This window comes from Hemicordylus capensis, chromosome 5 (genome assembly GCF_027244095.1).
Source record: "Hemicordylus capensis ecotype Gifberg chromosome 5, rHemCap1.1.pri, whole genome shotgun sequence".
NCBI classification, from domain to species: domain Eukaryota; kingdom Metazoa; phylum Chordata; class Lepidosauria; order Squamata; family Cordylidae; genus Hemicordylus; species Hemicordylus capensis.
Window position 1 is genome coordinate 169,902,952 of NC_069661.1, and position 144,179 is coordinate 170,047,130.

Sequence of the window (144,179 nt, forward strand, 5' to 3'; positions counted from 1 at the left end):
GGCCATCACCACATCCCATGGCAAGGAATTTCATAGATTAATTATGCCCTGTATGAAAAAGTACTTCCGCTTGTCAGTTCTAAATTTCCCAACCTTCAGTTTCTAGTGTTGTGAGAGAGGGACAAAAATTTCTCTCTGTCTACCCCCTCCACCCCATGCATAATTTTATACACTTCGATCATGTCTCCCCTTAGTCGCCTCTTTTCCAAGGTAGAACCAGGCGCGTAACAACGATCGGGCAAGGGGAGACAGTTGTCTGGGGGCCCCACTGCCTGGAGGGGCACCCCAGAGGCACCTCATGTGACTCCCCATTGCCCCCTGCCCAGCCCCAAGGCCCCTCAGCCACTTGCCCTGTTCGCCGTCTCTCCTGCTTGTTCTCCTGGCCAGCAATGGAGGCAGCAGACAAGCTGCAAAGAGCTCCTTTTCTCCCGCCTCTCAGCTGATCGGCGGGTGGGCGGGGCTTCCATGGAGGCCTCGTGTAGGCCGCAGTGAAGCCTGAACTCCAGTAGGGCCCAAGCCAGCCAGGAAGGAGGAGGCAGCCAGAGTGGCCACCACTGTTCTCTGCAGCAGAAGACCCCCTGCTGCCAGGTAGAGTGTGAACTCCTTTTTGTGGTTAACTTCCCTGTCCCGGATATATAGGCATCTGCTTGCCATAGGGCTTTGATATGGGGGGGAGGGACTGAGAAGTCTCTGAATATTTATTTTTAAACAGCTTGGAAAATTTGCTGGCTTAAAAAAACTATCTAAAAAGTCCTATAAGTGGCTTGTTTCATGGCAGAAAATTACAAAAACTTCTGGAAGAAACAGTATTATATTTATTTTATTCATTCATTCATTCATTTATAAATGCACTTATGTTCAAGTTGTTTTGCAACCCAGAAGGTCTGAGTGAGAACTGTGAAGTATGTCTTGTGCTTTTATTTTATTTTAATTTTCTTGTGTGTGAACTGCTCCCCAATAACTTGCAGGGACTTCAGGGTAAATCTGGCCAACATTTGAATGCAGCACCTCTATTCCAGAGGAGATGTGTGTTAAAGGGCTTTAAAAGCCTGGTGTGAAAAACGTCCTGGAATCAAACTTGACTGAATTTGTTCAGAATTCTGAGAAAACAAACATAGGCTCACCCTGCATGGTTGAAAGTCTCCTTTGCTAATCTGCAGCAAGGGGTCCATTTTAATCATTCATCTTTCTAGTGTGTTCTAGGCATTAAAAGTAAAACAAATGTATAGTCCTCAATGTATATCACTATATATTGTGACGTGTGCGTGTGTGTATTCAGTGAAATGTATTTCCAGGCAGCATACTTATTTTGGAATATCAGACTTAAATCCTTGGGGGCCTGGGGTGTGCGGAGGCCCTGGACTTTGGGGGGGGGCATTTTAAAATCTTGTCTCTGGGCCCATTCCAACCTTGCTACGCCCCTGTAGAGAACCCCAGATGCTGTAGCCTAGCCTCATAAGGAAAGTGCTCCAGGTCCCTGGTCATTTTGGTTGCCCTCTTTTGCACCCTTTCCAGTTCTACAATATCTTTATTAAGACACGATGACCAAAGCTGTATGCAGTACTCCAGATGTGGCCGCACCATAGATTTGTATAAGGGCATTATAATATTAGCATTTTTATTTTCAATCCCTCTCCTAATGATTCCTAGCATGGAATTAGCTTTTTTCACAGCTGCCGCACACTGAGACAACACTTTCAATGAGCTGGCCACCACGACCCCAAGATCTCTGTCCTGGTCAGTCACCGACAGCTCAGATCCCATCAGCATATATGTAAACTTGGTGTTTTTTGCCCCAGTGTGCATCACTTTAAACTTTCTTACATTGGACGACATTTGCCATTTTGTCGCCCAGTCCCCTAATTTGGAGAGATCTTTTTGGAGTTTCTCACAATCCGTTGTGGATTTCACTACCCTAAATAGTTCAGTGTCATCTACAAATTTGGCCACTTTGCTGGTCACCCCAACTTCTAGATAGTTTATGAACAAGTTAAAGATCACCGGTCCCAGTACAACTCCCTGGGGGACCCCACTTCTACCTACCCCCATTTTGAAAACTGTCCATTTATACCTACCCACTGTTTCCTGTACTTCAGCCAGTTAGCGATCCACACATGAACCTGTCCCCTTATTCCATGACTGTTTTACTAGAGTCTTTGGTGGGGAACTTTATCAAAAGCTTTTTGGAAGTCCAAGGATACTATGTCAACCAGATCACCTTTATCCGCATGCCTGTTGACACTCTCAATGGATCCTAAAAGGTTAGTGAGGCCAGACTTTCCCTTGCAGAAGCCATGCTGGTTCTCCTTCAACAAGGCCTGTTCTTCTATATGCTTAACAATTTTGTCCTTAAGTATGCTTTCCATCAATTTACCCGGCACTGAAATTAAGCTGACCGGCCTGTAATTTCCCAGATTCCCCCTGGATCCCTTCTTGAAAATCAGACTCACATTGGCTACTTTCCAGTCCTCTGGTTCAGAGCCTGATTGTAGAGACAAGTTATATATTTTTGCTAGGAGATCGGCAATTTCACATTTGAATTCCTTCAGAACTCTTGGGTGGAGGCCATCTGGCCCTGGCGATTTGTTAATTGTTAGCTTTTCAAGACAGTTTAGAACATCTTCCCTTGTCAACTCAAATTCACCCAGTTCCTCAGTCACTAAACCTGAAAAACTGAATTCTGGAGAGGGTATATGGTCAGTATTCTCTGCCATGAAGGCAAATGCAAAGAACTCATTCAGTTTCTCTGCAATCTCCTTATCTTTCTTAAATCTTATTAAATTAATGCACAGTGGAAAACCGGAATTGTGTGTGAACTGATCCCCGATAACTCGCAGGGACTTCAGGGTAAATCTAGCTGATATGTGAATGCACCCCCTCCATTCTGAAGTGAAGAATGCTTGAACAGAAGGAAAAAGGGGACTGAGTTGCACTTCAGCTAATTGAAATGAGATATGGCCTGGAGTTCCAAGTCCTACAAAAGAAGAATGTAAGGGGGCAACACAGTCTAACTGCCTAGAGCAATCCCCAGTATAAAATCCATAGAATTAAGCATTGCAATGCACAATGATTAGGCAGTAAATTAAACACATCCAGAATTTAATAAAGCCCTTCAGTTTTACACACAACAAACAACCCAGCTTCCTTTCCTGTTCTCCTTCTTGTTCTCTATCTGTTCTTCCCCCAGTCTAGATCTGGACTAGACTGTCACTAATCTAAAGTATGCTTTGAAAGCGGATCTGGATAAAAGAATGGATTTCTAACACCCTGGAAACTTCTCTTAGGTTTGTAATTATAAGAGTATTTGCAGTGAAAATTGGTGCAAAAGAGGAAACTCTTGGGTGCTCAGTGCATCTATATATTAATAAAGCCAGCTCTCAATATTTTGTGCTACTCTTCCTTCATCCCATAGAGTGACCAAGAAATATAACCCAGAATGGAGCTATGCAGATTGGCGCAGGATTAATTTTAATTACTGAAGTAATTTGCAGAGGCAGTTTATCCCCCAACTCAACAGTTTTCATGAACAGAGGGCCAATACACAAGTCCTCCATCCACACACATAATACCCATCATATCAGTGGGAATTTTATTTATAAAGGCCAACTATATGTACAGATGTTGTATTAATAAATAAGCAATCTTATTTTATCCATCCTAATGTAAAGTATAACTTTTGCTGAGCGGGCGAGGGGACCACACTGCAATAACAAAAATGTTATCGTAACTGGAATAGTTTGGGGAAAGCATTTTGCCTTTATTCACACAGCGATAAGGGTAGCAAGCTGCAGTAAGCCTTTAAATCATTGTGGCAGAACATGTCAGTCACACATCATCAACTGTGCATCTGCTACAAATGAAAAGATTTAGGGGGGCAAAAAATGGTAGCGTTCCAGCTGAACATGCTCCATTCTCCTTTCTCTGTCCCTGAACAGGAAGCCAAACATTTTCTGAACAATATAATCCATTCACCATTTGAGTTCGTTTGTTTGTAAATTAACTGGATATGCAGAGATATGTTCGGAACTATTTGAAAGGCCTTTTTATGTAAACAAATTGCAGAACAGCGAGTGACTTGTTTGCCTTCCAAACCATCCAGGCTAGGCAGCAGTTCATCCCGGCCCACTGAAATACTACTCTTCAGTTGCCAAAGCCCTGCCCTGACATAGTCAAGCCCAGTTCTTTGAACTTTTAAATAATTATTCTGAAGGAATAAAAGTTCCGTCAGAGGCTCAAGACCTCTTCTCCCAGAGATAGGCTGGCCACCCTGTCTTGCATCAAAGGCAACAACTTCAGGTTTGATCAGTTATGAAGAAATGTATACATTTGACTGAATGAAATGAACCTCACATCTAACTAAAATAATCTATAAGCCTCATTCTTTCTTCGCAACAACATATTTCCCTTGAGCAATGGGGTCTGTTTCTCACTACACATAATGCATAGTTTGAGTTTCACTAAGGTGGAACACAGGAAGCTACCATATACCAAATCAGACAACTGGTCCATCTAGTTGATAGGCCTGGGCAAAATCGTATTTGAAAAGTCATATTATATCCAAAATTGTCAATAAAAATCGGTAAAATCCTAATCCAATTTTTAAACCCTGAAAACCAGATCAATAAAGTTGGTATTAATTCTAAAATGTCAAAACGAATGTCAGAAATATGTTGGAATTTGCAAAATGGAACCTGCAGCGTATTGGCAGGATTGTCACCCAGGGGTCAATAAAGTGGCTAAAATCATGTTCTTTAGTGTATTTTTCATGGAGGGTTTTTTGGAGGGGGGAGTGGTGTGGGAAGCTTGAGAAAAATGCAAAAGTTTAAAAATACAATGCTCTTAGTTTGTGTTTCTTTAAATCTAACAAGAGAGATTAAAACTTCTCTCCCTCCCTCTCCATCCAAATTCCATGTGGTTTTGGAGGGAGAGGACATAGGGCATAGGGCAGTGGTCAACCACCAATTAATATGAAATGTGGCCTGGAGTTCGAAGTCCTTCATTAAAAGAATGCAAGGGGGCAAATGAGTCCCAATTACCTATAGAAATCCCCATTATAAAATCCATAGAATTGAGCATTGCAATGCACAATGACTAGGCAGTAAATTAAACAGATCCAGAATTTAAGAAAGCCCCTCAGTTTTACACACAGCAAACAACCCAGTTTCCTTTTCTGTTCTCCTTATTCTCTATCTGTTCTTTCCCCAGTAGATCTGGACTAGGCTGTCACTAATCTAAAATACTCTTTGAAAGGGTATTTGCTGTGAAAACTGATGCAGAAGAGGAAACTCTTGGGTGCTCAATGCTGGGTGATGATTTCTGAAGCCAAATCAGAGTGAGGGCAATTCTTCCCACTCTTAATTTTGGAATCTTCTGAGTAAAAAGAAATGGCAACAGCTGAAAGCAGAATCGCTTCTGCCAACAGAGCCACAAAACAGGCAGTGGTGTCAAAAAAGTGAATGGGCTTGTTCAGTTGTTGGCGTTTGTAATTATTTAGCAAAGTGCCAACAAAGGAAGTTACAGAGTAGAGTGCAGAGTTTTAGGGGTGAGTCCGAACCGGTCCGGCGGCCATTCTAAGGAATGGCCGAACTGCCGGACCGGTTCGGCCCTTGCTGGTCCGGGTCCGGGTGGGGGGTATAACTTTAAGGGCGGGAGGGCTTTCTTACCCCTCCCGCCTCTTCACCCCCTCCAGCGCCCGTATTTAACCAAATAACGGGGCGCTGGAAACCAGCCGCCCCCGCCGCCCCCCCAGCAGATTCACATAGAAAGGTGCCCATACCCCTGCCGCCGCCGTCGCCCGCCCACCCGCCCTCCCTCCCAGCTGCCCGCCCGCCCGCCCAAGTCCTTACCCAAAGCTGCAGGGAGTAAACGAGAGGAGCTCCCGGACAGAGCTCCTCTCGTTAGAAAGGCCTGATGCAGAATGAAGGCGCTTTGCGCGTGCGCGCATGCACGCGCCACAAAGGATGCCAGAGGCCCGGTCTACCCGCCGGGAAAGGGCCGGGTAGACCGGGCCTCTGGCGATCGGAGGCCCGGTCTACCTGGCCCTTTCCCGGCGGGTAGATCGGGCCTCTGGCGTCCTTTGTGGCGCGTGCATGCGCGCACGCGCAAAGCGCCTTCATTCTGCATCAGGCCTTTCTAACGAGAGGAGCTCTGTCCGGGAGCTCCTCTCGTTTACTCCCTGCAGCTTTGGGTAAGGACTTGGGTGGGCGGGCGGGCAGCTGGGAGGGAGGGAGGGCGGGCGGGCGATGGCAGGGGTATGGGCACCTTTCTATGTGAATCTGCTGGGGGGGCGGCGGGGGCGGCTGGTTTCCAGCGCCCCGTTATTTGGTTAAATACGGGCGCTGGAGGGGGTGAAGAGGCGGGAGGGGTAAGAAAGCCCTCCCGCCCTAAAAGAAAGGGCCGCCCCTTCGGTGCCGGTCCGGACTGGTCTGGACCGTGCACATCTCTACAGAGTTTTATTGCTGAGTCATCCAAAGAACACGCATGGAGATCGTAGTACAAACTAAACTAAATAGGTTTATTGGCAAAGTACATTCTGGATAGTAAAGACCTAGTCCTATCTATCAGCAACATAATGAATAGGTAGGGAGAGAGAGATGTTCCCATCTGCTCTCAAAGAGGAAAGGAAGAAGATTGACTCACTACAGGAAGTACCTGAGGAATCAAGGCAGGGGTCATAGAGTAGAGGCAAAGCAGGGACAGGTAAGGAGATCCTTACTAACTACCTCTACTCCCAATGCCCCTAGTGGATATTAGGATAGTTGGTGCAAAAGGTCGACGCACTGGAACTCCATCTCCAACACAAGTTTCTAAAAATGTTTGACTGTTCTAATTGAGAGCATTAGTCACTTCAATGAAAAAAAGTAAAGTGTAGCACTTGTGGATACCAGCAATTGCCCTCTGATACTGCAGGGCCTGGCCTCTGTGGAGAGGATGAAGCAAGCAATACTCCACATACAGAGCACAAATAGATACATTGCTCACCTTGGAGCCTTGCATTTGTCATAACAATGTACTGTAGAACATGTGGTGCATTGCAGGAGGATATTGCCAGTGTATTGGCTCTGTATAATAATAATAATAATAATAAAATAATAATTCAATTTCTATACCGCCCTTCCAATAATGGCTCAGGGCGGTTTACAAAGAGAAATAACAAACAAATAAGATGGCTCCCTGTCCCCAAAGGGCTCACATTCTAAAAAGAAACATAAGACATACACTAGCAACAGTCACTGGAAGTACTGTGCTGGGGGTGAATAGGGCCCATAGGTGTAACTGGGGGGGGCAGGCAGGGCACGTGCCCTAGGCACCACTGAGGGGGGGGCGCCATACCAGTCCCTGCCACCCCCACCCCATTGCCCACCAGCCCAGCCCCAGGGCCCCTCAGCCACTTACCTCCAGCTCCGGCTGATCGGCAAAGAGGCCTAGGATTGGCAAGGCCTGCGAACTGCAGAGCTCTTCTCTCCCCGCCTCTCAGCTGATAGGCGGGTGGGTGGGGCTTCCAGAGAGGCCTCCGAGTAGGCCTCCCTGAAGCCTGAACTCGAGTAGGCCCCAAGCAAGGAAGGAAGGAGGAAGGAGGCAGCAGACCCTCTGCCCAGACCAAACCATCCAGAACAGCTATTGCTAGGTAGGCTGTGAATTCCTTTTTGTGGTTACCCCCATATATAGGGATCTGCTTGCCATAGGGCTTTGATATGGCGGGGTGGGGCGAGACTGAGAAGTCTCTGAATATTTAATTTAAAACAGACTGGAAAATGTGCTGGCTTTAAAAACAAAAACTATCTAAAAAGGCCTATAAGTGGCTTGTTTCATGTCAGAAAATTACAAACACTTCTGGAACAAGTATATTTTATTTATTTTCATTCATTCATTCATAAATGCACTTATGTTCAAGTTGTTTTGCAATCCAGAAGGTCTGAGTGAGAACTGTGAAGCATGTGTTGTGATTTTATTTTATTTTATTTTATTTTTCTTGTGTGTGAACTGCTCCCCAATAACTTGCAGGGACTTCAGGGTAAATCTGGCCAACATGTGAATGCAGCACCTCTATTCCAAAGGAGATGTGTGTTAAAGGGCTTTAAAAGCCTGGTGTGAAAAACCTCCTGGAATCAAACTTTACTGAATTTGTTCAGAATTCTGAGAAAACAAACATAGGCTCACCGTGCATGGTTGAAAGTCTCCTTTGCTAATCTGCAGCAAGGGGTCCATTTTAATAATTAGCATTGCTAGTGTGTTCTAGGCATTAAAAGTAGCACAAATATATATTACTCAATGTATATCACTATATACTGTGAAGTGTCGCTTCTCGGCCTTTTGGCTGGGAAATCATTCTCTCTCTCTCTCTCTCTCTCCTCTCTACTGTGAAGTGTGTATGCGTGTATCCAGTGAAATGTATTTCCAGGTAGCATTACTGGATATTATTTTGAAATATCAGACTTAAATCCTTTGGGGCCTGGGGTGTGTGGAGGCCGTGGACGTTGAGGGTCTGGGGGCCCATTTTGAAATCCTGTCTCTGAACCCATTCCAACCTTGCTATGCCCCTGGCGGAATAGTTACACATGTATTGATCACTACACATGGGTTTCTGCACAGCACCTGCACAGAAGAAACTCCCATGTAGAAAATGTGTCTCTTGTAAATTGACCCTGAATTTTCCATCCATGACTGGGATATCTGAGAGTTAGAGTCAATAATAAAAGAACAGCACACTGCTTGTGACAGGAAGGGGCAAATTACAATGATTTCTTAGTTTGGCAGGGGCTGGTTTTGGCCCTGGCAGAACTTGGCTATCTGCTCCGGTTGCAAATTCCTCTGTCTAGTGTGGCAAACTAATGTATGCTCCTCCCTCTTGGTGTCAAAGTAAGCACTAGTGTGGTGAATGCACATATACCCCATCATGAGCCAACAGTCATCATAAGACAAAGGCTGGCAGGAATCATTCACTGGTTTATAGACACACACACTCACCCATCACCTTCTTCTTCCCCTATTTTGCTAGTGGCTATTTGGGCAGGTGATCCTCTAGGACAAAGTCATGTTTTTTAAAGAATGAGAGGAGACAGAGAAAATGATACTTGGAATCCTCACATAACTCCTGACTGTTGTTCTAAGTCTTTTACAGAGATGGCTCATGTTTTCAGGTTTTGATCAGCAACCATGTCTAGATGGTACAGTGTTCCTTTTAACAGGGATTTCCAGATATTGCTGACTACAAGTCCCATCATTCCTGCTTGGACAGTGGCGCAATTTCAGTGCTTGCCCTAGGCACCATTTTCCCTAATTACGCCTCTGAATACCTGTCTTGTCTTTTCCATTTTGGGACACAAAACCTATTACTATGTTTAAAAGCATTTATTTTCTGGCCATGAGGACTGCAAACTTAGGCTGTTGGTGTGCAAGACATTTCTTTAAAATATATATTTCTAAAGAGCCTTGTAGCCTCATGTTTCCTTTTTCCTGTCCCAATATACTTGCACGGATGCAGCCCACAACCCACATTTGACTATGGCTGTGACACATTTCCATATTTCCGGGGGTGGCGGGGGGCGCATGGCGGGGGGGGGGGGCGCAATTTCAGTGCTTGCCCCAGGCGCCGTTTTCCCTAGTTACGCCTCTGATAGGGCCAGTTACTCTCCCCCTGCTAAATAAAAAGAATCACCACGGTAAAAGGTGCCTCTTTGCCCAGTATAAACCCTCTTTGCGCAGTATAAACCCTGTCCTCACCCAAATAAAACATATTCCTTGAAGTAATAAGAATATGAGTGACTGTTCAATGAGTTAGATAGAACTGCAAACTCACCGAATAGAAATATTTGGGTTGGTGTTCTTTTTAAAAGAAAAAAAAATCACCTACACCAATTTAATGAAATCTTTTCAAGGTTATCATTTATTTATTGTATTTTGCATCCTGCAATTCCTTTCATCCTTGAATCTTGATGAAAGGCCACATTTCCATATTAAGAAATCTTCATTTACTTTTGTCTCTTAATTTCTTCAGGATTCTTTTTGTGCAAGATTTATTTGCCAAGATACAAAAGGGAAATACTAAATGTTACTTGGCTGTTTTTCATGGGTTTTGCAATAAATCAGCATTTTTCAGTTCATATTGATTAAGTGATTTTGACACATATTGTTTCTTTTAGAGTTTCAAATACGTAAGTAACTTTTTTAAAAGGCGTGGATGTTTGAGAAGTAGGGATAACAGATAACTCAAGTGAGCTGTGTGTCTTGGCTTTGAATTCCTGCCTAATGTCCAAACCTGGGACTCATGCCTCTTTGCTGCCGGTATGAGAAAAACACACACCACCTCACCTCCTTCCCACTTCAGACACTGAAAAACAGAAGCTGCCCTGAGTTTCTCTTTTTCAAGATCACATCGTCAAGCCAACACTGAAAAGTTTATAGATAGAATAACTCCCACACTATGTATATTTCTAATGAATGACCTGCATTTTAGATGCATGGATCTCCATAACTTTAACCATGAAGGAGGAAATCCACACTTTTATTGTCAACATATCAAGATCTGGCAATTAAAACTGCAGAATTTCATAAAGCTATAAACAGAGGGTTCTGGGCCTTTTGAATTGTAATTAATCTGCTGCACTCTAATTCATTAAATTCCCAAAGTAGGTGAAGAACAAAACGTTCTGCTGTAGTTAATAATTTAAATTGCTGCATTTATATAAACCATTACTGTCATTAATATTAAATGGTGTTGTTAACTTAGTATAGGCAGCTGTTCAGTAAATATAGAAACTTGGTAATTATCTCTTTGGACTATTTGTTTGCAAGGTCAACTGTCACTAATGAATGGAAGAAAGCTGCAGTATAGAGAAGAAGAATCCTCTTTGAGGTAAAGTGAACTGACCTGTAGGGGAACCTATTCTATTTTTACATCAAATTGGAAACATATGGAACTCTCTTGGCCTACACTCTAAATATGTGGTTTCTAAACGGTGATTAAGAAGACCATGGGGAACTTAGCAGGGGTTTCTCAATGAGGAGACTGCATCACTGATAAGCTTCCCTGAAAGACACAACCCTTCTTTTCAACGGTTGATCTTCTCATGCAATAGGAAGGAGCACAGCAAAAGAAAGTGTTGGCAGGACTGGGCCCTCCACTAGGCAGACCTAGGTGGCTGCCTAGGCACCAGTTCTTATAGGGCACAGGCACTGCTACCTGCCTGCCTGAGAAATTAATCAAATGTAGGTGGCTGTGGGTGCTGCCCCACCCCACAGTATACCAACTAGATACCCAAGTTTTGGGTACCTTTTGCTGCTGTCTGTCTGTCTGTCTGTCTGCCTGCCTGCCTACAATGCTGCCTGTCTGGTTTAGGAAAAGGGGATGCTTTGCTGCCTGGGTGGAAGTCAAATTGGCAGGGCCCACCTTCTGGCTGGTCTCTGGCTTGTTTTCCTCCCCGCTCAGCCTGCTCCATTCCTCCCCCCTCGTAAGAACATCAGAACAGCCCTGCTGGATCAGGTCCAAGGCCCATCTAATCCAGCACCATGTTCCACACAATGGCCCACCAGATGCCACTGAGAGCTTACAGGCTGTTACTCCACTGCAACTGGTATTCAGAGGCATCCTGCCTCTGAGCCTGGAGGTAGACTATAGCCCTCAGACTAGTAGCCGTTGATAGACCTCTACTCCATGAAGTTATTTAACCCCCTCTTAAAGCCATTCAGGTTGCTGCCTGTCACCACACCTTGTGACAGAGAATACCACAAGTTGATTAAGCATTGTGTGAAAAGATGCTTCTTTTTATTGGTCCAACATTTACTGGCAATCAATTTCATGGGATGACCCCTGGTTCTAGGGTTGTGTGAGAGAAAAATTTCTCTCTATCCACTTTCTCCATCCCATGCATGATTTTATAGACCTCTATCATGTCTCCCCATAGTCATCGTTTTTCTAAACTAAAAAGCCCTAAGAGGTGTAGCCTTGCCTCATAAAGAAGGTGCTCTAGGCCCCTGATCATCTTGGTTGTCCGCTTCTACACCTTTTCCAGTTCTACAATGTCCTTCTTTAGGTATGGTGACCATACCCTCCTTGCCTCCCTCTGCTCCTGCTGCAGCTGCTCAGGCAGGAGCCTCCATCTTTGTTTCTCAAGTACTCAGACTCAAACCTCAGAGCCGTGTGTGCACTAGTTGGCTTGGCTGCAGTTGGGCCTGGTGGGTCATAGAGGAAACCTCCTTGCAGTGTTGTTAAAGCTGCTTTTCGGGAAGATGGAGAGGTTGGCCTTGATGATTTCAGAGCTTGCACTCCTGAGGGCAGGGAGCAACAGCAATAGAGAAAGGATGAGCATCAGGATGGCTCCAAGCTCCTCAACTCTTTTTCTTCAGCAGTGTGCAAGCTGGGAGCAGAAAATGGGCAACAGTTCAAGCTAAAGCTGGGGTCTGCACTTCTCGGCTGGGGGGTGCCCAACTCAAACTTTGCCTCGGGTGCCAAAAACCCCAGGGCCAGAGTGTTGGGGATGTTCCAGGTCATAAGGCATTTGTGTTGCCAGTTTCCCCTTGGAAGCCATCCTTGGAAAAGGAGTGAAGAAGGAGCAAAAGGGGAGAATGTGCTCACATACATGGGCCTGGAGCCTTGTCAGCATGTGAGGGAGAAAGCAGCTTGGAATGAGCTTTGGTAGAAAACAAGAGAGGGCTAGGTGACTCCTCTCCTTCCCCTTTCCACTGGAAGTGACCCATTCCCTAGGGAGCTTTGCAAGGGAGAAGCACATCCTCTTCTGCCACCTCTTCCACCCTGCAAATCTACTTTCCCCAAAGATATTTGGCAAGGGAGAAACACACCCTGCTTCCCCTGCTGTCAGGACTGTCCTTTAGACATGGCAAGCAGGACGACTGCCCCAGGCCCTGTTCTTTTAATCCCCATTAGAATTAACTGGAAGGGGGCCCCACACTGGCTGATTTGCCCTGGGCCTCGCACCCCGCCAGGGCTCTCTAAGGACAGCCCCGCCTGCTGTACTGCAAATCAGCCGTTTGCAAGGGTACTTTACGAGAGAGAAGAGCAGCCCCCATTCCTGCCTCTTTCTAGACTGTAAACCAGCCTTTTCTAAAGGTGATTTGCAAAGGAGTTTCCACTGTAAATCATTGGCCAGCCTGCACAGCTCTACCTGATGAATGGCCAGTCTGCAGGCAACACAGCTCTCATTAACACTGAGGTGGGACTGGAGAAAGAGGCACAACTGGAGCTGCTGAGAACCAAAGGCAGCTGCACTTCCCCCACTAACTAAGGTAAGCCACTACTGGGGTATTGACTCCAGTACTTTGTTGTATTCCAATTCTAGTATAAAGACCAGAAAAAACACATCTCATCTCCAGTGGCAGAGTAGTTCAGGTGCTCCATCACTGGGAAAGCAATAATTGATCTCATCCCTGACTGTAGCAGAGAATAAGTCTTTATTACATAAAGGTTCATCATTTTATTTGACCAGAGGCTTTAAATGAGGCCTTATCTGTCCCAATGGAAGTAACATTCAGCTCTGTTTGTAATATATGTATTATTTATATCAGTGGCTGATCCAATTTGTCACTGTAGTTTAGCTGCCACTCTTTCCCATGTAGGCTACTGGGACCTTCGCCTGAACTATGTTCAGAGTATTAGAAGATTTGTTAAGGGAACAGGGCTATGATCTAGCTAGGGGGAAGCCCATAAATCATGAGATGTACAGATTACAAATGTACAGTGTTTCTCCAAGCTATCATTGATATATGAAAGTCTCTCTTTCTTCTTGCTTCTGGATATACTTAAGTATAAACATTTCATAGTATCATACCTGCCAACATGTCCCTGTATTTTCCCTTCAGCTGAATGGGGAAATAGGGACATGTTGGGAGGTATGTAGTATTAATTACCACATGGCCATTTTCACATTTGCATGACTGCATCACAAAAGCCCTAGTCAGATGTTATTCAAACAAAGCTGTACACAAGTGCAGCCATCCCAAAGTATGGCGGACGACGCACCCTGGTGCATCACTCACCCCCTCATTCATGATCCTTATGGCTACTTTCAGCATTTGTCTGAAGAGGAAAACACCATAACCATGATGGTGGGTTTTTCATGATCAGCAGACTCAGGCACCCCAGCCTACCAATCATGGAAGTACCCACCATTACGGATATGGTGTTTGACTCTTCAGACAAATGCTGGGTAACCAGTTTGGGCAAGGGGGTTGGGGTTAGGGGTATGGTTGCACCAGTGATGTGCCAGGGAAGGACTTCCAGTGTGCTTTGAGACGGCTGTTCTCACATACGGCTTTATTGAAATAATATCTGAATAGTGCTCAAATCTCTGATTTATTCATTTGTTGTAAATCGCCTTGAGCCATTTTTGGAGGGGCAGTATATATATCAAATAAATAAATAATAATAATAAATAAATTTATTATTATATTATTATTATTATTATTTATTAAATAATAATAAATTAATAAATACATTAAATAATAAATAAAATTTGAGCCTCCATTAATCAAGGTATATCCTTCAGATCTAATTTCAGTGCTAAGATTCAGCTGTGAAACACAACTAATAACAGATAAGAGTGAATCTGAGCATATGTAGAGAACTTTATCCCTCTCTACCATACTTCACCATTGACTGCATTTTAACAATTTATGCAGTACAGGCCTAAGCATGTCTGGGGAGATCCATCTGTAGTTGCCACGAGCTCACTCGGGTGGGCCTTCTTCATTGCCACCCGAAGGTTTTGGAATGCACTCCCTAATGAAACGAGAGGCCCCCCCATCTCTGACAGCTTTCAAATGGGCTGTTAAGACATATGTATTCATACAGGCTTTTAATTAGACTTATCAGAGGCGCACTTAGCCATGGACCTTGGGGATTTGGTCTGTGGCCTCCTGTTTCTGGGGGGTGTGTGTGTGCTAAAATGTTCTGGGGGCCTTCCCAGAGCCCAACTACTACCCCGCACCCACCCTGCTGCTGCTTCGCCACACGTTAAACATTTTTTCAACTGTCACTGTGCAGCAGGGATGGCAGCAGAGACGGGGGTGGCCATAGGGGCACAGGCACTCAAGGGGAAGCCAAGGAGGGGGAGGTGGTGGCAAGAGCTCCTTCCCTGAGTCTGCCTGCCACCCAAATAACAGGTTGGGCTGGTTTTGGCCCATTTAGGGGCTCTTTACGCATGCGCGCACAGACACACAAACACACACACATGTGCACAGAGGCCTGAAATGGGCCAAAATTGGCCTAACCTATTATTTGGGTGGCAGGTGGGCTCAGGGAAGGAACTGTTGCTGCTGCCATCTCTCCCACCTTGGATTCCCCTCCAAAGCCTGCACACCCCGCTGGCTGCTCCTGTCTTTGCCTCACAGTGCAGTGTCCAACCTCCACAGAGCAGCAGTGGCTGAAAACAGGTTTTTAAAAAATATTTAACTTAACTCAAGGGGGGTGGTGGCTCCGAAACCCTTCGGGTCTCGTCTCTAAAATTACCAAGGTGTGCTCCTGAGACTTATAGAATCCATCATTGTTTTTAAATTGTTGTTTTAATGTTTTGATTTTGTTTCAATCTGTGTTGTTTTATTGTAAACCACCCAAAGACATGAGTAAATATGCTAAATAAATAAATGTCTATTCACAACTGAGTGCAATTAAATTGTGAGGGACTTAATCCCTAGTAAATATGTTTAGGATTGCAGCTTTAACACAGTTTAACATTAGGGTGAGTTCCTATGTACAGCAGCACGTGAAGTTCATGCCAGGAGCCTGACATCTGTAAGTTAGATTTAAAGAGAGTTACAGATGTCATGTTCCCTGACAGAAGTAGAGCTGGATACACTGAGATTGGTGGGTTCAGACGACCTGATCAATCTTGTCATATTGAAGGCAGGAACATAAGTAGGGGCTTGTGTAAGGATGGAGGGGGCACATGCATTCCTGTGCACACCTCAGGTGCTGCCATACATCTGAACCAACCCTCTCTTACTTTCTCACAGAGTGGTTTGGGTCCCAGAATTGCTTTTCAGTAGCACGTGAAAACAGGTGCTTAATATAGATGTGAACATATGATGGGGTATATGCCTTTACAACAACAACAACAAAAAGCCCCCCTAAGAGAAACTAATCTAGAGATAAAAGGAAATCCTTTTTAACATTAGAGCTGTGCATGAAATGGATTTTGTGTCTCGTTTCGCGCTTGAAATACAATGCAAAATACTCAAAACATTTCATCCAAAACACTTGAAATGTTTCAGGTCCACTATTTGTGCTATTTGCTTTTATCTTTATCTTATTCTATAGTGTTTGTTGCTTTTATTGTAAGTCATCTTGAGCAGCAGTATGCTGGAGGGGCAGGACAGAAGTGTTTTAAATAAAATATATAAAATAAATTATTTTGCTTTGACAAATGGCAAAATCACTTGAGTTGGGCCTACAAGAATATGGAAGAAGTTCCACATGGAGTACCTGGTTCACAAGTTACCTTAAGATGCATGGAGAGGTGAAGAGGAGCCCCTCTTCTCACCCAGCCATATAAATGACTGTTATGAACCTCCCTGTTATCCTCTTCATAAAGAAATGTATGAAGAACACACTAGTAAAGCAAGACCTCTTGAATATCTCTCACTGGCTTCATTTGATCTCTAGCTCTGTTTGTTTTAACTAGGACTGGGAATAAACTTTCTTCAAAATGAAATTCAAAATAGAATTTCAGGCTTCCTCCCAAGAAGAAACATGGGAGAATTTTCTCAGTTTCATCATGGTCTTAGTTTTAACTGCAGTTAGTGCACCAAATCACAAGTCTCCAAGTCTGAGAAAGCAGGGCTGCACAAGTTTGGGCTTCCTGAAGATATTGGACTTCAATTCCCATCATCCCTAATTATTGGCCACAATGGATTTTGGGAGTTGTTGTCTAACAAAAGCTGGAAGGCCAAAGTTGTGTGCAGCCCTCATGTAAACTGACATTGGAATCTTCAAATCACCTTCTCTCACATGCAAAGAGAGAAGAGGAAGATGAGCATCTGAGCTCACAATCTCACCACCTTTACACATAATGTGAAACCATAGATAAAGGGGCCAGAGGTTGCCAAACCTGTATGTCTGAATGCAGGACACCACACCCAAACTCCGGTTCCTCACAGAGAGCAACCCAAGGTTTTGCTCTTCAAACTCCAATTTGATCCCTGGAGTTGCAGTGAGTTTTGCCATTCCAACCTGAGGTTAACCGTAGGGAGGGATGTGCAAATCATGGCTGAAGCGATTCCACTCGAATGTGATCAATTTAAGTGATTCAACATCAAATCACACTTGGGCTCACTGACCAGATACAAGGTTGAACTGAATCAGTGATTCAAGTCACCATTATGTCCCCACAATGCCAGCCATCCTAGCTTCTCTGCCACTCTTGTTGGTTCCTTTGCATTATCTTACGATTGGGCGGCAATCTCCCTTGTTTCATATTTGGATTCTCAATTTGAAATAGGTTCTTCATAGGGAATACCCATGAAGAAATTATTACAAACCAAGAATCCACAACACATAAACATTCCTAAAAATTCACCCCTTTGCCCGATTCCTTTGGGGGTTGTGTGGCACCCATGGGGCCCTACCACCCAATCCACTCTGGTGTGCCTGGGCTCTTAAAAATTAGGCCCAATAGATTCAAATTCAAATCATATTCTAATCAAATTGACACCAGATTTGAGCTCAAATCAAATCAGGCTGATTCGATTCAAACTCGAATCAAATCACAAAAATTGATTCATATGCATCCCTAGTTAGTCGCAGTCTGCGTTACGTGCGAATGTGGAAGTGCAGGCTTTGCTGTCTGGAACCAGAGTTGAAAGAGGAAACTCCTTCCTCTCTCTGGCTTCATTGGCTATGCAGGCTGTCCTTCTTCTCTTCAATCTCCCTAACTGTAGAGAGCCTGCTCTCTGTTATTCCGAATTGAGACAGGAGGTGGTGCGGGGGCAGAACCTCAGGTCTATTGGACCCGGCCTCTGTTCTGCATTATGTACAAATTCAGCCTCTCTTTTTTATAGTGCTAAACCATGGGTCACTGTTTCATTTAAATTCACAAATGTAATGCTAGCAACAACAAATGTATCCCATATATCTGTGATTTTTTTTTTTTAAAGGGTCTTCCATGTAAGAAGGTGTTTGTTTCTGGCAAGCATAAATGACAGAACTGCTCATTTTAGAAAGCAGCTGCCATATACTGAATCAGACCATTGGTCTATCTAGCTCAGTATTGTTTTCACAGACTGGCAGTTGCTTCTCCAAGGTTGCAGGCAGGAATCTCTCTGGGAAACGAGGTGGTGTTTATACCACCAAGTACTACCGCTTAACGCCGCTAAGCCATGGCTCCCAGAGGACCAGCAAGAGTGTCCTAAAATCACCTGCAAACAGAAAGCTAGTGAGCTAGGCAAAACATTCAGGGAAACCCATTCACATTTCTTAAAAGAGTGTGTGGTAGCCAAAAGAGTGTGGCAGGGAGTAAGCAAGTTGCTAGAGTGGCCTGATTTGGAAAAACAGACTTGGGAAGAACTAACCTCGGGTTTGAGCAATAGAACCTCTTTTCGAGGTCCCAGAAAGAAACCTTCAAGGAAACGGGATGGAACAGGTGCCCTCACACTAGGGAATTGGAATGTTCTCCTTCTCGTAATCAGGTTAGTAAACCTGTATGTCATTTATGCAATGCTCCTGCATAGGAATAGGGAGGGAAGACACGACCAAGAGGTTCACGTGGATGAGACAGTAAATCTCTTCTGGAAAGGTTTGTATGGTTATGTGCAAAAAGACAAGTGTCTTTCTCTTCTAAACAGCAATGGGACAAATTATGGAAATGGACGTTGGACGTAAACCCCCCCCCCGCCCCGATTACCTGATGTGCCTTGTAATCTCCCATCCCCGAGTTACAGTACTGCCTGCATATCCTATATAATAAAAGGCTAAGTGAGTGGCCGTGGCTTTGGAATGTTGGGGATCTGCGTCCCTGCCTCCCTGGGCTGTTCTGGGCCTGCGCGAAGCGCAGGCCCAGAAGAGCCCAAGGGACACAGGACTGCAGACACCAGTGTCCCACAGCCACGGGCGGCCATTAGCCGGTGTGTGGCGGCGGGGGAAAGTGGCCGAGGCGGCAGCAGAGCCGCCGCCTCGGCCATGAGCTGCGGCACGGCGAGAGGAGGCCGAGGCAACCAGAAGCGGCCGCCCTGAAAAAGGCGAGGGCAATGGCGGCGGGGGAAGACCGAGACGGGGGACAGGGAAGCTGGGAGAGGTGGCGGCAAAGCCGCCAACGAGGCCCCCGCCCGCTCACAGCCGTCGCCCCCGCCTGCTCATCCGCCCTCCCAGCTGCCCAAAATCACCTTCCCCGCTCCCCCGCAAAAAAGATTAAGGGCCAAAATGGCCCATGAGAAGATCGCCGCCCCCGCCTATCGCCCTCCCGCCCACCCAGCTGCCGAAGACCACCTTACCCGCTCCAGCCCAAGGGAAAAGAGAGGAGCTCACGAGCAGAGCTCCTCTCTGTGCTAAGTCACTGCTCAAACTGCCGCTATGGACGCAAAGGACGCCTATTGCGTCCATTGCGACAGTATGGGCAGCAGCTTAACACAGAGAGTAGCTCTGTTCCCGAGTTCCTCTCTTCTCCTTCGGGCTGGAGCGGGTAAGGTGGGCTCCGGCAGCTGGGTGCGCGGGAGGGCGATAGGCAGGGGCGGCCACCTTCTCATGGGCCATTTGGGCCGTTATTCATCCACACACACACACCCCCAAAAAGTATAAGCAAAATAAGGAAGAACAAAAACAGAGACAACAACAACAACAAAAACAAAAAGAGAGAGGGGACAAGGGGGAAAAAAAGAGACAGAAAGAGAGAGAGAGAGAGAGAAAAGACGGGATAGAAAGCTAGCGCCCGTTATCATAACGGGCTTAAAAATACTAGTACTTTATAACCCTCTGGGTCTCCAAATCCTTGTGTGTAAATCTTTGTAGATATATGATGTAAAAACAATTACTTTGTGTATAATTGTGCTTTGGCAATGTGCTGTATGCTTTGGTAGTTTGTTGGTTCAATTTAAAAAAAATAATCTTGTCCTATCTTGGAGAAGCCAGGGAGGGAACTTGAACCCTTCTGCTCTTCCCAGAGCGGCTTCATTCCCTGAGGGGAATACCTTGCAGTGCTGACACATCAAGTCTCCCATTCATATGCAACCAGGGCAGACCCTGCTTAGCTATGGGGACAAGTCATGCTTGCTACCACAAGACCAGCTGTCCTCATGCAAAGTAAATCATGCACTGCACCAGAAGGGATAACCTGATTGAAGGAACAGGCAAAGTTGACAAGAACTTAGAAGTAGCAGAGTTTAAGTGAGGTCAGTAATCAAAGAATAATTATTATACACAGGTGCTGAATTATCACAGGTCAGGGAGATAATCCAGTTTTTATTAGCTAATGATCATTTTAACCCTATGATCCAAACGTTCTATATAAGTGACTGATTGAAAGTGAGACTTGACAGAGTAAGGTCTAGAGTGATCCTTTAATAAACAATGAATGCTGGCAGAATTCCATAAAGGCTTTTATTTTGTACTCATAAACTCCCCTCTTACCACTTTAGTTGCTTGCAGTGTTGATATAATTTATATATGTTTTCTCCAGTGCATTATTTAGTGAACAAGACATTCTGCAATAAGACCAGGGCAAAGTTCTCATTAACCTTGAACGAAGCCTGGGGACATCTGCTTTTTATGAATTGTGGTTTGATCCTGAAAGCACTTGCATTCCTAGGACTCATACTGATACTTACTTAATTCCTAAGACAAGTACTGATACTTAATTCTAAGTATCAGTACTTGAGCTAGGAGAGTTGTTTGACTAGCACCTTTATAGGCAAATCATTTCTATAGATAAACCACAGCCTACATATTTTTATGAATGTTAAGTCCAACTACTAGACTCATTTAAGGGTAGAACTTTTGCTACAGTAGTAACAATGTTTGATCTTCGAGTACCATGTCTGTCAAAATGGAGATGGTGGGATGTATAAAAGCTCCGGATGCAGGGGTGTAACTACTATTAGGCAAGGGGAGGCGGCTGCCTGGGGGCCCCCATGCCTCGAGGGGCCCCCCAGAGGCAAGTCACATGACTATATATTGTGAAGCGTGTGTGTATCAGCGAGGGGCCCATTCTACAATTTTGTCTCTGGGCCCACTCCAGCCTTGTTACGCCCCTGTACAGATGAGCACAAAACTGGCTACCTCAGTTCTAGTCTGGACCGGTTTCAAGCCACCCCAGGCAGCTAGGGCTCCGGCTTAGTCAAGCCCGGCACAGTCCAGTCTGCCCATCAAGCCAGTGAGGGGCTCAGCAGTTATACGTATAAAGGGGAATCTGGTAATGATTACAAGTACAGGGAGGGCTGTAGATGGTGGGAGGGAAAGTTCTTAGTCTTTTTAAAATTACCTTTTAAAAAGCACCGCTGGGTGGTGTGAATGAAAAATAAAGAGCAGCCGCAATGGCAGCAAGCATGGCTGTCGAGGCAGCAGCATCAGCAGCCTGCTGGGACTTACATAAGAACATAAGAACAGCCCTGCTGGATCAGGCCCAAGGCCCATCTAGTCCAACATCCTGTTTCGCACAGTGGCCCACCAGATGCCGCTGGAAGCCACAGACAGGAGTTGAGGGCATGCCCTCTCTCCTGCCATTACTCCCCTGCAACTGGTACTCAGAGGCACCCTGCCCTTGAGGCTGGAGGTGGCCCACAGCCCTCCGACTAGTAGCCATTGATAGACCTCTCCTCCATGAAGTTATCCAAACCCTCTTAAAGCCATCCAGGTTGTTGGCTGTCACCACATCCTGTGGCAGAGAGTTCCACAATTGGATCACGCGTTGTGTGAAAAAGTACTTCCGTTTTTTGGACCTAGACCTCCTGGCAATCAATTTCATGGAGTGACCCCTGGTTCTAGTGTTGTGTGAGAGGGAAAATAATATCTATCTATCTCCACTTTCTCCACACCATGCATGACCTTATAGACCTCTATCATGTCTCCCCGCAGTCGTCTTTTTTCTAAACTAAAAAGCCCCAGGTGTTGTAGTCTTGCCTCATAAGAAAGGTGCTCTAGGCCCCTGATCATCTTGGTTGCCCTCTTCTGTACCTTCTCCAGTTCAACAATGTCCTTTTTAAGATGTGGTGACCAGAATTGTACGCAGTACTCCAAGTGTGGTCGCACCATAGTTTTGTATAAGGGCATTATAATGTTAGCCGTTTTATTTTCAATCCCCTTTCTAATGATCCCTAGCATGGAATTTGCCTTTTTCACAGCTGCCGCACATTGAGTCGACACTTTCAACGAGCTGTCCACCACCACCCCAAGATCCCTCTCCTGGTCCATCACCGACAGCTCGGATCCCACCAGCATATACTTGAAGATGGGGGTTTTCGTCCCAACGTGCATCACTTTGCACTTGCTAACATTGAACCACATTTGCCATTTTGTCACCCACTCCCCCAGTTTGGAGAGTTTGGATGGACTTCTCCATCCCCGAAGGGGGATTATTACCCATCCCACTGAGTCCAGGCTATCTGTGGCCATTTTGGAAGTGAAGGTGGCAGGGACTCCTGGAGGTGGTGCTGCTGGTGGTAAAAGCTCCTTCTCCCATCCCTCCAGCCTCCCAAATGACTATCCCCTCCCAAGGACAACAGAGGCAGGGGTGGGAGCTCCTTCCTCCATCACTCCACCTTCCCAATTTACTGCTCCGGCTGGCTGCAGCCCATTTCGGGACTCTCTGCACGTGCTGAAATGAACCGCAGCTGGCCAGAGCAGTTAATTGGGAGGGTGGAGGGATGGGAGAAGGAGTTTCAGCCATCGCCATCACTCACTACACTGCGGCCACAAACCACTTTTATTCTTCATTCTGTGCCTCACAGTGGCACTTTTAAAAAGGTAATTTTAAAAAGACTACGATATTTTCTTTCCCCCCACCCCCAACTGCAGCCCTGCCTGTACTTGAAGGGGAATCCTTGCCAGATTGCCCTTGTCGAGCCGGCTTGTGGGCAGAGGCCTTGCTCGACTTGCCATCGGACCCCCTCCCCCCACTTCAGCTCGTGAGCAAGCCTTCAAGCAGAGCGAGCTCGCGTGCTCGCACATCCCCAATAAAAGGGAGCATTGTTTTAATTGGCTCTTTCGAGGGGAAAGGAGAGGAGAAGAGAAGTGGTCTTGTGGTACCAAGCATGAATTTATTATTTCTTGTTTACACAGTCAGACAGGTGTTATTGACTGGTTTGTTTTATCCAGACATCGAGTCCTTCCCAAGGACCTGGGATGCCAGAATTTTATTGTCAGTGTTGTTGCTGTTATAGATATCGTCGCAGAATATAGGCTGTTCCCAGTAAAGCTGCTTTTTGTAATTGGCTGGTGGTGATTTCTGTGGCCCCTATGGTGTTGAGGTGCTCTTCAAGGTCTTTTGGAACTGCACCCAGGGCGCCAATTACCACTAGGATTATTTTGGTCTTTTTCTGCCACAGCCTTTCAATTTCAATGTGTAGATCTTTGTAATTGGTGATTTTTTCTATTTCTTTTTCTTCTATTGTGCTATCCCCTGGTATTGCTATGTCAATTATTTTGACTTGTTTTTCTTTCTTCTCGACTACAGTGATATCTGGTGTATTGTGTGGCAGATGTTTGTCTGTTTGTAGTCGGAAGTCCCATAATATTTTTACATCTTCATTTTCTTCAACTTTTTCAATTTTGTGGTCCCACCCATTTTTGGCTACAGGTAGCTTGTATTTTTTGCAGATGTTCCAGTGTATCATCCCTACAACCTTGTCATGCCTTTGTTTGTAGTCAGTCTGTGCGATCTTTTTTATTTTTATTTTATTTTATTTTATTTTATTACATTTATATCCCACTCTTCCTCCAAGGAGCCCAGAGCGGTGTACTACATACTTAAGTTTCTCTTTCACAACAACCCTGTGAAGTAGGCTAGGCTGAAAGAGAAGTGACTGGCCCAGAGTCACCCAGGTAGTATTATGGCTGAATGGGGATTTGAACTCAGGACTCCCCGGTCCTAGTCCAGCACTTGTCCAGCACTTGTCTCCTTAGCTAAGCAGGGTCAACCCTGGTTGCATATGAATGGGAGACTTGATGTATGAGCACTGTAACATAATCCCCTTAGGGGATGGAGCCTCTCTAGGAAGAGCAGAAGGTTCCAAGTTCCCTCCCTGGCATCTCCAAGCCTAGGGCTGAGAGAGATTCTTGCCTGCAACCTTGGAGAAGCTGCTGCCAATCTGTTTAGACAACACTGAGCTAGATGGACCTATGGTCTGACTCAGTATATGGCAGCTGCCTATGTTCCTATGAGACTCGTCCTTTCTTGTTGTTTCTTTTTTAAAACAGATTTGCAGTACAATGCATCCACTGGGCCAATTTTCAACCCAACTATTTGTTTTTTTCACTTTTGTCTAAGAAACAAACACATTTGTCCAGATGCTCTATGGTCAGCTTTGCAAGTAAAAACATGTTCTCTGTCTCAAAGCTATTCATTTTTCATTCTAGCTTATTCAAATGCCAGTGTCATTATTCCTGCAATTGGTTGGTTGGCTTGATAATGTTCTTTTGTCCTTGTAATGTTTTAGATATATTTTTTAACTCAAGTGATAACAAAATGACTTTCAGTATCTACTTTTATGTGCTCTTCCCAATTAACAAGATGGTGGCTTTTCAAACTTTCTGTCTTAAGATAACTCTTTCCACATTGGCTTGTCTGCCATAGAAGCTCTGTGCATTGTAGAAGATTCTGGAGCATGTGCTGGGTGCACAGTCAGCTCATGTGCATCACTTGCCAGACTAATGGGCTTCTTCCATCATTCTTAATCCATTGATTCTGTACCTAGGTGCACCACCAATGGGACCATGCTAGTTAATTGGCATTTAATTAATAAAACTATAGCCCTCTTCAGACATTATGCAACTATTTATGCTGTAACTGAATATGCTGTATACATTTAGAATGCCCATAGGAACATGCCAGTATGCCTTGTCCCTTCCCCAATGTGCTCCATAGCCCTGCTCCCCTGAATACAGCATTTCTCAATCACAAGGAGGATCAATTCCACAGTACAAAGTCTCTGTGGAGAGCAAGGTGGGCAGGGCAAGGCTACAGAATGCATCAGTGCAGGTAGCAGGGCTTGCTGGCAAGTTCCTATTGGCATTCCAACTGTAGACAGAATATAAAATTTAGGGATGTGCAAAAAGTTCAAAATGATTCGTGCTTGAAACAGCCATATTGAGTGTTTTGAGCTCAAAACGAAAAGACCCAGTTTTGAACTTGAATCAATTCAACTGTTTCAAGCGCCATTTTGGCGGGCTGTTTTTCCCTTGCTGATTGGTTTTCTGGCCCTGGCTTCTGATTGGCTTGTGATGTCCCTGCTTCTTGGTTGGCTTGTTATCATTCAAATCAAGTGTTGTCATGTGCTCCCATTGACTGCAGGGAGGGGGAATACTACTGGAGGGAATTTCAAAAAGTATTCAAAAGGAGAAAAAGCCCATAGGCAAGAAGAAGATACACTAGGAAGACAGGAGGAAGGAAGGTTAGATTTTGTGGTTGTCTTTTCTTACCATTGAGTATATGCTGTGATACCTATGGCTGCTATTGGGTTTTGCTGGATCTCAGATTGTCAAAGGGGCGACAAAAAAGGAGGGAATTTCAAAATGTATTCAAAGGGACAGGGAAGCAGAGAGTCCTTACATCAGGAGATGACGAAAGAATCAAGGAAGGTTTTCTTTGCTCAGCACTGAGTATAATACGCTTGCTGTTAGAGATGTGCATGGATGGCTCATGCATGGGCTGGTGGGGCTGGGAGCAGTTCCCTTAAGGAGCCATTAAGAGCTCCTTACCTGCTCCTCCCCACCTCGCCACTTTTCTGAGTGCTGCACCCGGTCCCCAACCAGCCGTGCAGGGCTGTAGCACTGTTCCCTGCAGTTTCCATGCGGCAGCGGCATTCACATGGCTAGCGTGCACACATGCCGGCCATGTGCATGCCAATACTGCACAGAGACTGCAGGGACTGCACTGCAGCCCCGCACGGCCAGCTGGGGACCGGGCGCCATGCCCGGAAAAACAGTGGGGAGGAGAGGAGCAGGTAAGGAGCTCCTTACCTGCTCCTTAAGGGAACTTCTCCCCACTCCATCAAGCCAGCTCGAATGCAGGCACCCTAGCTGGTTTGGTGCTTCCCAGAAGAGGCGCTGAACCAGGTTGTGCACATCCCACTTGCTGTGCTATTGCTGCTATAACTATCTGGTTTTGCTAGATCTCAGACTGACAAAAACAGAACTTGGTTGCCTGCCTGCCTGTCCGCCTTTCTTGAGTTGTTGGGTTGGTACAGAGTTGTTGGTGAGATAATGTTGTGGTGAGAAATCATGGACTGTGTATGAGTGTGTAATATATCTTGGTGACTACTGTGATGAGCTCCATGTCTGGCCTTGAGACTAATTTGTGTTTAACTCACTGCTCAGATCTGCTCTGCAATCCGCATTGCAAGGTGTACACTGTTACCAGAACTGCATAGGAGCACTGACAAGATACTCCAGCTAGGTTTGCAGGCTAAAGCGGAGAGATTAGCTCAGATTGGAGTGCAGTCTTGTGCTACCTATCAATTTAAGCAGGTATCAATGTAAGCAGGTCTGGTGTACTGGAAAGAACTTGGGAACATAAATACAGTTCAAAAGCTTTATTAAGGATAAAAATGGGGATTTACAGAAGGCAAAAAGAGTTTGGTTAGGCAAGACAGTAATTTGCCTAATATTCGAAGCAAGAGTCTTAGTTGCAGTAACTTTGGCTAAGGTTCTAAACCAGAGCCTGGCTAGAGGCTTGCAGTAAAAAGTGCATGGAGAGTGGGCACAGAAGCAGAGAAGGGCAAGAAGTGGCAGGGAGCTTAGATTAGAGAGACAAGATGTTAGTTTACCTATCCTTCCAAGCACAAAGAACTCTATATTCAACTTATCAACCAAATTACATTACTCTGGACATTTTACAAAACAGCAAAAACTTGCAGCGCTGGAGTTCCAAGCAAAAAATCAGGACCTCGCTTGCTCAAATTTTGAATTTTCATGAGCAAGCAGTGGATTTGATCTCTTTCTCAAGATTGAAAACATTTAATCCTCATATGCTTAAGCTGCTGCTCAGATTTGAGCATGCCTTAATCCCAGAATCCTTCTTCAGAATGCAAATTTTTTAAGGGAGTGGGATATATTCCCCAGAAGGGTCTTTATTCCAACCCCCACTATACCCAGGGACCCGGCAGAGACATACCTTAGAACCATGAAGAAACACATGTTCTCCTCTGCCACCCAATTTAACTGTGACTCCCAGAAGAGTTTATCATCGCACCGATCAGTAATAGCCACCAATAATCAAATGACACAGACGTCGGCGATGAACGTACCTGTTCCAGAAAGGACAAAATAAGGGAATAACATCCCTTCAGAAAAACTTCTGAGGTGTGAATTCTCATTCAATGATAGCAAATAAGATTTTTTTCAATTAAAGAACTCTCATGACCCCACTTTCACTTTTTTCACACTCTCACTTACTATGAATATTGAATGAATCAATCTACCACACTGCACTTTATGAAGAAAAACCTCAGAAAATCAACAAAATCCAGCCCTCTGGCCAATCACTCTGAAATTGGGGATGGGTGGTAGCCTCCACCCATTAGGCGCTATCTACCAGCCCACCCCACTCTTTTGGGGCAGATCCACTTTCTGCCTCCAATCTGCCCCAAAGACACCAAAACTTCAAAAATTCCCCAAAAATCAGCCCTCTACCCAATCCCCCTTAAATTGGGGTGGTAGCCTCCACCCATTAGGCACTACCACCCGACCCCACTCTTCTGCCCCAGGCCATACTTTCTGCCCCAATCTGCCCCAAACTGCCCCAAAGACACAAAAACTTCAGAAATTTCCCAAAAATCACCCCTTTGCCCAACCCCCCTGAAATTGGGGTGGTAGTCTGCACCCATTAGGCACTACCACCCACCCCACTCTTTTTGCCCAGATCCCATGCTATGCCCCCGAACTGCCCCAAAGTCACTAAAACTTCAAATATTCCCCAAAAATCAGCCCTTTGCCCAATCCCCCTGAAATTGCGGTGGTAGCTTCCACCCATTGGGCACTACCACCCCACCCCAAAATATTGTCCCTGGGCCCTTCCCCCCTGAATCGATTCGGATTTGGATTTGGGTTAAATCCGAATCCGAACTGAATCAAGGGTGATTCGGGTGGCCCATATTCGGGCACAAAACAGAACAGGGGTGATTCGGTTCGGGTCCCGAACCGAATCACCGAAAATCCGAATTGCACACCCCTAGTTAAATGTTTAATCACACAAATAAAGAGAAGGAAATCACTGGGTAATGATTTCATTTCCCCAGATTTTTTGTTATCTAATATAGATTGGTGGGCCCCAATTTTGGCAGCCTTGTTCACATACATAGACCGCACGGCCCATATCCCTAAAGATTGGGGGCTTGCGGTTGTCGTCCCGATCCATAAAAAAGGAGCATGGGACGACCCTATGAACTATAGACCTATAAGTCTGCTTAGCGTAATTAGCAAACTTTACGCAAAACATCTGTGTGTCAAACTTTGTGAATGGATGGACCAGGAGGGCATCTTAGAACAGGAACAAGCAGGATTTAGACCAGGTAGGTCAGTGATGGACCACTGCATTGTGCTGCAACATTTAATCGAAAAATATGTGCATAAAAGGAAAACCCCACTTTATGCTGCTTTCATTGATTTTCAGATGGCTTTTTACTCTGTTTCAAGAAACATCCTCTGGGCAAAATTACTCCGAACATCAATTGATAGGAGGCTATTGTTATTAATCCACAGACTTCACGAAAATTCAACTCTCTGTGTACGCCTTGACAATACGGGTCATCTCTCAAAGGAAATATCCACAAAAAAGGGAGTTAGACAGGGCTGCATATTAGCTCCTTTTTTATTTAATTTCTATGTGAATGACTTAATCCAGCAACTACAAGTTACGGATATACATGCTCCCAAATTGGCTGATAAATATCTATCGATTCTTATGTACGCCGATGATGCGGTGATCCTGTCCCAAACCAGAATAGGTTTAAAGAAAGCTTTGGGAGTGTTGGCCGATTACTGTTAAGAAGTACAGATAGCAATAAATTACTCCAAAACAAAGATTCTTCGTTTCAGCACAAGAAATCGTAGCTTCAACTGGTCAATTGATGGCCGTAGGATAGACCAGGTAAAGCAATTTAAATACCTAGGGGTAGTTTTCCAGTTTAATGGCCATAAAACTGCCCATATGAGATCTGCTGTAGATAAGGCCAAACGAAGTATCACAGCTATACTAAGATTTTATCGGTCTCAAGGGGGTTCTTACATCCCAGCTGCTATCAAACTTTACATGGCTAAAGTAGTCCCCCAACTTCTTTATGGGACACAATTGGGGTCATATTCCAATTTTGACGAACTCGAGAAAATCCAAACAGGTTTTCTGAGAACGCTATTTGGCGTACCCAATTGTGTGCCCAACGTGGCAGTTCGCCGGGAGGTGGGTCTACTCAAATTGGAATCCAGGGCATGGCTAGTAAGAATATTTTATTGGATTAAACTCCACCTTTATCCAATGGGACTAATCCCTAAATTCTTATCGGCTGAGGTACAATCATCCTGGAGTAGGGACATAACAGATAAACTTAGTCAAAGCGGACTATCTCCCATCCTACTGCTGGAGACCGGTGAAAATACAGCCCGTAGACTGGTGAGACAGAGACTGATAGATATAGATATACAAACTGAGAAGGCCAATTTACCGTTTTTCTACAAATCAATTTATGCTAAGGCGGACCTTACTCCTGCAATATATTTATTCACAATCACCTTAAGAAAATTTAGATGGGCCTTCTCTAGGGCCAGGTTTAATGTTTTCCCATCGGCTTTACTCTATGGGAAATATGCAAAACTACCTTATGAAGAAAGGAAATGTCCTTGCGACGAAGCGGTTGAAACATTGGCCCATATTTTATTGAAATGCCCTATATATCAGGACATAAGGCACCAACTAATTGGCCATTACTAAAAGACCTGAATGGAAAAGATGATGACCAGATGGTAACGTTTCTATTAAATGACAAGGATACAGCAATCTCGGCCACAGTAGCTAAGTTTTGTTATGTGGCCTTAAGATTATGGCCCTTAAAGAAACAGAGTTTTTGAGGCTTTGGAGAAGCTATAATATATATATAAGTACTCCATTATAAATGATTAATTGGTTTTATATTTTAATGTTTTATATTTGCTGAAAGTGTGTTTTAGTTTTTCATGTAAATGTATTGTACTATTTGGTCAAAGACCATAAATAAATAAATACAAATACAAGATGTTAGTTTACCTATCCTTCCAAGCACCTTGGGTGCACGAAGGTCAGGACAGGTGCCTCCTGATAAGTAGGAAGAGTGTGAATTGGGAATGAAGAGCAAGGAGCAGCAGCTACAACTAGGGATGTGCATGGAACCGGAGGCAGGGGGTGGTTGCTTTAAGGCGTGGGGAGGGTGTCCTTACCTCCCCCACTGCGTTTCCCCAGCCAGCACTGCTGCCAAAACCACTGATGCAGGGCGGCTGAGTATAGGGTCGGGGAGACCTGAGTTCAAATCCCCATTCAGCCATGAAACTAGCTGGGTGGCTCTGGGCAAGTCATTTCTCTCTCAGCCTAACCTACTTCACAGGGTTGTTGTGAGGAGAAACCTAAGTATGTAGTACTTACGGGCTCCTTGGAGGAAGAGCGGGATATAAAATGTAAATTAAAAAATAATAATACCAGAAGTGGCTGGCGCACATGCGCATGTCGCACACCTAAATCCATGTAGCGGATTTACCCAAGCCTTTGTCTTAGAACAAACCCACATGAGGGAAAGGAAAATACTGCATCATCCTTTCTATGCGTTCAGAACAAAGGCTTTCCCCCCAAATTCCTGTACTTAGTCATTTGTTCGCTGCCACCACACCTTATTATTAACAAAGTTTAAGCCCCTCTGGCTTGGTTGAATTTCCAGGGAACTCTCCTTCTCTTTACTATTGGAAAAGTAGAAAAATCTTCCACATGCAAGCTTACACATGGTGAGAAAACTTGGTAGCTGATGAACGATCAAATTGAGATGTGATCTGCACCAAAGTCAAAATCCCCTTTCCAGTCCCCCCCACACCATTTCTTGAGTTAAAAATTCACCCAAAAGGCTTATTAAAATTGCAAAGAACAAAATACTTGCAACCTCTTGCTCGTACAGCAAGTTATTTCTCCGCTGCGCCATTAGATATGGAGAGTTAAATGTCCAATTTTCCAGCTTGTTGCTGACACATCTGACGAACTGATTTCAAGGACTAAGTTACAGTGAAACAGCCTGTATACCAAGAATATAATGAATGTGGGTATTTTAATGTGATAATCTCCCCTCCCCTATTGCTAAATAGACTACAACAAGCTAAGATATATAGAATGCATGTGTTCTCAAAGATTTCTTTCAATAGAATGTGTACAGGAGAAACTTCCACTTTACAGAGTCCAAGGTTTTTAGCTTACTTTCCAGTGGGCTTATGAGATCACCCAGCATTCCACGTCTGTGTGTCACTATCAACTTTGCAATGCCTAGACCAGTATGAACCAAATGGGGTACAGTTGTAGGTACATATAGGGACACTTCAATGGCATAGTTTTGATGATAGCAATAGCAGCAATAGCACTTACATTTATATACCGCTCTATAGCCGGAGCTCTCTAAGTGGTTTACAATGATTTAGCATATTGCCCCCAACATTCTGGGTACTCATTTTACCGACCTCGGAAGGATGGAAGGCTGAGTCAACCTTGAGCCCCTTGGTCAGGATCGAACTTGTAACCTTCTGGTTACAGGGAGGCAGTTTTACCACTGCGCCACCAGGGGCTCTTTGTTTTTGTTTTTTTGTTTGTTTGTTTTTTAGCTTTATGTTTTTATTTATATAAACATTTTCAAGTAGAAAAATATTACACAAAGATTTGAATTAAAAGCATTTACAATACAGTGTGGCAATTCTTTTCTGTCTCAGCAACCCACTAAAAACAGGACACACAAGTAAAACACATTTCAAGCTTCTGCAACTCAGATGGCTTGTTAGAGTAGTATGGACAGATTACTGCCATTTCTAGAGACATAGACATAAAATCTCTTGAGAGATTCAAGATCACCTCAGACAAGCATGACAAGCTATGAGAGAGAAAAGCCAGATGTCATAGATAGATAGATGTCATCTATCTATCCCAATTCAAGTTGGGGGATGTGTAAACATTTGAGGCACAAGTGGGCTAACTTGCGTACCGCCTAACCAATTTGAACCAAATTTGCTACAGGTGTAGGGGCACATAAGGATGGATCAAAAGCTTGGTTTATAATGATGTCATGCACCCTGATTCAAGAAAGTGGATTCATGATTGTTTGAGGTGCAAGTGGGAACTGATTTGGACTAAATTTGATACAGTTGTAAGGACACATTGGGGCACCTCAAACACATAGTTTGTGATGATGTCATCCACCATAATTCGAGATGGCAGACGCATGGATGTTTGAGGCATAAATGGACTAACTTATGAATTGCCTGAATGATTTGGACCAAATTTAGTCCAGCTGTAGGGATAGTGAAAGGAAGTAGGCAGATTAGTTCTTACTAATCTTACTTGTTAAACATTCTTCTAAGTCAAGGCCAAGGTAGGAGCTATTCATTTGATTTGTATTTTAATATTATGAAATGGTGCCATTTGGAAAACATTCTTCAACAATGTGTCTGAGATTAATTTGCATAAATACACATTTTTGAATATCTAAAAATAGTGTTGCCAAGCAACAGGGTAAAAGTACGAGTCTGTATCATTCTATCTCTTGTATAGCCTGCAAGCGTATGCAGATGAATTCTCTCCTATAAACCAGGGAGTCATTTCTGATGTCATTTTTTAAAAAGTGTGTAATTTTCAGCTAGGATTCATAGTGCAGGCCCTTGAAAGTCTTTTCATTTGTGAAATGTGTGTTATGTCTGTGATGAATATGATTTGAAGATATCGGAAAATGTTTGAAACAATGCAAATTTGTATTTCATTATTCATTACACTACTGAGTCAGTATTAGTATTCTGCTGGGCTCTAGAGTAATATTGAGCAGTAGTATTTTAAGAGATACTAGATTTCCAGATCTAGTTTATTCTCTGAAGCTTATGCTTTTGTACACACACCATTTCCTGAGGGACAGAGTGATATTGGCAGGCCAACAGAAATGGTAATTGTGTCGAAGAAACACAGCGAATGATGAGGTGCTCTACTGGGAGGCTAAAAGAAAGTGCAGGGTTTAATTACAGTCTGCAGATCCACAAACTGTGAAGAAGGAAAAGGCTAGACTATGTATTTGGCATTGATTTGTGAGTCATTATTAACTTTCCAGCAGCCTCTTCAGCAGCATTACAGGAGATAAAGCTTTACATAACAAGAGCTGTAGCTTTTCTTTCTTTTGCAATATTAAATGCCCCAACTGCTATTACAAGTGTCATCTAACCAGTCAGATACAATTATGCAAAGTGGAACCAAGTCTGATATTTTTCCACATCTCTTGGATCAGGCGTACAATGCATGGGGGCAGGGGAACCACATTATTCTGGTGGCCATTAAAATGAACCCTGAAAATAAAAGGGCACTCTCTAGCTCTGTTTAAACACTCTGCATAGGGGTAGAGTCAGTGCATGGAAAGGGGAAGGGAAGGGAAAGGGAATCATGCCTCCAGGAGCTTTCCCAGACAGCAGGCTTTACCATGGGCTTTCTGCAAGGCTTTATTGCAAGTTTGAAGTTGCCCCCCAAAAACTGATGCAAAAAGTGGATTTTTTTATTCTGGATAAAAATCAGGCTACACTCTAACACAGGATGAAAAACCCAAATTGTATATGAAGTGCTCTCCGACAACTCGCAGGGACTTGGGGGTAAATTTGGCCAATATGTGAACGCACACCTCCATTCTGGAGGAGATACAAACTAAAAGGCGGGTGTGAAATACTTCTTGTCCCCACTCCACCCCAAGCTCGATGCACTGATTGGTTCTGACACACATAGGCTCTGTATGTGTGATCTGATACTCTGTATTATGTAAGGTACCAGATAATGCAGAGAGAATTTATGTGCTTGGACACACATAGTCTGTGCATACAAAGCCAATCAACATCTGGAGTTAGGACTGCTGCCATGATCCCAAACCCACTCCTCAAGTTGACTCTGCTCTATTCAGCACAACTGACTAGGGCTCCTGGTGTTTGCCCATCACATCTGTCTAGCTTTCAAGTGAATCTTTGTTAGCAATTTTGTAATCAGTAGAACAACATACCCATCCAAAACTGAAATTAGGGTCAAACAACACATTACTTTTAATGAGTGGTTTGACCTCATATATTTCATGCCTGGCAAAGAGGCACCTTTCACCTTTTATTTAGCAGGGGGAGAGTAACTGGCCCTATTCACCCCCAGCACAGTACTTCCAGTGACTGTTGCTGGTGTGTGTCTTATGTTTCTTTTTAGAATGTGAGCCCTTTGGGGACAGGGTTCCATCTTATTTGTTTGTTATTTCTCTGTGTAAACCGCCCTGAGCCATTTTTGGAAGGGTGGTATAGAAATCGAATTATTATTAATAATAATAATAATAATAGCATGGAGTGGGGGTCAAGATCAGAATTATCATGGAGTCAAAACACCCCTACCCTCTATGGTCCCAATCCAGATACTCCCGGCACATGTTGTTTGCACAACACATGAGTGGTCAAAACAATGTAGTAAAACTACTGTGTAGTTTGGACTTTAAATAATTTGTTTCCTCACATGCAAGAATGTTAAGAACTTACTTCCTGTGCACTGTGACCATTCCACGCCTGCCATTGCAATCCCTCTTTTTGAGATGTTTGGGGTGATGCGAGTGAACTAGCTGCTACTGCTGAAGCAAAAGGAATGGATGGACTGGGACTGAGTCCCTGTTGGATCAACAGTAATTGTATCCAGGAAAACAAAATGCTGTTTCATATCCTCAGGGGAAATGGGAAGGTAAAGTGTGCCTTTCAATTATACGTCCTAAAAACTTGTTTATTTTCTATCCATGTGTTTTTCTCATATTGTCAGTCCTCTCCTAAACACACTGGAGCCTTTATACCAAGCATTTGTTAGATTCCTTGTTTCCTCTTGATGTTAGACCAAGGTCTATGGGTTAAGTTTTTTCTCTTAGGAAAGGCTTTAGACAGACATCAAATGAAGCTGCATTTTCCATCATTAAAAATAAAAAAATCAACAAAGATAAAGAAACATATAGATAAAAATATCCCTGGGTGCTGAATTCACACACTGAAATAGAAACCTTTTTGCTTGTTGGTATGGATGTGACATGCTTGTGTGGACATGAAAGCGTTCCTTTATAGTTGCAGTTTTTGCTGGTCGACAATCCTCCCTTCTCGTCGTCTTCTTGCCAGGGTTATTTCTCTAGTTTAAAGGTTCATCTGCCTTTGAGAGAACAAATGCACTGCTGGAAATTAGCCAGGAGGAAACTGAGCCTCTATGGAGCTCTATGTTAAAAGAAACCGGGGGTGGGGGCGGAATCACCCTGCATTTCCTCCACTATTTTTGCTTCTTTGGAAGCAGAACTCGGGACCCAGGTGGCCTGATTCTTATTTACACTAACGCCCTTTTAAAATGGCTATAACTTTAAAGCTTCTTTATTGCATTCTCAGATGAAACAAAGATGCTTCAGTGTAAATCAGAATGAGGATTTAGAATTTCTTGTCTTGCTTCCCCCCAGCTTAATTAATTCAGTAGTAACATGATAACCAATTGCAAACACAATGCTTCTATTTATATATTTATTAATTATTAATTAACTATTTATTTGATTTATATACTGCCCTTCCAAAAATGGCATTAAAATATTTCATTTCTCATTAGGAATATAACTCCATACTGTGATTAAAACATTAAACAAATTTATTTCCTGTAATACTTGCAGATCTCTCTCTCATATAAGCATGGACTTTGCAGGGCTGAAAAAATATAACAGCCCACCATAGTGCCAGACTCATAGGAATCCCCAACTAAGGCTTTGTGGGGCCGCATAGCAGTAGGTGGACAGTAAAATCAAGACACTGGAAAGGGAGTGGGGCAATGCATTAATTTATAGGAGGAAAACCACTGCTACCAAATTATTATTACAAATATTTATACACTGCTTTTCAACAAAAGTTCTCAAAGCAGTCAACGAGAGCTCCAGGCTGCTACTATCGCCACTGCAGCTAAGGTAAGCCTTTCCCCAACCCTTGTGGGGCCCTACTGTAGTGACAGGGTCTAGAGCACTCCTTGGCAGCCACCATCATTCATTCCCTATAATTCAACACCCCCACCCTTCTGCATGCAGACAGTGGTGCAAGGTTCAGGCCAGGGGCATTTATATTATATGCACTCTGCTGCTCCACCACTGCCCTAGCCTAGTTGCTGCATCCAGTGATGGATTTGGGGGGAATTTACCTTGGTGACAGTGGCATTTCTCAATACTTGGCCACCACTGCCAAGGTAAGGCATCTCCAAGCCCTTGTTGGGCCTAACCGTAGTAGCAACAATGGCAGGGTACTGGAGAACTCTTCAGCAGCTGTGCTGGCAGCCGGTATCTCTCCCTCGCCCTATAATGAACAGCCCCAGCCCAATTGCTCCATCTAGTGATGGATTGGGGGAAAATTTACCATGGTGGCAGTGGCATTTCTCAACACTGACAATGGAAATAGCAATCTTTCTTCATCAGGGCCCAAGTTGGCTGAACACTCAGCTGCAGCTGAGTCCTAGGCTCTGTTGCGCTGAAGCAGTGGCGGGTAGAATCCAAGAAAGGGGTCTCAATGGTAGCAAAAGGGCATCCTTCAAATATTTACTTTAGCACAGGGACATAACCCTACCCACAGAACATGTCCTTGTCACCTTTTCCAGACAGAAAACCTACAGGGTTAAGTGCTGCAGGTTGAAGTTTTAAGGAACAGAAATTCAAGGCATGCAGTGTTACCAGCATGGAAAGAAGAAGCAATGTGTGCATCAACTACTGAATTTCTGGGTGCCAGGAGCCCTGACAGAAACAACACAGGTACAGCCAATTACTATAGAATAATATCGACTCTGAAATACATGCTGAACTACAAAAATAATCTCTAGAGTAAATGTTTTCTTAAAAAAAAAAAGCACACAAGTTTCATGGGCAGTCTACTCAAAGGTCAAATGCAATAATCAACATGAAGCTGTTGTATTCTATCTAGTTATCTTTGGTGTTTTGTTGTTGGGATGTTTGTCCCAGTGGGGATCCTGTAGAGAGTGTCGGGGGTGGAGTCAGAAAGGAAAAGGTAGGAAAAGCAGGAGGAGAAAATGGAGTTATTGCTGAATAAACCTATAGTTAAAACTACATAGGTTTATGAGGGGAGCAGCTATAAAACATTTGGTGATGAGATTTTAAACCAGCTAAGTGTATGAGCTTGCAAAGCGTGTGAATTTTCCTGCCAACTCATTTCTTTGCATTGCTGGCCCTATATTCCAGAACTGCTATATTTTACTGTTGCTGCTGCTGCTTGTTTCTCCAGCATCCTGACCTACATAACCCTAAGGTACTTTTTCCTTATCAGTTCTGAACTCTGCTGTTGACTGGATGCCCATTGCATCATGGCTCAGAAACCACCACCACCTTGTCCACCCAAGGAGAACCTGATCTTCCCTTGAAACAATGGTTGTCCTATTTCTGCAATTACCTCCTAACCATACAGAGCCCTGATTTTACGCCAGCAAAGCAGAAGGGTATATTGCTTATTGCCTGGTTCCTGAAAGCCGGGAGAGTATATAATCATTTGCCCTTTCCTTGCAAAGAAATCTTGCAACCTTGCATCCCCAAAATCTTGCATCCCCACCTTGAAGGGGATGCCAATTCTTATGAAGCTGTTCTTCAAGCCTTAGATGATCATTTCAACCCTACTTTGAATGTAATTGCTGAACATTACAAGTTCTATTCTAAATCCCAACTGCCTGGTGAAACTATCGATGGATACGCCACAGCATTGCGTGCCTCAAGTGTAACCTGTGAGTTTGCTGACTTAACTGATGAAATTATCAGGAATCAGGTTGTTATGAAAACAAACTGCTCCAAACTGTGTGGAAAAAATGCTATTGAAGCAGAAACATGCCTTCGAAAATCCTGTCTTTGATACCCCAAACCCAGTCTCCTGAAAAACAAACTGTTCAGTCCAAATCCTTCCAAACTCAATCTTCTCATATGGCACTGCCCGAGAATGTGGCAGGACACGAAAGGAGGCGCTACCAATGCTACTGATGTGGAGACTTTGCCCACAAAGCCAATTTTGCTCACTGTCCTGCACAAGAGGTCATTTGCAACAGGCACAAAAAAGAGGACATTGTCCTCAGACCCCCCACCCCACCCCGGTATTATACATCATATTGTGTAGCTGGGGAAAGGCTATTTTCTGAGAAGGCTTCTAACTCTGCTTCTATAGAGCACAGAGACTTTTAATGTCCCAGACCCCAGCCCAAAAAGACACAGAACTGAGTCTCACAATCAGTGAGACCCAGTTTTTGTGAATACATGGGGAGAGTGGGCTAAGCCTGCTTTCGTGGCACATGAGCAGGGAGGGAGCCCTGGGTGGCCGGATTGGCCGCCCACACAATTGCCGGCTCTGTGACAGAGCCAGCGGGGGCGGGGGGGCAGGGGCCGATCGGCCCTCGGAAGCTCCAGCATGCCCTGCGCAAGTGCACAGGGCATGCTGGCGAGACCCCCGGAGCCGGTAGGCAGCTTTTCACCTACCCACTGGGGGTATCCGCGTGAGTAGCAGTGGCATGGAGCCATGCCGTGGCTACTCATGATCTGGAAGCCTGGGTTTGCGGAGCGCTTGCTCTGCAAACCCGGTCTAAGGGGAGGGCTACAAAAGTGGGCTAGTCGCTTGTAAGCCACCGGGCTCGCCTGCAAGCCTAGTGGTTTCGATCAGCAAAAATCGGGCTAGGCTCTCCTAGCCCAATTTTCGCTGATCGTGAGAATAGCCCCACAGAGACATAACGCTGGGTGAAAGAGGATGTACTGCAGAAGTGAAAGTGCATGTCAAAAAAAGGAGCATGTCAAAAGTGCATGTCAAAAAAAGGAGTCTCAATATTCGGCTGGCAACATCAGAAAGATCTACGGATTGTGTTCAACCCAGCATGGAACAGCACAAAACCCACATTACAGATAATGAAGCATCTATATGCTGATATTCTCGCAGGTCTTTCCCCCTGATACTCCTGGCACTGCCATACATTTCAAACAAAACATTCAGATGAAGGCAAATGCAATACCTATACAACACAAAGTGAGGAATGGACCCATAGCATTACACTTACTACTTAGAGAGGAGATCTTAAGACTGCAGCATGCTGACCTCATCGAGCCTGTTGATTCATCAGAATGGGTCTCTCCCATTGTTCTTGTGTGGATATCAAATGGTACACTTTGAATGTGCATAGAGATGTGAACTACAAAATGGTAGTGGATTCCATGCATTATCCAATATCAATGAAATGCTACTTACTCTGAAAGAGGCCTCAGTGTTCACAACTTTGGACTTGCCTTTGGCCTATCTTCAAGTTCCTCTGCTCAAAAGTTCCCATAAATACACAGCCTTCATTACTTGGGGTATGCAGAAAACTGGTTTGCCCGGTTCAGTTCAAGTCAGTTCAGGGTTCCGACTATTATTTTTTAAAATAAACTCTCCAGCTCTGGGGATGCTGCCGCGGGGATTCTCCAAAGGTCCCCACTCCCCCCACCAGCCTCCGCTGGTGACCCTGGTCACACAGTTTTCCATTGTGCATGTGTGGCGGCCTTCAAAATGGCCTCTGCAACTACACGGAGGTCCAAAATGGGCCAAAAACCACCCCAAACTGTTCTTTACGAGATCGGGGGAGGCCAGCAGCAGGAGAGAGAACCTCTGGAGACCTACCTGTTGCTGCGGCAGGACCCTTGGAGGTTGTGAGTTCATTAAAAATATATATAAACAGTCAGAACCCAGATCGAGCCAAACCGGGGCAGGTTTGGTTCAAGGCCAGCTCAATTTCAAGCCCTTGAACTGGGCCCGTTTAATGTTGAGCCAGTTTGAATTCAAACCAGCTCACACATCCCTATTCATTACTCCAAGGAGACATTTTTAATGCGAAAGACTGCCCTTTGGATTAGCCTCCACAGCTTCAGTATTTCAAAGAATGATGCATGCAATTTTTCGGACTACGGATGGCATCTCTTACTTTCAGGATAACATTTTAGTGTATTGTAAAAGCATTGAGGAACACAATGCTAAACTAACAGATGTCTTAAGATAATTTGGAGAAAACATGCTTACTATCCATAGAAATGTTTTGCATAAACTCAGTGATGTATTTGGGACACACAATACTGTATCTTAGAGCATACATTCCAAAGCAGACTTGGTGAAAGCTATTTGGGAAGCACCAGAGCCACACAACAAGGATGCATTTTGCTCATTTCTAGGAGTCTTTGGGTATTACTTTAAATTTAATAGACAATTTACCTCCAAAGTTGTTCCATTGCATCTTCTTTTGAAAAAGAATGTAGCATATAACGGGGATGCATACTTCAAGGTTTTTCATGGTTTGGGTGCTGTCTTGACCCAGCAAAAAGGGGGCAGGGAAGTTAGAGTTGCCTTTGCTTCCAGAGTGTTTACTGCTTCAGAGAAGATGTATTCTGTAATTGAAAAAGAAACTCAAGCATGTTTCTGGCAGGTGAGTCATTTCTTGACTTACTTGTGAAGCAGAAAATTCACTTTATGGTCAGCCTATAACCCCTATTTGCTTTATTTACTACTCGGGGATCCAGTCGAGCAACCCCAAGAATAGCCAAATAGATCACCAGACTTATGGATTTTGATTTTCCAAGTGGAATATCTTCCAGGCCTTTGGAATACAACTGCATATTGTATATCTTGACTTCCACTTCCAGGCCAAGAGGAGTTCCCAGAAGATTAGGATGAAGGAGTAGTAGTTGCACAATAGCTCTATCCACTCATGGAGTGATCATGTCTTCTGAACGGGAAGCAACTCTCAGTGCTGATCCAGTGCTTACTGAACTTAAGCCTTACATAACTAATGGTGGGCCTTGCAAAAACAAGGTACTTGAACATCTTCAACAATACATGCATGTAGCAAGTGAGCTATTGCTTCTTAATGAACTGCTGCTGAGGACTGATCATTTGGTGGTGCTGATGGAGAGATTCTGGGAATTCTGAGTTTGTTTAATGAGCAGAGGCCATCACCATCCATCAGGTTCAAGCTTTTATTTATCACAACATGCCGTGTGTGTCTCTTTCAAGAAGTGAGCACCCCCTCAGGCTTTTGGCAAGAGTCTTTTATACTGTTTACATTCAGGCTATAGGATTGAGTACAGAGCCTATCAGAGGCCAATATTTCATGGTATACACCAATCATACTAGTACAAGCAGAATAAAGCTTACCCATTGGTAGATAAGGTTACAAGGCAGAAACCAGCAATATTGCACCAATCAGCTTTAGCTGTGTTTATCTCTAGTCAGGCAGGGCAAGGTATAGTCAAGAGGTACTTATCTCTAGTCGGGGGTGGGGCAGGAAAGGGGCCCTGTAACAGCAGGGTACAGAAACTTGTGACCTTTAGGGCTTCTGTAGGTAACACAACCAGGTGAAAGGGGATAGTGGAATTTTTCTTCATCAGTACCAACCTCTTTACAAGCTAAAGTGATCAAAATTGCCCACAAAGGTCACCTGGGCATGAGCTTGACTAAATGCAAATCAGAGAAAGTATTTGGTGGCCAGGTATAGACAAACAAATTGAAAATGTAATCCGGCACTGTATGGCTTGTGCCGTATGTGACAAATTGCAGATAACTTTACCACTCCCTTGACTGCCATAGAGTATCCCAGTGGTCCCTGGGGAAAATTTACTCTGGTTAGAATGGGGCCTTTTGATAACCAATCTGCAAAACAAAATTTGTCATAGTGATGGTGAATTACTATTCCAGGCGGCCAAAAGTTTCATTTGCTTACAACATTACTACAAACAAGGTGATCCAGTTAATGTCTGCAGTTTTTGTGAGGGAAGGTCTTCCTAATGAACAAGTGACTGACAATGCAGCATAACTTACCTCATTTGAAATGGAGCAGTACTTGCAAAACCATGGGATAAAACACAAGACTCTTTCATTATACCATCCTTGGGGGAATGGCTTAGCGAAAAGAATGAATAGATTAGTGAAAGTTTACAACTGGCTACTATGAAACAACAGCCCTAGAAAGAGGCAATCCATGCAGTTCTAATTGCTTATCAAACTACTCCTCATTTTATATTTGAAAATCATCTTTTGAACTACTGAGAGTGCGCAAAACTACCAACAAACTGACACAATAGCAACAACTGAGGAGGCAGAGATTTGTGATCGGACAAGAGAGAAGCAACAAAAAATATAAACTGTATGTAGACCAGAAACAGGGTGTGAAACACCAAACATTTCAGGTGGGGGACTTTGTAGTTTGTTCAAGTGCAGCTGTCTTATAAAGTGAAAAAGGGATGTTTCCGATATTCTGGACCAAAACAATAGGGATGTCAACAAAACCAGTTTTCCTAGTCTGGTTTGAGTCCAAACCAGACTCAAACCGAACTGGGAATGTTCAGTTCAGTTTATTGCAATTTTTATCAAATACACAATCCAGATCAAATAAAAGAAACCTTGAGGGTAGATATCAATATAAATACACACATGCATATACACATGTAGAATCTGTTACATAGAAGATTGAGATTAAAAAGTATAGGATAAAACAAAATTAAAAAGAAAGGAAAAGGAGGGAAGATTAAAATTGACCGTTTCTGACACACCATGAGCAGAATTTAATTGCAGCCGTACAGAATCTGGCTACTGAGTGCAAGACATATGTTTGTTTATCAGAAAGAAATAAGTTTATATAAAATTCATTCAAATTGTCAGGGTATCTAAGAATGATAGGAGCAATATATTTGGAATGCAGCTCATGATAGAAAGAACAATATAGAAGCACATGGCCAACTGTGTCAATATTCCCATTTCCACAAGGGCACAGTCTCTCCAAATAGGGAACTCTCCTATACCTACTCTCTACTCTCTAGTACTGCAGAGGGCAGCACATCCAGCCGAGCCAATGTCAGTGCTCTTCTGTGTGCTGGATAGATCAGGTCATACAGGTATTTAGCTGGTTTTTGTGAGGGCCTGGTAGCTCCAAGTCTTGCGAGGCTTGGTGCATGGCTTAAATCTGTCTGGTGTCCCATATCAATAATATGCCTCTTAAGGTTCACCATAGCATTATCATAGCCCAGAGGGAGAAGATTTTCCATTGACAACCCATATGATTTTAGCTTTTTAGTACTTAGATGCATCCAATCAGAGGGACTGGGCACGTGCAGTTTTGGCACCCCCGAATTTGGGGCCCAGCTCGATTAGAATTCAAACTGGTTTGGGCCAGGTTCAGGGTTGCCAGACATGTTAGAATTAGTGGGGAGAAAGTCAGACTCGCCACTGGGTTTGGCAGTCCCGGGGATGCTGCTGCGGCCATACAGGGGGATCTCCAGTGGCCTCACCTCTCACTCACCAGTCTCCGCTTGGTCTCCAATGGGCCATTTTGGCCCATTTTGGTCCTCTGTGAGTGCACAGTGGCCATTTTGAGGCCACCACATATGTGTGTGGGTCATATGTGGGTCATATGGGCCAAAACAGCCCATAGGAGACTGAGAGGGGTCCAGTGGGGGGAGGGGAAGCTGCCAGAGACACACACAACCCATGGATGCAGCAGCACCCCTGGGGCTAGGCAACCCGACAATGGCAGTGAGTCCAACTTCTAAAAAAACTAAGTCTAATGTGTATGACACCCTCAAATTGGTCCTGAACTGGTCTTGGGGGGGGCGGGTTCAGCTCAACCTCAAGCCAAACCAGGCTCAGTTTGGTTTGAGGTCGAGCCCTCAAACCGAACCAGTTCAAGCTCAAGCCAGCTCAAGGTCAAGCCAGCTCATACATCCCTACAAAACAAATAATCAAAATCTGAGGAGATTCTGTCATATGGAACCATTCGAGACTTTCCAGCATGAGACAAGAAGGAAAGGAGTCTAGTCTCAAGAGAGGAACTGAAGAGGAATTTGATCTTGCCTTTAGTTTTGACCTCACAGACAAGGCTGATGAAAGTGATGGACAATCCTCGGTACCAGAAGAACAAACAGCTCCTGTGCTGGAGAACCCAAGACTTAGGAGAAGTGTGCATGACCACCTAAAAGACTTCAAGACTTTGTTATTAAGTTTTAATTTATATCAATTTTGGTTTTTATAAAGGGGAGGGATGAGTTGTATTTTCTAGTTTGTGTTTTGTTGTTTGGATGTTTGTCCCAGTGGAGATCCTGAAGAGAGTGTGGTGGGAGTGGGGAGTGAAGTCAGAAAGAAAAAGGGAGGGAAAGGAGAAGGGAAAAAATGAAGTTGTTGCTGAATAAGCCTTTAGTTAAGAATACGTAAGTTTTCTTTGTGGGTATGTTGGAAGCAGCTATAAAACAGAAGCATAAGTTTAAAACCTTAATTCAGTTAGTAGTTCATATTGGAGTTTTGGAATAATACCTATACAGAGAGAGAGAAAGCAGAATTCACAGTTTCCTGGTAACTTTTTAAGTTCTCCCTTTCTTTCTTTCTTTCTTTCTTTCTTTCTTTCTTTCTTTCTTTCTTTCTTTCTTTCTTTCTTTCTTTCTGTGTGATGGTGGCAAGGGCTGGCTTAAATCTGGATTAAGTAGCACAGGAAAAAACCAAATTGATTCTATAATATGAGCATTGGCTAATCAATGGAACAACTGTTTGAGCTGTGTTACTGGATGCAACCAAAGGAGGTAAAGTGCAAAGTGGTCAGTAACAAGTTGAACATTAAAAGTCTCTGTGCTCTAAAGAAGCAGAATTAGAAGCCTTCTCAGAAAACAGCCTTCCCCCAGCTACACAATATGATGTATAATACTGGGCTGGGGTGGGGGGAATCAAGCACAATATCCTAGTATTTCTCACTGGAATCTGATTACTAGAGTTAAGGACTCAATATTCAGCTTTATAATTAAACAATAAGCCTCTTCAGCAAAGGATTTGATATAAGATAAGCCCCAGCTTCTAATATGAAAATGTTTGCCTGAGTAAACATCAATCCATTTCTCCTTCACTACAAAAGGAGGCATGCATTATTAACCCTGATGAATCCTTCCCTTTTGTCAGACATGGTCAGGTGGGAATGAAAGAGACAAAATGTTAAACCGCAACAGAGACCTTAATTTGGTGATCACCAGAGACCTTAATCATGTCTGCTTCCAAATCTGCCTTGATATTTCAAAATTTCATAGGGACGTGCTTAGTCTAAGTTTAAGACAATAGATAACATCTTCTAAATCTCTGATGAATCATGTATGGTTGTCATTTTATTTATGTTATTTTATGGTGTTTGAAATTATGGCCCACTGTTATTTCCAGAAAGCACACATTTGCTTTCCTTGAATTCCCTCTTTCCTTGAATTCAGTTGGGACAACAGAATTAGTCAGGGGGACTTTGGGGGTTTGGATGATGCAGAGGGTTGGTGTAAATGGAACAGTACTTCTCCTCATTCAGGGAGGTATAATTTCAATGAATCCTCCTGCCATTTACAACCCCACATGCTTTGCATAATGCTACTCCTGATGCTCCCCCAGTCCTCAGATGGTATACACCAGGCAGCCTTAGCTTGGACCTGCAACTGGAGTGGTAGTTTGGAGAGGCGACAGGAAGGTGTTTCACTTTATTCTGTGAGTGAAGCACCGCTACCAGGTTTTTTTTTAATACAAGCCATAGTCTTCAGAAGGAGAGACTCATATCAATCTGGCTTAGCTTGACAACTTTATAAATGGGATTCCTGAAAGGGTCCAAAATGCAACCCTACTGTGCTTCACCTAGTTACATATTGAGGCCTGAGGACACCATCATGAGTCACCAACTTAACTGGTTTATGATGGTGCAGCAGGCAGCCTTAGTTTAGCCTTTGCTGCAGCACATGCAATGTGCAGTCTTCCTTAGGCCTGAGTCAAGGGCCAAATTCAGATGTAACGTGGAACCATGAGTCCAGTGAACACACGGTTCCATGTGCCTCCCCTGATCGCCCATCTGAATTTGGATGTTCCAGAGAGCTGTCTCTTTGCAGTCAGCAAGATCGCAGAGAGGTGTGGGAGCTGGCTGTGCATGCCTCTTTCTTGACAGAAGGACAGCCTGCACATCCAATCAGGCCAGAGTGAGGGAGGAGCTTCCTTCCTCAACTCTGGTTCCATGTGGCCAAGACTGTGGTGCGAGTGTTAGTATGTAATGCTGGCAGTGAAACTCCACTCTGACCAAAGGTTCAGAATGGAGTTTGGGGAGGGAAACCGTGGGTCCCTTATCGCCCTTAACTCTGGTTTCCTCAATTCAAATGTGTGGTTTGGGAAACCAGAAGTGAAGGGACCTGCGGTTTCCTATTGTGTCCAAATTTGGCCAAGGTCTAGCAATCAACAGCCACCTGCATCCAGGTTCTTCACAGAGACTATGCAATAGTCTTCATCCTGACTATGCAATACATTCAGGGTATTCTAGCTGAACCAAAACATCCATACCATTCATACTATTCATGTTTAGAGAAAACGGGGATTTTACACACACACACACACACACACACACACACACACACACACTTGTGAAATATTGTATTATATAATTTAGCTGAAAAATAACACTGCACAAATTAGACTCTGGATAAAATAGTTCCTGAACTGTAGTCATGGTTAGTCTTGAATCCAATAGTTACAACTGTTTCTCCACCCACAAAGATGGGGGTCTGTCATCACCTAGCACAAATTGTTCAGGATTCTGATGTAATGAATGGTGAAGGTTTGTTTAGGTGGTTTTTAATGTTCCTTTTTATCTCTGTAATTTTATGAAGCCATACAATGCTCCTTCTACTCTACAATATGTAAATACCAGAAATTAGTATCAATATTTTACTAACATAATTTTCTTAGGCATAGAAAATTCACTGTTTTCCCCCCAAACAAAACCAAAACCCACCAGATCATTCTTCTATGAAACAAATTGTAAATAAGGTTTCTAGAGCCACAGGATATGCTGTGCCCTGAGTTATTTATTTTAATAACTTATTTATAGTTCAGTTAGTATATTACTGTTCTAGCATTAACAGCTGATCTGCCTCAAGTTAGTTCCTTCATTTATAAATTCCTTGAGAAGGCAACTGCATAATATTATCAAGGGAACAATTCCCCATTTCTCTGTATAAATCAGATGACACTGAATGATAACCATTTGTAGGAGCTCTATAGATTCTCACTGTCTTTAATGGTTCTTTCTTACATCCTGTCTCCTTTCAGATTCACTTTAATGCTCTATTCACAAAGTGTAAATTAGTCCTCAAAGCAAGCAGGGGAGATATGTCAGAGAGCGTAAACGTATGCAAAATAGAACCAGAACAGATAAATTACTGGAGAGTTGTGGCACTATCCCTTAACCAAGCAGTTTCTAGACAATTCAGAGAAATTATCCATCTGTTCATTCTTCTGGCTGTCATAATCTACATATTGTAATTAATAATCTACATATTGTAATTAGTGAGAGCTAGTATATCATAGTGGATAAGAGACAAATGCTCAATCCTAAGCATGGTTACCTGAAAGTAAGTCTCATTGATTCTACTGGGTAAATCCCATGCATGGAATTGCATCCTTAGCTGTGAACCTGTCCCAAATCTTGCTTTTGCCTTGAACGTATTAGGGGTTTTTAGGCAAACACTACAGCCAACTTTCAGTCTCAGTCCTCTGCCTACAATATGGGGAAGCATTACAGGGTTGTTGTAAGGATTATTTATCTAATTCAGTGATTCTCAAACTTGGGTCCTCAGGTGTTATTGGACTTCAACTCCCATAATCCCCAACCAAAGGCCACTGAGGCTGGGGATTATGGAAGTTGAAGTCCAATAACACCTGAGGACCCAAGTTTGAGAATCCCTGATCTAATTGATGTGAATAGCTTTGAACTCTCTAAAAGGTAAAGTGTGCCGTCGAGTCGGTGTCGACTCCTGGTGACCCCAGAGCCCTGTGGTTGTCTTTGGTAGAATATGGGGGGGGGGGCAGAGTTACCATTGCTGTCTCCTTCGCAGTATGAGATGATGCCTTTGAACATCTTCCTATATTGCTGCTGCCTGATATAGGTGTTTCCCATAGTCTGGGAAACTTACCAGCAGGGATTCAAACTGGCAACCTCTGGCTTGCTAGTCGACATTTCCCTGCTGCACCATTAGGTGGCTTGAACTCTCTAAAGCACTGCATAAATACAGTTGTTATTTATTATTGGTGATATTTTAGGAAATTTTTACATCACTAATATTTTTGACAGGAAGTATATATGGAATATATTTAATAATCTCAAGCAGGGTTATAACTCCTGCTGTATAGTGGGTTTCTGTGAATGGCCTGTGAATGAGCCTCCAGGTGGTCAGAAGCCCCTGGATAACTGTGGCCTCATTTCTGACAACTGCTACCAGCATCTGTGGAAAACGCTCTTCCAGCTTTTAGCTTCCCAAGGACTTTCAATAAATCATAACAAAATTGGCTGGTGGGGACTTTCTTTTAGTTCCCTCCCAGCTCCACAAAGTTGCCTTGGTTATACAGCTTTGAGAAATGCTGGGATAGAAGTACTAAAAATCAATGCATAAATAAACATAATATACTGCCTAGCCTAAATTATGTACATGAGGTAAATGGCTGCTGTTTTTAATGTGTTTCTGACAGCATTTGCTCTATGTGTATTAGTAGAAGTTCTAATAATCCTGAAACAATCTGGCATGGAGAATGAGACCTGCTTTAATGGATGATTTAGCAACTAATCACTGGGGATTCAGTAACTAAGTAAATATATTTAAGCTGTCACAAGGAAATTGGAAGGGCAGAACAGTCAAATAATATGAAAGGTGTTAGCACTATGGTACCTTTGGCTCATAATGGTAGCACTGGGGACGAGCATTTCCCAGCTAGAGATATGGGCTTTGCTGCTCTTTTTTCCACTGAGATATTTTGTCACGTTGGCCAGAGCATTAGGTACATTGTGCCATGAAGTTATGATCCTCCACACGGTACAGCTTTAAACGACACTGGAAAATGTTACGCTGATATAAAGAGAATCATTGTTATTATCATGACTGTTTCCTTTTCCTATTAGCTGTATTGCCTTTGATCTTCTCAAAGGCTTTTCATCTTCCTCTGTATGATATTTCCCCCCTAAGTGCTCTAATTTGAATCTGGCCTACAAACAGTCCAGTCCACTTGAATTCTTCAAAAACCTTAAATCCTCTCCAACAAATGCTCAGTTAACAAAAATATCTTTGGGGGGTGGGGGAGTGGGGGGTGGGTGGGATTCAGAGCTTCCCATTAACGTCTTCCACTGCACTCGGCTCAGATTTTTATTCTTTTATCCTTGGCTGCACAAGAAGCAGCCACATGGTGTCTACTGTCTGTAAGAGGATCCAGTACAGCTCACAGTGATATACTCCCCCTCCATTTCAAAGCAAATAAGGAGGTCATCCACCGAGGTTAAAACTGTGTCCTGCCCAGGTTTGGGAGCTTTGTGTACTCCCAACTTGCAGTTGTGTGGGTGCAAACAACTAGGTAGGAGCAGGGAGAAGTGATTGTGTGGAAGAAAAGTAGGAGGAAAAGCTACCCAGGTTTTCCTCCTACCTTGATTCTGCACAATCATTTCCCCCTCTTCCTACCTAGTGGTTTGCACCCACACAACAGAATGCTGAGAGCACACATAGCTCCCAAACTTGGGTAGAACATAATTTTTGCTTGTGTGGATGACCTCAAGATTTGCCCTGTTGTTGTTCAAAGAACTGTGGAGAAGGAGCTGTAGGGCAGATACTGTGTACTTCAAAACTGTCAAGGGTTACTATTAAGAAAGGAATGGGGCAGTCACTAGTAGGTGAGCAAACTGGGGTGAGGATATGCATAACACATTAAATGTGGCAAAAGTAGTTAGAACAACCAAGTTCACTGCATTCTGAAGCCTTCATCAAAAATGGGGTATTAATTGAGATGCAGAGCAAGATTGTGGTGGCAGGCCCCTGCCTCAGCCTCTGCATATGCAACTGAGCACTTGTTGCAGGGTTCCCAATTGGACATACACATTGTATGCACAGAGTCTCTGTACACAAGCCACTTTCATATTGATTGATTGATTGATTGATTGATTGATTGATTAATTTATATACCGCCTTTCATTAAAACAATCACAAGGTGGTTCACATAGAAAAAGTTTAAACAAGACTATAGAAATGACACAATTAAAATATTATGCTAAAATATAAAAACAGATCTAATTAATTTTTTTAAAAATGCATACATAAAAAATAACCATACAATATACAAAGAAGCAGCAATGGGGAGAATCACATAAAAGTCTGAGTAAAAAGCCAAAGTCTTCACATGTTTCCTAAAAGCTATGATGGAGACCGAGGAGCGAATAGCCACCGAGAGAGCATTCCAAAGTCTGGGAGCAGCAACAGAGAAGGCCCTGACCCGTGTGCATGACAACCGAGCTTCCTTCATTGTTGGTATCCAGAATAGAGCCCCCTCAGATTACACCGTCAAGTGGGCAGCAACCCTTGGGAGCAGGCAGTCATTCAGGTATTCTGGGCCCAAACACTTAAGGGCTTTAAATGTCAAAACCAGCACCTTGAATTGGACCCAGAAACAAGCTTGTAGCCAGTCCAGCTCTTTCAAAAGGGAAGTGATATGCTCCCACCAGGCAGCTCCAGACAAAACCCAGGCTGCCGCATTTTGAACTAGCTGCAGTTTCTGGATATTCTTCAAGGGCAGCCTCACATAGAGAGTGTTACAGTACAGTAATCCAGCTGTGATGTGACTAAAGCATGGGTAACTGTGGCCAGATCTGCCTTCTCGAGAAAGGGACACAGCTAGCGCACTCGTCGAAGCCGTGCAAAGGCACCCCTGGCCACCACCTTCACCTGAGCTTCCAAAAGCAGAGCTGGGTCCAGTAATACCCCCAAGCTGCATACTTGCTTCTTCAAGGGGAGTGCAACCCCATCCAGAACCGGTAAAATTTCCTCATTGGCTCTCCTACTGACCAACACTACCTCCATCTTGTCCGGATTCAATTTCAGTTTATTAGCCCACATCCAACACACGGCCTCCAGCCCGATTCAGGACATCCACCGCCTCCCTAGGATCAGGTGACAAGGAGAGATAGAGAGCATTATGTAGAATAAAGTACAAAGGGAAATTCTACAGAAGCTCTACTATGTCAAAATATGTCACATGGGGAAGAAAAAAAAGGTTGACTCGAGGGGGGAAAGAACTGAGAACTACTGCCAGCCAGTGCAAGTGAATATTGTCCAGTATCTATCATGCTGTAAATGTTCATTTGAATCTATTTAAATGAATAAATCACTATAAGAAGTAATGAATAAATTCCCATAATGCCATCCTATTCCTGTCAATGAACATTCCAAATTGGATCCACATTTAATGATTCAAAGGAAATATTCTGCACCATTTTACTTGCTTCCACCAGTTTCTATATTCATTCTTCATTAATTAAAAACAACAACCCTGCATTTCTTTACGATGTACCTTTCAGTTTAATTTTGTAAGTGACATTTGAAATATTATTCATCCAACAACTGAGCATTCCATTTGGGCTTTAAACACAGAGATCATGTAGGATGAAATGATAATTTTTCTTGCTGTTTTTTAAGATCTAGATGCAAAGAATAGAAAGGGCTATCAACATTTCTCTTATAGTTCATTTCTGAAAGAATTCATCTATGGAATATATGGATAACACACATCTCTAATAGACAATCTGATTTATACATGAGGGAATTTGCCATTTTATCACAGCCTTAAGTGACTAACAATTCTTTTCTGTCCCATCTCAATCCCCATGATGATCTCCTTAAGAGAGAAACCTTGGAGGGCATCCAGTTACTAAATATATATCAGTTACATTCATCCATTCTTCCTTGAGGCTAATTCCTTTTAGTGGAAAACTCAGTCTCAATAACGCTGGAGTAAGTGGCTAGTTCTTCAAGAAGCTAACACTAATTTTCTATAGGACTTTTTTTTTATGTCTGTGTACCACACTCAGTCAAGAATCAGATCCAAGATGTCTTAGATCAATTATTCGAGTATGGATAAAATTAGGAATCTCATACAACTTTTGAAAATAAATAGTGTGCATGATCTGGGGAAGATCAAAATTAATAGTTACCCATGCCTTAGTCACGTCACGGCTGGATTACTGTGACATGCACTACGTGGGGCTGCACTTGAAGAATATCTGGAAACTGCAGCTAGTGCAAAACGTGGCAGCTAGGGTTTTATCTGGAGCTGCCCGGTGGGAGCACATCACAGCCATTCTGAAAGTGCTGCATTGGCTGCCAGTTCATTTCCGGGTCCAATTCAAGGTGCTGATTTGACCTTTAAAGCCGTTAACGGTTTGGGCCCGGGATACCTGAGGGACCGCCTGCTCCCAAGGGTTGCTGCCCGCTTGATGAGGTAATCTGAGGGGGTTCTGCTCTGGGTGCCGACAATGAGGGAGGCTAGGTTGTCATGCACTACAGACTGGGCCTTCTCTGGTGCTGCCCCCAGACTCTGGAATGCTCTCCCAGTGGCCATTCACTTCTCGGACCCCATCACAGTTTTTAGAAAGCATGTCAAATCGTGGCTTTTTACCCAGGCTTTTATATTATTGTCTCCACTGCTGCTTCTTATATTTTGTACTGTTTTTATGCTTGTGTTTTAATTTTTTAAAATCAGATTTGTTTTTATATTTTTTAGCTCAATATTTTAATGTGTCTTTTTTATAACCTTGTTTTTAAATTTTATTGTGAGCCACCTTGGGATTTTCTTAATGAAAGGCAGCATATAAATTTAACAATGCATTTAAAAAAATAAAATTCATTTATTTGGCCATAGCACAGGGGGATGTGCATAGAGAGTGAGAAGACAACAGACTATGATTAAGTGAGGTCTGAGATTACTTAAACTTATTGTTGTTATTTTTTTCAAACTTTAATGGATTCCCACATTTAACACATGTTACTAATTCTGTTCCACAGTCCTGAGTGTCTAATTATCTACTTACTTGTCTCTTAGAGTTGATCAGTCATCCTCTCGAATCTGAACCAAAGGCTAGAGTGGCAATGTGAATTTAAACTAAATAGCATAGGAATGACAAAATGGAAGGTTGTCTTTTAGCAAAAGAAACTATGGATTGTCTTTAGGTGATTATATAAAGCAACTGTTCCCACTTTTAAAGGGGTTCGAAGGGAGTTTTTAAAAACACTTTTACTGATTAATAATTATTCCTCCATTTAATTTGTCTCCTTGCTATTGCTTCTAGAAATACAGAAGCTTATTGATTTAGGAAATGCATAATAATATAGTGGCACCCTATGCAGGAATGAGGCCTGTACCTCCTCTTTTTGTGTTGAAGAATTATGTATTGCATATGTATTTGCTTTCTCCGTATGTCCTGTGTTAAAAAAAAATCTGTGCATGGATCAAAAGTCCACAGCTCCTGTTCTACAGTTAGTTTGGGAGAGTGAAGAGTTGTACTGGTTAAATTTTGGAGGGAATAGGGGATTTGATTGGATTGGATATGTTTTAAAATAATAGAGGGAACTTGAGCTGTTTTGATTGGCTTGTTTGAACAAAATTTGGAGGTAAAAAGTAGAATATAAGGAGGCTGCTTTTAGCAAAGTTGTAGCGCAGGTTGGGGTTCTTAAGCAGAGTCAGAGAGAATAAGAGCTGGAGTTGGAAAGAAGAACTGAGAAGAGCTGCTGGAAACAGAGCTGAGAAATCACAGGGAGAGTTAAAACTCTCTGGAGATCTGAATCACTCTCAAAGCAGCTGAAGAAACAGTCTGGGATTAAACCCCCAGAACTAGGAAGGAACAGCAGCACCTGAGGCTGAGCAAGGGTCAAGGGACAAGCCAGGCTTGCTGCAGAAGCTGATTATGGGTGATTGCAAGAGGACTCTGGGTAAGGACTCTGAGTTAGAGCCCAGTATTAGTGCAAGATAGCTTGAATGCATTTTCCTCCTATTTCATTTGTTCCTTTTGCTCATATGGTTGCTGTTTTTTTGTACTCGATTTTCCAAAAGAACTATTGTTTTGAATTGAACTATTTTAAAGTAAAGTTTTCTAGTGTCAAAGTTTAAAAATTGTAGCTTCAGTCTGTTTTCCCACCCCAGTCTTAGAAGCCTTTCCACCTTACCTGACTTTGAATGAGACAAGAGGTTTGGAAGGTTGTTCTAGTAGACACAGCCAGGGAAAAATACAAAAGTCTACTTGGTGGCAGCAATGAAGCTTAAGATCATGGGGCTGTGACATGTGGTGGCAGTGTGGTGGATCTGTGACACACAGTAATACTGTATGTGATCAATGCTAAACTTAGAAGATACAGTACAACTGCATTATAGAGTCTCTAGTCTTTTGAAGTTAATCACTGGTTCTTTCCATCTTCTTAATCCTATATAATTTGATTTTCTGACCAAAAGTCTTTCAATTTGAGCTAAAATGCTGTACTTTTTTCTATATAGTAACTCCTTCCTCAGGCATAGAGCATCCTGTACCAGTTATAATAAGAGATCCAGCTACCCACTTGGTAGTAAACATAGTTGTTACTATGTCAGGATTCAGAACAAGAGATACTGAATAGGTAATATATAATATTATTGAGCCAATTTATAATGGTATAAAGTAGGCAACATTTGAGTTTGTGTCTCGAAAACTATAATGGTAGCTCTTTTCCCAATTATCATCTAAAACAGAATTTTCACAGAATCAGTTTAGCAGTTGAAAGACTGGCAGACATATAAACTACCTGTAGAATGATAGATATTTTCTCCTTGCTCCCAAAGCAATGAAGGGCCATTTCATTGGTGGTCTTTATATACACAGTGTAGATAAAGACATTGGTGGTCCTTATATACACATGCAAATCAGTAGGAACATAGGAAACTGCCATATACTGAGTCAGACCATTGGTCTATCTGGTTCAGTATTGTCTTCACAGACTGGCAGCGGCTTCTCCAAGGTTGCAGCTCTCTCAGCCCTATCTTGGAGAAGCCAGGGAGGGAAATTGAAACCTTCTGCTCTTCCCAGAGCGGCTTCATCCCCTGAGGGGAATAACTTGCAGTGCTCACACATCAAGTCTCCCATTCATATGCAACCAGGGCAGACCCTGCTTAGCTAAGGGGACAACAAGTCATGCTTGCTACCACAAGACCAGCTCTCCTCTCCAGTAGAAGTGGTGCATCTAATATTACTGGCGTCATAATAATTAAGTGGGCCTTGATACAAGCAGATGAACCTTGAGACCTTGACTGAATTGTAAGTTGAAGCAAAAATGAGAGAATCACTGATGACTTTTGGTTATTTTGTTGGATGGGGGCTGCAAAAAGAGACCAAAATCATTCAGACTGAGGGCAGGCAACATTGCCCTCACTCTGAATAATCTAACTGAAATAATCATGTTCTCAAATTTGCTATATGGAGTTTTGATGTCACCACATTGACTCACCGCTGAATGTGGTGATCCCTGATTGGCTAGGATTACGTGGGACAGGGTAAGAGTAAGCATATGCAGTGGCAGGCCAATGGGTGCATTAAAAACTCCTCCCATCCACCAGAAATACAACTCTATCTGCTTTTAGCAATGCTGTATTAGGGTTTCTCTTCCACCTTTGGGATGGGGAGTAAGGACTTTGGTCCTGTGTATGACATTCTGTGGGACCTTTTGACACATAAGAAGCTGACAAAAGCCTGTTATACATTATGGTAAATGAATGTGCAGTCTGTATACAGTATATAGACATACAGATCTTTGCACACGTATAGTCAGGCATTATGTTCAAAGTAGGTTCAGTCGTACATATCCTGCATATGAGGGGACCTGTACTCAGGTTCATTTTTTAAATGAATGCATATACAGCCATTCCCGCAAAAGCATGTGCATATGTCCAGATCCCTGTACATGTGTACACTGTAATGTCTGGACAGTGGTAAAATATGTTTGAGTCATTATTGGCAAAAGGGAATGAGCTAGCATTTTATCAGGCAAGGAGGACCGGGCTTCTTTCTAGGCACATTATTGAGCTTTATACCTGAGCTAATTCAATTTAAGCCCATTCACAGGATTTACCAGTAAGACATATAAGTAGCAATGCTTTGAGCAAAAGGTAAGTAAAGAAGGGGAATCCTGATGTTATCACAGCATGAGGGAAAATGTCTGCTGCTCTTGGACAAATGCACTTTGAGTTGCTGGAATTAAACAATTACCATAAGAAAGAAGCATCTTACATTCCTGCATTGAGCATTTCATCTTTTATGTTTAAAAAGCTCTGTTAATACTCTTAGAGCTTTGTTTCAGATACTGTGAAGGGTGTAGATCATCAGCTTATATTCCAAGGAGGACTTTGTAGTACTGCAAGGCCTCTTCTCTTGGAAGATTAAATAATTAGGGCTGTTATTCACAAGAGCAAACCTACTGAAGTGTACATGACAGTTGTAAGTGCGATATATTATCTTATCCAAACACTTCACATATAGCATGAAAAGTAAACCGGTCTGAAGTGAAAAAAAATTTCTAGTCGAAAGACCATGAAAAGTGTTCACTCGTGAAGAAAAGCACCTGAGTGTATACTGGTCTTTTGATTGCTCCCTGAAAATGTCATCTATTCAGTGTTCAAGAGCAAGCTACTAAGGTCCTGTCACTGTGTACTGTGGGGCAGGCAACTAATTAAGAGTGCCTTCTTGTTACACCTCTACAACTGCCAAAAACCTTTGCTGTGATTTTTCACAGCTTTCAACTCTGGTTCCTTTATAACCCCACCTTTTAATTTTCACTGGGGGAAAATTGTCATTTGTGCTGTTATACAGCATTACCACCATTTTGCCATCACAGCAGTGCCAGCATAAGCAGGGACACCACCAGCTATAACACCAAGGCCATGGCACTGGCTGGCCCAGCCTGATGCCCATGCCAACATCAGGTGGCAGAGCCAAACCTGCCTATGTCAGCATGGTGTGCTCCCCTGGCAGTGATGTGGCCTTCCTTGTAGTCACTCCTAGGCTGTGGAATGCGCTCCCTATAGAGATTCGTGATTTAACATCTTTACCAGCCTTCAAAAGAGCTCCTAAGACACATTTTTTTAGCCAGGCTTTTAGTAATTTATGAGTTTTAGATTTTTAATCGCTGTAATTTCTGAATGTGTTAAATTTTTAAATCTCTGCCACCCCAAGAGGTTTTTTTTTTTTAAAGGAGCGCCAGCAGGGGGGAAGTGGCACCCCCCCTGCCCTTAAAGAACTACCCCCCCCCAGCGCCATACCTTTGAACTGCGCCACATTGTAGAGGTTCTGAGGCCTCTACAATGGACTCCGGACAGGTTCGTGCACATCCCTACCATTTATCTGCAGTTTAAACCCACCCCCAGGGCAGCTAGGAGATGGGGAGGTGCGTGCAGGCAGGTGAGGAAGGTGGGGCTAGCCCAGCAACAGGGCCAGCCTCACCTCCCTCGCCAGCCCACTCTGCCTTCCCCACCATCATGAATTTTAAACAGCACATCTGTGGAATGGAGCTAAAAGTTTCCTTTCAGCTGCTGAATTGCAGTTTAAGATCCAGACTGCCCAGAAGGCAGCTGGAAGTGGTGGCAAAGGATAGCATGCTGAGGGAGGTGTGGCTGGCCCAGCCACCTGATGCTGCCATGGGCATTAGGTAGCTGGGCCAAGACATAAAGTGAGGGTGACCAAGAGCCAGGGAGCAGTAGGCAGGTGAGGCAACATCTGCAGGCAGTGGGGGTAGGACGGGTTGCCCATACTCACTGCCTCATCATCACACAAGCACCCTCTCAGGTCATCACTTCACCTTGTGGACAAGCTGCCCCTGAATTACAGGTATACCATCTTGGGAAACAGACATCTTGGTGTCCAGTGATTGCTATTTGTATGTATGCCTGGAATTTCCTTTAGGTGTGCCACCCACTTCCAGTTATCTAAGCTGCACAAGCACTCATGGAGGAATAAAAGGAAGTTGCTGGAATTTGTAGGTGCTTTCAGATTCTTCTTAAACACTCCTTAGGGTTGTGCAAAGTATGTTGCATGAGATCAGCTGGAGATTTATGTGCAGGTGAAAATGTCCTCAGAGATGAGGTTTTGGGATATTGCTATGCAGTCAAAACTCTGCTCTGAATCAACAGATAGCATAATAATGGATCACGATGGAACACTGGTGCTTACTATTACTTGAGCCGGGTCTCAGTGTTGTGAGTCCAAATTCTATTTGATTATTTGCCCAAGATTATACTAGATCAGGAGGGCCTATAATTAAGCTCATCTCTCAGAGCCTAAGGTTATTGGATTTCTTCCCATTTAACTTTGCTATACAGATATTCCTCCTTTAACAAAACAACAAAGGGATATAATGCTATTTGTGCAATTTTATCTTTCCTAAAGGGCAAAGCAATTACCATGCACAGTGGTAACTGGAATACAGTTTTGCTACCAACTGTTTGCTTCCTTTCCCTCTCACTGCTGCTCTTCAGCAAATGCTCTTGTCCCCTTCCTCGTACGAACTTGCTCTGATGCCAGTCAGGCAGTGTACTTGGCAGTTACATGGTCCATATGTCAAAGCCTGGAATGGCTTCTTTCCCCCCTCCTCTCTTTTCAGCAATATGTGTCTCGCTACCTGCAAGATCTAATTGCCAAGTTTTGTTTTGCCTGACTAGAAAGGAGGTGAAGTAACCGCCAATGTGCGCAACATGGTGTCCGCCTACTAATTGCTGCTGTTGAGGCGCTTGTTTCCCACATATATCTTTGAAATTTGTTTATGAAGATTTTTGTACACTTGTGTGCTTTGCAAATCAAGCCTTTCACCAGTCATAATGAGTTCCATATGTACCTCCATCAAAGGATTGTATCCCCATAGCCACATATCATAGAAAACACACGCCGGCCAAAGAGCCATTCACAGAGCATTAATCAGGAATCATGCATCAACTAGAGCCACTTTGCCACACAAAGGCAATGAATTTTTATTGGCTGCCATTCAGCTAATGGTAGGATTATATTACTCTTGACAGAAATTGCCAATCCAGCTGGCTCTAGACATCTTTCTTGCATGGTGAGCATTCTGATTACAATTATGCTCTTCTTCCTTGCCATTTAAAAAGAATTATGGACACTGGTGACTTATTTAACATGATCTAAGGAAAAACAGAGTCTTGCATTACCTTAAAGATGACTTTTTTGGTGGTATGTGCTTTCTTGGCAAGAGCCTATATACATCTGTTGAAGTAGGCCCTTGCCCATAAAATCTAATGCCACAATCAATTTGTTAGTCTTTAAGGTGCTAGAAGAAAGCCTCTCTGTGGGTTTTGGTAAGAACTATTTGACATTGGCTTGCCACAAGATGCTTTGATAGTTTAAACAAAAAGGAAAAAAGCCCATTATACTGCCTCTGCACTGCAACTTAAAAGCTACACTGCTTACAAGTGTCTATTCAGATAAAAGGCCAAAGAGACCTATAGGCAGAAAGCCCTACTGAAATCAGATTTCAGCATTTCTTCTATAGATTTACTGTTCTCACCACATTTCTTCTATAGATTTACTGGTAATTTGACAAATAATGAAAAAAATATGGTTATGATCTTTATGTTGTTCATTCTTAGTGGTCAGACTCAGCGGCCTGACCACTAATTGATGCTAATTGATTAATTCATTTGGAATTAATTGCTCCAGTGTCCAAGTGCACAGTGACTGCAAGAAGTAGGGCCTATGTCTAAAAGATAAAAGTGCCCACTAGCCAGACCCCCTGTGGGCAATGCATTCAGTGTTTGTCTGAAAGGAACTGAGCAGGAGGACTCTTTCATATTGAAATACCATACCATCAGAGATGCTCTTAACTATGGACCTTGGGAATCTGGTCTGTGGCCTTCTGCCTCCAGGGGGCCTTCCCAGAGCCCCACTGCTGCCCCATGCCTGCTGCCCCGCTGCGCTGATATTTGCCATTTGTGTGGCGTGGTGGTGGTGGTGGTGGTGGTGGTGAGCTAAGCAGGCCTCTCCCACGTTAGCTGTGGCAGGCGCAGTGGCTGGTGGGTATGGGCCTGTCCATCCAGGCGTACCTGCAGGAGCCAGGAGACTGTGAGACCTGTTCAACTCACTCCCCACCCCTGGCTGTGCAAATGGCAAATATCAGGAACGAGGCAGTGGTGAGGCTCTGAGGAGGTCCCCCCAGAACAATTTGAGGCTCCCCAGAGACAGGAGCAGCAACAGGGCGGTGGCAGGTATTTTAAAAATATATATTTAAGGGGGAGGCCTCGTGGCAGGGTCAGGCCTCCGAAGCCCTTCAGGTCCGGTCTGATTTTGGACCTAGGTGTGCCACTGCATACCATATGAACCCTGACTGGCTAGAGTTCAAAATTGTATGGAGGAGCCCTCCATGCATACAGCTAAACCCCTTCCAGCAAATGCCAAATGCACAACCACCAAGGGCAGTAGTTACGAATACGACGGATATTTATATACTGCTTTTTAACAAAAGTTCCCAAAGTGGTTTACATAGATTTAAATAAATGAAATGGCTACCCTGTCACCAAAGGGCTCACAATCTAAAATATAAACATAAGGTAGAGGGTAGATTGTCACAGAGGGCATGGCGAGTGGGCACAACCCTGCTATCCCTTGTAGATACACAACCCTGTGTATCCCTTGAACATGTAGGAGGACTAAGAACTAGAGTCTGCTAGAAATTCAGGTCATACGTACTTGCCAGGATAGAGACTGAGCCCAGATTTCTGTTTTGTATGTGCAGACGAGATGGGGAGAAAGCAGTTCGTTTTTTATTTGGACAGGAGGGAAGAAACAGGTCGATTTAATTATTGTAACGTTTTAATATTTTTATCTGTTTTATAGTTTTGTTGTAAACTGCCCAGAGAATTGCATTTTGGGCAGTATACAAATGTGTTTAATAAATGGCAGAGTCAGCTCAATTCATTTATCTGGAATTATAAAAAACCCAGTATACGATTCAAGGTTATGCAAGATGTAAAGGAAAGAGGTGGACTAGCTGTTCCTAATTTGAAACTCTATTATCATGCCAGCTGTTTGACTTGGATTTCAGAATGGATTATATCTCCCTACGGTTATCTAACTGGAATGGAAAGTTCTCGTCTTTCTAGAGGATTGCATAACTATTTGTGGATTACAAGCTTGATAAAAGATCCGGAGATACAACATCATGCCATTAGGCAAAGTCTTTTATACGTCTGGGATAAATATCAAAAAATAATAAGCCCAAGGCTATCACCTTTGACTTCAATCTTGAATGCTTATTTCTATGAAGAGGAATTTTCGTACAAGTATACATTTTGGAGAGAGAATTCATATACTCTGCATAGTTTAACCCAACGCCTAGCCCAAAGTAAATCTTCTGAACAACCGCCGCATCACTCATCTTGGTTTCAACATACCCAAATCAGTTCGATAGTACGGAAGGAGTTGAAGATACAGGGTGGAAAGCTCAGAGAATTAACTGACTATGACGATCTCATCACTCGAAATATGGATCACTTAGGCAGAATATACAAATTGTTATTGAGATACGACACAGAGACCGAACAGATTAAAGAATGCATGATAAAATAGATGCAGAATTCTAACAGGTCAATTGATATGTCTGATTGGGAATATCAGTGGAAGAAGAACATCAAATTTACCCTGAGCAATAATTTAAGAGAAAATTGGTATAAGATGTTTTCTAGATGGTACATAACTCCCTTGACAATTAAGAAAATGGATGACTCTTTTTCGAAGAATTGCTGGAAATGTAACCAGCATCCTGGTTCATTTTATTTTATGTGGTAGAGCTGTGATAAAGTTCAGCTGTTCTGGAAGCAAATTCATAAGAAAATCAAACAAATCTTAGAGGTTAAGCTTCCTTTCCCCCCAGAAATATTTCTTCTCAGTATGACAAAACCTTACATTTCTTCTAAACTTAATGAGCTATTACGGAGATCTGAACTGGTTTGAAAATCCAGCGTTAGAGCCAGTTCGGAGGCAGGGAAGTCCCTTTAAGGGCAGGGAGGGTGCCCTTGCCCGCCCCACTGCTTTCCCCCCGGAGGCACTCTTTCCAAAACCGCAGGAGTGGGGCTGCAGTGTACCTCCTTTCAGCCCTGGTCAGCGTCATACCAGAAGTGGCCAACATGTGTGCATTCCATGCCGTGAGCACATGCATCTGCCACTTCCAGTACAATGCTGACCGGGGCTGCAAGGAGGTACGCTGCAGCCTTACACCAGTGGTTTGGGGAAGAGCTCCAGTGGGAGGAAAGCAGCAGAGCAGGTAAGGGCGCTCTCTCTGCCCCTTAAATGAACCCCCTCACCTCCCGGGAGTGCATGAACTAGTTTGTGCACATCCCTAACATGAGAGGGGTGTTCATCCAAATTGCCCTTCTACATGTGATCCAAAACCTTGGGTTTTAGAGCACATGTAGAGGGGCAATTTGGATAAATGCCCTTCTTATGCAATTAAAGGACATCCCTGCAGCATATCGGGATGTCCTTTAGTGACTTTAGGGTCAATGCATTTTTATCACAGCAACACCCTCTACATGTAAGCCAGCGAACTCTTGACCAAATCCGCTCAGAGTAGGCTCAGAGTGGGTTAGACAGATCAATAGACTCAATATAAGGCTGTTTCATATGTAAATTCTCAACTAACAATGTGAAAAAATAACTATACTTCAGTGATTAAGCTCCTCGTTAAAATAACATGAATTTATAGTAGTTCTTGCAAGCTTTTGCACTTAGCCAAAACCATATTGCTAACCATCCCCCTTCCCATTATACTTTCACGTTTCCACTTTAGCCAAGATTTCAGCTACCTTATGTTTTTGTTATTAGACTTTCTTTTGAAATTTGGATAACTAAATATGCTCATGTAAATCTGTGGATTCCTATTAAAACTCCAGCAGTAGGAAAAAAAACTCTGTAGCAAACTATTTATGGCATGATAATATTCAGGCTAGCTATATATCCAAGATTCTTTTCTCAAATTTATTTTATGCACTACAAGAAAGTGTAAATTTTTCCTTCTCATTTTAAAAGGCAAATTGTTTATAATTTGTTTCCATGGTAAAAAAATAACAGCTTCATTCTCAATTTTTGTAAGACTTGATATGGTAGGAACAGGCCTTGGAGTAAAAGCAGTCAGTTCAACTGAAGTAAGAAAAGCACAACTGTTGACTTATTAATTGAATGATGGAGAAAGTGAACATCATCTAGGGCTTATTTAGAGCTTTTTAGTGGGAAAGTGCAGATGGAAATATGGTGATATGCAATCTGGCTAACAATGGTAATAAATGGATTTTTTTTTCATCCTGGGTGATTAAAAAGCAAAGACAGTTAGGTGAACTACGTGTTAAGCCCACTTGCTTTTCTATGCAGCAAATCATTTTATTGAGATGAAGATTTGCAGCTGATGACCTGTGATAACATTTCCAACTATTTAAATTGCTTAAATAGTTTAACCAATAAAGTGGTTTTAAATTGTTTTAAGGCTTTTATTTTTAACCTGTTTTATGTTGTAAACCGTCCAGAGATGGAGGTTTGGGGTGGTATACAACTTTGAAAAATAAAATAAAATAAACTATCTAGGGGGGAAACTGGCTCGCCTTGATCTCCTGCCTTTAACTGATTCACAGGAATCTGCAGGTGAAGGTGAAGCTTTTCACAGTGTAGATACCTGTAGTAGTTCACCTTAACAAGCTGGGGGTACCAAATATAACACAGCTGCGTCTGGTACCCAGCAGCTCCATTGTGCCTCTCTCCCCAGTTCCACCCACCCCACTGTTAACGAAAGCTATACTATCTACAAGCTGGCCAATCATCAGGTAGAACTGCACAGACTGGTTAAATGACCAGCCCACACTACACTACCAAACAAATGGCCATCCTGCAGGCAGCACAGCTCTGCTTAATGCCAAATTGGGTAGGAATGGGAGGGAGAGGCACAATGGAGCTGCTGGGAGCCAGAGGCCACTGTGCCTTCTCCCCATCCGACTCATTAGGATGAACTGCTACTGATGGAGACAAACACTATCTAGGACCATTTAAAGTCCAGAGGATTAAACTGTTAAAAGATTAAAGAGCTGATTGAAAGGAGAGCTAATTACAAGCACTATGCCAGATTGATGGCAGGGAGTTATTAGTACTCTGTAGTAAATTCCCATCTTACAACTCATAGTCATTTACTAAGTAGCATCAATGTAAAATGGCAGTGGTGTCATAGAGGAGTTGCAAACCTTAAAGTAGGTTCAGGATACTCAATAGTCATCTAGAAAATGTGTTTATAATATCACTGTTATGATATTATCACACACACACACCCCACACATAATTCAAATACCCCAAAATGTTGTGTCATGCTATAACTATTATAATGTGTTACATACACTTCATTGCTTAACAAATGAAAGCAACCAACAATTTAGGACGCCTGGGGGGAAAGAAATCAATTTATAGGTGTAATCAGAAATATTTGCAACATTTAATGTAAATTCTTTGATTTCACCATTTGGGCCACTAACTAATTGAGCTGTCCACTTTTATACATTTCTGAATTCTTAACTTTTTTTCCTGCTAGCATTATTGGGAGGGGTGAGAATCAACTTTCCATTATTCTATGAAGTAATGTTGTATGGATCAGCTGCTTCCAGTTATCACCGTCATTTCCATATGGAAGGAGTGGAGGTAAATCAACTGATTAGGCATAGAGATTAATAAGTGTTGAGGTTGAGCCACCACCCCATTGTTGCTGTGAGTCCACATCTGGTAACTTGTGTTGACACTGAGACTGGACTCCACAGCAGCACCCAAGATCTCAGGGCACCTGAGGCAGGGTGCCAAATGCCATCCCTTACGCAGCTGCCTTCTCACTTGCTGACCTTGCCCTCCTTCATATTCTTCTTGTTGGCAGTAGTGGAGAAGGGAGAATAGTGTGGAGACACCTTAGGTAGAACATCTCCTCTCCTCTCCCCTTCACATTTCCTCATCTGTTCCCTCCCCCTCCTTCCTCCTCTTCATAGCCAGCAGCTCAGATTAGGACAAGTCTCAGAGAAACTCTTTCTCATGCACTACCACTCAGTGAAGAGCTATTGCAGGCTTCCCCAAACTGCGGCCCTCCAGATGTTGCTGAACTACAACTCCCAGCATCCCTAGCCACAATTTATTGTGGCTGGGTATGCTGGGAGTTGTAGTTCAGCAACATCTGGAGGGCCGCAGTTTGGGGAAGCCTGAGCTATTGCATTGGCAGTGAGTAGAAGCAGTAATGAGCGGGAAGGCATCAGGGGTTGGCAGGGGGCAGCTGCTCTTGGCTTTCAGAAGGTCGCACTGCTGATCCTTGAGATTGCCTCTGTCAGTACCCTGCGTGTGGAGACAGCACAGCAATGCTCTCAGGACCCACCCAGATACGAGAGGGCACATGGAGTGGAGTCCTCTGAAACCCAGAGCTGGCCTTGGTTTCTAGAAAGGCCGATTAGAGCCATGGGGGTAGGTACAACAACAGGCTCAGATGGGACCAAGGGTCGGCGGGATAAGTTTCTCTGTTGGGATAGTAGCTCAGCTTGCTTCACCTGTGTAAGATGCTGTGGGGGTGGCAGTGCAAGCCCTGACTTGTGCCATTCCAGTTACCTTAGATTACCAGGACAGTGCTGGCAAACAATTCTGCTATGACATACGGATGTTATTCTCATGACCGCTCAAGTGGTTGTGAGAACCACCGGGCTGCCTAAATACCCCTCACTTAAAACAAAGTTAGCCGAGCAAGTGCTCCACTAACCCCATTCCTGTGATTGTGAGTTGCCACAACATGGCTCTGCACAGTGGCAACTCATGAGGAGACCCCCTGACCGGGAGTCTACAACAAGCCCCCTAGCATCGGGGGCATTCCGGGACTTCCAGGGGCGATATCCTCAGTTCCAACCAGCTCCGTGATGGAGCCTCTAATTGGGTAGGCAGCCGATCCGGCCGCCCAGGGCTAGCACCCTGATCGTCTGTGGGGGAGAGCAGGCTCTCCCTGCAGAACCCTATTAGACTTAGATATTGATTATATGTAGAGCCTCACAGGCTTTCTTGTGTGTTGCATTCCATAACTGCCTGCAGCCTGTTCCATCAGAACAGCTGGGCACTGCCAATCAAGCCTGCTGAAACTAAGTCAAGTCGATTTACACCCACATTGGTTATTCTGTGTGTGTCGGTAATTGAATTTTTGTATTCATTTTACAAGTAGGCTTTACGTAATGTAACCCCGTGTGTTGGTAACCCGGGCTTCACCTTCTCCGAGGAAGTGCTTAAAAATCCAGGTGCACAATCGCAGCACATTGGCTCTGTGTTATGCATTGTAAAACAGTGGTCATGAGAATGAATGAATAGGCAGACTGTATATTAGAGCTCAGACAGCAGTTAATTTCCTATCTGTCACAAAATCTAGTCATTGAACATCGGGATAATTGGAAATAATGGCGGTGGCTGCAACAATCCTGAATAATCTAAATTTATACAGTGTAAGATGTCATGACAGACATGAAACAAAATTATGGCGCTATTGTACTAGGAGTAAAACACTGACACACTAATAGCGCTTCAAAAACTAATTCTTTCAAAACTTTATTTTATATTTCAAAGTAACACTCAAATAGTCTCTGATATGCCAACTGGTTTTCATTGGAACAGGGGCTGCTCCTTTGCATGCACAGATTATTCAACAATAGTGAAGCTTATGGGGCAGTTCCCATTTCTACAAAGCCATATTTACGAATCAGTTAGCTGGGGCTGTCATGTCCCAGTAGCAGCTTCTTCTTTTTTTAAATGTTGAGGCTGTTCTCACGAGCAGCCAAGACCAGGCTAAGGAAGCCAAGCTGAGGCTTGGCTGCCTGTAAGAACTGCCAGGAGCCAAGCAGCTCCTGGCGGCATCTTGGCAGCAAACCCGCCTAGGGAGCCCGCCTCATGTGAAAGGTTGAGGGACCCGGTTTCCCTCATGTGCCAGCACCAGCTGATTGCAGCCAGTGCTGAAGCACTGACAGGCGCCCACCTGTTGCTGGGGGTTCCCCACAATGCATTGCACACTTGCACGGGGCATTGTGGGATTTCCAGGGGCCAGGATGACGCATCCCAACCCCCCATGCCCCCTAAGGCAGTGGCGGACTGTCTGGGCATGTACTATGCATGCCAAGATGGTCCTTGGAGGTTGTCTGTGGGGAAACCAATCTTCTGCAGCTTTCCCTGCCACCCCACCCACGTGCTCGTAAGAATGACCTCCTTATTTTGCCTCAACAAGTGGCCGTGGCAACTTTCGAGTGGCTGCCACCCCACCCCCCAGTAGTGCCTCAGATCAACACTCTGGGGATTCTGGCAAAAAATGGTAGCTGCCGATACAAAGCTATGCATTGTCTCTGGCAGTGATGGAAGTAAAATAAAAAGGGAAACTTTACCACCACTGAGGTAATGGTCTCTGAAAACTGTGGCTAATTTCCATGAGTGGAGCTTTATTTGCAGGAGGTATCTCCAAACAGTTTCTGGGATTCCTCCCTCCCACTGTAGCCCACATGTTCCATTCCATCCCATGCCATTCTTGAGGGGCCCCAAGAAGTTTTTCAGGAGGTGCTGTAGGGAGGACAGAACATGAAATATCTCTGGGAAGGCATCATTCCACTCTTGCAAATTTGTATCCAAGCCAGAGTTAGACACTCCAAAGCCCATTGCCTCCCATTAGGTTTAAGAGTTGCATTGTAACTATTGGAAACTAAATTGAATTTAAGTAAATAAATGTCAATGTAATAAAATATTGACCTGTTAAATGTAGGTGACTGTTTAAATAGATAATCCTTTAAAATAATATAAAGTATAAATTTTACATTGCTTTTTCTGACTTGCAAATCTGGATCTAAGAGGCTGTTCATAATCCTCTTCCAGCTCAGATCTGGGCTGGAGAAAAATTCGTCCTTATTCCACTCTGTCAGACATGAGATTGTCAGACATGAGATCATTTCTGAACTGTTGCATAGGTATTGGTAGCCTCCCCTCTGTGAATAGCTTGTTCTGTATGCATGGCTTTTCCAACTCAGATCCCCTCAATGGTTCTCTTTTAAGAAGTCCTACATTCACTTACTTTACTTAATAATAAAAGAACAAAAGAAGTTGTACTTTGTTGTGTCATAATAATAAATCCTTTCCAAATACTGGGGCAGATCAGAATGCTATATTGTTCTGCTACTATAAAACAAGTATTCATTAAACACATTTGACAGCAGAGACAGAGAGACAAAGCCACAGTAACAGCCATAAGAGTAGGCTCCTCTTGATCTAAAACTCTGTTTTCTTGGGCTAAAGGTAATTAAATTATCTATATTCTTGATGAAAGCCATTCTTGTTTACTCAGGATGTGGATATTAACATTATAAGAATTTATTGTTTCACTTAATCTAATAGCCTACCCTCTAAGAGACTTTGCCCTGTGATTGAGCAATCAAAAGTGCACTCCGCTGTGGTTACTTCTGTTTCCAACGAATCAGACCTTAAATGTTAGCAATGGACTTTATCAGGCAGGGTGAGTTAGAGATCACATGCAAATGATGAGGCAATATTCAGCAGAGAGAAACAAGAAGTTTTGCTTTTGTACAGAACTGGAGTTTTTGCATCTGGCTTTAAGGGGCTTCTCACTGTCTCACAATTGGCTTCACTCTGTTAAATGAACTTCATGTGCAGATGTAGCAGCTGAGTTGCTTAAAGGCTCTGATCTCAAAAGAATGTTGGATTATCTGAATGAAAAGGAGGAGGCTTTGATGGTAACAACATAACCTTCCCTTCACTTGTGCAATTTATAATCACAATTTCAAGGCATTGGGGCAATTTCACATTCTTTCCAAAGCGATATTTGGTTAAGTGAGAATTGTGGCAGCTACTAAGTAGTAATGGCTTGAGCCCAGGGAATCTGAAGGACCACTCCACTCCTGTGAATCTGCCCAACTGCTGAGGTCATATGAGGGCTTCCTGTTCTGGGTCCCACTGCTGAAATGAGATGCAGCTGCTGGGGGCTGTAGAGGTGTTCAAGCTGTAGAACTCTCTCCCTCTGGACGTCTGCATGGTCCCATTGATGACTGCCTTGAGGACGATTTGCCACACCCATCTATGCCTTTGTGTGGGGGCTGGCTGCTTCTAGGCTTGATCATCTGCAGCTTCTTTATTGATTATGTTATTTTCTCTGATTGCTCCTTTAGTGATTTTAAACATGATTTTTAAAAAAACCCTCAGAACAGCAATCTAGATTGCTGCAGACTTATGATGCTGTTTTGAGGGGCAACAGTAGCCATGTGAGGACATCCCCAAAGGATCCAGAGCCTGACATTTTAAAAAAAACTTTATTAAGAGGTGCAGCGGGGAAATGCTTGGCTAACAAGCAAAAGGTTGCTGGTTCAAATCCCTGCTGTTATATTTCCCAGACTATAGGAAACACCTATATCGGGCAGCAGTGACATAGGGAGATGCTGAAAAGCACCATCTCATACTGAGCAGGAGATGGCAATGGTAAACCCCTCCTGTATTCTACCAAAATAAAATCACAGGGCTCTGTGGGCACCAGGAGTCAAAATTGACTTGACACACTTTACCTTTAGCAGCCAGTTCAGGGGGCGGGATTGAGGGCAGCATGTGGTTCCTTTAAAAAAAATCTGCTCTTCGCCTCTTGGGCACCTGGGAGCCTCTGAGAAGTGGTTCACCCAGCACTCCAAAGGGAAGCTGCCTCTCGCCCAGTGCTCATCTAGCCTCTGCGTGTGTACCATCATGGCAGGGCCAGCACAGCAGTCACAACTCTCATTCATCCTCTACACACTGATTTATCTAGTTTATGAACATCTAGACAAGGCTAATCTTTTGCAATCAGCAAAATGCTCAAAATGCTCTTTCAAGAAGTGACTACAGTTTAGATCTGAGTCTGAAGGGCATTAAGGGGTAAAAAATGACTGGCAAACTGGCAGACCAGTTCAGAATGTTCCACCAACATTTTCCAAAAACGTTAAAATAAATATGAAAAAGTCATCTGGCCAATATGCTTTCAAATTATTAATAATCGGGCTCAGAGACCATGAAATAAGGGTATCATTAAGCAAAGGAAGTGCTGGTGTGTTGTTTTTTTAAAGACATCTCATGGCTTTACAAATTTATCTGAATATATATATATATAGAGAGAGTGTGTATAGTCACGTCAATTAATCCAGTTAATAGTATCTAAAAAAGCAATGGCCATATATGAAACACCATACATGAGGGGGCTATGGAAAATATATATGATAGTAATTGCATAGACCATTTACAAAATCAGAGGAGGGGAGCAGAGCATAGCATTTCCCCCCATTTTCTTTTTGATGGGTCAGCATGTGCAAGAAATTGGTAAGAAAATTAAATTAGCAACGCTAACCCAGCCATGAGCAGTCATTTGATGTTTCAAAGATCTTATTTCATTTCAGACATCATAATCAAAAAAGCTGCTTAAATGAGTGAAGAAGGAGGCATAAATAACTAAAAGCATTTTCTGTGAATGCTATGTTTGTGCTTAACGCATAATGTAAACATTTGCTGATGGCATACTAAAAGAATCTTAACACATTCTTAATATTTTTAACAGGAATTTTCAAAGTTGCATTTAACTATTGATATCCTGATTCATAAGTGCAGAAAAAATTGTTTTTTGAAAATATTATCAGCAATTTCTCTCTTTGTGTGTGTGAATATACATAGAATCATTGATATTTAGAAATATCACAAAATCATGTGGCCATGTTGGTTTTCTCTAGAAGAAATATCTATAGTCCAAATCATGTAACACTTTTATCTAAGTGTCTCTGTTAATTCCATCTTTAGTTTTTACAGACTGCAGGCTATTGGGGCACCTCCAGCATTCCCCACCTCCTTCTTTTCCTTACCATCTAGCCTTATGAAGAATAATAAATAAATAAATAAATAAATAAATAAATAAATAAATAAATAGGGGGTAGTAGAGAATAAAAAATTCATGCCAGCTAGATGGTAAACACATAGAACAGGTGATCACAGAAGCAGGATCAATGCTGCTGTGTGTCTCACTGAAATCAATGAAAATCTTATACTATTGTAAAACGTATATAGTTTTAATTGCTGATAAAATGCATTCTTTGTATCCATTCTCTCTAAAATGTATCTAACATTATGCCTAAGAGGAACAGCACAATGCCTAAAGGATTCATGCAATTTGGTTGGAAAACAAAGATGTTTTCCATTAGAAGTTGGGGTGGCTCTCCATTGAAATCAATGTAAAACAAATGATGTTTCAATTTGCTTACATGCAAAATATGTGAGTGCTGAAAACCTACTACTTATTTCCTGTCTCTTGGAAGGTAGACCTTGTCAAAAGTCAGATGACAATAATTCACAGTTTTGAATGCCGTAGCCAGATTTAGAGCTCTAGAAGGAGAAACTCTCCATCATGAAGCAGGTCAGCATGGATGGGGGTGTAGCTAGCTAGTACTTTTCATTCTGCTGGTTTCCCTCTCTCTGTGGCCATGTGGAGTATAATGTATGAAGAGTAGTATGTATTGAAAACTACTGAAAGTATTCTGTACTGTCCGGATATCCAAACACCGCGGAGTTGCATGCATCTTATTCAAAAGCAGCTTCAAGTAACATGTATGGATGAATATAGGGATATAAAATTGCTCTTGCTCCTGACAACAGTGTTCTCTCTAATTTTTTTTCATCTGTGTGCGGAATGAGTTTTTTTCTGGGCGGTAGTATTAAGGCAGTGTGTGTGCATGTGTGTGTGCATTCAGAATGGGGCTTTCTTGATTCAACCTGATCAGGATCTAAAATTAACTGAGCGGACATCAAAAAATTTGTGAGTGTGCACATGTGTGCATGCCTTAGAGGGCACATTGCTTGGCAACTCTGTCAGAGAGCTGGATGAAGGATTCAGGAGGAGTATGGGCCCAGGGGTAATCAAAACACAAAAGACCATTCTTCTCCTGAACCCCTCAGCTAGCTTTCTGACAGAGGTGCCAAGAAAAGAGTAATTGTATGTCTCTATATGTATACACAAATGGGAGTTTCCTTCCCAGGACAAATAGCAGCCACAGAAGCCCCGGAGCAAATTGAGATTGCAGCAGCAATGTTAAAGCCCCCACCATGGTCCCAGTCCAGATCAGGCTCCCACAAATGCTGTTTACAAGTTTTAAAAAACCTCACACAAAGGGCCAAACAATAACAATATTTACATGCTGCTTTTCAAACAAAATTATCAAGGTGGTTTACACAGAGAAAGAGATGAGGGTTCCCTGTTCCAAAGGGATTCAAAACATGCACACACGACCCCAGATGCTATGCTGGGATAAATAGTGCCATTTGCTCTCCTCCTGCTAAATAAGAAAGCCACCACTTTAAAGATGCATCTTTGCCCCCGAACAATGGTGATTAACATCACATCTAGTTTATCCCTTAGACCAGGTTTCTCCAACCTGCAGCCCTCCAGATGTTGCCAAACTACAATTCCTATCACCCCCAGCTACAACTTATTGTGGGTGGGATGATGGAAATTGTAGTTCAGCAACATCTGGAGGGCTGCAGGTCAGGGAAGCCTGCCTTAGACAGTTGGGCATGTTGAACAGGGATTTCCTGGATATGCTGGGTATGATGAACAAGGACCCAGTATACTGGGGACTTGGTACCAAGGAGATAACACCCACCCTCAACCCATCTCTGCAGACTTTTAAAGATTCAGAACCTTTTAAATTTACCTAGGCTTTAATCAGTTAATATGGGTTTAGTCTATCCTTTTTGTATTCCCCTCAACCTTAGGTGCTTGCTTGATTGTCCATTATTACAGTTATTTTAGGATCGACCATCAACAGTAAAGGATCCAGCAGTCAAGAAATACGCCGCAGACTAGCACTTGGTAGGGTAGCAATGAAGGCCTTGGAAAGGATATTTAGCTGCCGTGATGTGTCTACACCCACAGAGATTAGAATCGTTCAGAAAATGATTTCCCCCATGATATTTTATGGACACAAAAGCTGGACTTCAAAGAAACAAGATAGAAAAAGCATTGACACTTTTGAACTTTGGTGCTGGAGAAGACTTTTGAGGATACCATGGACAGCCAGGAAAACAAACAAATGGAATACAGAACAAATCAATCCAGAATTTTAACTCGAGGCACAAATGACCAGGCTCAAACTATCATACTTTGGACACATTATGCAAAGACCCAGCTCCCTTGAGAAGTCTATAATGCTGGGGAAAGTTGGAGGAAAGAAAAGAGGGCAACCAGCAGCAAGGTGAATGAACTTTGTTACCATAGCAATGAATGCACCACTGAGAGACCTTAAAGGCGAAGCTGAAGACAGATCATCCTGGAGAGAATCTATCTATGTGGTCGCTAAGTCTCAATACTGACTTGATGGCACTCAATCAATCAATCACAGTTATTTATAAATGCAGTTTTTATATATGTACTGCACTAGTTTTTGACTCTGAAAATGCCTGAAGGTTTACTTTTTTAACAATCACTTTTCTGTCATTTTATCATAAAGATGTGCAAGCTTCACTGACTGAATCCCAGGAGTGTTGAAATCTTTACAGTACTTCCACAACAGATAGCAAACTGAAATTTAGAGCACATGTAATCCACAACATCCTGATTATTGAGAAAGAAAAGGAAAACCTGAAAGCAGGATATCATTGTATTTTATCCAGTAGCTTTTGTGTTTTGTTGTTTAGAAGTTTGTCCCAAGGGAGATCCTGTAGAGAGTGTGGGGAGTGGCGTCAAAAAGGAAAAGGGAGAGAAAGGAGAAAGAAAAAATGGAATTGTTGCCAACTAAACTCTTATTTAAATCTAAATAAGACTACTCTGTGTTTGTGAAGGAAGCAGCTATGGCAATGAGATTATAAACAAGCTAAGTGTGTGAGCCTGCAAAGCTTGTGAATATCCCTGCAACTTCATTTCATTGCATTACTAGGCCTACAGTCCTGAACTGCTGCATTCTACTGTTGCTGCTAATTATTGTTTCTCCAGCTTCCGGACCTGCACAACCCCTGAAGGTGCTTTTTCCTTATCAAACCTGAACTCTCTTGTTCACTGGATGCCCACTGCAACATGGCTCAGTTCCCACCACCTCCTTCTTTCTTGTCCACCCCGAGATAATCGGCTCTTCCTTTGAAACAATGGAGGTCCTATTTCTGCCATTACTTCCTCACTACACAGAGCCCTGATTTTACTCCAGCAAAGCAGAAGGATATATTGCCTTGGCTCTGAAGGCCAAAGAATATATAATCATTTGCCCATTCTTTCCAAATTGGAAAGGATGCCAATCCATATGAAGTTGCTCTTCAACCCTTAGATGATCATTTCAACCCTACTTTGAATGTGATTGCTAAACATTGCACATTCTAATCTATATTCCAAATGCCTGGTGAATCTATCAATCAGTATGTCACAGCATTAGGTTCCTTAAGTGTAACCTGTGAGTTTGCTAACTTTACTAATGAAGTGATCAGGGATCAGATTGTTATGGAATCAAACTGGTTCACCACACATTTTCATTTCCCATCTGCTTTATAAGAAACTCATTACGACATCAGATCTGCACCTACAGCTTTCAGCCTCCATATCCACCCATGAGGATATGGAGGTTCTCCTGTTACCATAAATGGATAGTTCACTGCTGTCCTTGAATAAAAAGGATGCATTGCAGACGGGAGAGTGTATGTGTCAAAAAAAGGAGTCTCAATATCGGGCCGGAAACATCAGGAAGGCCTACGGCTTCAACCCAAACAGCACGGAACCTGTATTTCAGATGGTGGAACATCCATATGCTGATATGATTGCTGATTTCTTGGACTTTTTCTTGGATTTTTACTGATACTTTTAAAGTAAGTATCTTACTTACTGGCACTGCCATACATTTTAAACGTAACATGCAGATGGCAAATGCAATACCTGTACAACAGAAAGTGAGGAACGTACCGATAGCATTGCGCCAATCACTTAGGAGCTCTTAAGACTACAGCATGCTGACATCATAGAGCCTGTTGATTCATTGGAATGGGTCTCTTCCATTGCTCTTATGATGAACTCAAATGGTATACTTCGAATGTGCCATTTTAGATTTAAGAGATATGAACTCCATCATGGTAGTGGATTGTTATCCATTACCCAATATCAGTGAAATGCTGCTTACTCTGAAAGAGGCCTCAGTGTTCACTACTTTGGCCCGATCATCAAATTCCTCTGTTCAAAAGTTCTCACAGATACTCAGCCTTCATTACACCAGGGGGTCTTTTTCAATACAAAAGACCGCCCTTTGGATTATCCTCTGCAGCTTCAGCATTTCAACTAATGATGTATGCAATTTTTGGGACTATGGATGGCATCACTTACTTTCAGGATGACATCTTAGTGTTTGGCAAAACCATTGAGGAGCATGATGCTAAATTGACAGAAGTCTTAAGAAAACTCTGACAACACAGATTTTTAATCTCTCCAGAGAAATGACCATTTTGCACACAATCGGTGACCTACTTGGAACACATAATATCTCAGAGTGATATTGGCAGAGTGGCCCAAAATCAACTTGATGAAGGCTATTTGGGAAGCACCAGAGCCACACAACAAAGATGCACCAATCATTTTTAGGATTCTAGGAATATTAGTCTAAATTTGTTGGACAGTTTGCCTCCAAATTTGCTCCATTGCATCTTCTTTTTTAAAAAAAATGCAGCATTTAATTGGGATGCATCCTGCAAGGTTAGTTTTCAGTCCATCAAATTGGCCATTGCTGAAAGCCCTCCTCTCACTTCTTTGTCACCAACAGGCACAGTAACCACTTATGCTTCTGAATATGGTTTGGGTGCTGCATGGACTGAGCAAAGAAGGGGGCAGAGAAGTTACAGTTGCTTTTGCTTTCAGAGTGCTTACTGCATTGGGGAAGATGTATTCTGTCATTTAAAAAGAAGCTCAAGCATGTTTGTGAGCAATGAGACACTTCAGGACTTACTTGTGGGGCAGAAAATTCACTTTTCGGTCAGACAACAAACCTTTATCTGCTTTATTTATTTCTCGGGGATCTAGTCAAACAACCCCTAGAATAGTCAAATGGATCACCAGGCTTCCACTGCCAGGCAAATAAGAGATCCCAAAAGACAAGGATAAAGAAGTCATAATTGCACAAATAGCTTCATACACTCATGGAGTGATCACGTCTTTTGAATGGAAAGCAGCCCTCAGTGCTGATCCAGTGCTTACTGAACTTAAACCTTGCATAACTAATGGATAGCCATGCAAAAATAAAGTATCTGAACATCTTCAGCCATACATGCAGGTAGCAAGAGAGCTGCCTCTTCTCAATGAACTGGTGCTGAAGACTGGTTGTTGAATGGTGCAAACCTCCTTACATGCCAAAGTGATCAAAATTGCCCACGAAGGTCACCTGGGCATGAGCATGACTAAAAGGCAAATCAGAGAAAGTTTTTGGTGGCCAAGCATAGCCAAAAAATTTGAAGATGTGATCAGGCACTGTATGGTTTTGCTACATCTGATAAGTCACAGAAGATTTTGACCCTTGACTCCAATAGAGTATCCCAATGGTCCTTGGGACAAACTTGCTCTGGATATAATGGGGCCTTCTGGTAATCAACCCACAAACCAAAGATTTGTTATAGTGATCGTGGATTACTATTCCAGGTATCCAGAAGTTTCATTTGCTGACATTACAACAAACAAGGTGATCCAATTCAAGGCTGCAGTTTTTGCGAGTTACAGTCTTCCTTAAGAATAGGAACATAGGAAACTGCCATATACTGAGTCAGACCATTGGTCTATCTAGCTCAGTATTGTCTTCACAGACTGGCAGTGGCTTCTCCAAAGTTGCAGGCAGGAATCTCTCTCAGCCCTATCTTGGAGGAGCCAGGGAGGGAACTTGAAACCTTCTGCTCTTCCCAGAGCGGCTTCCTCCCCTGAGGGGAATATCTTGCAGTGCTCACACATCAAGTCTCCCATTCATATGCAACCAGGGCAGACCCTGCTTAGCTATGGGGACAGGTCATGCTTGCTACCACAAGACCAGCTCTCCTCTCCACTCAAGAATGAGTGACTGATAATGGGGCACAGGTTACCTCATTTAAAATGCAGCAATAATTGCATAACCATGGGATAAAACTATTTCCTTGAGGGAATAGCTTAGTGGAAAGAATGAACAGATTAGTGAAAAGGTTTACAACTGGCTACTAAGCAACAACTATCTCGGAAAAAGGCAATCCGTGAAACTCTATTTGCTTATCATACTACTCCTCTTTCCACGTTAGGAAAATCATCTTTTGGACCACCAAGAGAATGCAAAGCTACCACCAAACTTACACAATGGTAACAAGTGATAGGGCTTTCCATGCCATCTCACACTGAGGATGCAAAGATTCATGATCTGGTAAGGGAGAAGCACCAAAAACACAAATTGTTTGTGGATCAGAAATGGGGTTCGAAAAAGTGAACATTTCAGGTGCGGGACTTTGAGTACCACTGCTAATAATCTGAGAAACGGATGTTCTCAATATTCTAGACCAAATCAAATATTTTATTTTAATTTATTTATTTAACATATTTTTACACTGCCCAAAACTTACATCTCTGGGAGATTTATAACAAGATAAAAACAACATTAAAACATTAGTTAAGAACAAAACCAAGAAATTTAAAACAACATTTTTTTCTAAAAAATGTTGTTTATTCTAAAACAACATTTAAAATAATCAAGAGTATCAGTTAAAAGCCTGGGTGAACAGATGTGTCTTTCAAGACTTTTAAAAAATTGTCAGAGATGGAGAGGCTTTTATTTCACTAAGGAGCGCATTCCAAAGCCTCGGGGCAGCAATGGAGAAGGCCCGTCCCTGAGTAGCCACCAGACGAGCCGGTGGCAAATGCAGATGGACCTCTCCTGATGATCAGCAGCCAGTGTAACTCCTTCAATACAGGAGTAATATGGTCTCTCCTAAATGACCCAGAGACCAGCCTGGCTGCCACATTCTGAACCAACTGTAGTTTCCAGACTACGTACAAGGGCAGCCCCACATAGAGTGCATTACAGTAAGTTTGGAGGTTACCAGAAGATGTATCACTGTTTTGAGGTCATCTATCTCAAGAAACGGATGCAGCTGGCGTATCAGCCGGAGCTGATAGAAGGCACCTCTGGCCTTCTAATAATAATCAAAATCTGTGGAAATTCTGTCACATTGGATGATGGAAAGACATTAAACAATTTGAGACTTTACAGTATGCATACTATGAGAAAAGAGGGAAAGGAGTCTGTTCTTGAGAGAGGAACTGGAGAGGACTTTGATATCGCCCCCAGTTTTGGCCTTACAGACGAGGCTGATGAAAGTGATGCACAATCCTTTTTACAAGAAAGGGCATCACTAACAGCTCCTGTGCCAGAGAACCCAAGAATCAGGAGAAGTGTGAGAGAGAGGAGGCCACTAAAAGACTTTTAAATCAGTCACTTAGCCACTAATCAACATTATCTTTCAATATACAATTACTTCACTTAGATCATTTATATATATATTTCCAAATAAGAACATAAAAAAGCCCTGCTGGATCAGGCCCAAATCGTATCCAGTCCAGCACCCTGATTCACAAACTGGTTCACCACATGCCTCTGAGAAGCCCACAGGCAAGGGATGAGGGCATGCCCTCTCTCTTGCTGTTGCTTCCCTGCAACTGGTATTCAGAAACATCTTGCCGCTTCAGCTGGATGTGGCTTATAGCCACCAGACTAGTAGCCAGTGGTATACCTAGGTCCAAAATCAGCCCGGACCTTCACCGCTCCTGGTGGCTGTGCGTGCACAATGGGCCTCTGTGTGGCCTGCATCATGACCCGGCAGCTGACTCCTCCCCAGCACTACCTAATAGCCTATCTAGATACTGCATGACATCCACAACCTTCGCACTTTTGGAGCTAGGACCCTGGCAGCATCAGCTCTCACCTACAATGTCTCATAGTGACCAGTGAGGGGTGGTTACGGTCATGGATATAAGTGCTGGACTCCTCCCCTTTTTGTTCTTCCAGTGTTAGTTTTGGTCTCTCCAGAGATGGCTGTTTGTTTGGTCTCTCTCTTCAGCCACGAACTACAGCTGAAATTAAGCTATAGGACTTTTCACATTAATTTGTAACCCTTTCTTTAATAAATCCTTGTAGTTCTTCAATGCTAAAGAACTCAAGACCTCTTGCTTTGCTGGTTTTGCTTTGCTATTTAGAGACTGAACTACCCTTCTTCCCTTACACACACAAGGCAGGCAAGTTACTGTGTCGTCTATACATGGGTCACAAACTCTTCTCTCTATGCGCCTAATAACTGAATCACCCATTACTAGGAGGCCCGCACTGCCTCCCCCGCCCAGGAATATCCTATGTGCAGTAAACTTAATAGGATAAACTTAAGTGTAGTTACTCTGTAGTGTAGCATCTGAACCAGTATTAAATTATGTGAGGTGGAAACTGCAGTGACATTAGAAATGCTAGTCTGAAATGGAACAAGCCACACGTGTGAAAGAAGATAGGAGTATGGGAATTTAGTCAAGGGCAGATCTACACTGCAGGTGTATACTTCAGCAAAGGGGACATCTACACCACAGATTTAAGCTGTTTTATCTTTCCTAGTCCCAAGGAAATCCTAAGAACTGTTCAGAACCTACATTAAACTACAGCTCCCAGGATTCTTGGGGGTAGCAATGACATAAACTGTTATAAATCTGATATAAATTTACAGTGCAGATATTATGAATAGTTGAAATAGGAGTGATGTTCAGTTGCAGCCAAAAGCACAGCCATGCAAGCTGTATTCTAGTACTGATTAATTGTATTTTACTTCCTCTCTCAGGCATCCAAGGTAACCTTTCAAAGTATATTATTGCTGCAGTGTAAGATTAACAAATCATTTTGCATCCTACTATACAAGTAATTGTCTGGTTTTGTAAATTCTTTCAATTTGGAGAACAATAGACATCTGTCAGAAATAAGATTCCTGCCCAGGAATGTTTCTCCCCACCTGTGGCTGTGATCTGTGCCTGTTCTGGCTAATGAAAGAAATTTAGCTGATGAGATTGCTGCCAGCATCTCCCTTGTGGGAAGAAATTCACTGCCTGAAAAGATCTAAAATCTGGCCAGTATTTAAGAAACCATTCTACCATTCAACTCACCTTGCAACTAAAAAACCAATACAAATCTTTGTCTGGTGAAGCAGCACTTAATATAAAATGTAACAGAGTCTATGAAAAACATTCATTTATAAATTAATGTTCAACAACCATTTACTAAATATATGCAATCTTACCTTTGCCATTTGGAGAGGAAAAGGAGTAGCTTACCTTCAATGGTGTTCTGAGCCACATTATTAATTTAGTAAAAATATTAATGTCCTACGTTTTAGTCATATTCCTACAAATTCAGCTCGCAGACTAAATTTTAACGAACAGTAAGTTAATGGTAAGCTAGTGGTAAGTAAGAGAAGCCCAATGACAACAAATATCCCTGTAAAGCCACAATAAAGCAGGAATTATACACATCATTAAAACAAGGAATGAGCAGACACAAAAAACCATAAATCATCTGTTAAGTGCTCAGGAGAATAAATATATCTTTACCTGGACAGTCAGTATAAGACAGGGCCTGATAATTCCTTCCTAAATGACTTGACAAGCAAGCCAGAGGTTGCAGATTTGAATCCGCACTGGTATGTTTCCCAGGTTATGGGAAACACCTATATCAGGCAGCAGCAATATAGGAAGATGCTGAAAGGCATCATCTCATACTGCGTGGTAGATGGCAATGGTAAACCTCTCCTGTATTCTACTAAAGACAACCACAGGGCTCTGTGGTTGCCAGAAATCAACACCAACTCAACAACACACTTTTCCTTTAATTCACTTTGGGTGCACAGTGAAAAGACTGAACTGTGCCATAGCTGGTACAAACCTTTGCAAATACTTTTACTGCTCAAAATATAATAATAATTAAACCCCATCCTTCCTTCTTACAGCCTCTGATATGAACTGGAGCTTGAAAACTTTCAATGATACAGAAACAGAGGGTTAGTGCTGGTGAAAGGAAATTGCTATGCAAATTGTTGTCTGACACAGCTGTTTCCATTGCAGCACAAATGAATAAGCGGCAATAGTCAGTCAACCTTAAGCAGATCTAAGTCTTAATTTAAGCCAGGGTTCATCCCTAGGTTTTGTTGTTTTTTTTTAAGTGCCAGGATTTAGCCTGGGAAAATGTGATGTCAAAAATAAAAAAAGGAAGTTTCTCTGAGCATGTTTGGAGTTGCTATATTACTTTGTCTGGTGGCGATGCAAGGACGGGCCTTCTCTGTTGCTGCCCCAAGACTCTGGAATGCACTAGGGATGTGCGAACCCCTCCCCTGTCCTCAATTGGCCTTTTTTTTCCCCTTCCCCCCTTCCAAACTATTTTTTTGCCCCTTTCCGGCCTTTCTCCTCCAGTCTCCCACCTTTACTATGTCTGAGCAACGCGAGCGCCATGTTCAGGCCAGGCCTCGCAGAAGGTTGGCAGGCGGAGGTGGGAGAGGCCAGGGGCGGGCTGTGCCTGTGGCTGTGGGGCAGAGAGGGAGAGGATGCGGGGATGAGCCTGAGGCTACCCCAGTCCTCCCCATTGCAGAATTCTTGGCCCCAGCTGAGGGGTTTGTCTGCAGGCTAAATTTTCCCCAGCCAGCTGCCGGCAGAGGCAGAGGCACTAGGGCAGTGGCGGGTCCCTCGGTGCCAGGTGCTGCTGGGGCACCACCAGTGGTGGTGGAGGAGACTGCTGGTGTGGGAGAGCAGGCAGAGGGCAGAGAGGATCTTACAGCTGGCAGCGATGCAGCCAGGTTCTCCCTGCCTCTTGGGGCCCTTCCCGCTATACTTTTGCCGCTCAGTGGGGGCCCCCCTCATGAAGCCCAGGCAGTCGTGGCGGCGTCCAGCAGTGGTGGGTCCCACCACTCTGGCTCCGATGATGAGGAAGGGTCTGCTGAGGTGGTGGAGTGGCCTGCCTCTCCTCTGCCAGTGGAGCCGGGCCCTTCCTCTTCCACGCAGGGTGGAAGGAGTTTGGGTGGCAGCAGGGGGCAGGCAGCAGCGGCTCCCCCCCCCAGGACTGCAGCCACCCAGAAGCAAGAGGCCTAAGACAGCACCCAAGGCACGGGAAGCCAAGGGCAGCGGTGTCTGGCGGCATTTTGAGATCCCTGAAAATGCCACTGCAGGGTGCAGGTCAGTCGGGGCAAGGATCCAAGGCACCTGGGCACAACGCCCATGTGGAAACACATGGACCTTCACCACCCAGCTCTCCTTGACTGCACTGGCAGCACTAGTGTACCTGGTGCACCTGCCACTAGGGCGGACAAGGGCAGTGTGCCTGCGCCAACCAAAAGGCCAGCTACACTGCCAGTCCAGTGGTGGCTACAGGTGTCGGGCAGCAAGTGGACTGTTCGTGTGGATCATCGTCACCTCACCCGCCTCATAGGGGAGATGATTTCCACCGATGACCAGCCGTTTCAGGTGTTCGAGAACTCCGGCTTCTGCCGGATACTCCAGTACCTTGCTCTCAACTACATCATCCCCTCAAGGACCACGTTCAGCCGGAACGTGGTCCCCTCCCTGTACCGCCGGTGCAGGGAGCTTGTGTCAGCTGGGCTGTGTGTGGCTCCGGCTGGCAACAGCGTGCATTTCATGACTGACCTCTGGACCAGTGTCAGTGGGATGCACACTGCTTTCATGGCCCTCACTGCCCACTGGTGGGGCCTGGAGAGTGAGGGGACCTCTTTGGGCGGTGCTTCTGGGATCATATAATGAGGATTTGGGACAGCCCTGAACCCCACCTCTGTGGGGTGGCAGCACCCCCAAAGTGGGTCTGGGGCCATGGCAAAAATGGCCTCAGTCCCTCCCAGGCATCCCTGGATTGATAGGAGTGATGGGTTTTTTAAAGGATTTTCTAAGGAATTAAATAAATATTTCTCATAGAGATTGCTGGCTTAACCTTTCACCCAGTGACACACATTCCATTCTTTCCAATTAGATATTTATTTAATGTCTTAGAAAATCCTAAAAAAAACCCCATCACTCCTATTAATCCGGGGATGCCTGGGAGGGACTGAGACCATTTTTTCCATGGCCCCAGACCCACTTTGCGGGTGCTGCCACCCTACAGAGTTGGGGTTCAGGGATGCCCCAAAACCTCATTATATCCAATGGGAAATTTCCCCCCAAAAAATTCTCCATTAATACTAGGAGCAACCAATTGCCTTGGGAATTTGGGGGTGGGGGACACCAATGGGTGCCTACCACTCACCCCAGCTTGTTGCCCCTAAGTACTCCACATAGGGAGTTATGGGCAAAAATGGAAAATATTTTTAAAATTCATATAAAATCATAGGAATGTCCAATTGCTTTGAGGTTTGGGTGGTAGTTGGCACCCAAGGGTGTCTACCACCCTACCTACCTTTTGAGGTTTGAACCGGTTCAAACTGGTTCAAAACAGGTTCAAATTCGAACAGAACCAGGGGGTGGTTCGAGCAAAACAAAACCGAACCACCACCCCCTGTTTTGAACCCAGTTCGAATTCAAACTGAACTGGGTGAACCGGTTCTATGCACATCCCTAGGATGCACTTCCTGCTGAAATAAAAGTCTCCCCATCTCTGACAACTTCTAAGAAGTCTCTAAAAATGTTTTTTTTCCCACCCAAGCTTTGAAACTGTACTGTGGTTTTAAATTGTTTTAAGTGGTTTTCATTTTAATCTGTTTTATATCGTCATAAACCGTCTGGAGATGGAAGTTTGGGGTGATCTACAAATCTGGAAAATAAATAAATAAATAAATAAATAGTAAGGATATGCCGAAGAAAATGTGTGGAGGCCATATGCTTGCCGGCATCGCAAAGAGGCAGTTGGGAGATGCTCCAGTAGCACGTAGACATAGCTGGGGGGAGCACTGGGATTACAGCAGTGGTGGCAATCTGAGGAGGATGCCTGCTCTCCTGTGCTTTAAATGGGCTGTGTAATCTCTTGCATTTCAGCACAACCCTGATAAAAAGTCACTCTGGGTGACTGATTCCTCCATGCAGTCAAACTTCCTTTCTCTAAAAGTTTTGCCAAAGCATTAGAATAAACATCTTGCAAAGTAGTGTATCAAATTTTCTATTTATTTGGTAGCAATGGAAACAATTTTGAACATGACAATATATATGTGGAAATGCATCTGACTTGCACTCTCTTTCTTTTTCCTTACTCCCACTAACCTCACAGCTCAAATAGTTCTCAATATAAGATTATTCTCCACATTTTAATAAACAGAAGATGACATGTATTTGTTAACAATAGTTTACAAACTCTTATTTCAAGGTAAGTATCTCAGGATTGTGGCCCATATATTTTTTCATCGTATATAACCTGAATCCAGTATCTTGAATATTACCTGCATTATATAATATCCTGTTATGTTGGCTAAATAGTCATAGTCACAAGCCAGAAAGAGATAATGCCACTGACTTACCCATGATGGTAGAGGGGAAAAATGTGTGTGGGGGGCAAATGGGTTATAACTTCTTGGAGGACACAAGAGTTCATGAGCTTTTAATCTCTAGTCCCCTTACTCTAAAGTAGCTCAGCTGAGTTTAAAGGGGGAACTCAGGGTGGGCAATCCAGAAAATTTTAACCATATCTAATTCCCATTATTCCTCCACCATGCCACATGGCAAGCCATCTTTTAAAAAGAGGGAACTTAGTTTGTGATAGTGACAGACATGATCTGCAGCAGTATGTCAGCTTAAGAAGGGCTGTGAGTCCACAGGGAGCCTCTAACATCCCTCTGACAATGGCCTATTGCACCAACATACTTCTGCACATCATGTTGGCCACAGTATGCAAGTATGTTGTTCAAAGTAGCTGTCTCAAAATGTCATCCATTTTCACCACCCAATCACATACAGTAAAAATAGTAAGGGGCATTTTGATGGTTTTTCAGAGGATGCAAAACTCGCCATCATCAACTGATGCTCCTCCTGGCTGCTGTAGCAGGTGCAGTTTTCCCCACATCCCACTTCTGAGCAATGCTACATCATCATATACTGCAGTGTCATTCCAAGGTGGGTTCTGGTAGACCTTGCTGATTCCCCACCTCCCTGCATCTTCCCAAGATTTTGAGCATAATTAAAAGAAAAATAAACAAATCAACACATACAAATCAAAGTATACCCAAACCCTAAATTAGCTCTCAAGTGTTTATGTACCACTAGTCAGAAACTTAAGTCTGTTCTCAAATCTCATGGATTTCAATGGAATTCCTTTGTACAATGCTTTTTGCATTGTACAGATACAAACTACTGTTGTGGATTATTCATATGTATTCAAATCAATGTTTTGAACAGGCATGGAATTCCATGGAAGCAGTAATGGTCCCATATGTATTTTGTCAAGAAAGAGAGTGATTTTTTAAATACACGTGTGTGCTGTTCATAAGTGACATTCGTCAGATCTATTTTGTATTTGAGCATGTTCCCATTATTATTATTTTATTATTATTATTTATTCAATTTTTATACCGCCCTTCCAAAAATGGCTGCGGGCGGTTTACACAGAAAAGAATAAATAAGTAAGATGGATCCCTGTCCCAAAAGGGCTCACAACCTAAAAGAAACATAAGATAGACACCAGCAACAGTCACTGGAGCTACTGTGCTGGAGGTGGATAGGGCCAGTTATTCTCCCGCTGCTAAATAAAGAGAATCACTACATTAAAAGATGCCTCTTTGCCAAGTTAGCAGGGGTTGTATCAATAGTATCAAAAGTATCACAAAAAGCAAGAAACAGTATCAAACTATGAAAAATATAAGACACAACCCTCAGATATTCCCAGCTTTCTGTGAATTCTGTCTATAGGCTGTAAAGTAAAGTAAAGTAAAGTAAAGTGTGCCATTGAGTCGGTGTTGACTCCTGGCAACCACAAAACGCTCTGGTTGTCTTGGTAGAATACAGGAGGGGTTTACCATTTTATTTTATTTTTATTTATTTATTTTATTTATTGCTAAATTTATACACCGCCTTTCATTAAAAACAATCTCAAGGCGGATTGCCATCTCCCGTGCAGTATGAGGTGATACCTTCCAGCATCTTTCCTATGTTGCTGCTGACCGATATAGGTTACCAGCGGGGATTTGAACCGGCAACCTCTGGCTTGCAAATCGAGTCATTTCTCTGCTGTGCCTGATGGAGGTTATTTGCCATTCAAATTGCTACTATTGACATGTTCTGCCATTGCCATTGGTGACTCTTCGGGTAAGATGCACTATAATAAATACACATGCTTCAAAAAAGTGATATTGCATTTCCACATACTCTAGAACTAGATGGCAGAATTTCACTTGAGGAGGCAATATACTCATGCGCAGAGGCCAGAACTGCACTGCCATGTGGGCCATACCGCTGGGGAGGAATGCAGGTGTTGAGGATATGCTACTGCCGGTGCTGGTAAGGAGCCCTCTCACTGCCCCCACCCCCATCTTAGAAGCCTTTTAAAGGCAGGATCCCCCTTTGCTTGAAAGAAATCAGAAATCTCTTACAAGAGGCAGCCGGAGATCAGAGAGGTGGTCACTGCATTCCCCGCTCTAATGGCCTCTCAGGATCCCCTTTGTTTCTGGTTCTCCCCAGAGGACTGGCCCTCTCATGAGAGCACTAATCCCTGCCTGGCTAGCCAACATGGGGGAAGGAGGGTGTTGGTGCTTGCTGGACTGCATGGCCCAGGTCTCACATTCCAAGAACATCCTTTGTAACAGTAGACCAAATCCCAGGATCCTTTGCCTGCCCTCATATACATGTTCCCTCCTAGGGAGTCATCATGACACCTTCCAGGAATAACAGGTAAGTGGTGCCCCTCTGCATCCCCTGATACCAATAGGGGTGTGGGAGCTGGCTCAGGTCCAGTCAGGCTTGAGTTCAAGCCAGCTTGGCTCAAAAGGCTCAGGTTGAGCCGAACTGGACCCAATTTGGTCCAAGTTCAGACCAAACTGGGCCTGGTTTGAAACAAGCTGGCTTGGATCCCCCTTGGTCAGTAAATTTGGGGGCAGGGGACTACTGTAAAAGCCAAGCGGGAGGGAGGGGAATAAAAAGATACCTTAGAAGTGCCGGTGGTGGCAGCTGCAGAGGTCCTGCAAATGGCCTCCACGCATGCACAGAGGGCATTTGCATGACTGTGCAAATTGTGTGGTCATGCAAATGGGCTCTGCACATGTGCAGAGGCCTGGACTGGGCTATGTAGGGGGAGGCCGGCAGGGGTGGGGGAGCCACCGCCACTGCTGCCACCCCCCAAGGCCACCAGCAGCAGTGGCACTTCTAAAGTACCTTTTTTCTTCCCTCCTGCCTGCTTGGTTTTTATGGAAGTCCCCCTGCCCCTCCTTGCCCTTTACTCATAAAGGGGGATCCTTTACCAGTAGGCCTCCCTTTCAAACCAGTTTGGTTCAAACTCGAATCAGGTCCGGTTTGAGTGTGCATGGAACAGGACTGGCTTTTTCAGTTTTGTGCACATTGCTAGATACCAGTAGTTCTCCTTGAGCATGTGAAGAATGGGTTTAAATGCCATTTCCATGCTGAGGACAGGTGACTAATGCTGGAAAGGCATGATCATCCTGGGCACACCCTCTTAATGATCATGGCCAATGGTTGCCACTCTACTGATGAACTGATTCCTTTCCGCAGTCTGCTGATGTGGATGCAAGCACTACAAAGCTTGCTGGGATGCAGCCTCGGCCAGAGGCTGTGAGACCACAGGCGAGAAGGGAGAAGGGCTTGAGGACGGGTTACGGGGAAGGCTAGTCAAACTTACCTTCCAAACAGACGAGCGCTCCACCATTGCTGGGCATGCTCCCCACTCACCCAGATGATTCCCTGCTGGCCCAGGCAGCAGGGAGGGCCGGGGGGGCGGGATGTGCCATTGCAGCCTCCAGAAATCCCTTAGTGCACCATGCAAGTGGACAGTGCATTATTAGAATCCCCCCTCCCCTCCCCAAGGTCTCCACAATCTTTCAGCCATGGCTGACAGACATTTGAAAAAACAAGACAGCGCGCGCTCGCCTAACCTCATTTTAGAGGGAGGCTTCGTAGGCGGGTTTGCTGCTGTGCTGCTGTCGGGATTGGGTCCAATCCCAGCGGTACACATGCATGTGCAAAAACGGGCTGGGCTAATGTTTTAGGGATGTGCCAAAATCCTCTGAGAAATTTCACTTGTTTTTCAGTAACTTAATGGGCTTCCCATCACTATTCTTAGATAAAATTTGCTTTGAGGTTTTTTTCTTTTCTTTTCTTTTCCTTTCCTTTCCTTTCCTTTTTTTTGGGAAACATTAGTACCATCCCTGTGTAGAATTCTTATCTCAATGAGGTTCTATCAGTCCTTTTATCCTGTCATTGGGATGCTTCTTCCCTTGCTGGTCTGACTCAATAGGCAATAGGGATAAAAGAAACCCAATCAGGAGATCATCAGCAGGAGTTTCATAAGTTTATTTTCAAAAAGAATTTCTTTTAGTTCCAAAATTAACATATAACTATTTAAAGATTTGAAGTTAATAATTTTTTGTTGTTCTCTTTTCAGATTCTTTACCCATGGGTTGTGACAATGTCTCTGAACTCAATTACTTCCCCAATTAAATCTTGAAACATGCTCTTTTTCCTTCTGGTAATCTTTCCCACCATTAACTGTAGACCCTGCTATAAATCAGACTCCTCTTTGTATCAGACTCCTCTAGTTACTTTGTAGTGTACTATTAGAAGCAGACCCAGGCACTCTGAAGTCTCTGTGTCTCTCACTGGAAGTTACTTTGACAGATATTTGGGAGACTTCTCTTTTCTTTCACCTTCTCTTTACTTTCCACTTGACAACAGTCTTCCCTTGCGTTTACTTGCCTGGCCACCCGGCTTCTTTCTTAAACTTAATCTTGCCACTTAGCTAACTCTTTTTCCTGTCACTCGCAGCTAACCTCTGCCTAACTGCCTCACAATTGTCATTCCCAAGTATCAGAACCTAACTGTTCTTTCTCACCAGCAGCAAGCTTTCTAGCCCACACCCTTAGCAAATTACCTTCTTAGCAACCGTAACAAAAGTGTTATGGTTTGCTAAGAAGAACCTCTCTCCCCAAGACTCTTCACAAAACCTATAATTGATAGCTTAGTTTGTACAGCCTGCTTAATCAAGAGGCTACTTAATTAGAGCCTACTAATCTGATATTGCAATTCCATATTACCTTAAGTGGATTCTGACCTTAGCCTCAGGGGTGGGTACACCTGGCCCTCCAAGTATTGTTAAACTACAACCTGTGGCTAGAGATAATAGGAGTTGTGGTTCAACAATACCTGGAGGGCCAGGTTTGCCCACCCCTGCTAGATTATATTTGATGTTTATTGTTCTGGATCTATCTACCTACCTACGTACCATATTTATATACCATCTGATATATGTATCCCTGGATGGTGAACATAATTTAAAATACAGGAAATATAAACCAGGAAAAATTACAACAAATATAAAACAGGATAAAATGATTAAAACAGTTTTATAAATTGAAATGAACAGTTTAAAATTAACTAACTAAAAGCATGAGAAAACAGGTAGGTCTTAAGAAACTTTTTAAAAGAACAGCCAGAGAGGGAGAAGCTCTTATTTTGACAGGGAGTGCATTCCAGAGCCCTGGGGCAGCCACGGAGAAGGACTGGTCCAAAGTAGCCCCCAGATGAGTTTGTGGCAACCGTAACGGGATCTCCTCAGATGATCTTAATAGGTGGGAGGGTTCGTGACAAAGAAGCGGCTCCCTTAGATTTTTATTTATTTTATTTATTTAAAATATTTCTATACCACCCAAAACTTGCATCTCTGGGCGGTTTACAATTAAAATAAGTTACAACATTAAATCGATTAACAATTAATATCACTTAAAATATTAAAAAACATTTAAAACCCAGTATTAAAATCATTTAAAAGTATAAATCTAATTAAAAGCCTGGGTAAATACGTGTGTCTTCAGTGCCTTTTTAAAAGTGCTTTTTAAAAAGGGGAGGCTCTTATTTCAATAGGGAGCACATTCCAAAGTCCAGGGGCTGCAACGGAGAAGGCTCATTCCCAGTAGCTGTCAGATGAGCTGGCGGAAGCCGCAGACAAACCTCTCCAGATGATCTTAGCAGGCAGCGGGGCTCATGGCGAAGAAGACGTTCTCTTAAATACCCAGGGCCTAAGCTGTTTAGGGCTTTATAGGTAATGGCCAGCACCTTGTATTTTGCCCGGAAATGTATCGGCAGCCATTGCAATTCCTTCAACACAGGAGTAATATCATCTCTCCTAGATGACCCAGAGACCAACCTGGCTGCCACGCTGTGAACCAATTGCAGTTTCTGGACTACCTACAAAGGCAGTCCCACATAGAGTGCATTGCAGTAATCCAGCCTAGAGGTTACCAGCAGATGTACCACTGCTTTGTGGTCATTCATTTCAAGAAATAGATGCAGCTGGCATATCAGCCGAAGCTGATAAAAAGCACCCTGGCCACCGCCTTAAATACCCTGGACCCAAGCAGGTAAGAGCCATATGGGTAATAACGGCTATATAGGTGATAATCAGCACTTTACATTTCACTCAGAAACATATCAGGAGCCAGTGTAGTTCTTTTAAAACTGATGTTATATGATCACTTTGTGTTGTCCCAGAGACCAGTCTGGCTGCTACATTCTGTACCGGTTGTAGTTTCTGGACTACATATCAAGGCAGCCCCATGTAGAGGTCATTACAGTAGTCAAGCTGGGAGGTTAACAGCATATGTACCACTGTTTTAAGGTAGTTTTCCTCCAGAAATGGGTGTAGCTGACATAGCTGGAGCTCTTAAAATGCAATCCTGGCCACTGCCTCCACCTGAAAAATCAGAAAGAGTTTTGGATCCAGGAGCACTCCCATGCTACATGCTTGTTCTTTTTGGAGAAGTGTAACCCCATCCACAACAGGCTGATCTAAAGCATTTATTGGGTTTTTACCCCCCACAGTTAGTACCTCCATCTTATTTGGATTCAACTTTAGATTTTATCCCTCATCCAACCCTGTTACAAAGTCTGTGGGAGGTGTATCAGCTACCACTCTCTGTGACTAAGATCTGGCTCAAGTTGGGGAAATTAGCATAAAATGGGTGCAGACCCATGAATAAAAATAGGTAAAAACATGTCCTATGTTTAGGGGGAGTCCAGCACATGGCCCCCTCCAGGAGTTTCCTGATAACTTCAGGAGTTACTGCTGCTGATTAGACATGAATATTAGTGATGATTAGTTTATATCTGAGTGGTGTTTTCTATATGCACCATGATATTTTTAAAAAGGGATAGATTACTAGAGCAATCACCTGGACAAAAGGGAAGAGAGGAGGTAACATCACAGACTAGCTCAATTCTTATAATGACACAGAGGAAGTGTTGAGTTTAACTTGATTCAACCTTGGAAACTTCTTATCAAACTCAGAGGGAAGACACCTGGCATTCTTTTCACTTTTGTTCCTTGTTGCAGTGTTCAGGTGGGTCTGTTCTGTATTTCACCTGCTTATGCCATAATGCAACCAGCAAGGGTATTTTCTTGGACTTGTTGCAGGTTTTTTGCAAATGAACATAAGAAAATGCGAACAGCCCTACTGGATCAGGCCCAAGGCCTATGTAATCCAATATCCTGCTTCACACAGTGGCCCACCAGATGCCTCTGGGAAGCACATAGGCAGGAGCTGAGGGCATGCCCTATCTGCTAGTCCCCTGCAACTGGTATTTAGAGGCATCTTGCCTCTTGGGCAGGAGGTGGACCATTGCCCCCATACTAGTAACCATTGATAGACCTGCCCTCCATGAACAGGGGGTTTGTGATTATTTAGCAAAGTCCAAGGAAGCTAACACTCCAGTTACAGTGTGCAGAGTTTAGTTGTTGTAGCTATTTAAAGAACACGCCATGGAGATCACTGTAGAGTCTAAGTTACTTAACTTGTTTATTGGTGAAATACATTTGAGGTAGGAAAGACCTATCCTATCAGCTACATAATGAATAGGTAGTGGGGAGGAGAGATGTGTTCATCTTCTCTCTAGGAGGAAAGCGAGAGGACTGACTCACTACAGGAAGTACCTGAAGAGTCAAAGCAGGAGTCATAGAGTAGAGGCATGTAGGGACAGGTAAGGAGACCCTCACTAGCTACCTCTACTCCCAATGCCCCTACTGGTCATTAGGATAGTTGTTGCAAAAGGTTGAGGCACTGGAACACCATCTCTAACAGAAATTGTCTAAGCCTCTCTAAAAGCCAGCCAGACCGGTGGCTGTCACTACATCTTGTGGCAGAGAATTCCATAGGTTGATTAAGCATTGTGTGGAAAAGTGATTGCTTTTGTCAGTCCTAATTTTTTTGGCAACCATTTTCTTGGGATGACCCCTCATTCTAGTATTATGCAAGAGAGAGATAAATTTATCTCTCTCCACACCATGCACAATTTTATAGAGCGCTATCATGTCACCCCCTAGTCGTCTTTTTTCTAAACTAAAAAGCCCCAGGGGTTGTAGCCTTAGCTCATAAGGAAGGTGCTCTAGGCCCCTGATTATCTTGGTTGCCCTCACCTTCTGCAGTTCTATAATGTCCTTTTTGAGGTATGGAGACCAGAACTAACTGTATACAGTACTCCAAATGTGGCCTCACCATAGACTTGTTTAAGGGCAGCGGGGAAGTAACTTGCCTAGCAAGCAAGAGGTTGCTGATTCAAATCCCCCCTGGCATGTTTCCCAGACTATGGGAAACACCTATATCGGGTGGCTGCAATATAGGAAGATGCTGAAAGGCATAATCTCAAACTGTGTGGGAGATGGCAATGGTAAACCCAATCCTGTATTCTACCAGAGAAAACCACATGGCTCTGTGGTCGCCAGGAGTCAACACCATCCCGATGGCACAGCTTTACTTTTTATGATATTAGCCTTTTGGAATTGGCTATTTTCACAGCTGCCACACATTGTGTTGACACTTTCAATGAGCTGTCCACCCTTACCCCAAGATTTTTCTCCTGGTCAGTCACTGACTGCTCAGACCCCATCACTGTATATGTGAAGTTTGGGGGTTTTGCCCCAATTGAGCTGCATCTGCCATTTTGTTGCCCTCTTTCCCAGTTTGTGGAGATCCTTTTGGAGATCCTCACAATCTGTTTTGGATTTGCAATCTATATTGGACCTGAATATTGCTTTTATAGGAAAACACTTTGTCAGAATGGCCATTTATCTAGAATGCAGTCAGCGGTTCTCTTCCAAGCAAACATAGGGACAGAAAAGGGCTGAGGCTTAAGTTTAGGCAGTACACTGAAGCACCCCAAAATGATGAAGCAAGTGTGTCTGGAAACAGCCCATTACTGCCTTCAGGCAGGCATTTAGGGAAGTAATGCCATTTATTGATGAGGTTAATATGGAGAAATAGATTTGGGTTTCCACAATCCACAGCATATCGAAAACACCCTGCACCAAATTCCCCAGTGATCTCTCCCAGTGTTTTCATGTGGATGTTAAAAAGCATTGGGGACAGTATGGAGCTTTGTGGAACTCCATACAGTAGCTCTCGCTACTGTTATAATAATAAAACCTAAATACATAATAAAGTTGAGAGAATCTTGAGGTTTTTTAGTGTACTATTGGTCTGGAATTATCTCCCTATTCTGCCACTTATCATGTTTGTTCTTCTTTATTAGAGTTTGGCAAGCCACCCAAATCAGGCTGAACATATTCAACTCTCATTGATATTACTAGAAATGAATTGCATTCTTCCTCAAAGAACCAAACTACTTAAACACAGCCAACTTTCATCCACTTTGTGCTAGTAATTTACATCTTAATATAATAGGAAGAATATTACTTTCCCTTTTCTTAATAAACATTAATTATTACTATATCTTGAATTCAAAATGAGTTCCAGTAGACAGCAACTTCTGATCTAGGATACAAATGTAGTTACCGTTTTGCTAATTATGCAAATTAATCAGAAAGTGTTTTGTCTTCAAAGTCTGTACTTATTAAATTATCAAGATCCTTCTCTGAAGCAGTATTAAAAGATGGGAAATCAATTTTCAGCTGTTTAAATACTTGACTTCAGAACCCAATTGTGTAAATCAAAGCTGAAGTCAATAACAAGAGTGCAATATTCCCTATGTGAGAATAAACAACAAAAAAATATTTGTTAGACCTGGCACCATTATTGGCTGTGACATATGTGCCCAATTTGATACATCTTGGTACTGGGGTATGCCATCAGCTTGTAATATATGATCCCACTACAGTCTCTAATTTATAACAAGCTCTCGTTGTATAACAGTAGGAAGCCATTTCAAATGATTTCACAGTACTTTTCTGTCTTCTTCACATCATGCCAGTGGAAAAACTATTCATCTCACTGTAAACAGTCCAAAACTATGTTGCAAAGTGTGACTCCACAGTCTCCAGTATTGCTATATTTTTTTTAAAAAAATGGAGTTACTTTGCTTTTCCTGTAGAAGAAACAGAATACTGCCCTGGGCTAATTCTGCCATAACATCTCAAAAGATGCCTCTCTCGCATATATTTTATTTGTTGCGTCAGTTATAAAAATTGACAGAACTCAGATGTTTATTGAAGCAAAAAACTATCACTACAGTGATAAAGGGATAAAGAGCAGCAGAAAGGTCACTGCCAGTATGCTCCATGTCTTAATAAAATCTTGTCTATGAAAACAAAGTTTGTTTGATGAATCAAGCTTCACTTTCCTTGCTTAAATAAAAAATACAAAAATGAGCGTGCTACTGTCTGACCTAATTCCTGTTGAAGAGCATCTGTCATAGGAACCACCATGACAGAGACATTTGTTGGTTTGGACCCCTAAACAAGCCTTCCTATAAGCTTTTTTAGGGAACAGGCAATACCACATGACCCACTCTGGCCTATTGTTGTTGGCTGACATACTGCACATTCCATGTGTCTTGCAATGTAATGTTTTTGCGCAAACACAAAAAAAAGTGCAGAGGTTCACAACAGTGCAGCCATTGTAAATAATGGCTGTACAATCACACAAATTTTGCACCTGTGCAAGAGCTCACATGCAAATGATATGTTGCAATACACACATAAAATAGCACAGTATGTCAGCTGCTCAGGGGTGTAGTCACCATTGGGTGACCGGGTTCAAAGAACCTGGGCCACCACCCCTCAGGGGCTGCACCTTGCGGTTCTGACACACACCCTGCATCTGACGTCAGACATGCGGGGGGGGCGTGGATTAGCTGCCGAATGAGGCTGTGCGGCCCTGCTCAGGAGTTAGATGGCCAGTGCTACATTCTCAGTGCAGCCAGGAACGGCTCTCCCTGTTGGCTCTCCCTGTTGCTCTCCCTGTTGGCTCTCTTCTTGTTGTTGTTGTTGTTGTTATTAATTCGATTTCTATACCACCCTTCCAAAAATGGCTCAGGGCGGTTTACACAGAGATATAATAAATAAATAAGATGGATTTAGGCAGGGAAAGCCACTACTGGCTGCCCTGCAAATGCAGCACTGGCCTCAATCTAACTCCCAAATGGGGCCGTGCAGCCCCGTTTGGGAGCTAGGCCATGCCTTCTGCCTCTGATGTCAGACACAGGGGCGTGGCTAACCAGGCCTCCACTGACCTCTCTCTGCCGGTGCAGCTGCTGAGTCTTCCTTGCTTGTCTTGCAGGTTTCCTTTGGATTCTCTCTTTTGGGAAGAGCTTGGTGCTGGCTCAGTGATCAATTGACTGGCTAACTTTCTGCACATTCAAAACCTGCTGTGGGGTTCAGTCTCAGTAGCCTTTCCAAGAATCCATGTCACATAAGATATAATTATATCTTAATTATATAAGTATATCTCAGAAAAGGCTTCCTTCCTAATAATCACTGTTTTCAAAGCCTTCATTAACCTAAAAGTACCTTCCCTCCATTGTGGACTGAAAAAATCTGCAGATATGGTTAAGCTGAATGAGGACTATGACCTGGCACAGGAATCTCTCTCTTATCCAGTGTTCTCTCTAATGGTTGCTTCTAAGTAGTAGTGTTCTCTCCGATTTGGCTGCTTCTGTCTAGCAGAGAAATTGTTGGAGGTGGCCTAGTTAATATCATTAAGACAACACTGAGGGAGTGTAGGATGTCTCCTTCTTTGAAGGAGGCAATGGTTAGACCACTTATTAAGACGCCTTCCCTTAAGAAGCCATCCCTTAGTGATAGATAGTTATAGACCAGTCTCCAATCTCCTATGGCAAGGTGATTGATAGAGTGGTGGCTAACCAGCTGCAGGTGCTTTTGGAGGAAACTGATTATATAGACCCATTTCAAACTGGCTTTAGAGCTGGCTATGGGGTTGAGACAGCCTTGGTTGGCCTGATGGATGATGTCTACCAGGGAATCAACAGAGGAAGTGTGACTCTGCTGGTTCTTCTGGATCTCTCGATGGCATTTGATACTATCGGCCATGGTATCCTTCTGGATCACCTGAGGAAGTTGGAGATAGAAGGCACTACTTTGCACTGGTTCTGCTCCTATCCCGTGGGTAGATTCCAGATGGTGGAGGTTGGAGACAGTTGGTCTTCAAAACAGGAGCTATTATACAAAGTTCCTCAGGGCACCATTCTGTCACCAATGCTTTTTAATATCTACATGAAACTGCTGGGTGAGGTGATCAGGAGATTTAGTGCAGGGTGTTATCAGTATACTGATGACACCCAAATCTATTTCTCATTGCCATTATCATCATCAGGAAATGGCATTTATCCCCTAAATCCCTGCCTAAAGGCAGTATTGGGCTGGATGAGGGATAACAAATTGTAGCTGAATCCAAGCAAGACAGAGGTGCTCATTGTGGGAGATGAAAATTTGAGGGATGAGTTAGATCTTCCTGTGCTCAGTGGGAGTGCACTCCACACTCCCACATGATCAGCCCTGCTCCATGCAGTGTGGAGTCGGGAGGATTGATCTGAGGCCTGGACTCATTGTCCCAGCCTCCCTGAAGGCCATAATGCAGCTCACAATACATGCGCTACATTGGGGGATTTCCCCAAGAGATAGGCACTCTAGGCACCCATCTCTGTGTGCAGCTGGGCTGGAAGTAGCCTGTGCTCATACACGAGCAGGTAGCCAAGGGTTAGGTAATGCTTGATCCCTTAACTGCAGATAACACCTGGGCTTGGCGGCACTGGCCTGTCAGGATCAGGCCCAATTCCAGCAGTTTTTACATGCAACCTAACCTGGGCTGGGCATCCCTAACCTGGGTTAGGCTGCGCGTGAGAACAGACTCACTGAATGCAAAGAATAAGAGTCCTGAGACCTTTCCCCTCAAAATCTGTACATGTTTAAAAACTCATGCTATAGGAATCTTAGATTCTTTTAATTGAGGGTGGGATGAAGCAGTTATATTTTCTCAAAAGAAAGCTGAGATTTTCCAGTGTGAACTAAAGGCCTGTTATTCTAGTATTTCCATATCTGCTTGCCACTTGCCTTTTCTGTTATTTTCTAATTATATTTCTAAATGTGGGGCGGGAGTGGGGAGATCTCAGCCTGGCAAGTGGTTTAGGATAGTGGGTAGTAATTGCTACACATGTTCCACAACCCATAGTTTCACAGCAATATTTTCCACTCATTACAAAGAAGTGCCAACTCCACATGCTGGTGCAAATATTTGTGGTTGGGATGCTAATTTTCCAAATGTTTTACATTCTATACCTTATCCATCTTTACAAGGGGGGAAAACCACTCTGTGAAGTTGTTCATCACTATCTGTAAATCACTGTCTGAATGGAATGCTATAGCTGATAGTTGTAAGACTGTGACTTACTCAAGGTCATTTAGTGAATCCCTGATTGAGCTGGGCTTTGAATTTAATTATCCTAATCCAAACCATCATTCAATACACAAGATCACACTTGCTCTCTTTAATATGCTCAAGGGTGTGTGTGTGTCTGTGTATCTATCTATCTATCTATCTATCTATCTATCTATCTATCTATGCTTTTGTTAGGAGCTGTATGAACATCTCTTCCTGAAAATCTCATGGAACTGTTGAAAGTTACAGTTCCAAAAGAGAAAGAGAAATCTTGTAGTCTTTCTCATTGTCAAAAATTAATTCTTATTTGGCAAATGAGAAAAGGTACATATGCTAACAAGAGTTTTTCTGTTCTCAGGGTAGGAGCTCTGAACTGGAGCCACAATGGCTTATTCCTGTAACAACAGGTCCAGGAACTGGCTGCACTTTTAGGATTCCTGCCTATGCTAATCAAAACGGATGCACACAACTTGTCCATGAGCATGACTGCATTCACACCCATCTGTCAAGATGGCAGTCTGCCTGCTCACAAAATATGATGCCAGTTTTAGGGATTCATAGCTGCCAATCTACAGATGAATACAGAAAGTGGCAGACACAGAAAATGCAATATGTTAAGGCACTAACAGCAGTCTGTCCCTGGGGAACTGTATACACGATGTGCCATATCCCAAGGATACATCCACAATTGTCCTTCTAATATATGTGTTCTTATCTTCCTCCAAGACTGTGGATGCATAGATGCTTTGGGACTTCTAGGTAAGATAAGAAGCAAATTGTATACATTCTAACATCCTTCCAAATCTTTAATTGAGAGGCTGAGAGGAGCAAGAAAGCAAACTACAGAGCATCTGGTAGTTCTGAGTGCTGCAATGCTGTAAACTGGATCCCAAATGAATGTGAATATAAGATTAATAAAGTATAAATTGGTCTAAATGTAACCCTTGTGGGAATAACAATTTTATATACCCAGAATGGATGACAGGGGTTCCCAACCTGTGGAACTTCAGATGTTACTGACCTACAATTCCCATCATCCCCAGCTACAATTTATTGTGGCTGGGGATGATGGGAGTTGCAGTTCAGCAAGATCTGGAATACCACAGTTTGGGAAGCTCTGGCATACAGAATTACTCAATATCATGGCATTATGACATCATACCTTATCCTGGCTAATTCATGTTGTTCTAGTAAGAGCTAATCAGCCTACTTTCCTTTCACTGTCTCTACATCTGGACTAAATCTGGTACAAATCGAGATCCACAAGCTAGATCTCTTGCACCTCAAATGTTCATGTGTCTGCCATCTTGGATTGGGGTGGATGTCATCATTGTAAACTGCACCATTGAGGTGTCTCTGTGTGTCACTCACTACAGCTGTTCCAAACTTGGTTCAAATCGGTTTGACGGTCCTCAATTTAGTGCATTTGTGCCTCAAAAGTTTATGTATGCACCATCTTGGATTAGGGTGGGTAACATCATCATAAACTACACCATTGGGGCATCCCTATGTGTCCATTCAGCGGTAGCAAATTTGGTTCAAATCAATTAGACCGTCCACAAATTAGGGCACTTGCACCTCAAAGGTTCATGTGTCTACCATCTTGAATTGGAGTGGATGACATCACAATCTTCACCGTTGAGGTGCCCCTGTGTGTCCCTAGAACTGTAACAAATTTGGTTCAAATCATGTAAGCGGTTCACAAGTTAGCTCACTTACACCTCAAAGGTTTATGCATCTGCCATCTTGAATCAGGGTGCATGGCATCATCACAAACTACACCACTGAGGTGTCCCTGTGAGTCACTCACTACAACTGTACCTAATTTGGTTCAAATCATTTAGACAGTCCACAAGTTAGGCCACTTGTGCCTCAAACATCCACATGTACACCTTCTTGGATCGGGGTAGATGACATCATCACAAACTATGCCATTGAGGTGTCCCTACAGCTGCAGCAAATTTGGTTCAAATTGGTTAAGCGGTTTACAAGTTAGCCCACTTGCGCCTCAAAAATTTATGCATCCACTATATTGAATCAGTGTGTATGACATCATCACAAACTATGCCATTGAGGTGTCCCTGTGTGTCACGCACTGCAGCTGTACCCAATTTGGTTCAAATAGGTTAGGCAGTCCACAAACTAGCCTGCTTGCGCCTCAGAAGTTCACGTGGTTGCCATCTTGAATTGAAATGAGTGACATAATCACATACCACGCCATTTGGGCATCCCTATGTGTCTCTTCAGCTGTAGCAAATTTGTTTCAAATCAGTTAGGTGGTTCACAAGTTAGCCCACGCGCCTCAAAAGTTTACGCATCCGCCAACTTGGTTTGGGTTGGATGACATCGTCACAAACTATGTCATTGAGGTGTCCCTATGTGTCACTCACTGGAACTGTACCTAATTTGGTTTAAATTGGTTAGACAGTCCACAAATTAGCTTGCTTGTGCCTCAGATGTTCACACAGCCACCATCTTGAATTGGAGTGGATGACATCATCACACACCACACCATTTGGGCATCCCTATGTGTCCCTACAGCTGTAGCAAATTTGGTTCAAATCGGTTAGGCAAATCACAAGTTAGTCCACTTGCACCTCAAAAGTTTACACATCTGCCATCTTGGTTCGGAGTAGATGACATCATCACAAACTACACCATTGAAGTGTCCCTATGTGTCCCTACAACTGATTTGGTTCATATTGGTCCAGGCATTGTGAAGTTGATGGGGGGCGGCGGGGGACACACACATGTGTGTGTGGATAGAGACACACACACATAGAATGCTGGATGATCTCATAAGCCCACTGGAAAGTAGGCTTAAAAAAAAAAGAAGCAGTACTTCTTGTCATTGCTTCCTACACAGATGAAACAAATTATTTCAAGAAATAAAAATTTAAAAGGGCACCCATGCTGCTGTGCAGTTAAAACCCCTCTGCAACTATGAGAAATCTCTGCAAAAAGTCTCTGTTCATTTCTCCCCTGCAAACAAATTTCACTGGAGACAATGGGCAAGGTTGTTCAGATCAGCATAACTGGCAGATGTTATCAAAGCAGCTTACATATAAAATAAAACTCTAAACTAACAATAAAATTTCACTAGAAACACAACAAATCAAAAACATAGCTGCACTAAAATTGGCATAAAACAAGTCAGTAAACAGACAGAATAATTTAAAATGCCTTCTGGAATTAAGAAGTTTTCAATATCCATCTAAAGAAGAGGAAAGCATGTTCAATCGCCCTTAAATAAAGAGCAAAATATCTAGATCTAGATCTATCTATCTATCTGTATATATATAGAGAGAGAGAGAGAGAGCGTGCGTTCTATATACATTCCCCAGGAGATTCATGCTGCTTCCAAACTTCCCAGAGTTTGGCAGGATAGGAGCTGTCCTACAGTCTTTCTCCACTCCTCTGTAAATTGCAGAGAGGTTGGAGAACGATGGGAATTCTCATGTTGCAGTTCTCTCTGGCAAATTCAAACACAGCAAAAGACATAATTTTCTCTGCAACAATCAACACAGAGTTACATATACATGTTGTTAGCTGATAATTTACTGTGAATTTGGATAATTAGGAGATTCAGATAATTGTGTTTATTTGCATACATAAATACAGTGTGTATGTTAGGCTGCACACAAATAGGTATCAGCATTCCAAATGTATGCTTGCATATTCTTATAGGATATTTAAATGCAAACTTGACATAAGATTTACAATTCATTGCTTATCTATTCAGTACCTTTGATTTTAAATTCTGTGGAAGTTTATCTGAAGGGCACAATAGATTATAAATAACCCTAAACAACAACAAGTGAACCAATTACTCCTTGGCCTGGATGTGGGATGGGTAGGGATGCGTACCTGAGACCATGCAGTTAGCATTAGAAGGGTTTTTTAAAAGATGATTTTGAATCAGGTTTAAACTCAAAAGTGAAGCAAGTTTCATGAAAGGAGGCAGACGAATGGAGCCAAGAAACAACGCAAGGAAATGGAAAAGTGTAATGAATTGTGGTAAGAAGATCGTGAAAAGATGAACGAACCTTGGGGAAGAGAGTCAGAAAATCTATATGTGCCGAGGCGAGGAAGGAGAAGAGAACAATCCATTGTGTCAAAAGCAGCTGATAAGTCAAGTGGAATAAGAGTGGAAGTGAGCCTTCTGGATTTAGCCACAAGCAAACCATTAATAACTCCAGTGGGGCTGTCTCGGTAAAATGACCAAAGAAAAAGGAGAATGATAAAAGGTCAAGGCCAGAATGGAATGCTGCTGACCGAGCTAAAGAGGCTTTGAGAACAAACTGATTACTGCAAGGATGCTTCAAGGGACAACTCTGCTAGCATTTGACTGTGTAAAGCACACACACACACACGGCAATTCCTTTCTGTTGTTTGGGAATTGTGGGAATATGGGCCTGTCAGAATGCATTTTGCCACTTTATTTATTTTCTTAGTGACATAATTCCAAGGCCTGTTAGCATGGTGAGAAAAAGTCACAGATATTGAATAACCAAATGCTGTTATCAAATATTAGCAAGCTTACAACAAATCATTAAACCAAACAAATAACACACTAGTAAATCAAAGGTAACAAGCCTAGTTCCAGCAAAATAAAAAGAACAGTAATAAATAAAAAAGGGGCATAGCCATTACTGCAGAAGCAAAAAAAATGCTTTTTTGAAAAGCAAAGTTTTTGCATGATGCCTTAAAGCCTGAAGTGTTATGGACAGTTCCCTAACAGATGGACCTCCCCAGGAATGATTTGCCATATGGTTGGTACTATTATGGAGAAGGCCATGCTCCTAATGGACATCCCACCACGCTTGTCTCGGTCGGAGCACACAAAATAGAACCTGAGATGTTGAATGTAGTGTATAGGAGGCACATATAGGAGAAGGTAGCCATTTAGGGCTTCTGCATCTTCAAGTGAGCCTGGAAATAAACAGGCAACCCATGCAAATTAAACAATACTGGATTAATATACTCTAATTGATCAGTTCCTGTCAGCAATCTGGTAGCAGCATTTTTCATCAGTTGAAGTTTCTGGACATTTTCAAGGGCAGCCCCCAATCAAGAGATTACCAGAGGGCCTTTTTGATGGTTGCACCCCATTTATGGAATAGCCTCCCTAGTGAGGTTCACCTGGCTTCATCACTTTGTTCTTTTAGACACCAGTTAAAAACCTTTTTGTTCACTCAGGCCTTTTAAATTTTGATTTTTAAGTTTGATTTTTAAAACTGATTTTTAAAAAGTTTTAAATGGTTTTGTTTTGTATTTTGTATCCCCGCCCCCTTTGTTCTGTTGTGATTTAATGTGTTCCGTGTTCTTATTTGATGTTAATGCTGTGTTGCAAGCCACCAAGAGAACAATTTCTTATGGGGCAGCTAACAAATAAAGTTCATTATTGATTCTTCATCATCAACAACATTGTCATCATCATCATCATCATCATCATCATCATCATCCAGGAAAGGGTGCAGCACTGTACTGAAATTGATAGAAGGTGCTCCTAGCCACTACTAACCACTTGAGCATCTATAAGCAGCACCAGATCAAGAAGTACCCCAAGCAAACATACGTACATCTTCAGGGTGAGTGGAACTCCTTCCAAATCAAATTGTACAGCTACTCCCAGGCTGGCTCATTCCATATTATCTGAATATGATCCACCTTAGGGGTGGGTGGGCCAGGCAGTTAGCCAGGTTATCTATCTGAAGGGGGCACTCAGTGAAAGGGGTTACTGGTTTTTGCAATCCTGCTCAAATTCCCCAAATTAACAACACTAACAATGGAGGCGAGCACTGAAGGTACTCATCACCCAGGTGCTTTTCATTGAAGGGCCAGCTCTGTATCGGAATATGAACATTTTGAAGTAAATACATAACAGGCGATCTCCAAGAAAGTAGTTTTCAGGATTGACACCTAAATCATTTAAAATACTTATTTATATAATATCATGTCATCTAAGGCAGCATGATGTAGCTATCCAAGTGTTGGACTAGGACAGGGAGAACTGGGTGAAATCCCTCCTCAGTCATGAAGTTAACGAAAAGACCTTGGGCCAGTCACTCTCTCTATTTGGAGAACGGAAAGGTTATAAAGAATAACAAACAAGTTAAATACTAACATAACATAAGAACAGCCCATCTATTCCAGCATGCTATTTCACACAGTGACCCACTAGATGCTGCTGGAAGCCTACTGGCAGGAGTTGAGGGCATGCCCTCTCTCCTGCTGTTACTCCCCTGCAATTGGTACTCAGAGGCATCCTGCCTTTGTGGCTGGAGGTGTCCTATAGCCCTACGACTAGTAGCCATTGACAGACCTCTCCTCCATGAAGTTATCCAAACCATTTAACCATCCAGGTTTTTGGCTGTCACCACATCTAGTGGCAGATAATTCCACAAGTGTTGTGTGAAAAAGTACTTTTAATATGTGTTGTGTGAAAAAGTACTTCCATTTTTTGGTCCTAGATTTCCTGGCAATCAATTTCATGGCATGACTCCTGGTTCTAGTGTGTTGCTAGCCCCAGGTGTTGTAGCCTTGCCTCATAAGGAAGGTGCTTCAGGCCCCTGATCATCTTGGTTGCCTTCTTCTGCACCTTTTCCAGTTCGACAATGTCCTTTTTTAGATGTGGTGACCAGAACTGTACACAGTACTCCAGCTGTGGCTGCACCATAGTTTTGTATAAGGGCATTAGAATATTAGCCGTTTTATTTTCAATCCCCTTCCTAATGATCCCTAGCATGGAATTGGCCTTTTTCACAGCTGCCGCACATCAAGTAGACACTTTCAACGAGCTGTCCACCACGACCCCAAGATCCCTCTCCTCGTCAGTCACAAACAGCTCAGATCCCATCAACGCATACTTTAAGTTGGGGTTTTTCATCCCAATGTGCATCACTTTACACTTGGCAACACTGCACCGCATTTGCCATTTTGTTGCCTACTCACCCAATTTGGAGAGATCCTTTTGGAGCTCCTCACAATCCATTTTGGATTTCACTACCCAAAAGAGTTTGGTATCATCTGCAAATCTGGCCACCTCGTTGCTTACCCCAGCTTCTAGATCATTTATGAATGAATTAAAAAGCACCAGTCCAGTACAGATCCCTGGTGGACCCCACTTCTTCCCTGCATTGTGAAAACTCTCCATTTATACCTACCCTCTGTTTCCTGTCCTTTAATCAGTTAGTAATCCACACATGTACTTGTCCCCTTATCCCATGACTGCTAAGTTTTCTCAGGAGTCTTTGATGAAGAACTTTGTCGAAAGCTTTTTGGAAGTCTAGGTATACTATGTCAACTGGATCACCTTTATTCACTCACTTGTTAACAGTCTCAAAGTATTCCAAAAGGTTTGTGAGGCAAGATTTACCTTTGCAGAAGTCATGCTGTTTCTAACCCAGCAGGACCTGTTCTTCAATGTGCTTTGCAATTTTATCCTTGAGGATGCTTTCCATCAATTTGCCTGGAACGGACATTAAGCTAACCAGTCTGTAATTTTCCAGATCATCCCTGGATCCCTTTTTAAAATCGGTGTTACATTGGCTACCTTCCAGTCCTCCGGTACAGAGCCTGATTGCAGGGATATATTTTAGCATGGAGGCCGGCAATTTCACATTTGAGTACTTTGAGCACTCTTGGATGGATGCCATCTGGCCCTGGCGATTTGTTAGTTATCCATTTTTACAGACAGTTTAGAACATCAACTCTTGTCACTTCCTGTCACTCGCAGCTAACCTCTGCCTAACTGCCTCACAATTGTCATTCCCAAGTATCAAAACCTAACTGTTCTTTCTCACCAGCAGCAAGCTTTCTAGCCCACACCCTTAGCAAATTACCTTCTTAGCAACCGTAACAAAAGTGTTATGGTTTGCTAAGAAGAACCTCTCTCCCCAAGACTCTTCACAAAACCTATAATTGATAGCTTAGTTTGTACAGCCTGCTTAATCAAGAGGTTTTATATTGTCTACTAATCTGATATTGCAATTCCATATTACCTTAAGTGGATTCTGACCTTAGGCTCAGGGGTGGGTACACCTGGCCCTCCAAGTATTGTTAAACTACAACCTGTGGCTAGAGATAATAGGAGTTGTGGTTCAACAATACCTGGAGGGCCAGGTTTGCCCACCCCTGCTAGATTATATTTGATGTTTGTTGTTCTGGATCTATCTATCTACCTACCTACCTACCATATTTATATACCATCTGATATATGTATCCCTGGGTGGTGAACATAATTTAAAATACAGGAAAGATAAAGCAGGAGAAATTACAACAAATATAAAACAGGATAAAATGATTAAAACAGTTTTATAAATTGAAATGAACAGTTTAAAATTAATTAACTAAAAGCATGAGAAAACAGGTAGGTCTTAAGAAACTTTTTTAAAAAACAGCCAGAGAGGGAGAAGCTCTTATTTTGACAGGGAGTGCGTTCCAGAGCCCTGGGGCAGCCACAGAGAAGGACTGGTCCAAAGTAGCCCCCAGATGAGTTTGTGGCAACCATAACCGGATCTCCTCAGATGATCTTAATAAGTGGGAGGGTTCGTGACAAAGAAGCTGCTCCCTTAGATTTTTATTTATTTTATTTATTTAAAATATTTCTATACCACCCAAAACTTGCATCTCTGGGCGGTTTACAATTAAAATAATTTACAACATTAAATCAATTAACAATTAATATCACTTAAAATATTAAAAAACATTTAAAACCCAGTATTAAAATCATTTAAAAGTATAAATCTAATTAAAAGCCTGGGTAAATACGTGTGTCTTCAGTGCCTTTTTTAAAGTGCTTTTTAAAAAGGGGAGGCTCTTATTTCAACAGGGAGCACATACCAAAGTCCAGGGGCTGCAACGGAGAAGGCTCATTCCCAGTAGCTGCCAGATGAGCTGGCAGAAGCCGCAGACGAACTTCTCCAGATGATCTTAGCAGGCAGCGGGGCTCATGGCGAAGAAGACGTTCTCTTAAATACCCAGGGCCTAAGCTGTTTAGGGCTTTATAGGTAATGGCCAGCACCTTGTATTTTGCCCGGAAATGTATCGGCAGCCATTGCAATTCCTTCAACACAGGAGTAATATCATCTCTCCTAGATGACCCAGAGACCAACCTGGCTGCCGCGCTGTGAACAAATTGCAGTTTCTGGACTACCTACAAAGGCAGCCCCACATAGAGTGCATTGCAGTAATCCAGTTTACCAGCAGATGTACCACTGCTTTGTGGTCATTCATCTCAAGAAATGGATGCAGCTGGCATATCAGCCGAACCTGATAAAAAGCACCCCTGGCCAACTCCTTAAATACCCTGGAACCAAGCAGGTAAGGGCCATATGGGTAATAACGGCTATATAGGTGATAATCAGCACTTTACATTTCACTCAGAAACATATCAGGAGCCAGTGCAGTTCTTTTAAAACTGATGTTATATGATCACTTTGTGTTGTCCCAGAGACCAGTCTGGCTGCTACATTCTGTACCGGTTGTAGTTTCTGGACTACATATCAAGGCAGCCCCATGTAGAGGTCATTACAGTAGTCAAGCTGGGAGGTTAACAGCATATGTACCACTGTTTTAAGGTAGTTTTCCTCCAGAAATGGGTGTAGCGGACATAGCTGAAGCTCTTAAAATGCAATCCTGGCCACTGCCTCCACCTGAAAAATCAGAAAGAGTTTTGGATCCAGGAGCACTCCCATGCTACATGCTTGTTCTTTTTGGAGAAGTGTAACCCCATCCACAACAGGCTGATCTAAACCATTTATTGGGTTTTTACCCCCCACAGTTAGTACCTCCATCTTATTTGGATTCAACTTTAGATTTTATCCCTCATCCAGCCCTGTTGCAAAGTCTGTGGGAGGTGTATCAGCTCCACTCTCTGTGACTAAGATCTGGCTCAAGTTGGGGAAATTAGCATAAAATGGGTGCAGACCCGTGAATAAAAATAGGTAAAAACATGTCCTATGTTTAGGGGGAGTCCAGCACATGGCCCCCTCCAGGAGTTCCCTGATAACTTCAGGAGTTACTGCTGCTGATTAGACATGAATATTAGTGATGATTAGTTTATATCTGAGTGGTGTTTTCTATATGCGCCATGATATTTTAAAAAAGGGATAGATTACTAGAGCAATTACTAGAGGGCATGCCCTCTCTCCTGCTGTTACTCCCCTGCAATTGGTACTCAGAGGCATCCTGCCTTTGTGACTGGAGGTGTCCTATAGCCCTACGACTAGTAGCCATTGACAGACCTCTCCTCCATGAAGTTATCCAAACCATTTAACCATCCAGGTTGTTGGCTGTCACCACATTAGTGGCAGATAATTCCACAAGTTGATTATGTGTTGTGTGAAAAAGTACTTCCATTTTTTGGTCCTAGATTTCCTGGCAATCAATTTCATGGCATGACTCCTGGTTCTAGTGTGTTGCTAGCCCTAGGTGTTGGAGCCTTGCCTCATAAGGAAGGTTAGTTAGTTTGTTAGTTATCAGTTTTTACAGACAGTTTAGAACATCAACTCTTGTCACTTTTATCTGAATCAGTTCTTTAGCCTCCATCCCCAAAGAGCCTGGTTCAGGAACAGGTATATACTCAGTATCCTCTACCGTGACGACGGACGCAAAGAACTCATTTAGCTTCTCTGCAGCCTCCATATCCTCTTTAATAATCCTTTTCACTCCCTCATAGTCTAACGGTCCTACCGCCTCCCTGACAGGTTTCCTGCTTCTTATGTATTTAAATAAGTTTTTGTTATTCCCCTTGATACTTTTAGCTAAATGTTCCTCAAACTCTCTTTTCTCCTCCCTTATTGTCACCTTGCATTTTTATTTTTTTTTAGAAACTATAGAGTTTCTGTTCCTTTCTGTTCTCTTCATTTGGGCAGGCCTTCCAATTTCTGAAGAAAGTCTTCTTCCCCTTTATAGCTTTCTTGACTTTACCTGTTGGCTATGCTGGCATCCTCCCCGTCTTGGTGGTACCTTTCCACCTTTTTGGTATTCATTCAAACTTGGCTTCTAGTTTTGTGGTTTTAAGTAACTCCATGCATTCTGGGGTGAAATGACTCTCCTGATTTTCCCTTTCAGTTTTCTTTTCAGAAAACTCATTTTAGAGAAGTTTCCTCTTCTGAAATCCAAAGTGTCTGTGTTAGACTTCCTTAGTGATTCTCCCCCCACATGTATGCTGAATTTGATTGCACCATTGTCACTGTTCCCTAAAGTGTTCACGACACTGGCATCACATACCAGATCCTGGGTGGCACTCAGGATTAAGTCCAAGGTCTCCTTCTCTCTGGTTGGTTCCATGACCCACTGTCCCAGGGCAAAATCATTCAGCGTATCTAGAAATTTGACCTCTTTGTCATTTCCTGATTGTGAATTTACCCAGACTATGTGTGGGTAATTGAAGTCACCCATTATTAAAGCCCTGCCTCTTTTGGACTCCCTGGTTTCCTTCTGCAACTCCCAGTCGCTGTCAGTGTTTTGATACGAAGGGCGATAACATGTCCCCAGTAGCACGTTTCCTTTCAAGTCTTGTATTGTCACCCAAAGGGTTTCTGTGGAGAAATCCAGTCCTTCTAAGTTTTCTAGCTTGTTAGATTCTATCCCTTCTTTAACATACAGTGCTACTTTGCCTCCAGGGTGCCCCTCCCTGTTCTTTCTATAATGTTTATATCTAGGGATAACAGTGTCTCAGTGGTTCTCACAGTTCCACCATGTTTCTGTTATGCCCACTATATCTATTTCTTCGTTAGCAACCAAGCACTCCAGCTCGCCCATCTTGGCTTGCAAGCTTCTGGCACTGGCATATCAGCACCTATGCACTGAATCTTTTACATGGTGTATGCTATCTTTCTTTGGGCTCTTTAATCTCTTTGACCAACTAGCACAGCCTTCATTTTCTCTTTGTGTGGTTCTACTCTTTCTCCTTCTATCTGAATCTTTTACACCCTCGCTCCTTAAGGGAGGGCATTTGCTGAACCTGATACTTCCCAGCTCATGTCGATAGTATTGTAAGTCACAGAAAGAACCAACAGAGTCACACTCCCTCTGTCTATTCCTTGGTAGAAATCATCCATCAAGCAGACTGTCTCCACCCCATCACCTGCTCTAAAGCCACTTTGAAATAGATCTAGATAATTAGTAGCTTCCAAAACTACTTGAAGTTGATCAGCCACCACCTCCACCACCTTCTCTGCAACCTCCATACCCTCCTCAATAATCCCTTTCACTCCCTCATTGTCTAAGGGTCCAACCACCTCCCTGGCAGGTTTCCTGCTTCTAATGCATTTATATACATTTTTGTTATTCCCCTTGATGCTTTTAGCTAAATGTTCCTCAAACTCTCTTTTTGCCTCCCTTATTGTCACCTTACATTCCTTTTGCCAGAGTTTGTGTTCCTTTCTGTTCTCTTCATTTGGTCAGGCCTTACTCCTCATTTTAGAGAAGTTTCCACTTCTGAAATGCAAAGTGTCTTTGTTAGGCTTCCTTGGTGATTCTCTCCCTGCATGTATGCTAAATTTGATCGCTCTGTGGTCACTGTTCCCTAAAGGGGAACATTTAATTTATATATTTAGCTAAATATTAAAACACGTAAGGGGAGTTTAAAGATCATTCATTCATTCATTCATAGAATTTTTATACCGCCCTTCCTAATTTGGCTTAGGGCAGTTTACATGCAAAACAAAAACAGTTAAAATCAGTCAACAATAAAAACAATAATTTTAAAATACCATAAAACAATCAGTTAAAAAACATTTTTTAAACCCTAAAAATATACCCAGTACATTAAAAACCCCTTACAACAATTTAAAAACCCTGGATGGCCAGGCCAAACAATTAAGACTTAAGGGCTCTCCTGAAGGTCAATAAAGAGTTCAAATTACAGATTTCTGCAGGGAGTGCATTCCACAGCTCAGGAGCGGCTACAGAGAAGGCCCACCTCTGAGTCGCCACCAGACATACCGGTGATAACTGGATATGGACCTCCTCAGATGACCTTAACGTGCAGTGGGGATCATACAGAAGAAGGTGCTCTCTGAGGTAACCTGGACCTAAGCCAGGCTTTAAAGGTAATAACCAGCACCTTGTATTTTGCCCGGAAACATACTGGCAGCCAGTGCAACTGTTTCGAAACAGGCATAATATGATCTCTCCGAGTTGCCCCGGAGACCAATCTGGCTGCTGCATTTGAACTAACTGAAGTTTCCAAACTACGTACAAAGGCAGCCCCCATGTAGAGCACATTGCAGTAGTTGAGCCTGGAGGTTACCAGCTGGTGCACCACTGTTTTGAGGTCATCCTCTTCAAGGAATGGACACAGCTGTCAAATCATACAGAGCTGATAGAAAGCACTCCTGGCCATGGTCTCCACCTGAGATACGAGCTCCCAAGGTGCACACCTGCTCCTTCTGGGGGAGTGTAACCCCATCCAGAACAGGAAAATCTAACTCATTCCTCAAATTCCGATCCCACACAGTGAGCCCCTCCATCTTACTTGGATTCAGCTTAAATTTGTTATTCCTCACCCAGCCCATTACTGCCTGTAGGCAGGCATTTTAGGGAATGAACACCATTTCCATATGATACAGATGAAAAAGAGTGGTGATTTGGGTGTCATCCGCATACTGATAACACACAGTACCAAAACTCCTGATGACCTCACCCAGAGGTTTCATGTAGATATTAAAAAGCATTGGTGACAGAATGGAGCCCTGGGGTACTCCATATAACAGCTCCTGCTTTGAGGAGCAACTGTCACCAAGCTCCACCATCTGGAATCTACCCGAGAGATAGGAGCGGAACCACTGCAAAGCAGTGCCTCCTATCCCAAACTCCCTCAGGCAATCCAGAAGGATACCATGGTCGATGGTATCGAACGCCGCCGAGAGATCCAGAAGAACCAGCAGAGTCACACTCCCTCTGTCAATTACCTGGTAAAGGTCATCCATCAGGCCAACCAAGGCTGTCTCAACCCCATAGCCCGTTCTAAAGCCAGTTTGAAATGGGTCTAGATAATCAGTTTCCCGCAAAACCGCTTGGAGCTGGTTGGCCGCCACCCTCTTGATCACCTTGCCCAACCAAGGGGGGATTGGAGATTGCCCTATAACTATCCATCACTGAGGGATCCAGGGAAGGCTTTTTAAAAAGAGGTCTGACTCTTGCCCCCTTCAAACATGGAGGTACCCTACCCTCCCTCAGCGATGCATTTATGATGTTAACCAGGCCACCTCCAACAATCTCCTTGCTAGATCGAAGCAGCCAGGTCGAGCAGGGATCCAGATAACAAGTGGTAGGCCGCACCACCCCAAGCAGATTGTCCACATCATCAGGAGTCACAGATTGAAACTGATCCAACCTAACACTGCAAGAGGGATCACTGGACACCTCCTTCATAGACCCTGCAGAAATAGTGGAGTCCAAGTTGGCCCGAATACAGGAGATTTTGTCTGCAAAGAACCCACTAAAAGTATCACAGCAGAGTGCCTCCAGGAACTGATTTACAACAGAAGGAGCAGAAATTATACTCCTCACAACCCGAGATAGCTCTGCCAAATGTGAACCTGCAGATGCAATGCGTGCTGAACAAAATTCCTTTTTTGCCACACGCATGGCCATCGTAAGCCTTCAAATGGGTCCTATGCTGCATCCTGTCAGATTTGAGCTGAGTTCTCCTCCACTTGCATTCCAGTTGCTTACCCAGCTGCTTCAGCCCTCTCAGCTCCTCAATATACCAGGGGACCATTTCTGAAGCAGGTCTGGAGAGACGCTTAGGAGCAATCATGTCCACGGCCCTGGTGAGTTCCTTATTCCAGGTTCCCACCAGGGCATCGGCAGAATCACCGGTTGCACCAACATCAAAACCCTCTAAGGCCTTTTGGAAACCTACTGGGTTCAGCAGCCTTTTTGGGCGGACCATCCTAATAGGTCCATCACCCCTGCAGGGGTGGGTTGTGGCCATGATACCAACCTTAAATATGAAAGTATTATATTAATACACATTTTTAAAGGTGTGAAGACAGAAAAAAACTATATAATATAACTGGAACAGTGTTTTGTGTTTCAAAGTGAAAAGCTTTATAATATATATTTTATTAATTCTTGATATTGGTAATGACCCATATGTTCAGCAAGCTATACATTTCCTCAATTAATGAATAAAAAATAAACTGTCTTAGGATTTCTAATTCCCTTGCTACAGATCTATACTCTCCAAGCTTATATACAGGTGAAACTTGGAAAATTAGAATATCGTGCAAAAGTCCATTAATTTCAGTAATGCAAATTAAAAGGTGAAACTGATATATGAGACAGACGCATTACATGCAAAGCGAGATAAGTCAAACCTTAATTTGTTATAATTGTGATGATCATGGCGTACAGCTCATGAAAACCCCAAATCCACAATCCCAGAAAATTAGAATATTACATGGAACCAATAAGACAAGGATTGAAGAATAGAACAATATCAGACCTCTGAAAAGTATACAGTGTACTGTGCTTGATTGGCCAGCAAACTCGCCTGACCTGACCCCATAGAGAATCTATGGGGCATTGCCAAGAGAAGGATGAGAGACATGAGACCAAACAATGCAGAATTGCTGAAGGCCGCTAATGAAGCATCCTGGTCTTCCATAATACCTCATCAGTGCCACAGGCTGATAGCATCCATGCCACGCCACATTGAGGCAGTAATTGCTGCAAAAGGGGCCCAAACCAAGTACTGAATACATAGGCATGCTTATACTTTTCAGAGGTCCGATATTGTTCTATTCTACAATCCTTGTCTTCTTGGTTCCATGTAATATTCTAATTTTCTGAGATTGTGGATTTGGGGTTTTCATGAGCTGTACGCCATGATAATCACAATTATAACAAATTAAGGCTTGACTTATCTCGCTTTGCATGTAATGCGTCTGTCTCATATATCAGTTTCACCTCTTAATTTGCATTACTGAAATTAATGGACTTTTGCACGATATTCTAATTTTCTGAGTTTCACCTGTATTATAGCATTTTTTTAAAAATCCAATGTGAAAAATTACTGTTTCCGCTTATTCTTGCCTTCTCACCTTTCTCAGAAGAGCAATACATTCTAACAATGTTTCTTTACTGAATGAGATCCAATTTGCATAACTGTTTCCTTTCTATAAAATGATCCTTGCAATTTGCAGAGATATTGTGGTTCAACAAATGGGTCCAAAAAGCCTTGGCCTCTACCCATTCTTCATCCCCACCCCAAAGCATTAGGCAAGCACAAGTTCTTCAGTGCATGATGGTGGAAGTTGTATTTTGTTATCAATATAAAAAGAGCTCAGTTGGATGAGTCCAAAGGTTGGTCAACAGGCTGTTTTCAACTGTGGTCAACCAGCTAATTCTGGGAAACTTATGAACAGATTCAATCTTCCGTGTTTCTTTGTGCTCAGCACCTGGTGTTTAGAGACATCTCTCTCTGAAAAGGAAGCTTCCATTTAGCTATCATACGTAATAGCGATTGAGATACCTTTCTTAACATATCTATCTATATATAATTCTCCAAGGCGTACCTGTGGTTAATCCCGTGCATGGCAGATCTCGTGGGAGTTTGTGAGCAGAAGCAACATGGTGATTGGGCAGTGGAGATTCCATATGGAGATAGGGAGGAGGAGACTGTGATGGTTAAGGTTAGTTGGAATGCAACTGTTATTGGTCGAAAGGTGTTCTTCATTGTAGGGGAGAGGAATCTCTATATATAAAAGGAAAGAGGGCAGGGGTGGGAAGAGGGAAGTCGTGAGGGAGGAAAGAGGGAAGAGGGAAGTCGTGAGGGAGGAAAGAGCTTCCCTTTGAAGAGGGAAGTCGTGAGGGAGGAAAGAGCTGCTTCAGGAGAAGGGGGCTGCCATTGTGTGAATTAGATGAGGAAACAAGATGAACAAGATCTGTTAACTCAGGAAGTGGGGGAGAGAGGGAGAAAGAAAGAAGGGAGGGGAAGAGCGAGTGGAGGAGAGAAAAAGTTAGAAGAAGAAGAGAGAAAAGAAGAGGGGAAGAGAGAAAGAAGGAAGGGCGAGGGACAGGCCCAAGCCTGTCAGCGGCCTGAAGGGAATGAGCAGCCATGGCGGTGTCTATTGGCAGCAAGGAAGGACCCAGTTAACCACTGCTGCTGTTTGGGGTTTCTGGCCATTGGTGGAGTGAGGAAGGCAGGCAAGGGACAGGCCCAGCCTGTCAGCGGCCTGAAGGGAATGAGCGGCCATGGTGGTAGTGGCAGCAAGGAAGGGCCCAGTCTGCTGTTGCTGCTCCTGTGGGGATGAGCCCAAGCAGGGCGCGGGTGAGGGTAGGGAGGTCTCTTGGGAAAAGAGCTGCAGCTTGGCCAATAGGTGCCACAACGCTGTAGCCACGACCAAGAGGGGTGAGAGGGATGGAAGCAACAGGATGGAGGAGGAGGAGCAGAAGTGCAGCTCAGGTGAGGGTGGAGAGATCTCTGAGGTAAGGGCGGCTGTGGCAGGGGGTGAGGGGAGCAATCAAGTACTAGCGTGCAGATGCTCTGCGTGGGTCAAGCTAGTATGTAGGTATTGCCTGCTCTGATAAAGATCAGTTTGCCTGTCACTTTGCAGATAAAGTCGCTCACATCCGTGCTGACCTGGACTCCAGAGTTTTGGCAGTTCCGGCAGACGTGTCTTTGGTACCATCTGGTCCCGTTGTGTTGAATTCTTTTCGGTTGGTGCGGCCTGAGGATGTGGACAAGATCCTGGGCAGTGTGCAGGCGACTTCGTGCGCTCTTGACCCTTGCCCTTCATGGCTAATAAAAGCTGCCAGGGAGGGGACAGGCAGATGGCTGGAGGTGATCATTAATGCTTCATTAAGGGAGGGCAGGATGCCATCGTGCCTCAAGGAGGCGGTGGTAAGACCACTATTTAAAAAGCCCTCCCTTGATCCCTCCAACCTGGATAACTATAGACCTGTGTCTAACCTTCCCTTTTTGGGCAAGGTGATGGAGCGTGTGGTGGCGTCCCAGCTGCAGAGGGTCTTGGATGATACGGATTATCTGGACCCTTTTCAATCTGGCTTCCGCCCCGGGTATGGGACTGAGACTGCCTTGGTCGCTCTAGTGGATGACCTACGCCGGGAACTAGACAGGGGGAGTGCGTCCCTGTTGGTTCTGCTGGACCTCTCGGCGGCGTTCGATACCATCGACCATGGTATCCTTCTGGGCCGCCTCTCGAGTATGGGAATCGGAGGCACTGCGTTGCAGTGGTTCCGGTCCTTTCTTGGGGGGAGGGTCTAGAAGGTAGTGCTGGGGGACTACTGCTCGGCCCCGTGGCCGTTGGCCTGTGGGGTCCCGCAGGGATCAGTCTTGTCCCCCATGCTGTTTAACATCTACATGAAGCCGCTGGGAGAGGTCATCCGGGGATTTGGACTGAGTTGTCAGCAATATGCGGATGACACTCAGCTCTCTCTCTCCTTGTCATCTGATCCTAGGGAGGCGGTGGATGTCCTGAATTGGGGGCTGGAGGCCGTGATGGGTTGGATGTGGGCTAACAAACTGAAATTGAATCTGGATAAGACGGAGGTACTGTTGGTCAGTAGGAGAGCCAATCGGGATGAGGAGATTTTACCGGTTCTGGATGGGGTTGCACTCCCCTTGAAGGAGCAAGTACGCAGCTTGGGGGTACTACTGGACCCGGCTCTGCTTTTGGAAGCTCAGGTGGAGGCGATGGCCAGGGGTGCCTTTGCACGGCTTCGGCTAGTGCGCCAGCTGTGTCCCTTTCTCGAGAAGGCAGATCTGGCCATGGTTACCCATGCCTTAGTCACGTCACGGCTGGATTACTGTAACACGCTCTACATGGGGCTGCCCTTGAAGAATATCCAGAAACTGCAGCTAGTGCAAAACACGGCAGCGAGGGTTTTATAAAATGCTCATAGAACAGCCTGAAGTCTGAAGAAACTGTTTTATTTTAGATTCACACAAGCCACGCCACAGAAGTCTAGTTTTATTCCTTGGATCTTCCACAAAATCTATCCTGGAATAATCTCATACACTACCCAGTTACTGTACAAACCCAGCAAAACACATAGTGGACTTTAACCCTCATCCTGAGTTATAGTTTCTATTCATGAGCTGGACTTCGTAGTCCCAGATAGTTACAATGGATGCCCAATTTTTCCAGACCACAGAACCTACACTAATTTAATATTTCACTTCAGGGGAGTGTAGTGGTGACCCCCACTCCAAGTGTGATACCCTGTGTGATTACACGACTCACTGAGAATATAGGTTGTTAGCCAAGAAAAATGAACGTTTCTTTCAGACCCTACACTAATGAGAATCCATGCTTCAGCATCTCAGTTCTCAGCATTTTAGCTAAAATGACACATTGTGACCTAAAGGCAAACATCACAGGTCTGGGAGCTAATCAAGACCAGTATCCCACAATCATCACATCTTTTGTTTGGTTTCTTGTCAGCTATTCTTGGTTGCACACTTCTTGTATACAAAAGCTACATCTTCTGTCCACCCAAGTCAAACAAAGATGACAATGGCTCCCTTTGTGAATATGGTTGAATCTCTGGGGGTATGTCTGGCTTGTTGTGTCCTGATTGCTTACATAGGTCAATACCTTGCTCAGTAGAGTCTCTGCCTGCTATACACAGGGAAAATATCCCTGCCACACAATCCTTTGAGGGCAGGTTCAGATGAACACAGCCCTGCACATGTGATATCATGGCTGCAGCAGCTCTGTTTGGGGGCTGTGTCCCACTAGGAGAAATGGGGAAAGACAGAGACGTACTGTGGATGCCAGACTTAATGAAGATGACATGTTGTGGTTACTGCTGCTGCGATCCTTTTGGCTTAGTTCTGCTGGTAAAATCCCTGTGAGGTCAGATACTTCTTCATGATTTACTTTTTCCAAATACAAAGTCTGATATTGTGGGAGGGACTGGTTTCATCTGCCCTAACTGGGGAGCACAGAACTATGCAACACCTCAGACTATTTTTCAGACACTATCCTCTTTCAAGGTCAATTGAGCTCTTGCAAGGGGAAACAAAACTGAAGTTTCCAAAGAGAAATGGCAACCTTCAGATGTCACAGGAAACTTGAGGCAAATTCACCTCAGGTTCACCCCCCCCGTAACATCCAAATCACTGGAACCATAGTTCCTAGACCCAACCGTGGTTCTGATCCCTCCCCCAAACCTCCTAATGAACCCTCAGTTTGAATTAAGGCAAACTCCCCAAACCAAGGGTCCAGTGGCTTGTGTCATCCAGTTTGAGTAGCTTGCAGAAACTGGAGTTAAGTGTAGGAAGTATCTCCCTCCCTTGAATGCAACTGGCTGCCACGGCTTTCCTTCATACATTGGTGGAAGCCTGCGCTCCCAATCCCTCCCCCTTTGCAGTCTCCCAGACTGCACATGACAATCGTCTGGGAGTGCACCAAGAGAATGGAGGCAACATGACATCCAAAGGTGGTCATGGTGTTCTTTCCTGTCCCAAATGGCCTAAAGTGGGAATGGAATATAACCTATTCCACCATAGGGATTAAATTCATTTCTGGGTTAGTTTTTCTCCCAATTGACAACATGGGAAGGGGATAAAAACCACAGCATAAGGAATCCATTCATTCTGGGGTGGGTTTCTACCTTATGTCATATTTTTTAGCCTACTTTCCAGTAGGCTTATGAGATCACCTGACAGTCCAATCTTTAGGTTGGGTGGGGGCTAACAGTAGACAATTGCCACTGAAGAAGTCTTGATATAGTCAAAACGCATCCTGCAACAACACACAAGTTGATCAGATGATGGCAAAATCACAACATGATGCTTCATCTTTCAATTAAAGCATAATACTGGGGACATTCATCTGTACTACTCCCATTCATTCATTCATTCATTCAATTTCTCTACGGCCGTTCTCAAAAATGGCTCAGGGTGGTTTACACAGAGAAATAACAAATAAATAAGATGGATCCCTGTCCCCAAAGGGCTCACAATCTATAAAGAAACACAAGATAGACACCAGCAACAGTCACTGGAGGTACTGTGCTGGGGGTGAATAGGGCCAGTTACTTTCCCCCTGCTAAATAAAGAGAATTACCATGTTAAAAGGTGCCTCTTTGCCAAGTTAGCAGGGGTTAGGGTCTCACTGGTGATTTAGAAATGAAGTATTCATTCACTGGACTTTCCCATTTAACATGGAGAGTAGCATTGAGAGTATCTCAATTATCATTTTGTATTAGTTTTATTGTGCTTTATAGTTATATTTTTACTGATCCAGTTTTATAATTTCTTGAATAATTGGACAGTGTTTTCAAATCACACGGTCTTATTACTGTTATACTAAAATATCCCTAAATAATATTTGCATTCTTTTTTGGTGCTTTGGTAGTTTGCAATGATGTTATACACCCCAATTAAAGTTGGCAGATGTGTGAACATTTGAGACGCATGTGGGCTAATTTGTGGACTGCCTAACTGATTTGAACCAAATTTGCTAGAGGTGTAGGTACTAGGGATGTGCAAAAAAATTCGGGCACAGAACGATCTGTGCCCGAAATGAACAATTTTGGGTGATTCGGGGCTGAACCGAATCACCCCCAATGTCTCCCGATATTTTTCAAGCACGAGCCAAATCACCCAAATTTCGGACATGAAAAATTCGGGTGATTTGGTTCATGGCTGATTTTTGGTGAATTTTTAAAGTTTTAGTGACTTTGGGGCAGTTCGGGGGCATAGCATGGGATCTGGGCAAAAAGAGTGGGGTGGGGTGGTAGTGCCTAATGGGTGCAGGCTACCACCCCAATTTCAGGGGGATTGGGCAAAGGGCTGATTTTTGGTAAATTTCTGAAATTTTCATGTCTTTGGGGCAGATTGGGGCATATTGGGGCAGAAAGTGGGGCCTGGGGCAGAATAGTGGGGTGGGGTGGTAGTGCCTAATGGGTGCAGGCTACCACCCCAATTTAAGGGGGATTGGGCAGAGGGCTGATTTTTTGAGAATTTTTGAAGTTTGGGTGTCTTTGGGGCAGATTGGGGGCAGAAAGTGGATCTGCCCCAAAGGAGTGGGGTGGGCTGGTAGATAGTGTCTAATGGGTGGAGGCTACCACCCATCCCCAATTTAAGAGTGATTGGGCAGGGGGTGAATTTTGGTGAATTTATTTTTATTTTATGAGGTTTGTCTTCATAAGGTGAAGTGTGCTAAATTGATTACTTCCTCATATTATTCATAGTAAAGGAAAGTGTGAAAAAGTGAAAGTGGGGTCATGAGAGTTGTTTAATTGAAAAAAATCTCATTTGCTATGATAGAATGAGAATTCACACCTCAGAAAAAACTTCTGAGGTGTGATTTCTCATTCTATCATAGCAAATGAGATTTTTTTCAATTAAACAACTCTCATGACCCCACTTTCACTTTTTCACACTTTCCTTTACTATGAATAATATGAGGAAGTAATCAATTTAGCACACTTCACCTTATGAAGACAAACCTCATAAAAATAAATTCACCAAAATTCACCCCCTGCCCAATCACTCTTAAATTGGGGATGGGTGGTAGCCTCCACCCATTAGACACTATCTACCAGCCCACCCCACTCCTTTGGGGCAGATCCACTTTCTGCCCCCAATCTGCCCCAAAGACACCCAAACTTCAAAAATTCTCAAAAAATCAGCCCTCTGCCCAATCCCCCTGAAATTGGGGTGGTAGCCTCCACCCATTAGGCACTACCACTCCACCCCACTATTTTGGGGCAGATCCACTTTCTGCCCCCAAACTGCCCCAAGGTCACTAAAACTTCAAAAATTCTCAAAAAATCACCCCTTTGTCCAAACCACCTGAAATTGGGGTGGTAGCCTCCATCCATTAGGCACTACCACCCCACCCCCACTATTCTGCCCCAGGCCTCACTTTCTGCCCCAATATGCCCCAAAGACATGAAAAATTCAGAAATTTACCAAAAACCAGCCCTTTGCCCAATCCCCCTGAAATTGGGGTGGTAGCCTGCACCCATTAGGCACTACCACCCCACCCCACTCCTTTTGCCCAGATCCCATGCTATGCCCCCGAACTGCCCCAAAGTCACTAAAACTTTACAAATTCACCAAAAATCAGGATTTTTCCCAATCCCCCTGAAATTGGGGTGGTAGACTCTACCCATTGGGCACTACCACCCCACCCCAAAATTTTGCCCCTGGGACCCTTTTTACCCCCCTGAATCGATTCAGATTTGGATTCAGATTAAATCCGAATCCGAACCGAATCAAGGGTGATTCAGGTGACCCAGATTCGGGCACAAAACAGAACAGGGGTGATTCGGTTTGGGTCCAAGCCGAATCACCCCAAAACCCGAATTGCACACCCCTAGTAGGTACACATAGGGACAGTGTAGTTTGTAATGATGACATCCATCCCCAAGATGGCAGACTTGTGAACATTTGACATGCAAGTAGGAACCAATTTGGACCAAATTTAGTACAGTTGTAGGGACACATAGGGACATCTCAAACACATGCTTTGTGATTATGTCATCTACCTCAATTCGAGATTGCAGACACATGAATGTTTGAGGCACAAGTGGGCTAACTTGTGAACTGCCTAACCAATATGGACTAAATTTAATCCAGCTGTAGGGATAGTGAAAGGAAAGTAGGTAGATTAATTCTTACTAAAACAACTTATCTTAATAATATAAATATCATAACTGCTGAGGTACAATATTAGTGGATATATTATGTACCAAATTGAAGGTATGGCTCTGACAACAAGGTCATAGCTGGGAGTGCAGTGGTTTGTTTCTTTATGTATATTAACACCACTCGGGGCAGAAATCTACCCCAAAATTCATATGAGTGTTAAACATTACAACTGCGTTGCTGCAAATATTTTTACAGGGGCAGAGCTACTTGGATTCTTGGCATGAGAGATCACTGGAAACTTATGATACCTTCGTAATATTTAGTTATTTAAAGATACACAGGTTGGGCATCAGATGGAGGCCAACTGTGTTCTCCTTCCTGCAACCTGGAGTGGATGGTGAGGGAAGCACCGGGGGGAGGGCTGCAAGAGGCACCTTTAAGGAGGTAAAGGTGTTAAAGGAGGATGGTAATCAGGTGCTTACCATCTTGTAAGCAGCACCTGCAAGCTGCTGTGCTCTGCCCACAATCCTGCGCAGGGTGGCGGAACTCTACCCAGCATCCGGCAGGGTCGCAGTGGGGCCCTGGTCGCTGCACATATGCAGGGGCTCCACGCACATGTAGAGGCTAGGGCTATGCCGTGGCTCCGCCGGATGCTGGGCGGGGTGCCACTGCCCCGCACAGGATTGCAGGCAGAGTGCCGCAACTTGCAAGTGCTGCTTACACGCTGCTAAGCACCTGCTTATTACCTCCTTAAAGGTGCCTCTCATCGCCCCCCCCCCTCGGTGCTACCCTCACTGACTGCTCCTGCCTTGCAACAATAATTACATCAGACTCCCAGAGAGCGACACCCCTGCACCCTAAGGTGCTTTCCCAACAGCTTTCAACTCTGTCTTTCACACACATCCTTTGCTGAGTGAGGGAGCTGTGGAAATGAAGCACCTTAATGGCTTCACATTTTCAGCGAGGCCTTTGCAGTTCCTTTAAGACTAGCTCATTCTTATACAGTGTGTAACTAGTACATGCGGGGGGCATGATCTGAATCAGGACCATGGAGCAAGTAGGGGTTTTTAGGTCTACTCTGTCAAAGTTGGTGTGGGGCTTTGGTATCATTAGGTTTTTGCTGAGGAGCCAGGACTGATCCCTGAGGCCATCTTTTATTTATATACCACCTGAGGCTGATATATGTATCTCTAGGTGGTGTACATAATCCAAAATACAATATAAAAACAGAATTTAAAAAATAAATTCCCAGGGAGGAAAACGGTTAAAACAATTTCACAGAACAATTAAGCAGTTTAAAATTAGTTTTAATTACAAGCCTAACAAAACAGGCGTGTCTTAGGGGTCATTTTAAAAGGAATGGAGAGGATGGAGAGGCTCTTATTTTGATAGGGAACATATTCCAAAGCCCTGGGGCAGCCACAGAGAACGCCCAGTCCCAAGTTGCACCAAACAAGCCAGTGACAATTGTAACCGGACCTCCCCAGATTTTATTCATTTATCATATTTATCATATCTATCTATCTATCCATCTATCATGTTTGTATATTGCCCACTACCAAAGTTTCTAGGCAGTTTACAACAATGATCTTAATAGGTGGCATGGTTCATGACAAAGGAGTACCCTGGAGCTAAGTTGTTAACGGCTTTATAAGTAATAACCAGCACTTTGTATTTCGCTTGGAAACACGTCAGCAGCCAGGGCAATTCTTTTAAAATTGGTGTGATATGGTCCCATCAGTTTGTCCCAGAGACCAATCTGGCTACTGCATTCTGTACCAGTTGTAGTTTCCAGACTACTTACAAAGGCAGCTCCACATAGAGTGCATTACAGTAGTCAAGCCTGGAAGTTACCAGTGTATGTACCACTTTTAAAAGGTCACTTGCCTCCAGAAATCTTTCAGGTTCCATCAGGGGTGTAGCAAGGTTAGAGTGGGCCCAGAGACAAGGTTTTAAAATGCACCCCCTCACTGAAGTAAGTAAGTAAGTAAGTATATATATATATATATATATATATATATATATATATATATATATACCTTATGAGTATAAGATTATATATGTAACCTATGTGCCACAATAGAACATCATCCTAAATTATTTTTTAAAAGGTTTTGTAAATTGTGGACGATGCAAGTCATTTAATGGTACTAGAGAAAGACATGCTGTTCTGGTAGCTTAACATTCACATCAATTTCGGAGGATGAATACAACTGAAGGAAGCCCCAGTGGGTGCGCGACTGGGGGAGTCAGGCTTCTGACTTGCCTCTGGGGAGGGCCCAAGGCTGTGGGCCCCAGACAACTGTCTCCCCTTGCCTTATAGTTATGCCCCTGGGGTCCACCCATCTAGAGGAGGCCTATGGAAGATTGTTCCATCTCAGATACAGAAAATGAGGCACGCAGGGAGAGAACTGCTTAAAGCAGTTGGGCGCCATGAGGCAAGAGGGTACACACCTCTCAACCGCACATTCGTTTTAGGGTAAGTTATTGAGGCAATGGGGCAAGCACCAGTTTTGACAAACATGCTGTTGTCCCCAGAGTACAGAATACACTGGACTAATATTTTCTTTACAGCCCACTGTGCTATTTCTGAAATCTCTTATGGTGCACAATGGTAGCCTCATTTTTTTAATTTTTTTTTTTTTTTTAGCATCTTAGAGGAGTTTCTTCATCACTGGAAGCCTCATGTTTGAATATAATCTTTCGATACTGTCTTCTTAGGACAACCATTTTACCTGTTCCTTCAGAAGCTTTATTTCCAATATCCTCCTGTGCAGTGAGCCCTTCAAAACACCAGGTTTCAGCTAACAAAGCAAAGAGCTCTTCTTTCTGTATTGATACATGTGGTATAATTGACTCCTATAAGAGCACAGGTGCTTAATAAATTTGGGGATTTTAAGAGAGAATAGTTTCACATTGCACTCTTGACTTTGGAAGGGAACTCAGGAGCTATACAAAACACAAAGGATTATAATACAAACAAGTTCTGGTAAGAGTTAATCTGCCAACTTACCTTTCACTATAATCTTAATTGATAATTACCATCCTCACAAGTTAGCCCTCTTCAGCCTTAAATGTCGACATGTCCACCATCTTGAATTGGGGTAGATGATATCATCACAAACTATCATCATGTTAAGCAATCCCTATGTGCCCCTACACCTGCAGTAAAGTTCAACTTGGTTCAAATTGGTTAGGTGGTTTATAAGTTAGCCCATTTCCAACTCAAATGCTCATGCGTCCACCATCTTGAATTGGGGTGGATGACATTAAAAACTACACCTTGAGGTATCCCTATGTGTCTCTACAACTGAACCCAATTTGGTTCAAATACGTTAGGCAGTCCACAGGTTAGCCCACTTGCACCTCAAATGTTTACATGACCACCATCTTGAATCAGGGTGGATGACATCATTACAAACTACACCATAGAGCTGTCCCTATGAGTCCCTACACCTGTAGCAAATTTGGTTCAAATCGGTCAGGCGGTTCACAAGTTAGCCCCCTTGCACCTCAAATGTTTATGCATCCACCATCTTGAATTGGGGTGGATGACATCATCAGAAATGATGCCATTGAGGTGTGCCTATGTGTCCCTACAACTGTACCCAATTTTGTTCATATTGGTCAAGGTATTGCAAAGTTCTCTGTAGCTGCTCCTGGGCTATGGAATGCACTCCCGGCAGAAATTCGTAATTTGAGATCATTGCTGTCCTTCAAGAGAGCCCTTAAAACGTACTTATTTGGCCTGGCCTTCCAGAGTTTTAAGTGATTAATTGTTTTAAACTGTTTTAAACCGTTGCCCTGATTTTCAGGGCTTTTAGCTGTTTTATTGGTTTTATTGTGTTTTAATAGTTTGATTTTAATTGTTAATTTTATTGTGTTTTAAAATTGTTAATTTTATTGGTTTTATTGTGTTTTAAATTTGTTTTAATTGTTTTTATCATGTTGTGAACCGCCCTGAGCCATTTTGGAAGGGCGGTATAGAAATCTAATAAATAAATAAATAAATAATAAGTTGATGGGGGGACACACATATGGACACACACAAACCCACACAGAATGCTGGGTCATTTCATGAACTTGCTTTCCTTAAGGTGAGTAGGCTAACAAAAGGGGAAGAAAGCATGGCCTGTGATTGGAAAAGCTTGTGGATCTCGATCTCTCCGCCACCCCATATCACACACACACACACGATGTGCGAACCATCGCTCTGAGCTGATCCCTGTAAAAAAAAAAAATTAATTCACCAGCAGGTCCAAGTTAACTCTTCTGCATCCAGGGGGTGCTACTGTACCCATGGGTGGTCTCTAAAGCTTCCGCCTCCCCTCACTGGCCTCCCCCGGTCTTTACGGGGCTGGTTTGGCACATTTTCAAGCCTTTCCGGCACTCGCGCACACATAGCTTATATGCATGTGTGGCAGCCTTCAAAATGGCTACCATGTGCCATTTAGGGACACTCTAAATGGCTTTAGCTTTAGGGACACCCCCCCCTCCCCGTGCACGGGCACGGCAGCACTGCTCCAGAGGCAGCAGAGTTAACGCAGACCCAGTGTTGAGGGTTTTTTTTATTTTTTAAAAAAATTAAAACAAGATTTTGAATCCTGGACCGGCTGAAACTCAAGCCAAACTGTGTGTGTGTGTGTGTGTGTGTGTGTGTGTGTGTAGGTTTGGGGTTGCACAAAACCAAACATGCCCGGTCCAGTTCGAGTCCAGTCCAGACTTGAACTGAACCAGGAAAACCAGTTTTGTGTACAGCCCTAACACACACACACACACACACACACTAGAATATGTAGCGCAGGACTGGATATTTCTCTCCATTTCTTGACAGAGCTTCTAATACAGAAAAAGCAGAGATTAGTCCTCACATGCTTATTTTTTGTGGGGAGCCAATGGGAGCTTCCCATCCAGGGCAAGCAAAGTCCCAAGACATATTGGATATTTACAGTTTCTGGATCTCCATCTTACCTTGAAGTCAAACTGAAATCAGCCACAGCTGTATTGTGAAAAGTCACATAATGGCAAAGAAAATGGCCATGTTAATCCTGCCTCATTTAAGGCACTATAGACATAATCTCATAATAAGAGCCAATGACATGAAGGCCAAAAACCATGTGATCATCAAGTATGTGGGTCAGTTCAAAACATGCCATCTTCCAGTCCTACATAGCACATAATGAGGGGTATGCACACAGACATACTCCTCTCTCAGTGTATTTTTGCACATTGCATATTGGGGGGGGCAGTTCAAATGAATTGCCCCTCACTGAAAGATTTAAAGAATACTTTGTTGTATATTTAAACTGCATGTGCGGGGCAATTCTGATAGTCTTTCCCCACATACAACTATGTGAACCAGATCAGCATGGCAGGAGGAGAAGCAAGACATGAGCAAGACATTCATGTCCCTCATTCCATCATACTGTAAGTGGGATCTTCAGACAACATTATCCAAACCAACTGCCCCCCCACTCCCCACCGTTTTGAATTATTTGGTTTTAAGATCATGATTTTAAGATCAAGATCATTCACACAGATGGGCGGGGTGGCAGCCAGGTGGGCGAGGGGGAGAGGCTGGTTCACCTCGCCTTCCCCCCACCCCAGAAGAGTGCTTGACTGTTGCTGGGAGCACAGACTGCGCTCCCAGATGATCCACACTGTGTGGAGCTTCGGAGGCCAAGATGACCTGGCTTCTAGATATCCCACAATGCCCTGCATGACGCGCACAATGCATTGGGGGATTCCCCGAAGAGACAGGCACTGTAAGTACCCATCTCTGTGTCCACTGGGGCTGAACGTACGCCAGTGAACACACGACCCCAGAGCCTGGCTTAAGGGCTCTCTTGAGCTAAGAGCCGGGTTGAGGATTGGGCCCGATCCTGGTGGTTCTCATGCGCAGCCTAACCCAGGCTGGGCACCACTAGCCTGGGTTAGGGTGTGTGTGAGAACAGTCTCTATGTATTAGAGGTTATCCACTTGTGTCTCCATCCAACATCCCTGGAAGGTAATGTATATACTTTATTTTGGCAAATATAAAAAAAAGATATTTATTTCTACGATTTCCCCCCTGTTGCTCTTATAACATATATAGCAACTGACAGAGCTGTATACAACCAGCATTGACAGGTCTTCTAAGATGTATAGAGAACAAGCTTCTCCAGAAGTGTTTAAAAGCCACTGTGTGAAGGCCAATGGTCACTTTATTTTCCACATCCTTACTAAATCAGTGCTAAAAAAAAAGTTTAAAGACAATAGTGTATAGTTGACATGAAGTGAGTGAAGACAGCCTTTCAGAGTGGTAAATGCCAATGAACCTTCAAAATGCTTTAAGGAAGGGATAGCCGGCAAGAGATAAATTGGTTACTGCTGATGTCAAAGATGGATCAACGCTAAAAGCAGTGAGTCAAGGACTGCCAGTTTTCCCTGACAGGCAAAACCATTTTAAAAAAATCTTCCAGCATGACACATTTTCCATTAATATTAAAAATCACCTATGTGGAATATGAGGACGCAATATGGATATGAAAACAACTTTTAAAAAATCTACTTGATAGATTACATACATTCCCCCACCCCACCCCAGTACTGGGTTTCCATAAATGAAATTTGTGTGCTTAAACATTTGATAGCCAACCTTCCACTTCAGACACTCAAGGAAGCTTAAGTATGTAAGTATTTGTATAGCATAATACAAATGAAAAAACAGGTCCCTGCCCTAAGAACCTGACTATCTAAACTCACCAGCAGCCAGGGGGTGGGGTGCGGAGGAAGATGGGGGTTTGAGAGTAAAAGGGAAAAGATTCATTTCAGTATTTACCCGTATTTAGACTTAATCTCAGTAGGGGATGTGGACTACAGGGTTGTGCCCAATACTCCACAGAAGTAGTAGGGTTTGAACGGGGATTTGAAAGGGGGCAGTGAGAAGCCGTATGCACACATTATGTTGAATGCATATACTGTATACTAGTAGTAGATTTCCTACCTGTATCCTACATTTGTGAGAGCCTGTACTCAGATACACTTTTCAAAGTGTACATACATATAGTTATTTACACAACATAGACATCTGTGCACATGCACAATGTAATGTCTGAACAAGGATAGAGAAGAGGCCTTATGTTAGACCCTGCTAATGAAGCAAAGAGGCACTTTTTGAAAGTGGTGAGTCTCTTTATTGTGCAGGGGGAAGAGCAACTGACCCTATCCATTCCCAGAACAGCATCCTTAAGAACATAGGAAGCTGCCATATACTGAGTCAGACCATAGGTCCATCTAGCTCAGTATTGTCTACACAGACTGGCAGCGGCTTCTCCAAGGTTGCAGGCAGGAAACTCTCTCAGCCCTATCTTGGAGATGCCAGGGAAGGAACTTGGAGCCTAGATGCTCTTCCCAGAGCGGCTCCATCCCCTAAGGGGAATATCTCACAGAGCTCACACTTCTAGTCTCCCTTTCGTATGCAACCAGGGCAGATCCTGCTTAGCTTAAGGGGACAAGTCATGCTTGCTACCACAAGACCAGCTCTCTTCCCACTGACCTTCCAGTGGCTGTTGCTGGTGTCTATCTTTTATATTTCTTTTTTAGATTGTGAGTCCTTTGGGGACACGCAGAGGCGTAACTAGGGAAAACGGCGCCCGGGGCAAGCACTGAAATTGCGCCCCCCCCCGCCGCCGCCCCAGCATACATCTGACTGACACACATGTTTCAACGAAAATTACCAAGTCACTTTAGTTTAATACTGATATATTATTATTATTCTTTTGAAAACTTAGCCTACAGAACTGTTGCCACTCAGCTTTCCTTGTGGAGCAGGATCAACCACTATTTTCTCAGGAGAAAGAGGGGGGCAGAGGCGTATCTAGGGAAAACAGCGCCTAGGGCAAGCACTGAAATTGCACCCCCACCCCACCCCCCAAATATCTGACACCCATCTTTCAGATAACTGGAGGGAGAGAAAGCGGAATAGACGCTTTCAGGCAGCAGTGGGGTGGGGGAAGTAATTTACTGGAATGATAGTGATGGTTTTCAAAGTGGGCAATGAGCTTTCCTGAGAAAATGCAAACAGCTACTGGGAGAGACAAACCCCCTTTGCCTCAACTATGGACACTTGGTATTACTTTGAGTGTTGCATTTATAATCCATACAGCAGACTTGTAAATAACCACTCGTCAGCTGTGGCAAGTAAGACGTGCATTCAGATGATCAGGCAGGGAATTTCTAGTAAAATGGAACAGTTGGCATTCTAACACCCCCCCCTTGCCCCACTCCATTTACAGACTGTATCAAAGACCTAAATGTAAACAAGACATAGGCTGGTGAATTTGGGCAGCAGGCAAGTAACAAAGTTTGTGAGCTAGTCACTTTTATCAAGTAATTTGCAAGATTTTACACAGCATCAATAAGGTGCTAGGTGCTATTTCCCTTCACTTAGGAAAGCAGCAGCTGAAACCCATCGTGTTTAAGGAAGTTCACTGTGGTAAAGTTAAGAGTATCACCATCACCCCAGTCTAAAATGCGTTGTGACAGGAGCCTTGGTTGCTTTGGAATTTGGGAGTTGGTGAGGGAAGACCTCACCCCAGATTCAAATCTCTCTGCTCCTGACCTTGGGCTAGTCATGATCTCTCAGCATAACTTACCTCACAGGATCGTTGTGAAGATGAAATCAGAAAACCTTGGATATGCTGCTTGCCCTCTGAGCTCCTAGCAGGAAGGGTGGGATACCAAGGAGTAACAAATAAATAATGATTTTTTATAGAAACATTGCAAAATATGTCAGACTAGGACCGGGAAGACCCGAGTTCGAATCCCCATTCTACCATGAAACTCACTGGGTGACTCTGGGCCAGTCGTGTATCTCTCAACCTAACCTACCTCACAGGGTTGTTGTGAGGATTCACATAACCATGTAAACCGCTCTGAGCTCCTCGGAGGAAAAGCAGGATACAAGTGTAAAAATAAATAATAATACATGTCCAAAAGAAAGGGTTTAAATTGCAATAAATAAATAAAACAATTCTTATTCTAAGTGAGGATTTTCCTATGGATTTTGTTGGAGGGATTCCCCCTCCCATAAAACCATGATTCTACATTCTACCTAACAGCGCTTCTGAAAAAGAGCCTTGATTTACAAGCGAAAAATGTATTCCTTGGACAAGGCAATGCATTATTTATGCAATATTCCACATCTTATCCTTTCCCTAGGCAGGCAGTTTTCTTAGGAAGGCAAGAAATACAACTGAAGCACCACTCCAGATATCCCTGGAGGAAACAAGCAATGGGGAGAGGAGGAAGAGAAAGAGAGAGAGCTACGAAATTACAGCTTTACACCTCAGAACTACACCGTCAAAAGCATCTCAGACTGCACAGGGCAGTCTTTAGCTAGATGCTTCAAAGACCAACCGGCTACAAGATGGTTTTGTTATAGCCACCATGCATGCCCTGTCATTCACACTCCTCTCACCTCCAACCCCCATCCACCCACGCCCTTAACTCATCTCAGAAAGAGACCTTGCTTTGCCGCCTAAGAGGAGAAGAGAAAAACGGACGCGTAATCCTCCTCCTTCTGGCTCGTGTTGGCCCTGGGCGAGGGAGGAGGGGTAGGGAAAGCCCTCTGCTCATCACTGGCAGCAGGTCACCCTGACTTCCATGCCGAAGCTTGCCCGCTCCCAGCCAGAAGGCGAAAACTTCCAGGAAAGCTCTAATTGCTCCTCCTGCCCAGCCAAAAGGGCTGGAGTCGAGCTTTCCTGGCTTCTGAGCCTGGATCGCCTCCTCAAGCTGGAACTAAAGTGCAAAGAAGGGGGTGGTGGTAACCACATGCAAAGGCTCTCCTGCACTTCAGTTCCAGCTTGAGGAGGCGATCCAGGCTCAGAAGCTAGGAAAGCTCGACTCCAGCCCTTTTGGCTGGGCAGGAGGAGCAATTAGAGCTTTCCTGGAAGTTTTCGCTGGAAGTTTTCTCCTGCTCCAAGAGAGCCTTTGCATGTGGTTACCACCCCCCACCCCCTTCTTTGCACTTCAGTTCCAGCTTGAGGAGGAGATCCAGGCTCAGAAGCCAGGAAAGCTCGACTCCACAAAAGTATCCTTCATCAAGGCAGCCACGCTCTGCTAGTAGTCCGCGGTTTGCACACACACACCAACAATCATCGAGGCGCAAACTTTGCAAGGAGCCTGTCTCTGCTACCCGGCAAGAAACTTTCCCTCCGTTTGTTCGCCCGGCCGTCGTACTGGGGGGATCAGGACTGTCGGGGAGAAGCCAGCAGCATGCAGCATGGCAGGGGAAGATTGACAAGGGGGCTCCATAACTGGCAGCAGTCTGCAGCGCTGCATTCCACTGCACACGTACGCACCCCAGCAGCAGCTCCTCTGGAAGAACTACCAGCTGCCTGCCTTAAGCAATTCTCTCCCAACAGAGAGTTCCCTTCCCGCCCGGGCTGAGTTCCCAGACACCGGAGTGCTTTGTGTGCAGGAGCAGTGGTGGCACTTACCTCGCTTGGAGTTTGGTGCAGCACTAATGACCTGCAAACTCTGCAGATCGGCGCCTCAGCAGCACAGCACTGTTTGCACAGCATGCTCTTTTTCCCCAGTGGCTTGAGAAGCTGCAAAAGAATGAATTCTTGTGCAGCTCCTCCCATGGAGGAGCAGCCGCCGCCTGAGCCACACGTTCTTTTCTCCCGCTGGAAAGGAACACCGGCTTCTTTCCAAAAGCTCGAGTCGAGGGTTGGTGGCGATCCACTCAGAGAATGTGGGTTCATCCAGCCCGCAGAACCGCCCGGCGCCCTCCCTTTCCCCTGCTTCCTGCTGCTTGCAACTGCCGCCCGCCGGGCTTCTCTAGAGGCAGCTGGTGCAGACGGTTGGCTGCTCGATCGGTCTGTGTGGCGGCGGCAAAAAAAAATGGCGGCAAAAAAATTTTTTTCGGAAATTTTTCGGGGAGTGGCGGGGGCACTTTTTGGCGCCCCCTAGCAAGTGGCGCCTGGGGCACGTGCCCCCGCTGCCCCCCCTATCGTTACGCCCCTGGGGACACGGAACATCTATCTATCTATCTATCTATCTATCTATCATCTCTATGAGAAGCCATTAAAGTGCTGTCATCTGTACCACATCTAGAATTGAAATCACCCATAAGGATGACCGCAGCATGTGGATATTTCAGTATTGCTTCCATTATATAGTTAGTTGTTTGATCTTAGATCAAACACCAATAGACACAGAATATACTCAGTAAAGAGAGAAAACAAAAACAGAAACAAAATCTAAAATGTTATCAAATACATAAAATCAGGAACTTTTGACAGTAACCGATTGCTATGCTCCAGCTTCTCTTAGTTTGGTCAATGTGTAACAGAATTTAGCAACTGCCAGGGATATTGTTGGGTCCCTATCTTCTAATAAACATGTAAGAATCGTCTCCACTGAGTGGCTTTTGAGATCTTTCAGGTACTGAGAGAAAAATAAATCTCTTTCATCAGTATAAAGTGGACAATGTAACAGTGAATGCATCAATGTTTCGGGAGCAGATCCGCAGGGGCATAGTCTTTCCTCATAGGGTTTTCTCTCAAATTTCCCTGCTAACATCGCTGAGGGTAGAGCATTCAAGCGAGCTCTTGTAAATGCCCAGCGAAGCTTTGGTGAATAGATTGTGTAGAAATAAGAGGCTATGACCCAATCTTCCTTGGTGCTTAGGAATTGTAGAGGCCTATTTATAGACTTCCATTATATATAAATCTAATTGTTGTATCATCTCTGTGTAAATCACTTTGGGAACTTTTGTTGAAAATCAGTATATAAATATGCGCCATATTAGTATTCATATTATGAAAGGAGAATTTGGAGCTTAAAGGGCAACATGGGGGAAATGGCCAAGTTATCGGTATCATATAAGGGATCAGGAGATTTTGACAGCTTGGGTTAGTAGGGATGGAGAAAATGAAGCCATGGGCAGGGAAACGCCAGAATATGAAGATGGCAAGAGAAGGGGGCAAGACCATGAAGGGGTTTGAAATCAAGGTCCTTGTGCTGGTCGCAGGACTTGATAGGAAGCCCCTTTTCAGGGATTTAAGGAAAGACACATATATGATAGTGGCGAGTAAAACGAATAGGCTAAGTAAGGTTGTCAGACAACGAGAGGAGAATGATTTTGTTGGCACAGTTCTTAGTAGGAAGTGAAAAGACTATGATGTGGCAAAAAGGAAAGGCTCAAAAGGCTGTGGTAGCAAAGGTGGGAGATTACTAGAGTGTGGAGCAGCGTTTTTATGGCGAGGGCAGAGAGTAAAGGCTGCATTATTTGCACAAAATTGTACAGGGAGACAAAGTCTCATGACTTGGTGACAGAGGGGAAGCAAATGAGGGAAAGGAATTAAAGATAACGTCAAAACATTGTGTCTGTTCAACAAGGAAAATGGTGACATTGTCAATAGATATGAGTGTCCATGAGGAGAAGACAGCTTAGGAGGAAAGATGAGGAGTTCAATCTTGAACGTGTTGAACTTCAGACAGTGATAAACCATCCAATTACCTATGTTATATTACCTTGTTTTTTCCTTAGATGGAGGCAGAGATGCTACATGCTAGGAATTGATACAGCATGTGAAACACTGCCATCTCACTAGGTTTTTCCTTTCCAATAGCAATGAAAGATTTTTCCTGCCAGTGCATTGTTGCTTACATTGGATTCCAAGCGGAAATATCAGACAGGCAGTTAGAAATGCAGGATTGAATAAAAGGTGAAAGTTCAAGAGTAGAGAGAAAGGTACTGAAAGCCATGGAATTTGATAGGGTCACACAGGGCTACTACTGTGTAGAGCACGCATAGAAGAGGGCTGGAAACAGATCCCCGAAGGATCCCAAATTAAAGAGGGAAAGCAGAGGGAAAGGGCAACAGCAGCCAAAACTGAATACTTGTTTCTGCTGTCAAAACATGGGTACGTGGGGCTGGATCTTCACACTAGTGAATTGTTCAGAAGTATCCCTGGGCATTAGCTCTTCCCATGGAATGCTTTTAGACTTCGTGGTGACTTGTAAGAGTATTCTCCATTTCAACACTGTGATATGGGAAAGATCCCTTAGCCCTCTTCATACACACACACACACACACACACACACACACACACAGGAGGCAGTGGCCAGCATGCTCTGCAGTTACCTCTGCATTCAGCATTTGTCTGCAGCTCAGAATGTGCAGGCACCTGGAGGCATGGCTTGCAGAGCATCGGTATTGGGAGTGGGGGGTTTATTGTTCCTCCTCCCTCTGTTAAGGTATAATACCTGAATAGGACTACAAAAAAACTACTTGTAAATTGAGAACTACATGCTCCGGGAGTGTTCTGTCAAAGGGGGCATCACAGAAGGGGGAAAGACCAAGGACAATTCTAGAGTGTGCCAACGCCAGTTGTTGCATGGATCTCCTAGCCACAAGAGCCCTTCCTAGGTGTGGGGTTTGTCAGAAAACTGGCCTGAATCAATTCCTTGATTCAGGTCAGCTTTCAATGAATGATACCTTCATCCAGTGCTAGTCTAGGGGTGGATCTTAGACACAACAAAAAAGCAGAAGAACGGAAGCAAACTGGATTGTTTGCTGTCTAAGAAATGAAAGGGTTAGGATATTCTTTATTAAATTCCAGATGTGTTGCTTTTACTTTACTGCCTGGTCCTTCTGCACTACAGTCTTTAACTCACTGGATTTCACTTGCCCCAGCACATCTGGCTGCAGCCAGTTTGCCCCAGGCCAGCCTCTCTTTGAATGAAGCACAAGGCAAAGCACAAGGAACGGCTGTTCTGTCTCCTGCCCATCCAGCCATTTAGTTTCCCTCTAGCAGTGACCGTGCCCTCCCTCCCTGGTCATAGTGTGGGCTTTGCTGGTTGCCTTTGGGGGCAGGTAGGATTTTTTTGGCCCCCATCTGATTGGCCTCTGCTTTTTTTTTTTTTTTTTTTGGCCTAGCTCACACTATGTGCCTCAATTAGTTAGGCTTCCTGGTCACAATGTCAGTTGCAGTGCAGAAAGGTGAATATTTTATAGTGTGTCACCCTCTGCATCCTAGGCCGGGCTCGCACCTGGTTGACGAGTCTGTAGTTTCTGCACTGTGGGGTGGAGTGTCAATTCCTTCCTTCCAACTAAGAAAGATGTGGCCCTTTTCTTCCAATTTATTGCCTTGTGTCCTTATTTGGTGTTGGTGCAAGAGCAAGTTGTGGGATCTTTCACGTGGGATCTTTCATGAAGCATTAATTCAGCCCAGTGTAGTGCCTTTCCAGTGCTTGTTTCTTGTGTCTCATTTGTGTGTTTGTGTGTTTTCAGATAGTTAGCCCTTTGGAGACAGAGAACCATTTGCCTAGGGAGAAAGAGGTTGCTGGTTCGAATCCCCGCTGGTATGTTTCCCAGAATATGGAAACACCTATATTGAGCAGCAGTGATACAGGAAGATGCTGGGCATCATCTTCAGCATCTGTATTCTACCCAATGCAGATTGGTAGAATCCTCCTGTATTCTGCCAAAGAAAACCACATGGCTCTGTGTTTGCCAGGAGTCTACACTGACTCGACAGTACAACTTTACCTTTTGCTTGTAAACTGCTTTCAGATTTTTTTGGCTTAAAAAAAGTAAAATACAATAAAATAATATGGAAGCACAGTTGGGAAGGGATTCCTTCCTGGAATAAGTCTGTGAGAGACACCATGGCTAGACAAACTTTAAAAAAAATGGACATAGAGTTCCACTAGCTTGGACAAACAACTGAGAAGAAAGTCAAAAGGCAACACATTCAATGAAATATCCCAGGATCATTTCAAATCAATCTTTTTGTGTCTACAATGAAATGGCAACATGACAGAAATAAGCAGAGGAAGATAAACTCTGAGATGTGATCAGAAAATATCAGTCTCATATAGCAGCATCTACAAAGAAAAAGTTACCTGGAAGTGACTGTGCTTAAGGGTCCAGAAAGCAATCTTCCATCTCCAGTATCTCCGATTATAGAGTGAGTGTTATTTTAAAGACTCAAACAGTTTCAGACCTAGACATGGGGCACCTGGGAAACAAGACGAATGTGTTTTTACTCTATTACCTATGCTATATTTTGTTGCCTATAGTACCATTTTCTTAGATGAATGGAGAGATGCCACATACTAGGAATGGATATAGCATGAGAGAAACTGCCATCTCACTAGGTTCCTCCTTTTCAGCCATGATGAAGGATGTTTCCTGCCAAAATATTACTGCTTACACTGAAATTATTTCACAGTAAAGATTTCTCCAATTTATACTTTGTTCCACAACAGCATTCTTTCAACTTCATTTTTAATAAAATGAAATACATTCAACTGAATACTATTGTAATATTATTGTAATATTGAAATACTATTGTAATAGTTTGAAACTTGATATATACCAGATAATTCTTGTGTTATATACATAGGAATATATATATAAAAGGCTGACATTCTGCAGGTTTTTTTTTTCCTCCTTTTTAAAGTATGACTTGCTTTTGAATATTCAAGAAATGGAGCCACACTGAGAAAAATGGAGAGGCGGAACTGTCAGTGGTTTTGTGAGCTTGTCTGCTTAAGCAAATCATAGCTTCATCATTGGATTATTTTATGTTTGAGACCAAGTCTATAGCCCTATGTGATGCCTTATTTTTGTTGGAACTAGGTCCTATAATGGTGAGGCTTTTTTTTTGTATTTGCCTTTGTTGTGTGGGACCATATTGGTTCCAGATTGTCAATTCTGAGCATGATGGCTATTTTAATACTTTGAATGAAAATGTATTCATCTGTGTGAAATTGGAATTACCTGGCAATTTTTACACCCTTGTCATCTAGTTTGCCAACTTGGAGGCAAAAAAAAGTGACATATTCTGCCATTTATCAAAAGAGGATGAAGTGAATTTAAAACCCAAAGACATATTTATTTTTGGCATAGCTTCATCCAAGGAACATCCTGTTTGTCATGGTCATTACAAAGGCGGCGTTTGTTTGCAGTATCTTTGTTAAGAATAATAAAGAGTCTTGTGGCACCTTGAGGGCTAACAATTATTGTGCTGAATAAGCTTTCATGAACTATGACCCACTTCATCAGATCCATGAAGTTTAATACTCATGATGCAGGTGTGTGTGTGCACACGTAAACAGCAGATAGATAAATTTTAAATAGGATCAAATGCAAGGGAGTAATCACTTCATCTACAGGCAAGCTAAAAGTATACAAGATAAACATTGTGACAATTCACAATAGCAGCAAAACATGATTCTGTAATGTGATTTTAAAAATCCACCTTTGTGTCCATCAAGCCTAATAATAAATTCTAATTCCACTAATTCTTGCTCTCATCTTCTTTTGAAAATTTTTGGTTGAAGAACTATCAATTTAAGGTCTGCAAAAGGGTGTCCTGGAAGGTTAAAATGTTCTCCCACTGGTTTCCAAATGTTACAATTTCTGATGTCAGATTTGTGAGATCTCTACATTTGTGTAGAGACTGACCTATTTGTCCTATGTTGATAGCAGAAGGGGACTGTTGGCAGATAATAGCATGCATTACATTGGTGGATCAATGAGCCCCTCATAGTGTAGTTGACATTACTGGGTCACATAACTGAGTAGACATGGAGACAGAGCTGGCATGGAGGTTTCTGGCAAAGTCTGGTTCCTTCCTCTATTTGTGTCAAATATAACAGACGTATAGATCATTGGTTATTATGAGAAGCCTTTTAAGATTAGGGGACTGTCTGTAAATTAAGATAAGTCTACCTTCCAAGGCCTGTGTGAGAGAAGGGTCATTCTCCCAGATGTGTAGTAGGTCACTGAACATACATTGGAGCGGTTTTTGTTAGCAGCTGTGGGTGACAATTAGTGGTGTTCTGTCTTTTCCACTCATGGGTCTGTCCTGCAGTAGGTTGTCATTGGCTAGCAGTCTGTCAATCTGCTTTTTAGTTATGTTGGATGAGCACTGTAGTGGTAAATCATTCAGGAATGAGTCCCTATCTGATGAGCTGAAACAAATGTGGTTGTGTCATTGGGCCTGGCTATAGACAGTGGATTGTGTGGTGTGTTCTGGTTGAAAGCTGGAAGCATGTTACTGTGTGCAGTGATTAGTATGTTTCTGGTATAAGGTGATGCCTTTACATCCATCATGCAGTTGGATGGTAGAATCTAGAAATTGAACCTGCTCTCTGGAGTGGTTCAGATTTGGATTGATGTTGGGATGAAAGCTGTTTAGATCCTTTTGGAATTTCTCAAGGGCATTGTGCCCACTGGTCCACATGATGAAGATGCCAACAATCAGCTATGAATATGTTGGTGCTATTGACCTGAAGTTGTGACTAAATGTGAAGTGATTGTAGGTGGGGACATCATGGAAAAACTTGCTAGCCAGATTTGCTGCAGTATAATTTGGGATAATATTCACAACTTGGGGGGGGGGGTGGTATTGGTATATAGAGCCTCTGTATCTAGGACTGACAGGATGGTATTGACCGGAACATTTGTCAATAGATTGATGTTTTCTCAGGATACAGTGGGTCTTATAAGTAGCTAGGAGCATTAGTGGCATAAAGCCTGAAAATGGAATCCATTTTGCCAGAAATCCCCTACAGTACTTGTGTCTACACCTGAAACTAAGTGCATCATGGAACAACAGAGGCATCATGTGCTTTGGGTCTCTGTTGGACTACACTCTCATGAGGTATGGGGGGCTCCTGATGTGGGGCTCCTGGTATCTCTGGTTAATAATAGGACTCATACTCCTTATCTTCCCCTCTCCACTCAACCCTTCCAGACTTCCAAGGAGTTAAGTCCTCTTAATGTGTCTGAGCAATTTCAGGTGGGCAGTCAGGAAAAATCGAGCATGGGTCCTACAACCAGAGCTAAACAGGCTGGGCTGGGACAGGCGCTGCAGCATATGTAAGTCAGCCATATGATATGAGTTATGGGGAGACCAGACTGCCAGAGGGAGCACTCACACACTTGGTTCACAGCAGTCACCAGGGCCAGGAACGGTGTCGCTGAGGGACCCTTCAATGGGGCTTACATTGAACTAGCAACCAGATTGGGTGGCAACAGTCCTCCAGCCCACATGTGTGTCTCTACGGCCAGGTACTCTCATGAGAGAGCAGTCCTTGGGAAAAGGGCATAGGCATCTACTGATGTTTTATCTTCACACAGGGCTTTCGAGCGCAGTCCCTTTGTCCTGTTGGATGGCTCCGCTCAGGAGGTTTGAGTGGGACTTCATTCTTTCACCCCAGGGGAAGGGGTTCAGCTCCCCGTCCCTTACAAACTGGTACCAAAAATAGAACAGGGTCACAGAAAAAAATCAAGGACTTTCTTTAAACACAGTCTGGAGTACCTCCAAACTGGGGCAAGGGGTTGAGCGCGCACACACACACACACACACACATACACAATTTATAGACATCTTCTATACAGTTAGAGGGAGCAGTACTGTCTGCAGGAACTTTAAAAATAAAGACAATGTTCAGGCATGCATGGCCACCAATGTCCTGCTGCCCAACCAGACAGCACTCTAAACATCTTTAAAAGGATGCCTTGCTGAGCAGCCATGCTAGATCAGGTGTTTAGTGAATGGAATGGTTCCTTGCATGTGTGCCTCTTCTCCTTCCCCAAATGAGGAAAATGTGCAAAATGCACAAGAAACCAACCACCCCATTCCTCAGGGAGAGTCAGGCTTTGCCCGTCTAGACACTTGGAATCCTTGTCTTTCAAACTGCAGCACACGAGAAGTGCCATGGAAAACCTGACGTGCTGGCCTCCCACCACACAAGTCCTACTGTTGATGGGTAGGTGCAGTGGACAGAGATAGACTCCAGATTTGTGAGGTTATGTGTTGTCTCTTTAACTGACTGGGCCACAAGAAGGTTGCCATGGCCAGGGTTTCCACAGGTGTGTTTCTTATGTAGCTTTGATGTCCAGAGGGTCAGCATATTGTTATTTCTGATCAGCGTTGTGATATCACTCTCCCAACTGCCTGGCATGTGTGCCCTTTGTGGGAAAACAATTCAATTTGTTGTGTTACTGGGGCTTCATGTGTTTGTACACAAATCACAGCAGTCCTGGATTGCTAGAGACCTCTCTTGCTGTCCCCATCTTGTACCCCCATCTTATTATTGGGGATGGACAAAGCAGGTCCATAAGACACAGCAGGCTATAAGCATCTACCAATGTGTTTCTTTGTCTTTAAATGCAGTAGCTGCAGGTACACGGTGTCCTTGTTGCCAAGGAGAGGCAGGAGGAGAAAGGAGACAGCATTGGGCAGGGCATCAGCTGCAAAAGGTGGCCAGGGAGAAACACAGCCTGAACTGCTCTAAGCCACCTTCTTGATGGTTTCAGGAGTAACTAGATCACAAAACCTAGATAACGGCAGCAGCAATGGGACGAAACAATGGCCCTTTGGACCCCAAAGTTTTAGCAGTGAAACTCACTACAACCCAAAGGTTCGAATTCAGGTTAGGGATAGAAACCTGAGTTGTGGATGGGTGAAGAAACCATGCTTTCACACATTTGGATGACCACAAAGTTGAACCTCTGGCACGTCTACCTATGGTATGGAGTTATGTCTGAACACAGCCACAGTCTAGAGTCTATTTGTCAAAGGTAGTTGTTTTCCAAGTTAGAAGTGGAATGTTCTACCTTCAAGGTTTGGAAAAGCTATACTCTATTTTTTAAATTCAGGATTAATAATGAAACCAGGCCTTAAGGTCCTTCCATTAGAACTCAAAATGGTGCTAAAGTTTTGAATAAAACCCTCAGCTTAAAAAGAGGAAGGAAATCTGCCCTATTCCAATTATAACACTTTCTCCCAATTGTTCCTGACTACAAACTTGGACTCCTTATGATATTCTCCTTACAATTCTATCCACTCTTACCTGGGAGTAAGTTTCATTGAAAGGGAACTTCTGAGTAGGGGTGTGCAGCAAACAGGTTCAAGGTCAAACAGTTTGGTCCAACGGTCGGGCGCCAGATTGAACAACCCCCGATTCAGTTCAGCACTGAACCAAACACCCCCAGCCATTCAGGGGTATTCATGAATAAAACAATTTTTTAAAATTATTTTTAGTTACTTATCCCCTCCAGGGATCACTAGAGTAACTGCAGAGAACCTCTGAAGGCGCCTCCCCCCCTCCAGCCTCTGAAATTGCCCCCCTTGCCCAGTTCAGATGCTCTTTGGCCCAGTTTGGGCAATCTTTGGCCTGTTCTGGGCCTCACCCTTATCGCAGTGGCCATTTTGGAGGCTGCCACGCATGCCTAATGGGCCTCTGCATGGCCTGGTCATGACCCAGGCCACGCAGAGGCCCATTAGACATGCATGGCAGCCTCCAAAATGGCTGCTGCGATGGGGGTGAGACCCAGAATAGGCTGAGGAGTGCCTGAACTGGGTGGGGGAGGGCAATTTTGGAGGCTGATGGGGGGAGGAGGCCCCTATGGAGGCCTCCCTGTGGCTGCACTAGTGACCCCTGGAGGGGGTAAATAACTAAAAAAACATTTTTTGAAAAATTTATTTGCAAACCCCCTCCAAACCGAACCAAAGAGGGGGTTCGAGGGGGTGCTGGACCGAACTGGCCCGGTATGGTTCAGATCTAGTTCAGACTCGAACCTAACCAGGCCAGCTGGTTTTTTGCACACCCCTACTTCTGAGTAAGCATGCATAGGATCAGGCACTTCTGTCAGTCATAGTGCAACCTTTGCATTTCTAAAAAGTAGGGGTGTGTATAAATTGATTTTTTTTATTCGATCTGTACCCAAATAAAATCACCCGATTGTTTTTTTGGGTCCAAATCTATCCCTCCACCAGAACCACCCCAGATTAGATTTGAATCCGAATCTATTTGGGGCAAAAAGTAGTTCTGAGGGCAAAAGGGTGGGGTGGGTGGTAGTGCCCAATGGGTGGAAGTTACCACCCAAATTTCAAAGCAATTGGACAAAGGGGTGTTTTTAAACCAATTTTTGAATTTTGTGCATCTTTAAGCTTTCCCCCATAGGGAGTGATGGGGATTTCATCAGCCCCATAACTCCATGTGGGGGGCACCAGGGTGGCCCAGAGTGGATTGTGTGTAGTGCACAGGGGGTACCAACCAAACCCCAAACCACAAGCCCATGGGGTACTGGGTTTTGTTGCTATTTTCAGTTTTGAGGTATTCTAAGAGTGGATTCTTTGGTGCAAAAATGATAATGGATTCTTAGTTTATTCATCATTTTGCACCAAAGATGGTGAATGAACAAAGATTGGTCATTTCATTGTACAATCATCAGAATGAACATAGGAAGTGATTTTATGAAATTCCATTTAGGGTGATGGATGCAAAAAAGTTCAGTATTTAGAGCATCATGCCTTTATTCAGAAACACAAGGGAGGCACCAGCAACAGCCACTTGCTACATTGGGATGAACAGTTGCTTTTCCCCTGCCTCTTTGCCCAGCTGGATGGAGTAGATCACAGCAATGGTCTTTCCATATCGGGATCCCCTTGTGCAGCTACAGGATGCCTCTTTGTCAGAGGATTCTCATTTAGTGGGTCATTTACGGATCACCTGCTCAAAAGGGGAAATGCAGTTTCAGGGAATGTACTAATGAAGAAGTGCCTTCCCTGCTTCCCTCGCAGTGCTCATGATTCTGAATTAAACATAACATTGAACAGTAGCTGTCCAAGTCATAACAAAAAGCAGATGACACTTTCAAAAGAGAGTTTACATGGTGCTGAACTCTGCCATAACACGCAGCAGAAGTGTGCTAGCCCTGTAAAGACAATTAACATGAAATATCAGGGTCAAATATTTCCTTATCACTAAGATATTGGAAGAATCAGTAACCATTCATCACTTCCCTTCTTTCTTTTGCTTTCTTTTTTGTCCTGGAAGAGACTGCAAAGATTTTAAAAGGAAGAAAATCTCTTTGTGGATCTTGTTCAGACGCCTCACTCACATGCAAAGCATGACGTGCACTTCTCGGTATCATCTTTCCTCAAATAAACATTGCTGCTGCTCTATAAACATGTCTTTTAAATCTCAGAAAGGTTTGCTAAGGCCATTGTAGTCGTAAATTGGACAGCTGTGCAAGATCTATTTATACATAAAATACTATTTTCATTAATTGCATTTGAATTCTACTGACCTTTGCTCTCAAGCTAAAAGCAGGGTTGTAGCACTGAAACAGTTTCATAAGATAATTAGGCGAAAAGATGCGGATTTCTCAAGGCCAGCTAGGTAGCCTGATAATTTACCAGGGAAAAGAGCCTGTTAAACAGTGGGCTAGCTAGCTGCTGAGCTACAGTTTTTGCTTGAGAAACAGATGCGCCCTGGAAGTTTCAGCTTCAGGAGACGAGAGGAACCTAAGCCCTAATGAATAATTTAGAGAGATAAGCTACAGAGCAAGCAAGCATTCTTTGGCCAACAAGGTGATTTGGGGTGTGTTGTTGTTTTTAAACCTTGCTGCTATTCCATGTTATAGGTGGGCATTAAGTGTATAGAGTTCT

General features: G+C 43.5%; 1 long non-coding RNA gene across 1 annotated transcript; it reads left to right on the top strand.

Moving 5' to 3' along the window:
• Window positions 1-7,549: 7,549 nt before the first annotated feature.
• LOC128326428 (uncharacterized) lies at window positions 7,550-99,027 on the top strand. The gene is made up of 3 exons (XR_008308043.1): window positions 7,550-7,627; window positions 37,005-37,155; window positions 98,482-99,027. It is a non-coding gene; the product is annotated as an uncharacterized LOC128326428 (long non-coding RNA).
• Window positions 99,028-144,179: the final 45,152 nt, after the last annotated feature.